At 42.1% G+C, this 144,179-nt stretch overlaps 2 protein-coding genes across 4 annotated transcripts in view; one reads left to right on the plus strand and one right to left on the minus strand.

Moving 5' to 3' along the window:
- Window positions 1–1,223: 1,223 nt before the first annotated feature.
- Window positions 1,224–84,767, minus strand: TBC1D30 (TBC1 domain family member 30). Of its 2 annotated transcripts, XM_044227579.1 has the most exons (13): window positions 84,308–84,767; window positions 79,341–79,505; window positions 38,205–38,266; window positions 37,620–37,685; window positions 35,645–35,770; window positions 33,413–33,598; window positions 27,595–27,763; window positions 24,660–24,828; window positions 20,628–20,733; window positions 13,736–13,848; window positions 12,086–12,225; window positions 8,476–8,682; window positions 1,224–5,102 (listed from the first exon to the last, which is right to left on the minus strand). In XM_044227579.1, exons 1-13 carry the CDS (start codon window positions 84,765–84,767, stop codon window positions 4,321–4,323), a joined length of 2,751 nt encoding a protein of 916 aa, XP_044083514.1. In that variant the 3' UTR covers window positions 1,224–4,320. The 2 variants fall into 2 exon arrangements, with proteins under 2 accessions (XP_044083514.1, XP_044083516.1); XM_044227581.1 differs by lacking the exons at window positions 79,341–79,505; window positions 84,308–84,767 and adding an exon at window positions 41,306–41,372.
- Window positions 84,768–104,836: 20,069 nt separating this feature from the next.
- The window catches only part of GNS (glucosamine (N-acetyl)-6-sulfatase), a 58,554-nt gene continuing 19,211 nt past the window's right edge, over window positions 104,837–144,179 (plus strand). For both annotated transcript variants that reach the window (XR_006381407.1, XM_044228992.1), the window contains exons 1-10: window positions 104,837–105,179; window positions 110,056–110,115; window positions 112,949–113,155; window positions 115,476–115,541; window positions 116,136–116,234; window positions 117,632–117,799; window positions 119,444–119,526; window positions 120,676–120,794; window positions 123,123–123,226; window positions 130,355–130,456. Coding sequence is in view for 1 of the 2 variants with exons in the window: in XM_044228992.1 (XP_044084927.1) it covers window positions 104,991–105,179; window positions 110,056–110,115; window positions 112,949–113,155; window positions 115,476–115,541; window positions 116,136–116,234; window positions 117,632–117,799; window positions 119,444–119,526; window positions 120,676–120,794; window positions 123,123–123,226; window positions 130,355–130,456 (1,197 nt within the window). In the remaining variant the exon portion in view is untranslated. The remainder of the gene's footprint in view (window positions 105,180–110,055; window positions 110,116–112,948; window positions 113,156–115,475; window positions 115,542–116,135; window positions 116,235–117,631; window positions 117,800–119,443; window positions 119,527–120,675; window positions 120,795–123,122; window positions 123,227–130,354; window positions 130,457–144,179) is intronic.

The raw sequence follows: 144,179 nt of genomic DNA on the forward strand, positions 1-144,179 counted from the left end.
CAAATTCAAATCTCAAACACCACTTTCTTCTCTGAGGAGGCAATTGGACATCACTTGAGAAAGTTCAATACGGTTAACCATTGAAGAATGGGAGAGTTAGGGGCACAGTAAAAAATCCACATAACTTCTGACTCACCCAAAACTTGACTACTATTAGCCCACTGTTGACCAGCAGCTTTACCAATAACATAAAATCAATTAACACATATTTTGTAGGTTATATGCATTATATCCTGTATTCTTACAATGAAGTAAACTAGAGAAAAGGTTAGGAAAATCGTTAAGAAAAAATGTATTTATGGTACGGTATTTATCAAGTAGGTCTACATATAAGTGGGCCTGAGGTGCTCAAACTCCCACGGTTCAAGGTCAGTTGTACCTACTGAGGACTTTTTGAAAAACTCTTAGCGAGCAAAGAATAAACGGTAATTTTCTTTAACCTGATAAAAGATACCTACCAGAAATCTCAGCGAACATCTTACTTAATGGTTCCCTTAAAAGTCTGGAATGAGATATGAATGCCCATTATCACTGCTTCTATCAATACTGGATGTCCTAGAAAAAAAGATAAAAGAGAGACTGCTGCCTCATCCAAGGGTGGAGAGAAGCAGGCATTCTCATTCACAGCTTGTATAAGAAGATCAGCCTTTAAGGGTAGCAATTTGACAAAACAGGACTTAGAAACGTTCATACTTTCTGACCCAGCACCACCACCTCAGGGCACAGACCGGAGGAAACACTTAAGGCTGGTCACAAAGAGTAAGTATAAGGTGCGCTGGCTCAAAGAACCACCTGTGAACGGGAACGACCTGTCTGACAAGGTACTGGTTATGTGAATTCTGGCGTGAACACAGGATGGTCTACTAGTCACTGAAAATGCCGCTGTGTAAGCGCATTTACTGGAAAGACAGCTTAATCTATCTTTTTGTGTGTGTCTGCGCACACACACCCACACAAACAAGAACATACTAGAAAAGCCCATACCAGAATACTGATGATTCCTTATGCTCTGTTTTGCAAATTTTCTTAAAATACATACCACTTTTCTAATTAGGAAAAATACTGTATTTTAAATACTGCCTCAAATGATTGCTGTAGACAGCAAAAAAAAAGGGGGGGGCTCAGAAAGAGTAAAGGGGGACTTCTTACGGGGGTCAGGCTGCAGCTACACACTTGATCACAACTCTCTGTTCGTCTAGAATCCATAAAACCAGGAAGCTTAATTGCATTCTTATTGTTTTGTTTTATTAAAACAAAGGAAAATGACAAATCTAAAGGTTAATTTTATACACACACGAACATTCACACACCCATTCTTAAATAAACTCTCCATTTACTCATAGGAACCCGCCATTCTGCCAAGTTCTCCAAAGGTCACAGGCCACCTTTAACCCAGTGATCAGACTGGAGGAGATGGAGCTTACAGGGCAGGTTCCCTGGATGATATGACCATGGAGGGGAAAAGGCTGGAGAGAAAGGGGAATGTTAAGGGCATGACAGTATTCTACACATGCGCTCTGAGAGAGAAAACGGCACAACAGCTACAACAATGAGAATCTTTATGCACATATCTCTGTAATCAGTACAATTCTTCAGAACAACAGAGACCCAAAAAAGGAATACAATGTTTCAAACACTGACAGCCCAGAAGTCAACATTACAAACTAGGGTTAAATCATCTGGAGGCTTTTGTAAGAGGACTGAGGTGCAGAAGCATTGGAAGGTGTCGACTCCCCGCACAAGTGTTGACTGGGGACAGACATAGCTAGAAATAAAGAAACCGCTACCCAGCAAGTACTTCTGGTGCTTGCATACAGCGTCTAGTCTACAGGGACGATAACAGGTCCAGATTGGTCTTTGCATCTGCTGTGTGGTAGAGGCAACGCCACTGGTCTTCATTTTCAGAAGCAGGCACGGCTCCGAAATTTTCCGATTCACATCATGAGTACGTGGTACAAGGCATGCATGTTATTGGTACAGAGAGCGCTTTGACAGAAATCCTCCGGTTTTTAAAATCCTGACAAGGTCATTTTTACCTCAAAGGGCTATTACACTTTCATGTCTTTGTGCCTTCATTGGGGGTCAATACTTACTCCCAAGCCTGTGCCGGCTCATCCAATCCTTTCTCAGAAAGACCAGAGCCGGGAATGGGCAGGGCACACGCTGGTAATACCAAGATGCTTTACAGGCAGCAAGAGCAGCAGCCTAAGTATGGTAAGCAGCCTTCTCCCCAGACCCCACCCCCTGAAACCAGATCCTCAAGGGGCTGCAAGAAAAGAAAGAACAATTCTCTATTGGAGTCAGACATCCCTCAAAGGGATGAGTCTGTTATGACTCATGCAGGTCGGGGGAGGAGATAAGAACCTAAGGTGGAATGATCTTGTCTGTAAAGTTTTAGCAGATGGAGGAAAATCATGTCATTTGCTTAACTTTGCAAAATGCAGTGGGTCTCGTCCCCCGAGGGTGGAATGCAAAGTAAGCCCAGCATTCCACCTCCGCTCTTCCCAAGACAGAGGTGGTGGGCAACGCTGCTTTTTAAGAAGCCGCATGCTAACTTCAGATGGCACAGAATTCAAGACCAGAACTGCAATGACTTATTCGTCACATTTTCCATCTTTAGCTCCTTTGGGGGTAAAAATACCACAGAAGGAATAAAATGGCTTTTCTCGCTGTTTGTCCTTCTTGTGTTTTGCTGTTCAAAAGAGCCCACACAACCACATTCTCTATTACAAAAATTAATACCTCTCCTAGTAAAAGCCCTCTCTAGAATTACAGCTTTGGTTTCAGAACTGGCAACCCAATTAACTCAAATTAACATCAACTGCATCAACGATATGCCAGCCAGCACGGCCAAGGTCTTTCAAAAATGAGGGTAATGATGCCGCGTCTATTCTTCTAATGATAGTAAGAGAAGGAGACCGAGGAGTGAGCCTTTGTTCAGAGGAATGACAGTTGCATGAAGCATTTTTAAAATGAACGACTTTGGGGGGTTAAAAGGTTAGTGCTGGTTTTGTGAAATGCCATCACAGGGCTCTGAAGCATCTGGAGGGAGGTCTTCTGAGTCAGGAGGGAGCAGAATGAATGGCTTCCCGGTGGTGGTTTTCAGAACCTACGTACCAATGCATCTGTGCACAAGGAGCATTAAATCCGCCTCCAGAGACGTGAGGGAGTCACACTGAATACCAGGCGAGTTCACCTTGTGCGTCTGAACTGCTCCTTCATTCTGCTGTGGCTCAGAGTTCCCATCTGCATAGTGGAAAAACAGGTGTCGTCTCTGCCCGCGGGGACCAGCGGCCAGGTGGGGAAGAGAGAGCTAGAGAGCACGAATGCCTTCTCCAAAGAAAGGCAGGGTTCAAGTAGCAAAAAACTCAACAAAGCACTTCAATCAAAAAAGCACAAGATTCAAGTAACAGAACCACACGGGCCCCGCTGCGACCCGCAAGGAGAGCGGGTAGGTGAGTGACTATGGGGCGGAAGACACAGGACAAGCTCCACAGAGCCCATCACATCCTCCCCGCACTGAGGACCTGAACTCTTCATCAGAGGACAGAAAGCTTCGTGGAATCAGCCCGCTGTTCAGGCCGATGGTTGGATACCCATCCCACGTGCGTTCTCTGCATAAGATCTTCAAGTTGTTGTACCAACCTAAATTTCAGCAGATACAGGTTTTCTTCATTTTGCGGACAGAAAGAGAAAGAATGGCTATCTACATTCTTCTCCTGCACTTTAGCGTAAGAATTAAAAAAAAAAAAAATCTTGAGCTTGGCTGAAAGAAACTACTAAAGAAACACACACACACACACACACACACACATTCCCTCGGTGGGACTGGAAGAGGGAAATTGAGAAGTTTTTTGCAATAAAGAAACTTACTTCCTTTTTACAGTTTCTATTCTAGCAAGTTAGCGTGTGCGTGCTCTGGCGTCGGAAACACCCAGGGAACCAGAAGATTTGAGGGGAGGGTGGTCACAGGGACCCCTGCAGGTCCTCTGAACAGGAAGAAGGAAGAGGGGTTAACAGTCCAGATTCACAGTCTTGTCTAAACAAGTCACAATGAAAAACTGGGAAAACGTCACACTTGAAAACTACGCCATTTATTCTGCCACAAGAATTCACTGGATCCGTGATCGGCAGGTGGGGAAGATGGACCCTTTCGAGCTCCCATTCTCAAAGTTCCAGTTCTCAGTTCCATGGCCCAGTGTTCATCTCGGAACCTATCTACTCGTTTTCACGGGGCAGTCAAAACGCTTTTGCAGCCATTCAGCTGGAATCCTTAGGCCGCCGGGAGAAGGTGAATGGAGAATCAGCTACCGTGGGCCATCATCGTTTCTTTGTACCACTGCTTCCACCCCCCGATTTGCTGAAGCTCCTGCTCATGTGAGGAAAGTGCACGGTGGGGGTTCTTTCGGTAGGACCATACAATCCCAAATTCCTGGCGGTGGCTGACTTCCGCAGCGGTTTGACGCTGGGGAAAGGGCTGAAGATGGGTGCTTTCGGGTGGCTGCCCTGGGGAGGCTTGCTGGGGGCTCTGTTTTCACCGGGGGCCTCAGACAGCTCTGAGAAGGGCGGTGGGCAGGGCTGGTGTGCCTTGGGCTCCGGGCCTGCAGCTGCATCCCTCTGGCTCAGTTCCAGGGCTTCTAACTTCACCTGGACCTCAGACACGTCGGCATCGGCCTCCCCGAACGCAGGCTCTGGGGACCGCCCTTCGACCGTCCGCCCTGTGCTGCTTCCAGAGCAGCTGCCCTCCCTTCCGGCAGCTGCCCCACTGGAGGAGGCCTCTGCTGCCCCCAGGCTGCTAGTCTTGCATCCCTCATTCTGCTCCTCGATCAGCCCGACGGTGTCCCCGCAGCCCAGCTGACTCCTGGTCCTCGTCATGGTCTTTTTGTGGACTCGGATGTGAGTCCGCCATGGCGAATTGAGCTTTGTCTTCAGGTCTTCGTAGGGGACAGGAGACATCTTGCCTCCCATGTGACCGGGGATGTGGATGACGGCGTTCTTGGCAGGTCTGTTTGACATTTTCATCTTCTTTCCTAAAAGAAGGTGGTTGATAACTGGAGAGTTGTTTACCTGAGATGGGAGAATGCTGGTCACTGGCCCTTTGTCTGAAAGAAATGGTGAAAGGTTGGATGAAACGTACCACAGAGAAACCAGCCATCACAGTACGAGAATCACATAGAGCTTATCCCCCAATCTCACCCATGTATTTCCCAGATTTGGGCAGAGCCATGTGACTGAAGGTAATAAAAACTGAATTCAACCCTAGAGCCCCAGCATACCTATTCCCTCCTCTTCAGAGAGGAGGAGACAGGAGACTGAGAGTACACAAGAAGCAGACTCATTGGTCCCTTGTTGCTAATTCATGGGCAGATGCCCTGTTTCTTCCCAAGAGTTTTTGTCTCCGAGAAACAACCTCAGAGGTCTTGTATCTAGAAAATCTTAGAAGACTTTTTAAAAATAAGTCAAACACTATGACCATTTGGATGATCAGCTGTTAGCTCCTGAGAGGTAGGAAAAGAACACACACCATGTATTATGAAGTGAGAGACGGCAGGATGAGAGAAGTGATTAATAAGGTGGTAAAAACACAGTCAAGTCACTGCTCCCCGATGCCTGGTCCTAAGTACGAAAATCCATCCCTGTGTCCTCAATGGACTTTGAAAGCAAACTGAAGACTGGAGAGTACCAAAAGCTGTGTTCTCCTGGAGGGCACTGTCGATAGTATTATTGTCCTTCTCCTCCCTTGGCTAAGACCAAGCCTCTCTTTCAGATGATGCTCAAACACACATGGCCCCAGGGAGAAGGCTTCACCATCTTCGTGTGAACAACCTTTGTCCTGATGTCCACGTCATCTGCTGAACTCACTTCTATACTTCTCGACTACTGTCATCTACCCTGGTCACACACTCCAGTCCTTACTGAAGATGTCTCCTCTTCACTCCATATCCTATTACCCACCCTCTGTCGCTTGACTGTTTCTCTGACTGACCCATCCGCACACTTCCTTCTACCACCCCAATTCCATCCTAAACCTCATCACTGAGATCTACCTTCCCTGAAAAATATTTAACTCTCCTATTGTTCTCTTTGACTCTTCTAGTCTCTCTCAATATAGCCATTGACGATACTGGGCCAAAGAGACTTGGGTTCTTTGATCTTTCAACCCCTTGTCTGTCTCTGGGTCACTCACACCCCTACCAGGCTAGATGCATGGCTAATCACTGGGACTGGTGCCTCACCAATAACCAGACATTCCCAACATCCCCATGCCTTGATGCCTGGCAAAATCCTAACTCTGGAGCCACAAATCACATTATCTTTTCCAAAAGTGGGGTGGGAGGTGGGATCACACAGACATGTGGACTGAAAGCCCTTCAGATTCATTAACCTCCTATTTTATTAGGTCCTCAAAGACACTGAACAATCCTTTTCTTTCCTTCTTCCATTCCATCCCATGACCTTTATCCAAATCTTCCTTACTTTCTCTACTCCCCACCTTAGTCTCCCAACTCACTCCCATGCAAATGACTTTTCCTCCAATTGCTCCACAAAAACAGAAGCTATCAGATCCAAAAGGCCTAACTTCCTGTCCTCCCTAACCTGGGAGGATGGTACCTCAACCACCCCTCAACCACCATGCTCACCACCGTCCTTTACATCTCAGGAGCTGAGGTCAGGTGCAGCCTCTCCTGCCCACACTGTTAATGCCATCGTCTCTAAAAGCTTGCTACTCAAAGCGGGATCCCCACCCAGCAATACTGGCATCACCCAGGAGCTTGCTGGAAATGCATAATCTCAGCCCCACCCCAAACCTGCTGAAACAGATTCTTCATTTTAACAGACCCCCAAGTGATTTATATGTACCCTGAAGTTTCAGAAGCAATGCTCTAGAACATTGCTTTTGAGCAACAATCTCTTCCTAAAAAGGACCATGTAAACTGTGATCTAGAGGAGTCAGCCAACTTTTCCTGAAAAGGGCCTGATTCTAGGTAATTTTAGACACTATAGTGTATAAGCAGTCATAGACAATATGTAAATAAATGGGCATGCCTGTGTTCTAATAAAACTTTATTTATAGAAACAGGCAGCTAGGAGGATTTGGCCTGTGGAGCATAGTTTACTGACCCCTGACTAGAGCACAAGGCACTGGGCTGACCTAATAACCACTGAGAATACCAACTGTTCACCATCCCACCCAGAGATGAGTACGGTGCAGTTGAAAATGGACGATACAAGGAATCAGAACACAGGGGTCTAGCTCTGGCCTGACCACCCACCATAGCTACTAACTCTGCGAAGCCTTCCTGAGACACCATTCCCTCATCTTTTAAATGGACATAAGAATATCCATCCTTACCTTCCTCACAGGTCTGCTTCAAGGACAAAATGAGGATACACATGAGCCAGTGCTTTGAAAATTAAAGTGCTACTGGGGCGCCTGGGTGGCTCAGTGGGTTAAAGCCTCTGCCTTCAGCTCGGGTCATGATCCCAGGGTCCTGGGATCCAGCCCCACATCGGGCTCTCTGCTCAGCAGGGAGCCTGCTTCCTCCTCTTTCTCTCTCTGCCTGCCTCTCTGCCTACTTGTAATCTCTGTCTGTCAAATAAATAAATAAATCTTTGAAAATTAAAGTGCTACCTTTGTTTCCTTTGCGCCTTCTTTCTTAAGGATTCAGGCTGAAGTAAGACTCTTGGGGAAGCGGCCCACTCCTCCCGCACAAGTGTAAGGTAAGTTCAGTTTTTGTGCAAGATCAGTCACACGCTCGCACAAGCCTCTTAGAAACATGGCAACTTCCTATTTTGATTAACACTGGGCAGGCATCAGAATCATTAGGATTTCCCTTGGAACAAGACAAACCACTTCCCAAATCAGCATGTGTTAAATAATAAAGCAGACTGTTCCCTGGGATTTTTAGAATTTAAAAAAAAAAAAAAAAAGTGTGACAGTCCTTGGAAAAGAGCATTTCCAATTGTATTCCAATTACGTTCCTCTCAGCAGACCCCCAAGACACTGCTAACCCATCAGTGAGGCACAGGGATGGGTTTTTTTTTTCCTTTTTGTCTGACCATGACTATTGGTTATATGACTACCTACATGACTGGTGGGTAGCTTCATGTACTAGCCCACAGAAGAATAGGTTCTAGAGGCGAGAGCTCCAAAATGTCTCAAGTCCAAGGACTGCTTGGCCTCTGCAACACTTTCATCATTCGGCTACCCCTCTCCACAAGCACACAGAGTAAAGATGTGTTTACTACCATCAGCTGCCCGGTTCTTGGTACCTAAAAGGAACCCATGGCCTTTTTCTTCTGCAGGGCCTGATAAAATAAAAAATGAGATGCCAAATATGCTGTCCGCTCGGGCCAGCCGTGTCTGTGGTTGCTGAGCCACCGCGAGTTGCCATAAGGAGGCCGTCCTCCGGGCACTCGTTCTTTTTTCCACAAGGTGACACAGACTTGAAATCGTTCCGAAAACCACATTACCTGCCCGGATGTACACCTGGTGGACCTGCTGCTGCTGCTTCTTCTTAATCCGAGAATACTGCTGCTTCAGCGCGTTGATGTCCGTGGTCATGCGCTCCATCATCATGCTGTTGAAGGCCGCGTGGTACTCACTCCGACAGGAATTGATGGCCCCCGGACTCAGCTCCGCGATGTTGTTAGACCGCAGACTCTGCTCTTCATTCGGTTCTGCACTCCAGGGGAGAGGGAGAGAACACGGTGTCATGGGGGAGAAAGGGATTAATGAGCACGGGGGGGGGGGGGGGGGGGGGACACTATGCCCCGGGGTTTGAACCATCAATCAATCAATCAGTTTGCTACAATTTGTCTGATAGGTGTTTTCCTTTGGCCCTGAAAATAAGTCTGCATTTTCTTATTAGCCTAACAGTGGATCCGAAACAAGCTGGGTGGGTTCACTGTTGGATTTTTATTACCACTTTGTTCATTACGTAGACCTAAGATCAATTGTTTCCACATAAAAGTCACTGCCATTTCCCACAATTCCCTCAGGGAAAGGGAACTCCAGGTGTCTGAAGTCAGTTTAGAGATTTGCATGTAATTGTATGAGGACTTACAAGGAATTGATTATAGAGTTTAGTCAGTCATTAGAAGTGAGTTTTTCTTAAGTTAAAAATAGCAACACGTTCTATAAAATCATCAGAACTTCAGATCACTGCATCTCTAGCAACAAATTTTTTTTTCATGTAAAAAACATTTCCTGCTGTCTACTCTGTATATTTTGTCCGATGTGGTTTCTCCTCCTCTGATACCTACAACTAATAGATTCATCTGAGATTACATCTAAGAAGCAGAAATAAGCACGGTGTGAGGGCGCACACACATATTGCACAAGCTTTTCTAGCACAATATAGAAAAGTGGCCTGGGAACCAGCTTTTAAAAATTGACTAATGGGAAGGTGCCTGGGTGGTTCAGTGGGTTAAGCCGCTGCTTTTGGCCCACGTCTCCCCCATGATCTCAGGCCCATGATCACAGAGTCCTGGGATCAAGCCCCGCATCAGGCTCTCTGCTCAGCAGGGAGCCTGCCTCCCCCTCTCTCTCTACCTGCCTCTCTGCCTACTTGTGATCTCTCTCTCTCTGTCAAATAAATAAATAAAATCTTTAAAAAAATTATTAATGGGGCATTTCAATTATGTTAACATCTACTAAAAGTGTTATCCAGATAAAGCCTAAATATCAGATAAGCTTACTTACTTTTTCACAGAAAACACTTTTTTAAGGAGAAAAAAATTAAAACGGGCCTGCTAATCTGAGCTTACTTAAAACTGACAAGAAAGGCTAATGACAAAACTTGAGAGAAAGTGATCCTATCATCCTGAAGTACATAACAGCTACCCAGACAGAAAAACAGAAGGGAAAAGGGCGGGGGGGGGGGGGGGGGAATGGGGGGAGACATACAGCCAGACTACAGAAACAGAGATGCAAAAATTTTGGAGTTAAAATACATATTGATTTCATGGCTACACACCAAAAGCTGAAATTCAGGTCACGGAGAGAAGGGGTGGAGGACATGACAAAATCAATAGGACTCTTGCTGAGTTTAGGAGTTTTTTGTTTTTTTTGTTTTTTTTTGTTTTTTTTAAAGATTTTATTTATTTATTTGACAGAGAGAGATTACAAGCAGGCAGAGAGGCAGGCAGAGAGAGAGGAGGAAGCAGGCTCCCCGCTGAGCAGAGAGCCCGATGCGGGACTCGATCCCAGGACCCTGAGATCATGACCTGAGCCGAAGGCAGCGGCTTAACCCACTGAGCCACCCAGGCGCCCCGAGTTTAGGAGTTTTAAAAGCCATTTAAAGAGATGAGAGGAGAGGACATAGCAAAGACATACACGCAAAGTCACGTGAACCAAAACTGTAAAGCAGGCTAAAACTCAAAACAAGCTAAGGCTTAAGAACCAGATTACCATGAAACAACCACAGGCAGAAGAAAACAGCCAAACCAAAAAAAGAAACTTTCTAAACACAAAGAACAAAAATGAGAAAATAGCCCCACGACTCTGAGAAGGCAGTAGGAAACTAGCAAAGGGCCAAGAATATGCAGAGGGCCTGCTAACTCTTGTCTCTGTCCTCTTTTGCAAGGAATACAATCTTCAAACTAGAAGACGTAGAACAAATTCCTAAAGAAGGAACCGCCACCCAAGATAGGAAAGAACATATCGGGATGGACCACCCTCCACATGGCAGGAGGACCACCAACTGCTTCCTAAGAGTTCATTCCATCAATGATTTCCAGACCACAGGAAGTCCATTCTCCACAAGAAAAAAAACAAATGTAGCATAGCATCCAACTCAAAGGGAGACACGACCAAACCGCAGGGCATTAAAAGGTGAATATACAGAATATTAAAAGTTCTATAAGTCGGGGTGCCTGGGTGACTCAGTGGGTTAGGCCCCTGCCTTCAGCTCAGTCATGATCCCAGTGTCCTGGGATCGAGCCCCACATCGGGCTCTCTGCTCAGCGGGGAGCCTGCTTCCTCCTCTCTCTCTCTCTCTGCCTGCTTCTCTGCCTACTTGTGATCTCTGTCTGTCAAATAAATAAATAAAATCTTTAAAAAAAAAAAAAAGTTCTAGAAGTCATATCTTTTGAAAAACTCTGAACTTGGACGACACGATGGCTGTTCTCAAAGATCTGATGAAATGTCCAACAGAAGAGGAAGAAGACTTGTTCTGTTTTGTTCAAAAGAACTATTAAAAGAACTGGTAGGTGGAGATTATCTCTTCATAACTGTCATGGACTAAGCAGAGAATCCAGCAGAATGTCTTATGAGATAATGAGTTTTTAATCACTCAGATTCAAGTAGAGGCTATCTTAATGTTTCAGAGGACATTTCTATAGTGGAAAAGAAGCCAGTCTGTATCAATTGAACTCAGATACAATGTGGTACTAAGCATCTGTTCTATGCCAGGTTCTGAGCTAGGAAGCTGAGCATACCAAGTGGAATCAGGTAAAGTGGGCACAAAACTCCTCAGAAAGAAAAAGAAATATGTATGATGTATGCAACACCTCACAGAGAGATCCTACTAAGTGATAAAGTAGGGGTGCCTGGGTGGCTTAGAAGGTTAAGTGACCAACTCTTGGATTCAGCTCCAGTGGTCATCTCAGGGTCATGAGATTGAGCCCTGCCCTGGGCTACATGATCAGCACAGAGTCTGCTTGAGGATTCTGCCCCTCCCCCATGTGTACACACTTTCTCTCTCTCCCTCTCTCAAAAATAAATAAATCTTGGGGCACCTGGGTGGCTCAGTGGGTTAAGCCTCTGCCTTGGGCTCAGGTCATGATCTCAGGGTCCTGGGATCGAGCCCCATATCGGCCTCTCTGCCCAGCATCGAGCCTGCTTCCCCCTCTCTCTCTGCCTGCCTCTCTGCCTACTTGTGAACTGTCAAATAAATAAATAAAATCTTAAAAAAAAAAAAAAAACTTAACATAAATAAATAAATCTTAAATAAAAGATAAAGTAACACAGAAGACACTTTGAATAAAGATGGGTAATCAGGCCAGGAAACAGCAGGCATTTATCCGACACAATAATAATTTAATACACAGAGATCGCCTACATAGAAAGCCACCTCTCTACCTTTGATCTGCTTTTGGTACTTCTGCAGTTCAGGCGCCAGGAGCCCACTGAACGGTCCAAGACACCCCACGGCAGTAGCGACAGCATCTTCATCGTCTGGGTCGTTCTCCTCATCACTGTCTCTGACCTTCCCATGCCGTCTTGGAAAACAAAGAAGAAAAATATTCAAGGAAAATAGTGGTATTTTTAAAAAATAAATGATACAGTCACATGGCTTAAATGACATACACATGAGTTTTATATAGAAGTGGACATATAACTTATCTATAAAAAGTCTCCATCCCTTCCCTGTCCAACTTCAGCCCTTGCCCCACCTAATTCTCAAAGTGACCCTTGTTACTAATTTCTGATGTGTTCTTCAGTTTTTTTATGCATACATAAGCCAATATAACTCTACAGTCTTACTGTTCTCTTTTTGAATAACTATCAGCATACTACCTACACTGTTGTGCATCTCACATCTATTTACCTAAAAATCTCTCCAGACTCACACGTAGAGCTTCCTCACCCTGTTTTTATCACTGCATTAGATTGAATGCATGTGGCTCATGTTACGGGACCAGGCCACACACCTGAGTGGTCTACACTCACATACTGTCATTAAGCAATGCCGCTATAAATAACCCGATACATACTGGGTTTGGGCAGGTGTAAAAATATATTTGTGGAGTAAGTCATAAAGACAGAATTGCTGGGTCAAAGGAAATATGTACCAGTAATCTAGGGAAATACTGCCAAATTGCCTGCCACAAATCTTGTAATGATTAACCTCCAGCCAGCAATGTGCAAGAGTGTTTGCCTATAGCCTCATCAACAGAGTGCACATCAACCTTCTGAATTTTTATCAATCTGACAGATAAAAACAGAGTCTCAATCTAGCTTTAAGCTGTATTTCTCTTAATACCAGTGATGTCATTCCTTATGTAAACTATCTATGCCTGTTCTCTCATCATCTTTCAATTGAGTGTTCATTTTCTTATTGATTTCTAGGAGCTTTATATATGCAAAATACCAGTTACAAATATTTTTTCACAAACATTTTTTTGTGCCTGTTTATGGAGATTTGTTTGGTTTGGTTCTGTTTTCAATCATGCAGAAAACTATTTTTAAAAGTACTTAACTTTTTCCCTGGTGTTTTTGAATCCATGATTAAGGCCTTCCCTTTCCAAAGAACTAAAGATATTTTCCCACATTTTCTTCTGCTAATTTTATTATTTCATTTTTTCCATTTAAATAAAAAGTTTCACTATTGATTTGATATGCTAAGTTTTCAAACACTTAATTTCTATACATATATTTGTCAATGTCAGTCTTTACATTTCAAAATAGTTCATCTGTCTCTTCATGCACCTGTTCTACCCTATTTTAATTATTAAAATGTTTAATATTTGATGCTGTTAAATAAGTTTCTAAATACTCCTTTAGTTGATGCTTCAATCTTCTTTGGAAAGTAAAGTTTTAAAAATTTGTCTCTTGAATGCCAATCAAAACCTTTGGGAAAGAGACATTCAGATTTTAAGCACCAAAATACTTTGGAAAAAAAATACATATATATATCTGGGGATTAACAAATACAAAGTTACAATAACACATTAAAGTATTAAGCCTCCCTCATGAAAACAAGAAGTGGGGGGGATAAAAAGACCTTACCCAGAAACAGAGGTGGGTTTAACTGTGGCTGGGAATGGTGTAATGTTGTAGGTGTACTTTTCCCTCAACTCCGCCAACTGTGGGAAAGGGAAGGGAGCCATAGAGTAAACAGTCTGGAAAACAAAAGCAAAAATGCCAAGTCTGAAACGGAGGTCTCAGACAACTCTGATCAGTCCTGGGAAGACATTAGAGTTTTATGATTTGGATGTGAAGAAGTCGATTCTGCACCTTACCCAGCAGGTGGGAGATTCTATTCAATACCTGTTTTAGAGAAAGACAACAGTACTGATGAACGCAGGGATAAGTTCTCAAATCAATCCGTCTGTGACTGGGCATTCCAAGTGGTGAACGTGGGTGGCAGATGGGGGAAATCTGACTTCCTCCAGGCCCAATGACAAGTGGGTTAATTCAGAAATTCACAGCTCCCTATTACTTTTTTTTTTTTTTCTAATGAGGGCCCGAAATCACGACCCCTAGATCAAGACCTGAGCTGAGTTCAAGAGTCAGATGCTTAACCAACTGAGCCACCCAGGAGCCCCCTATTACTTCTTTAATAAAGTACCCATTGATGATCTTCATACTAGTGCTTATTTTTCAAAGCTTTGTTTGATGATTTTATAGACATTTAATGTCAACTTTCTGGACAAAATTAAATCTAGTGGATGATCTCATGATCAGCTGCCCACTTTCTCCAAAGATACCACCTTTTCAAATGCCCGTGAATGAGTTCTAGGTGAAAATCGTTAGCTGTTATTTTTAAAGGAAAAAAAAAAAAAGAAACAAGAAAAAAGTGACAGGGTGTAAAGCATAGGCTGCCAAAAATCTATAAATAAAAATGGGAAAAGCACCTGTGCTTCCTCCAGGATTCCAAAATTATATATCACTGTATCAGCAGGAGGAAAGTAGTCCTGTTTGCTCTCTTAATTGTATTAAAATTTAATTGCTCCAAACATATTACTTCAATCCTTCAAGTAAGTATTCACCAGAAAATGTGTATTAATCACAGTTTCTTTTCTCCCAGGAAGCCATTAACCAAAAACTAACAATGCTATATGTCAACCATACCTCGATAATTTAAAAAAAGAAACCCATACCATTTGGATTCAACTTTAAAAGATAACATTGTTAATGCTAGGAATTTCAAAATTCCTTATAAATAAAGTAAGATATCTCACTGAAGACAATTAATAGGGCAACCAGCTAAAGATTCACTTGTGTTTTATTTTTGCCAGTCTTTATAAAAAGTTATCAAAATATTCCCTTGTCCAGCCTCATGAAGGAAGCTTGATAAGTAAGGAATGGGAAGTCCATCCTGCCCCTGCTTCATCCCATCCTACCCCAGGGTAATTGGCCCGAGCTCCTCGAGATCTCCTTCAAGCTTCCACTCAGTTTCAGACAACTGAGCAAAAAGAAAACTGGCCCCACTGGTGTTTTCATTCTCTATTTTTTTTTTTAATTTTATTTATTTGAGAGAGAGAGACAGTGAGAGAGAGAATGAGCGAGGAGAAGGTCAGAGAGCGAAGCAGACTCCCCATGGAGCTGGGAGCCTGATGTGGGACTCGATCCCGGGACTCCAGGATCACGCCCTGAGCCGGAGGCAGTCGTCCAACCAACTGCGCCACCCAGGCGTCCCTATTTTTGATCTTTCTTTCTCTATCCTTTACTTTCAGTTAGTCCTACATAGAAGAAATCAGTGCTCCTGAGACAAACATGTTTATACTACTACTCCTCATGTGTTCATTCACGTATTTGAAGGTCTCACATCTGAAGGCAAGTTTATGCCAAGAATGCACACGACACATCACCACAGCCCTCAGAGTACCTGAGAAGCTCTAGGTTCCCAACTTTGTAAATCAGAGGCTTACAACAGTTTCCAAGGAAGGTATGTTACGAATCGCCTTACAGCCAAATATGGTACGCTAATAGGATCTTAGGGCTAGAAAGGAATGTAAACATAATTTCGCTAAACCTCCTTCTGCAACAGAGATTCCTTCTAGAACATCTCCTATAACAGATGGTCACAAAGGCACGGCTCACACACTCCCAGTTACGGGCACACATTGTTTTGCAGAGCAGACGGTTACAATTTTTGACAGCCCTCATTAATCAGACATGATCCTTCTTTTGGACACGCATCCACATTCTTGTCATCTCCACGCCATCACTGATGGGAAAAATCGAACATTCCAGGAGCAACTGGGTGGCTCAGCTGGTTGAGTGTCTGACTCGGTTTCAGCTCAGGTCATGAAATCAGTGTCCTAGGATCAAGCCCCATGTTGCTCTGTGCTCACAGGGAATTTGCTTGGGATTTTCTCTCTCCCTTTCTCTCTGCCCCTTCCCACCTCTCTCCCAGGTGTGTGCTCTCTCTTTCTCTCTCTCTCAAATAAATAAATCTTTAAAAAAGGGGGTGAACAGTCCAAGGGCACTGGAGCGCCCCCCACAGGTAACAATCGTTACTGACGAGCACTTCCACATAGGTTTTCCCAAGCACCCGCAGACTCTTCTAACAAAAGCACCTAATTTTTCTCTCTGTTGCCCTCAAGGAAGTCATGATAGACTTCGTCAAACGTCTTACTGAAATCCATATATACAATTTCGCTGGCATCCACTCAATCTCTTTTCCAGACACTATCCATTTTTTTTAAAACCAGCCATTGCTAATAAAATTAAAAATTAAAAAAGAGTGAGGTGATTTACAGAAGGAAAAAAACCAGCCGATTATTCTGTGTGTGGCACTGAGAACTGAAAGAACAGAGGAAGACCACCAGGGAGAATCCTTCCACGTCTTCAGCTCGAAAATAAAGACCTTATACACAGTCCACATTTTTCATCTGGAGCCATTTCAGGTTTGCTAGCAGATTTATGGCCCACCATAATTGGATCCCAGCCACTGAATTAGTTTTTTGTTTTTTTTTTTTTTAAGACTGAATACAGGAAAAAGGGTGCCTTGAAATGACATTCACCATTTCTCTCTGTAACACCCTATGATGCCAAAGAAAACCAACAAGTCAATTTATGATCCAAACTATGGACGTGCACTTAAACAGACATTTATATTTAGATACTGCTGGGAAAAAAAATTTCTATGTCTTTTTTCATGACTGACATGCTTTGCAAAAAAAGCCTAAAAACATAAGTTGTACAAAATTAAGCTCAGTTCATCTCCACCCAGATGTTTTCCTCAGCAGAAGAGAAGCCACTAAAATGCTTCTAATCAATCAAACCACAGCCTGCATTTTTCCCTCGAGGATTCTCTTAAAGCAGGGGAATGAGGTGGTTCTCTCTTCTCCTAATTCCCAAGATTGGACATTTCTGTAGGATAAAGAGGGTGTATGTCAACATAGCTCTCCTTTGTTCTGGCAATGTTTAAGGGAAATAAAACGTGGCTTTATTTTTGTAAAGGGAAGTCCCGCTTTGAGAAACACATGGTTTGACTAAGGCGGAAGCCGTGTAGGGAAAAAGCACCAAGCCAGGAGTGGAGGACTTGGCTCCCGGTCCTGGGTCTGCCTCTAGACAGCCGACGGAACTGGCCACACGCTCACTCTCTGTCAAGTGAGAGGATTAGAGTAGTTGATCTTTAAGCTTCTTTTGTTTTTCTTTGAAGATTTTATTTATTTATTTGAGAGCAAGTGAGAGAGCGAGAGAAAGAGGGCAGGAGCAGAGAGGGCTGGGTGGGAACAGAGCTCAGACCAGTGCAGAAGGTTCTGGCCGTGAAATAGTGGGAACACCTTGCATAGGTAAGGCATGGGCATCCAAAATGGGCCTCCGACACAAGGTGTCTCCAAACAAACCCATCTTCCTCCCCCCATACACTTAGGCTTGCCTTCCTAAGCCGGGACTTGTCGGTTGCCTGTTTCCCCATTTCTTCTTCCCTCTCCACATATCCATCTTCTAAGGCCAACTCCTATCAATTTCGCCTTCTAGGTATCGTCTGTTCCATCCTTGTTTCTACCCATCACTGCCTCTCACAAGCTCCTGCTGTCAGACTTGACCCCTCAAGTCCACCCTTCACATTGCTGCCCCTGCCCGTATCTGGCAGAAGTCACAACTCAGATCATTTTCCTTCTCTCCTTAGGACCTTTCAGGTCTTCTTTTTCCCTTTCCAAAGGCTCCACAGAAACCCTGGAATTCCAGCAAGCACAATTTCACAACTACGGGCCTAAAAGGTCAAGTCCAATCCTTACCATGGGCTGTGGTCTGCCATACCCACCCCAAATGCCAAATTCCTCATCGTTTCCTTCACACGCCACCAAGTTTTCCAGTGGCTATGAATTTGTGCATGCCACTCCCTCAACCATGAGTCCCCTTCCTGCTCTGCTCTGTACCACTGCCCTCAACACACACACACACACACACACACACACACACACACAATCTCACATGTGCAGACACCCAGGCGGCAGTGTGGACAATCACTCTGGCAGTAAAATGCCAACTGTATTAGAGCTGAGGGAATCTAGAAGGAGGGCCACCATCTGTGAGTGTTGTTTAATCCAGCAAACATTTATTGAAAAAGAGAAGGCAGGAAACTAATCACAGACTCTGAACAGGTGTTTGCTAAATGAAGTAATAAATTTATTGAGCAGCTCTAGTAAAAGGCAAAGTGCTAAGTGTTTATGAGCAAAGCACAATCCCTGTCCTCAAGGAGCTTAAAAATATCACCTAGGAAAGAAGATGGTCATCAGTCAAGGTCAAATGTGATGAATGCTCTTGAGAGATGTACAAAGAAAATGCCACAGTGGTTCAAAGAAATGGGAGATGATTTTCATTGAGACTATCAGAGAATGTTCCACAAAGGAAATGGTATCTGAACTTTTCAGGAGGAGGCAGGCCTTGAACATGTGGAGGTAGAAGGGAATGACTGAGCAGTGGGGGTACAGGGACAGAGGAGGCATATTCTCAGGGATTTCAGGGAGCACGGAAGACAGCTTGACTTGACTAGAGTAAGTCAAGGGTACAAAACGCAAAAGCTGTGGCTGAAAAGACGGGTTAATGCCGGTCAAGAGTACTGATGCTAAAGCTGAGAAGTCCTGCTTCATTTTGTAGGCAGGACACGGAAGTAGCCACTGAAGTTTCACAAGTGAGGGAGAAGGCATGATACCCCAACATCCTGCCTTGGGCATATGATTCTGGCAGTTCTGTGGGACATGGAGGATCTCATATATGGAAAATGCCAAGCGTGGACCTCACACACAGAGCCGTGCTCAATAAAGGTACTTCCCTCTGAGAGAGAATGAGCGATGATGCAGCCATGGCCCTGGGATATGTGAGGAGAGCATCGAGGTCAGCCTCAGACAGAACCCTTCCTCCTCTGAGACAGGAAAAAAGGAAGAAGAGATGAGAATGCAAAGAAAAGTTGAAATAAAAACTATAAATGTTCAGGGAAGTTCTGTCGGGTGGTCACCATTCTCAATGAGTCAGGCAGCTGTCTGCTAAACATCAGGGATTCTGAGAAGGAGCTGGAGATGCCAGGAAATGAACAAGGAAAGAGAAACTCCTCACTTCCCCAGAGCTAAGTCAGGGTCTGAGTCTTCGGTTTCCAATCTGTTGACGGGACGGAGCACCCAAACATGACCCCGTGCATGGAACCCAGCATACGAGTACAAACTGAAACCCAGAAAAAGGAGAGAGAAATCACAAAGAAAGAAGGAAATAAGGCCCAAGGACAACCTTGGATAAGACCCACGGTTGGTGGGTGGGCAGAAGAAACAACCAGAAAGAGAAGCAGCAGTCAGAAGCGTCAGAGGAAAATAAGGGTAAAATCATATTATAGACCCTAATGCAAGAGAGAATATTAACAATGTTGCTGTTATTTCTATACTATTAATTTTAATGCCTTTGTGAATATGATATTGAGATATAATAACATGCCAGAAAATAACAAAACCCTTCAAGTCTTTCATATTAAAACTTATGATTAATACATAGATCTCAGAGTCCTGGGATTGAGCCCTGCACCAGGCTTCCTGCTCCCTCTCCCTCTGCACTGCAACCCCTGCCCACCCCCGCACTGTGCTCTCTCTCAACCTCTCAAATAAACAAAATCTTAAAAAAAAAAAAAAAAATGACATGAGTAGAAAATATGGATAAAACAAAAAAACTAATATGCTGATTAGAATAATCTCCTTTTTATCCAATAATCTCCTTTTTATCCTCAACAATTTCTTCCCCAAAACCATTATGTTGCCCCACAAGTCTCCTTTTAAAAGGTTAAAAATCAGATTCAGGGTGCCTGAGTGGCTCAGTCTGTTGAGCATCCTACTCTTGATTTCAGCCCAGGTCACGAGAGGTCATGATCTCAGGGTCCTGGGATCGAGCTCCATGGCAGACTCTCTGCCCAGTGGGGAGTCTATCTGAGGATGCCCTGCCTCTGCCCCTCCCCCTACTCACACACTCTTTCTCTCAAAGATAAATAAATCTTTTTTTTTTTAAGATTTTATTTATTTGTTTGACAGAGAGATCACAAGTAGGCAGAGAGGCAGGCAGAGAGAGAGGGGGAAGCAGGTTCCCCACTGAGCAGAGAGCCCGATGTGGGGCTGGATCCCAGGACCCTGAGATCATGACCTGAGCCGAAAGCAGAGGCTTAACCCACTGAGCCATCCAGGCACCCCTCAAAGATAAATAAATCTAAAAAAAAAAAAAAAAAAAAAAAAAAAAAAAAATCAGATTTGGAAGTTTTGAGTTTTGTTTTGTTTTTTTTTGGAGGTTGGACTCTTAAGCAACACAGCTTGAATGGAAGCATAACAAATACCCATTATTCATTTCTTCCTTCCTCTTGTGACAGATTTTGATCAAATTGTATATAGACTCTTGGTGAAGTAAAAAACAATCTGAGGGCTAGCCAAACATGTTTTCCTGAGTTCCTTGATGTCAGGCCATGCTGCCCACTCACCTGCATGAGTTCATGGCTTTCCAGAAGGTCATTCTCTAGCATCTCCTGGGTAAGGCGCCCCATGGTGCTGTAGAATTCATCTGCTGTCTCACAGCATTCTATCTGCCTAGATAAAGAAAGGAGAGTAGAAGAAAATGTTTAGGCCCCCCTGTTGTTGTTTATCAGGTATATGCTGCAGGTGCAAAACAAGGTATTGCCTCTTGCCATCAAAGTTAGCAATCAACAAAAATCACAATCCTAGGCACTTGCCCATGGCTTAGACACAGTTTGCATGTCCCTGCTTGCAATTCTCTGCTATTTCCAAATTAACCCATTTTTGCTGATTTTTTTTTTTATAAGTCACAATCCTGGTACACAGTCTGCAAAAAAAACACCCAAGGCGGCTTAGAGGTACTTGTTACAGGATGAGCTCCTCTCTCTCATTTCTGCCCGCCAGCCTCACAGCCCCACCTGCGGCATCTTGCTTATTTTCATGTGACATGTTCTACACAATACACCCACCATCCGTCAGAACTAATAACCACAAAATTGGGTCCCGAAGAACAATTACCCCCTGTAGGGAATCTGGGGCCACGATGGTGCTATCACCAATAGACTGAAACCAAACCGCAGTAGAAGTGATAGATGAAAAGTACAAGAACAAGAACTTCTAACTTTTGTGCACATATCACCATCCCCAGGACGCTTTCACAGACAGAAATTTTCCGGTTCTTCTCTAGCTACTGTAGCCAGCTGGCCATTACACCGTGCTTCTTGCATTTGCTTCTTGCATCTACATGTAAATAAAGAAATCTGTCACTTGGCAACCTGTAAGGCAGGTTAGACTTTCATCCTTCTGCTGGGGGGGGGGGGAGTTTCAAGCACAGAGCTCTGTGAGCAGCTCTTCCTGCCCCCACGGTCCTGGGGCCATGCTTTACTGCAACCACCTTTTTGGCACAGATAAATAAATAAGCAAATAAATAAATATCAAAAAAATAAAGCAAAAATACCGTGCATGTGTTTTATCTACTACCATGTTTTCTGTACAGTAGGATAATTGTATTTGCCCCCCCCCAACCTATAAGACATACACTTTGACACACGCTAATGTCGGGGAATTTCCACGGGGCCATCCAGAAAGCACCATGATGATGGAAAAACTGCAGGTGCTCGAGTGCGCTCTTCAGTCCCCTTGCCATCAAGCGAAATAGCCTGTTGAAGTGTTATTGCAAAACTCCAGAGTAGCGTGTGGGCATAATTGAAAAAGTGGTTAAGTGTACCCTGGAGGGTGAGGAAAGGAAATAATGCTTCAGAAGAGTTCTGAAAAATATACTCCAGGCTGACAAGGAAGATAAAGCTTTCCAAAGACGTGGATGCGGGAGACGGCAGGCCCTTTCCAGGCTGTGGAAGGAGCTCCATGCGAGCAAAGATGGCCAGGTGGCCTGCATGGCCAGAGGGTGATGGAGAGAGCGAGGATACAGAGCTACAGACAGCAGATGGCAATGGCGTCACGTGCCTGCTGAGGCTCTCGGGGCAAGAGTCCCTGAAAGGCACTTCCGAGGGAGTGTGGGAACAGATGTGCCCTCGGCAAGGTCGGCTGGAGGTCGCACAGCAAGTGTAGGGTGTGATGGGAAGACCAGGGAGGAAACATGGCGCTAGGCCAGGATGACGTCTGAGGGAGCAAGGCAACGCAGGGGGTCAGAGGAGAAAGGATACTTGAGAGACGCCAGGGAAGGTTGTGCTGAGGGTCCACGGCTTACGGATTCCCAAAGCATCGCGTGACGTGAGTGAAAAGAAGAAATGCCAAATTGCAGAAGGAAGAGGAATGGAGAGGTCCCACGGAGCTGTAGTTCACGATTTTTCCAGCAAAAAGTTTGTGGGGAGGAATACAGGCGCTGGAGTCCGAAAGATCCAGGATTAAGACCCAGCTCTGCGGCTGATGAGCTATGGGACCATGAGCTAGTTAATTCACCCTCTGGGTTAGCTTTCCCACTTGGAAAGGCAGGAGAAGAATCCTACCTACTCCCTGGGGTTATGCAGAGTAGCGAATGAGACCAGGCGTTTAAGCTGCCTGATGTCATGACAGCACTGTGCTGGCTGCCCATCCTTTCGTTTAATAAGTGGCATACTCAAAAAGATGTAGAAGTGCAGGGAGCAAAGACACAGAAACATTTAAAGTCCCACCAGTGTCATTCCTCTATCCCCTGAACTTCATAAACAATACCAAGACTCACGTTAGTAAAAGTGAGATTCTAGGGGCACGCGGCTGGCTGAGTTGGGGGTGGAACATGTGACTCTGGATCTCAGGGTTGTGGGTTCGAGACCCACATTAGTGGTAGAGATTATGTAAAAATAAAATCTTTAAAAAAAAAAAAAGTGCAGATCCTAGAGTCAGGATATCTGGGTTCAAAATCAGGCCCTACCACTTACTGAGTGACCTTGGGCAATTCACTTAACTTCTCTGTGGCTCAGTTCCCACATCTGTAAGATGGGGGTGAGAACAGTACCTACCTCATAAAATAATGGTGAGTACTAAACAAGCTAGCTTCACCTCTACAGTGCTTCGAGCAATGCTGGACCACACCATGACTCCCCTGGGAGGACCAGACAAATTCTGATCCTACGCGTATTGGATGGGGGGAGTAAAACCAGAATCTCTTCTTTTCCTCCTGCCCCATAACTAAGAATGAGTACAAAGGTGACTTTAATGGACTCAGCCTCAGTAAAGTGTTACACTGTTTTAATTCTATAAACTAGTTACCCGGTAACTGGACTATCCTACCCACAGACACAGTCAAAGTTCAAGGAGCTTTGGGCATAGAGTAGGTTGGAAATGTAGGACTGCAGAAAGATCTAGATATCGAGGGCAAATGAAAAGATAAGTAAACAGCACTCCAAATCCCCAGCAGACTCATTTATTTGCCCAGCTGAGAAGCAGTATACCAAAAATCAAAAGCGAAGGAGATGGCTATGTGCTGTTTCCAAATAGTTGTACAAAATAATGATCTTTCTAAATCCCTGAATTGATAGTTGGTGGATCTTTCTTGCAAAAAATGGGAAATACTGCAAGTCTCCCAGGAAACAACTTAACATAAATAAAAGGCTGGTTAAAAGGTTTCTGAAGCAAAACACTGGCAGTGATTTATTAGTTTTCTGACATGTTGTCTATGAGTACTCACTCAAGTCATTTAAAACTCTAGGAAACAAACATTAAAAACTTCTCTGCATCTTAACTCTAACAATTTCATCCCAATGTCCCTTCCATTACCCAAAATGTAGAATTTTAACATAATAGTCATAATATATTAGAGATGGGTGAAAATACCCTCCTTTTCACAGCCCCGCTACTGGTAACAAATACAAGTAACATCTATGTGGTACTATGTTTGGTAGTAACAGATTTCATCACAGAATTAATTCCTGATGAAAAATAAGAGGCTCAATGTGTTCTGCTATTTTTTTAAAGTAGGATCCACTCCCAAAGTAGGGCTTGAACTCATGACCATGCGATCAAGAGTTGTGTGCTCTACTAACTGAGCCAGCCAGGTGCCCTCTGTGTGTTCTACTCTTGACTATGAACTAAGCACCAGAGAGACCCTATACATATTATTTCATTTAATTTTATTATGGCCCTGAAGGGCAGAACTAAATAAATACTAAGGACTTAAAAATCATTCACATCGTGAATATTGACCAATAAACACAGCTACTCCTCTCCCAATCTTCCTCTTCCATCTCAGTTCCTCCCCCTCCCTCTCTTCCCAACTAGAGTCCACGGAGAGGGTGCACAGTAAACCAGCCAGGACACTAGCACTGAAGTGGAGATCTACAGACCTGGAAAAGCCTGCCCCCCCTTCCCCAACATAGATTCTATTTGCCCCCCCAATACTCAAGAATCAGCCAACTAAGATTTCAGAAGGCTAAAGCAATTCAACCAAGTTCCCAACTTTCTCTTTTGCGCCTCCTTAAATACAGATGCTTTTCACATTAGAGCACAAAACTGCTTCAAGCCCCTCACACCACAGAACAAAACAGAATGGGGAAATCACTTACTCTCCCAATTTTGCCCAGATGGCCAACGACACTCTCAAGATGATTTCCGAACCTTCAAAGAAGACTGAATCCCAGATCTTGAAGACTGTATGGTGAGGGAGGCACGTAGCAAAGAGAGTCAGAAACCACTGCATCGTGAAGACGTTCGTGAGTGGAGGCTCATAGCCACCTGAAATGAAACAAACATTCTGTGTTTCTTCAGAATTGATGCAAGATATAAAATTAGCCTTGTTCAATCATCCACAACCACCAAATATGTTACATTTCCTGACTGATTTCTTTAGATCTCTACATTTTGGTTCTTTCCTCCCTTTTCTCCTTCCTTTTTTTGGAAGAACACAGGTGTGTTTGACCAAAAAAAATCTCAATAAGGGATTTTTCATAAATTCTTTATGATACTTCAAAAATCTTTTTTCTAAAGATTTTATTTATTTAGTTATTTGACAGAGGGAGAAAGAGAGCACAAGTAAGGGGAATGGTAGGCAGATGGAGAGAGGGAAGCAGGTTCCCCGCTAAGCAGGGAGCCCATCGCAGGGCTCAATCTCAGGACCCTGAGATCATGACCTGAGCCAAAGGCAGATGCTTAACTGACTGAGCCACCCAGGTGTCCCGATATTTCAGAAATCTTTCTTTTTTTTTTTTTTTAAAGATTTTATTTATTTATTTATTTGACAGAGAGAGATCACAAGTAGGCAGAGAGGCAGGCAGAGAGAGAGAGAGGGAAGCAGGCTCCCTGCTGAGCAGAGCGCCCGATGCGGGACTCGATCCCAGGACCCTGAGATCATGACCCGAGCCGAAGGCAGCGGCTTAACCCACTGAGCCACCCAGGCGCCTGATATTTCAGAAATCTTAACCTAAAACTTAATTTGGCTCTACCTATTTTGGGGTGTTCAAAATTAAGGAGAATGCTCTCCTCACCAAAAACAGGATAAAAAGAATGGATTTTAGCCTCTTAAAAGTAGAATCCAATTTTCAAAACCTCATAAAGCCCACTTTTATTCAAGTGCTGCTGATAAAAATATGGCTCTTTATGAAATTACTTGTCTACTTCTTAAATTATGCACAGCTCTCAGACCACAGTGGAATTAAACTGGAAATCATAACAGAAAGAGAGCTGGAAAAGCTCAGAGTATTTGCAGATTAAACAACATGAAATTTTAAAAATATTGTGAATTAAACAATCCACACAGCTCACACTGAAGTTTCTGAATTTACCAAAAACACAGAGCTCCCTCCTACTTTCTGTGATGGCATTAAGTATGTATTTTATGAAATGTAAAAATGTAGGTATTTAAACTGATTCTCTCTCCAAATCAGTCAGACTACACATTTACCCAAGGATTAGCCAAACAAGATCTGTTCTCCTGCCCTCATTTTCTCTCCTGCAAAAACAAAAAAGCATCACGGTTCAGAAAATCAAGAATCTGAGGACATGGGGTGCCTGGGTGGCTCAGTGGGTTAATGCCTCTGCCTTTGGCTCAGGTCATGATCCCAGGGTCCTGGGATCAAGCCCCACATCGGGCTCTCTGCTCAGCGGGGAGCCTGCTTCCCTTCCTCTCTCTCTGTCTACTTGTGATCTCTGTCAAATAAATAAATAAAATCTTTAAAAAAAAAAAAAAAGAATCTGAGGACAGCGCTTACGGGCAAGTTCAGGACATTTGGAGGCAAAGGTGGAACCCAGGAAAGCATGTCTGACATCGGACAGGCAAGGCAGTCTATCTGGACGTATTAGGACACCCTCAGAGGTGTGCAAGGGTACTGCACAGCCAAATTAAAGATTATTCAGGTGTCCGAGAAGGAAATGCTGAGAGACAGCCAGGCATCACTAAAATGTCCAGTGTCCTGTAATCACAGATTAGGTCCTCACAACCTTTCCTATTTTCCCAGATTTCAGTGGACAGGTGCGGAACTGGCAACCATTTCCAGGAAACACAACAAACTTCATTATTCTTCCTGGGACCCCTGCACAGAGCCAGGCAAGTATAGGCAGCAGGTATGGCCACAGCCTCAAGCTCGGGCTCCTCAGCAAGCGGGGCCATGCCCACCAGACAGCGGCAACTCAGGGTCTCCCACTTGCTGAGCAGAGGCTCCACCCCTCCCTCGACCCAGGGCCTCCCCACCACCGCAGGGCTCCAAAGCCTACCTGGAGGTCCGGGGAGCCCTTCTCCAGAAAGAGTGGGCCTATTCATCTCTAGTAAACCTAAATACCCCTACCACAGATAGATAAGAGGAGCACTGAACATCCGAATCCAAAAGACTGTTGGTTTATCTCCTAAAAGATAAGGGGGATGCATATTTGACTCTCCACAGGTTCCATGGTTCAGGCAAAAGCACAATCTGTGAGAAATCGTACAGTCGCTCAGCTTTAAAGAACTCCTATGGGGGCGCCTGGGTGGCTCAGTGGGTTAAGCCGCTGCCTTCGGCTCAGGTCATGATCTCAGGGTCCTGGGATCGAGTCCCGCATCGGGCTCTCTGCTCGGCAGGGAGCCTGCTTCCTCCTCTCTCTCTCTGCCTGCCTCTCTGCCTACTTATGATCTCTGTCTGTCAAATAAATAAATAAAATCTAAAAAAAAAAAAAAAAAAAAAAAAGAATTCCTATGGGTTGGTATGAGCTGAGAGCAGCTGAACTAGATGGTAAGACAGCCTCTCCATCTAGGGAGGAATGCATCCTGTTAGATGTCCATTCAGGACTGGTAAAGTACTCGGTTCTGGATGGACTTCCCAACCAGGACCAGTCTGAGGTTCAACACGGGGCCCTATGATTTTTTTTCAGTTGTGTTTTTGTTCTCTAACCATCTATTTCAATGCACCAAACGCTCATGAACAGAAATACCTGAATACAAATATTTCTGCGCAAGGTCTAGGCTCAGGGGGGACAGCAGAATCGGGGAAGTGAAATATTCCCAGGAGTGTAACGGCGCCGAGTCATCACTACCTCCACTTTCCTTGTTCGCGGTTCTCTGAAGAGTGTCCAGGTGCTGAGATAACTCGGGGAGCTTCAGGCTCAAGAGATCCCTGAAGACCGCCATGTCCACGGACAGAGCCCGGAGGTTATTGACAAAATAGCTTTCAGGAAGTACCTTATCAATAAGGTAAATCATAATCTGAAGAAGAAGATAAAGAATAAGATCGCTTCCTAAACACTGAGATCCCAACATGTCCCAAATAAAAGGAACATATTTAAAAATGCAGTTAGCCAAAGCACACCATCATTTCAATGTGTCAATACTGAATGTTCTGGACTTCCGTGGCTCATATGCACGCTGGGTGAGGAGCGAGAGGCGTAATTATCAAAGGAACGCAGACCCACAGTCCACTGCTGTCTGAAGTTTCTAGATGAGCCACCAGACCTGAGTTCAGCCCCTAAGGAGCTGTGCTGATACAAGGCTCAGCCTCACTCGGTGGCGGAGCCCGAGCTCCATCAGCAGCAAGCAGCAATCCCATACTGGCTCCCTGGTGGCAGCACAGTTTCACAACCTTCATATGAAACCCAAGAGCTAAACCATCATAAACCTCACCCCACTCCGCCTCAAACGAAAGCAAGTCTAGAGACATACTTAGCATCAACCTGGTTATTGGAACTGAGAGTGGCTTTCTGTCCACTTTCCTCTCCCGGGACAATGCAACAAGGGTTTTGTTTGAACGTGGGGTACTTTCAAAGTCTGGATTTCTTTCGCAAGATTATCTCACAAGTTCTTCAACTTACTATTTTCATTCTAACTTTTCCAGTTGTGTTACCTTTGCTAAGATGTCAAGAACCACCAGAATGACCCAGCAAAACCCACGAGTTCTGTGTGTCAGTCTCGGGTCCTTACTCTGTCAGCTGGTATCCTCTGCTGTGCTCCTCCTCCCTAGAAGACCACTCACTCCCCGGAGCACAGGAAAAACAAAATTAAGAATAAAATCATAGCTGGCCCTAGAGCATGGTCTCACATTTTAATTTTCAGTCTAACACAAAACTCTATTTCCCAAGAAAATTATCTCCCAGACCTGACAAGGGCCCATCGTTCCCTCATCTCTGGCTTCCAATTTCTACTTTTTAGGATCATTGCTTTGACTAAGCCAATAAGGACTGGGCCATTCTCTTGAGAGAATACCTGAGACCTTTATTACAGGGGGAGCTGAGCAATAAAAGGAGAACAGTAGATTCAATCTGTGTGGAGGAAGGAGGTCCTGGAGGGACTAGGGCCAGCTGATGAGGGGGTACAGATGTCCAGCAGAGAAGACTGCCCTCTTTGAGTAAGGAGAAGAGGGATGGACAGGCTCACAAAGGCAATATTTAAAGGCAATGGTCTATTATGGTACTTTTTATCTAAGGATGTAATACAAGAGAGATACTTCAGCTTTTCTGAAGAAATGATGATCTCTCAAAATTACATGACACAAGAACAACAAAAATTTTCAGTTATTGTAGTAATTCCTGTGACACACTGAAATTCTCTGTCCAAAGGCATCTCAAAGTCTCACGTAGGGCATCAGAGACAGCCGTGTGTCATGCTAGGTGGGTCACTCCACCCACTGATACATTTTGAAGACCACACATTAGATTTTTTTTTTAAGATTTTATTTATTTATTTGACAGACAGAGATCACAAGTAGGCAGAGAGGTAGGAAGAGAGAGAGGCGGAAGCAGGCTCTCTGCTGAGCATAGAGCACAACGTGGGGCTCGATCCCAGGACCTGAGATCATGACCTGAGCCGAAGTAAGAGGCCTTAACCCACTGAGCCACCCAGGCGTCCCCAAGCATTAGATCTTTTAAAAAATTCAGATAAATAATGGCAATAGAGCAAAAATAGTGTCTCCAATAAATGGTGCTGGACCAATGGGACGTCCACATGCCAAAAACTAAATTTAGACACAAAACTTACACCTTTCACCAAAAAATGACTCAAGAGAGAATGCAGACCTAAATGTAAAATCCAAAACTATAAATCTCTTAGAAGATAACATAGCCTAGATGACCTTGGGTATGGTTATGACTTTTTAGATGCAACAGCAAGGACACGATCCATGAAAGAAACCATTGGTAAGCTAGATTACTTCAAAATTAAAAACTTCGGTTTTGTGAAAGACAATGTCAAGAGAATGAAAGGACATGCCACAGACTGGGAGAAACATTTGTCAATGACGTATCTGATAAAAAACGGTTATCCAAAATATACAAAGAATTCTTAAAACTCCAAATAAAATAATGTGACTAAAAATGGACCAAGCAAGTCCTTTGCCAAAGATGCATTCAGATGGGATATAAGAAAAAAGAAAAAGATGGGGTACAGCATATGAAAGAATCTTCACATCATATATCATTAGGGAAATTCAAATTAAAACAGGATACCATGGCACACAGCTACTAGAATAGCCAAAATCCAGGGGCGCCTGGGTGGCTCAATGGGTTAAGCCTCTGCCTTTGGCTCAGGTCAGGATCCCAGGGTCATAGGATCAGGCCCCACATTGGGCTCTCTGCTCGGCAGGGAGCCTGCTTCCCCCTCTCTCTCTGCCTGCCTCTGCCTACTTATGATCTCTCTCTCTCTGTCAAATAAATAAATAAAATCTTAAAAAAAAAAAAAAAAGAAAGAAAGAAAGAAAGAAAAAAAAGAATGGCCAAAATCTGGAATACACACAACACCCAATGTTGACAAGGATGTGGAGCAACAGAAACTCTCACACATTGCTGATGGGAATGCAAAACTCTATAGCCACTTGGGAAGAAAGTTTGGTGGTTTCTCACAAAACTAAATATACTTTCACCATCTGATCCAGCGATCACCCTCATTGGTATTTACCCAAAGGAGCTGAAAACTCATGTCCACACAAAAACTTGTGCGCAGATGTTTATAGCAGCTTTATTCATATTTGCTGGAACTTGGAAGCAGCAGAGACGTCCTTCAGTAGGTGAACGGATAAACCGTGCATACCCAGACAGCACTAAAAATAAATGAGCCACCAAGCCATGAAAAGACAGGAAAGAAGGAACCTTACATGCTTATTACAAAGTGAAAGAAGCCAATCTTAAAAGGCTACATACTGTATGATTCCAACTATATGACATCAGGATAGAGCAAGAGATCATAAAAAGACCAGTGGTTGCCCGGGGAGTAGGGGTAGGGTAGGGGGGAAAGGCGGGGGGATAACCAGGCAGAGCACAGAGGATTGTTAGGGCAGTAAACACACTCTGGATGAATATTTTAATGATAAAGATACGTCATTAAACATCTGTCTGACCCACAGAATGTACAACACCAAGGGTGAATTCTAATGTAAACTATGCAATTTAGGCGCCTATGACCTGTACCAGGCAACCTGTGGATTGTAATCCATATTACAATCATGGATTGTAACAAATGTACATTTGGTGGGGAATGTTGATAGTGGGCAAGCTGTACACTTGTGGGAGCAAGAGGCATATGGAAAATCTCTGCACCTTCCTCTCAATTTTGCTGTGAACCTGAAACTGCTCTAAAAAAGTTACATATTTTTTAAAAGTAAATAATGAAGGAGCCTACACATTTTAACAAATAGTTAAAAACAGTTACTAAGAAAAAACAGTAAGTGCTGAAAAGCACACAAAATGGTTTAATTACTTCCCAAATAAACTATTTATTTGCCTAATAATTAAAACTTGCAGGGTCCAAAGTGGCAGCTAAAAAACACTGACCCCAATATCTTCCCTTGTATCTGAAGTAATTCTTCATGAATCCAATCTTTGTCTGCATATTCAATGTCTAACCACAAGATTCTGAAATGATGATGATGTCATTTCATCTCACAGAGTTCGTTTTCTTAGAGGCAGAAATATAAATATTCAGTTCCTCAGCTTTATCTCACCCATCTTTTTTATGTGAATTTTTAGTTTGTCAAGGAGTTTCTTTCATGATTTGAATGGCAAGTAGGTCCCCGCCCCCAGACCGCTCCACCTCACTCCTAACCTGAATTGCTTATTCCAACTTTTCAACAGTCATTTTTATAGTCACAGAAATAACATCTGAAAAGAACAAAATCACCTAAAGCTAATAGACCGAGCAAAACAAAGGCTTAATAAAAAATGTTTTGAACTCATGTATTTGATTTGTCATTGGCTCCCCTCTCCCTCACTTAATGTGACGAAGAAGGAGTTTCAGAGCTGTTTCCTGAAGTACAAGAATGGAAAAAAATGAAAGGGTGAATACAGATTTAGACCAGGTCAGGCTGGGTTTATAATTAACTCCACCATGATGCATATAAAACCTGGAGGAACATTTGTTTATTTTTCCATATGACATTAGTCAGTGCCCGGGAATATCACTGAAGTATTTATCGCAGTCAAACACAAGCCTGGGGCCGGGGGAGGCTCCTGAAAACAAAGACTGAGTATCCATCCCATCCATCACAAAGCATTACAACCCATAGCAGTTTCAGGGTTCAATTATGAATTAGCAATCCCTTACTGCCCCAGGCTAATAAGGAAGCAGCCATCCTGTGCCTGTGAAATGCTTCATTTCTCATAAAGATTATTTCTGGTGACTCACGGACTCACATTCCAATTTATTAGCTTAAATTGTTTGTAACCCATCTCAAAGTGTTTCCAAAATGTTTTTACTGATAAAGGTTCCAGGCATTAAGATTAAAAGATAATAAAATATCATTCACTTCCATAACCTTTTTCCATGCAAATACCTTCCATCATATACATGTACTCTTAGCTTACCTCCTCCATACCACTCCCGATCTATGAGATAATAAAGCAATAAAAAGATCCAACTGGAATTAAACATAACTTGTGGAGCAGGCAGCTTCTAACATGACGACCTTATGACCTCCACCTCTTGACAGCCACATTCTTATATGAGCCCTTCCCCTTGAGTAAGAGCTGGACCCAATGACTGGCTTCTAATGAATAGAATATGGCAAAAATGATGGAATGCAGCTTCTGGTATTAGGGTACAAATCTGCAGTTTAATCTCTCCTGCCTTGCTCATTCTCTTTTACTCTCCTCCTCACTCTGAGGGATGCCAGCCACCTCGTTGTAAGATGGAGACATGGCAAAGAACTAAAAAAGGTCTCCAGCCAATAGCCAACCAGGAACCCAGGCCCTGGGCCAGCCACCTGTGAGGAATTAAATCTTGCCACCAACCACATGAACTTGGAAGTGAATGCTGTCCCCAGCTGAGCCTTCAGATGAGGCCGCAGACCCTGCCAGCAGTTTGGATGACACAACAATATGTCTTAGAGCCAGCTACAGTGGACCCAGGTTCCTGACTCCAAGAAACTGTGAGGTAAATCATGTTTGCTATTTTAAGCAGTTAATTTGTAATAAATCACGAAAAATTAATACAATTCATATTCAACTTGCTTGAAAAATGTGATGTTTTGGGCACTGGGTGGCTCAGTGGGTTAGGCCACTGCCTTCGGCTCGGGTCATGGTCTCAGGGTCCTGGGATCGAGTCCCGCATCAGGCTCTCTGCTCAGCAGGGAGCCTGCTTCCTCCTCTCTCTCTCTCTGCCTGCCTCTCTGCCTACTTGTGATCTCTTTCTGTCAAATAAATGAATAAAATTTTTTTAAAAATGTGATGTTTTATCTATGGGACCAAAAACAATCATTCTCCTCACATCTGGCAGATATGTGAGTCCGTCACTTGACCTGGCTTTAACATGGGGGAAGTGGTGATTATGGGTCAGTACAGGTGTAGCAAATGGCCATCAGGGAAGAGGAATGACAGTTCCAGTGTTTCACTCTCAGAAGAATTTCAACTGCCTTCTTCAGAGCCTCAAACTCACCTTCAGTGCATCCCCTTCGTTGCCTTCCACTACTTCCAGAATTAAAGCGGCCAGGATGTTAAAGCCTTGGCAGTACCCAACATTCTTGTTCCATCGGGCATAGGCCAACAGGACCCGTTTTAACACAACCCTGTCCTGCTCAGCCTCCTGGCCACAGTAGGAACTGCAGCCTGTGCGGTGAAGATCCTGAAGAAGGCAAACAATATTCTTTTAAAATGTCTCCTTATAGTCTCTCCAAAAAATGCCTTTAACTTTGCCTCAGCATTAAATAGAATCAGATTATCAGCATGGATTTTAGCTTTTAAAAATGTTTATGTACCCTATACACATGGGCCAAAACAATTTTTAAAATTTTCTTTTTCCTAATGTTTTCTAATATGCTAAGATACATTTTTTTCCCCAGTTTTACTGAGATGTAGTTGACTTAGAACACTGTCAAGAGCAATTTCAGTCAGGCAAATTTTCTAACCTTCTTCAGAGTCTTCTGTCAAAATTTAAAGTATTTCCAGAATTAATACAAAAGTGACTCAATTAACAGAAATTACATTCTATTTCTATATAAACTGAAAGTTTCTATAAATACTATGTCTCGGATAAAATAAGAGTCATTTCAATATATGCGTGATCGATGCTAGTCTTATTCCTTTCTCTGAAATGAGATGTAAAATTCAACTATCATATTCAACTCCAAATAATATTAAGGAGCAATATCAAAATAGCAAAAAATGCAATACTGTAGAGAGACAGGAAAATCATTCTGTCCAAGACAGAAAAATCTATCCAAATTATCCAAATATCTATACAAAATACAAATTTTATAAATTTGTATAAAAAATAAACCTCTATCATGCTTTAGTATTTAATGAAGGCAATATATATAATTTAAAAACTAAGCAGAGACTATGATTTTCAGGAGCTAATGTCATTTTACTGACACAGCATTCACTTCAATGAGAAAAATTAAAGATCCTCTAAATAACATGATTGTTATAAAATGTATACTGCCTTAAATCACAATTTAAACAGAAAGAAAACATTTCAAACATGGAATACTTCATCTCTGAGAAACATTCTGAAATTCCAAATAAAGAGCTAAAATATGGACAGCGCCCAGGCTTTATAAACATACAAAATAGAATTTCATCATTCTTTTTAACATTTGTCTGAAATGGTCTGAGTTAGATAATAAAGCAGCTCCTTTCATAGTTGGGACTTCTTCATGAAAAAAGTATCTTCAAATCTGTCAAAACCTTAGCCAAATTCTGATGGCCAAAATTAATGACAGACAATTTCCCTTTTAAAACTCCAGCTTAGGGGTGCCTGGGTGGCTCAGTTCTTAAGTGTCTGCCTTTGGCTCGGGTCATGATCCCAGGGTCCTGGAATCAGAATCAAGCCCCTGGAGCCCCCCAATCCCCCAAGCCCTCCATCTCCACTTCCTAACCCCCCACCCCATCCAGGCTCCCTGATCTGCTCCCTGCCCAGCAGGAAGTCTGCTTCTCCCTCTCCCACTCCCCCTGCCTGTGTTCCTTTGCTTGCTGTCTATAGGTCAAATAAATAAATAAAATCTTTTCAAAAAATAAAAAATAAAAATAAATAAAACCCGAGCTTAGCATTAGACTGTAATGAACTCATATAAAACCAAAAGCCATGTGTTAGAGGCTTATGTAAGAGAACAAGAGTGGGATCAAATTGAATCAGCAGCCTTGGCTTTTGGCAACAGACCCTAATCAACTGTAATAATCCCAGTAGGCAAACCACAGCTGTCTCCACAGCTGGCTTGAACCCTTGACCATCTGGTTTTAAGTAGACCCATCAGTCAATCTGACTATCTTCATAAATTGGCAGTTAAGAAATTATCAAGGATCCTAATAAGAACCCACTCTAACGTGAAATATACTTAACTTTAAATTTCACAACCTGTAACTTTCATGTAAAAATCCAGCTAACAACACTGACCCATGCTAAAGAAAGAAAAAGAAATTTCAATCTCCTATCAAGTGAGCAAGTAAATAGAACATGAATAGGAACATTTTCTTCTTACTGCCAACATGCAAATTTATGAAAACAAGACAGAGTCAAAGTTCCCATTAAAAGGCTGTTAACTAACGGAATAAGAAAGCAGACAATATATGGACATTCAGACCATTAGGTTTGATCCTCTGTCCAGGAAACATCTGGCTCTTAGAAACCTCCTTCCAAGTCAAAACAACAGGTCAAACTCAGGGGCCTTACCTTGACTATCTGAATTCCCATCGAGTCATCATCAGGATTACTCCTTTCATTGAAAGTGAAACGCATGGTTTTGTCCCAATCAATAGCTATACTGTGCAAATACTGATCTGCCAAAGTCAACCAAACCTAAAATATTAAGAGATAAAGAAGAATCCTAAAGTAAAATATATAATTTCACCTTTCTTTATTAAAAAAAATAGTTATTGCAGCTAACAAGAAAATGGGAACAGATCCACATGTAGAAATCAACTTTTCATTGAAATGTTTGCTATACTGAATTGCACCAATTAGGGTCTTTCATTTATTCTTTCCATTAATATTTGTTGAGCTTCTATTATGCACTAAGCAATGATTCAGCCATTAGGGAGGGATACTGTTAAGGAAACAAAAAATTTTTTCAACTCTTATCTCAGTTCACTGGATTAGCTATACTATCTTCTGAGCTTGTTATACTTGGCTTGGAATCACTCTCTGTATTTGGACATTCATGGAAAATGGGTCTTTTTTCACCATGGAGCAGCCTCTGCCTTTAAATCATCCCTCAATCTCTCTCACACACACAAAACTGACAGATGGGGTCCCATAATGAAAAACTTTTTTTAAAAGAGTCACTGGATATTTTTATTCCTTTGATGACTTTATTCCAAAAAGCTGTTTCTGTAAGAAATAGGGGAACCCCCAATGTTCAAACTCTAAAGGTATTAAGACTAGGTTTATACTGAGGGTCGCTGGAGGGGAGGAGAAGGGGAGGGATGGGGTGGCTGGGTGATGGACACTGGGGAGGATTTGTGCTATGGTGAGTGCTGTGAATTGTGTAAGACTGATGAATCACAGACCTGTACCCATGAAGCAAATAATACATGATATGTTACTTTTAAAAAAAAAGACTAGATTTATAAATTAATATATTAAGAAAGCACTTCAAGTTTTGGTATTTGAACATAATTTAGCAGGAGGAACACTGATCAATATCACCAGCCAGATTTTTCTCCCAAGCATCAGAATCACATACCTTATATTCAATCTAACAGGAATCCATGTCCACTTAGCCTTCAAAATACATCTAGACTCTGACCCCTTTTCTCCATCTCCACTATGGCAACCCTCCACCTCTTGCCTGAATTACCCCAAGCCTTCTACTGATCTCCCTGCTTCCGCCCTTGTCCTTCATATTATCAAGCCAGGGAGGTCCATTTAAAATATGTTTTATCATGTTACTCCCCAGCTCAAAACTTCCCAATGCTTCCCATCGGAGACTGAGCAAAGGTCTTACGGCTGTCTCTAATGTCTACATGACCTGCCATCTCCTGACCCCCATCACATTTACCTCTATGACCCTCTCTCCAAATGCTTTCCCCTTGGTTCACTGTCCTCAGCACCCCCAGTGCCTTCCTTGTGCTTGCATACTCCTGAGACAATCGTGGGAGGGTGCTTCCTGTTTGGAGTGCTGGTCGCCCAGGTAGCTCCCCTCACCACCCGCTCACCACCATCAGGGCCCTATTCAAATTTTACCTTGCTATTTATTTTTTTTTAATTTTTTATTTTTTATAAACATGTATTTTTTATCCCCAGGGGTACAGGTCTGTGAATCGCCAGGTTTATTACCTTGCTATTTAAAATGCCACCTCCTTATCTCCATTCCCCCACCCCCAGGGCTCTCCTTTCTTTCTCTGCTTTATTTTTATGCACGGCACTTATCGCCATCTGACATACTTTATATTGTATGCACTGTAAACTCCATGAGGAGGAAAATTTGGGTCTGTTTTTTTTAATCCTCCCACTCCTGTATCCTCAGGACCTGGAACAGTACTTGGCATAGAATCGATAATCAATAAATACTTACTAGATGAATAAATCATGAAGAGAGACAGCCTTCAAATTACTAAATCTAGAATGTTCTTTTGGACATTTCAGACATTTTAAAGAGGAACAGAGTGCCGATCCTTTGTATTTTAGCCCTCTGAATCCTCCTTACCTTTCTCCTCCATTCCTTTGGTATACCTGTTGACAGCCTGGCAACTGCCTTCAGGGCATCATACCACTAGGAACACAGAAAAAACATTGGCAAAGTGATAATATTGACCTGGATAAGCACTTTTCAACCTTTTTCCTATTTTGACATCCAGAAAGTATGAGAAAATTTGTACAGCACACTGAGGTAAACAGAGCTTCTTTCAGCCAGGCTCCAAGGCCTGCCCACCCCCCACCTGAAGTCCTCTTAAGACACCTGAGACCCGTATCCACACACAATGGCTGGGAAGCTCTAGTTCAGAAACAAAAACATGTATTATGGATTCAAAATAATAGATATTCCATTTTTAAAATTTTTTTCACACCTAGCAAGTAGAAAACTCACACACATAGCAAGTACAAAATTTTTCATTGCAGGTATAAACACAGGCCATTTATAAGCTCCTAAGTTAATTTATCTATAATTTTAAAAACTGATGTGCCTTATGTGTAGTAAAGTATATGTCAGTTTTCCTACTTTGAGAATATACCCTGTGTGCCTTGTAGATTCCCCCAAGTAAGAGTATTTTCAATAACCAAAAATAGTTACCTGCTGAAAACCATTTTGACCTAAAGATGGCTCAAGAGTGAACTTCAACTTTGTATCAACTCCTAAAAGAAAAATATAAAACTGTTATTTTGGAAGAAAATACCATGTTAGACCAAAAATAAAAGTAAAAATTAACCTGATTCTACTGAACCATCATAAATTTTTAGAACATATATTTTTTGCTAAATTTTAGTCAATTTTGTTAAAATAGAAGGTAACAATATTGATTTTTTAAAATAGAAAAATATCCTGTGCCCACTAGAATGAAGCTTATCACATAGAATGGTGGCTTCCACAGCTGTCTGGAGTAGTAAAAAAATTTTTTAAATGACACCAAAGACTTGGAGGGAGAGGGAGAGAATCTTATGCAGGCTCCATGCCCACAGCAGAGCCCAGGCAGGGCTGGATCTCAGGACCGTGAGATCATGACTTGGGCCGAAATCAAGAGTCCATGGTTAACCCATTGGGCCACCCAGGAGCCCAATTCTTTATCTTTAAAATGAGGGTAATAATATCTATCTCAGTAGACTGAGTGTTGTGATGATTAACTATAAATCACCTAGCACAGTATAATTTATATTTATGAAATTTAGGAAGATAATTCTCTACTTATAGAATTTGTTTTCTAAGACATGCATGAATTAAATCTATGTAGGAAACCTCAGTGAAATATTAAAAGTTATGAAAATAATGTCACTGCCTTCTCACTTGTGGAATAATCCACGTTAACAATCTTATTCAGAGATTTTCATGTATCTTAAAATTCTGTCATGATACACTTGCTCATTGAAGATAAAACAGTTGGTATGTTTAATCATAGACTACAGGCTAAAAATATAACTGATCTAATTCCAAGTTGTCTACAACTTTAAATAAACTTCTTTGATTCCAGTCCAAATCTAAGGAAGAACAGAAAATAAATAGGAGAATGTATCAAGACAATGTGCTTATAAGATACAAAGACAATATGAAATATTCATATTGGGCTCTTATTCAGAATCCCATGTTAGATGTATGTGCTGTTGTTCCTGAAGGAAATTACATGAAAATTTTTATTCCCATGTTTATTTTATTAAAAATAATATCAGGGATGCCTGGTGGCTCAGTCTTTAAACGTCTGCCTTCGGCTCAGGTCATGAACCTAAGGTCCTGGGATCCAGCCCAGTGTCAGGCTCCCTGATCAATGGGGAGTCCGCTTCTCCCTCTCCCTCTGCCCCTCCCCCGCTGCTGGCGCTTGCACGTGCACGCTCTCTCTCTGTTGGTGCTTTCTCTCTCTCTCTCTCTCTCTCATTTACTCTCAAATAAATAAAACAAAATCTTTAAAAAATAATAAAATCAAATCTGAAAGTGTTATTTTTTTCTACAATTTCAAAATCAATTAAATCATATTTCAAGTCATTTTTTAAAGATTATTACTTGAAAGTTCAAGGATCAAGATATAGCAAACATTATTAACAGAATTTCAGTTTTAAAATTTATGATTCTCATTTATGACAATATGTTTGCTTCTAAGATGTTGACTGCAGATTAGGCATACTGAAAACCTCCTGACACCTTCCACTGCTTAGGAGTTGGTATGTAGATAGAAACTATCTTCAGAATTTAGAATTACAATAATAGACTTGTGGACTCAAGAAATATACGATTTGCCCAAGCCCATGACAGTGTGCAGATGCCCTTCTTGGAAGTCCTAGAAGAGTACTGTGAATACAAGACTTGGGTCCTAGATTTCTAAAGTCAAGCTGTGTTACAGAATCCCAGGCATCCAGTCAATGCCCTGATACGTCTTTTCAGAGCTTCAGGACCACAAGCATATTCTGCCTGAAAAGATTTCCTTCCCCAAGGGAAGTACCCCCTCAAATTCTAATCTCTCTGAGATGATTTAAATGAAGTCCTGCTTCGATGGTGCAGAGCAATGACACAATGGCCACATGATTGCCTCCAGCTGGGGCGAATGATTTAAGGCACTATGAGAAACACACTTCATTGTAAGGTTGCTGTCCAGATGCGGAGTGCTGAACGGAGGAGCATGTCGTCATGACTTTTGCTTTATTGTAACAAAGGCAAGAAAATGCCGCCCGCGCAGAGTTATTTCAACCGACCTAAAATCTCTGGGTTCCCTGACCGTATGACCGAATATGCTCCCTTGCTATTTCAGAGCACCTGCTGGGCATCAGGTGCTGAAAACCGGCTGGGGTTAGTCTAAACCACAACTATTTTCTCACGATCTAAAATGAGTCACAGGACTTAACTGGAATTGATCATTCACCACCTGCATGCGATAGCTGAAATCAGGTCATTTTCCCTCTTTTCTTCTAACTGAGTAAGGGAGGGGAGAAGGTTTATGTTTCATCTGATAGTCACGGCTGTTCCGGATTCAGAAATACAAAACAATTTTAACGTGGGAAGAAGCTTTTTTTAAGGGTAAAGGAAGATGGTGAATAAATACTACAGTCTCCGCAATTAGACACTTCCTTGGGGAGAAAAACAAAGAAACCACAAGGTTCGTAAAGGCAGTCAAGCGTTCCACCTTTTGGGGTTCCGCGCCTCGTCATATTCTCTCCAGCAGCCTCAGGATAGCAGGTTCCCGATGGCGCTGGGAGGCAGGGGCTCGGGGAGGACAAAGTCGTCTGGCACCCCGCTGGGGCGCCGCTGGGGAAAAGCGAGCAGCGCTAAGCACCGATGAGAGTGCAGCCGGCTCCCTCTGCGGCCACCCCTTGCAGAAAGCTTTCTGCCCCAGGCGTCCGCGCCACGGCCGGGCCCATAAAACCCCAGGGAGGGATACTGGGCGGTGGAGCAGACGCGGAGTTATGCAGCCTAGAGAAGCTGGGATATGTAAACACAAGCTAGCAGCATAAAGGGCCTAGCCTAGCAAACAAGGCGAGCTCCCGAACTTTGGCTCTAAGAAAGAATCTCTACTTGCAAGAGTGTTTCCAACCCGTTCCCCACACGGACACACAAATTAAAGGCTCCAGGCGAGCTGGCCCTGGCACTCACGCCGCACAGATCCTCAGGAAAATGCCCCCAATTTTTCCTTCGCAGCCGCTGCCTTCCCGTCCGTCCCCAAGTATCAAACCTGTGCCTTTCTCCACCTCACGCACCTCTTTCAAGATCTGGCTTCCTGTGAGCCGAGAGCACAATTGGTTGCGCGGCCTCTGGTGGCCCGGGTAGCAGCGGACACTTCCCCACCACGCGCACAGGGCCGAGCGCGCCGCTCGCCCGAAGCTCCCGGCACAAATAGGGCTAGACCGCGCACAGGCCGCGGGGTCGGGACCCGCCGGTAGCATCGGGTCCTCCCAGCCTTGGGAGGCCGCTGCCCGCGCCCAGGCCTTAGCCCGCGCTCTTCCCTCCCAGATAGACCCAGCCCCGCCTGCGCCAAGCCGCGGTACCCTGCACCCCGCGGCCCGCAAGCGCCCCCCGGCCTAGGCGGAGTCCAACTGAGGCAGAGGCATCAGTTCCGGGGCGCCACGCTACTTTCCAGTGCCCCATCTGCAGCCCCGGGTCCTCACCCGGCTCCAGGGTGCAGAGCAGCCGGGGCGCGGTCCGAGAAATGCAGCTGCGCTTTTTGAGCACATTGCTCAGGATGGTACCCACGCCGCCGCCGCCGCCGCCACCACCTTGCCGCTTCAGGCATCTCCCTCCGCGCCTCAGGGAGCCGGTCAGCTTGTCCTGCCGCATTCGAGAGCGCTCCGGGTTCCGGCGCGGCCGCCGTCCGCCTGGGTCCCCGCTACCCCGCCGGCGTAGCGGCTTCGCGCGCGGGACTTGGCGAGTCCGCTTAGCCGAGGGGCCCTCCGGAGCAGCGAGAGTGCGGCCGGCGCTCGACGGTCGAAGGGACCTGCGGGGCACCGCAAAAGCCGCCGAGCGCGGAGCGGTCGGCAGGCATCTGCAGTGCGGAGCCTGCACCGCTGAGGCAGGAGACGGCTTGGGGCGGGGAAGAGGGCGGGAGCGAGCGAGCGCGCGGGAGACGAAGGCGGCGCTCCCGCCCCCAATCCCGGCATCACTGTGCGCAGGCGGGGCGGCCCTAGCTCCCCAACGCCCGGCAGGCTTCTGGCATCTGCGCCCGGGAGCCGGGAGCCGCAGAGCTGCGGAGCCTGGAAACCCCGGAGCCCGGGAGCCTGGGAACTGGAGAGCTGCCGGGAGAACAACTGCGCCCAGGGACCCGAAGCAGCTGGAGATTGCTGTGCTTTTCCTAAGATCTGGGAGGAGCTGGAGAGGGGCACCAAAGAGGGCAAGTCTCAGGTGCAGAATATCAGAGAGATGCAAGAGTCCACCTAACCAAACAGCGTCAGAAGAGACTGCGGCCCGAAGGATGAATCTGGCAGTGTGGCAGAGAAGCTGGCAGATGGTGAAGCACAAGCTTGATCCCAAATTATGTTAAACTCCTAGCAGCTTAGACAGGCATGGGAATCACGTAAAAAATAATAATAATGGTTCTTTCTCTTGGAAGAATAGCCTTTAAGAAAAAAGTGTTCACATTTAAAAGCAGTTTTTGGTTGTTTGTTTGTTTTGGTTTGGTTTTTTTGAAGTGCTTCCTCCTCTCTCCAGCCGGAGATTAAGTAGTTTAGAACTATTAACTATCACTAATGTTTTTTAAAAAAAAGTCATTCTTAAACCATGACATTAACCAACTGAATATTAATCATAAAAATGAATGAGGAATAAGGAAGGAAAGGATGTGGAAGGAAATAGAGACATTTGTATTTGCTAATATTTAGAAAAGGAACACTACATGGATAAACCAAAACTAAAAGATATTTACATGGAAGGGAACAGTGTGGAATAAAGAAGAATGGAAAACTGAGAGGTCTTCTGGATGTACCTTACATAGTTTGACTCTGGAATAACATACTAATAAAAAGAAAGAATGAAAATGAATGGAAAAAAATGAACCTAACTGAATATCCTGTTGATGGCACAAGAATACAGGAAAAAAATTAGTAAGTTGCTTTAGAATACAGTATTATGACTGTACATCAATGGTGGTATATATTCCAACAGCAAATTGAGCTGCAAAGAAATCTTAAATGTCAACAAGTAGCATTATTGTTATTTGATATTAATTTCTTTTAATTCTTATGTATACTATGGGATAAAGCAAATAATTGTTACTGTCAAAAGAGACCAAGATCTGTTCAGTGTGACAGGAAATACAAGTATACAAAGAAATTAAGGGTTTTTAAATCCTGCAATATTATATTTAAATTGGAAATACTAGTATGAACTCTTTTTTTTTAATGTCTCGAGACATGTGTCAAATGTCTTTAATTTTTTTTTTAAGATTTTATTTATTTGAGAGGAGAGAGAGAGGGAGAGAGTGAGCCTAGGTCGGGGTAGAGGCAGAGGAGAGGGAGAAGCAGACTCTCCACTGAGCAGGGAGCCCTACGACAAGGGGTGGAAGGAGGCTCCATCCCAGAACCTGAGCTGAATGCAGCTGCTTAATGGACTGAGCCACCCAGGTGCCCCCCCCCTTTTTTTTCCCAAAAATACATACACAGTTGATCCTTGAACAAGAAACAAAGAGGACTTGGGGGGGTCAACCTTCCTCCCTCCCTTCCCACAGTGGAAAATTTGCAAATAAATTTTGACCTAATAGCCTACTATTCACCAGAACCCTTACCAATAACTAAACAGTCAATTAACTCATATCTGGATGGGGCACCTGGCTGGCTCAGTTGGTAGAGCATGCAACCCTTGGTCTCGGGGTCCTGAGTTCCATGTTGAATATAGAGCTTACTTTAAAAAAAATTAATTCCTGAAGTGCCTGGGTGGCTCAGTCAGTTGAGCGGGGACCTTGATTTTGGCTCAGGTGATGACCTCATGGTTCTAGGATCTGCCAGGCAGTGTTGGAAGTCTGCGCTGAGTCCAGAGTATGCTTCATATTCTCCCTCTTTCTCCCTCTCCCTCCACCTCTGTCCCTCCCCCAGCCAACAAGCTCTGTAAAATAAATAAATAAAATCTTTTAAAAAATTAATTCCTATGCAAACTTTTGGGGCACCTGTCTGGCTCAGTCAGTAAAGTATGTGACTCTTGATCTCTGGGTTGTGAGTTCGAGCCCCACATTGGGTGTAGACATTTACTTAAAAATAAAAAAATTTAAAAAACACTTTGGTGTGTTTTATGTATTAAATATGTATTGTCTCTTGATCTCTGGGTTGTGAGTTCGAGCCCCACACTGGGTGTAGACAGTTACTTAAAAATAAAAAAATTTTAAAAATACTTTGGTGTGTTTTATGTATTAAATATGTATTCTTACAATAAAGCTAGAGAAAAATTTTTAATCATACAGAAAATGTATTTACAGTACTTCTTGAAAAAAATCCACTTATAAATGGACACAGTTCAAGCCCATGTTGTTCAAGGGTCAGGTATATCCCCTGAGTACAGTTAGAACTAATGAACACCTACGGCACCCAGGTTGTGGTCTCTAAAAACTATTCCCGACTGAAAAGAATCAGGGCCTCTTTGAAGTCTGACTGCTTCTAGGACTGAGCCTGAAAAAAGTATAAGATGAGCCTAACTCATTTTTGATGAGCTAAGGAAGTATGGAAGTGCCCCAAGACTAATGGGGTCATGTCAAAAGGACGTAAGAGCCACATGAATAGACTACTATTCGCCAAAGATGGACAATTTTGAGCCTCAGAAACAATGGCTGCTATTGATTGAAAAGTATTGAATATTTATTAAATGCATTCCTAGTGAGACTCTACAAGAGCTGGAAAAGCAGTCATTCTTAATGACTCCGGCAGACTTATTTGGTAAGAAGTACGTTCTGGGCTTTGTGAAGTAGCCCCAGAATTTGAGGACAATGTCAGAAGTGACACAACTCTAAGCATGAAATGAACATTTCATATGTAAGAATCTGTTAAGATGAGATTGTTAACCTGCAAAAGTAAACGCGGCTCAGACAGGGTTTGAGCTACTCAGTTACACCTGCCCCACCAGAGGAAAAGTCCTTTGAAAAGGCAATACTATGCCTCATCACTTAAGAAGATGAAGTCATTGTTTAACCTGGTCATGATTAACTGTTTGGCTTAGATTTCCCAAAATTTTACACCAAACTCGGGTACAAAAATCTATCCTTCATCAGCCTGATGATTTCATAGTTTCAGTCCATGTTCATTTCTTTAGCTTTCTCTTAATTTTAATAAAATTAAATTGATGTCTGTTGACTATTCCAGCCTATCTCAGCTGTGCTGATAAAAATAACAGAAAGAGAATGATGTTCGGCTTTGGCCAATTTTTTAGAGGGCACCCCAGGCCCCTGGGGGTGAATATGGTGATTAATGGCCAGAATAAAAGGAAGGGAACTGGAAGGAGAGGGAAAATCCAAGAAAACAAGCTGGTGTCTGCATGCACCGTCTCGTCTTCCACAGTTCTCATCTGCTCAAACCTTTGAGGGTTTTGTGTTCTCTTTGAACAAGGGAAGCTATTCACACTTCGATTCCAGCACTGGGCCAGCAGGAAAGACAGCCTCAGCAGCCAAGAGGAGGAGCAATGGGCACTGCTCTACAACATTGCCTCTGGAGTGGAAAGGACATTCAGCTCTCACAGCTGGCTGACATACACCACGCAGACCATCCCCCTTCCTTTGGCTCAGATTCCATGCTCACCAAGCAAACACCGAATGTCATCTGACTTCCCCTAGATTTTGCTGCAAAGAAGAGAATGTATGGACCCATTAACAGCACAGTCAATACCCCTGAATCTGCTAATCTCTCAGGGAGCTGAGGAAATCAGATTTCTGGACTGCCAAAGCTGAATCTGGACCCCAGATTGCCAAGCCACCTAGATGTGTCATAGTTGACAAAAAGATCTCTCCTTGAAACTCTTCCTCAGTTACAATAGTTTTTTTGCCATTGGGAAGGGGCGCTTGTTGATAAAAATTCTATTTTTACCTCAGATTCATCACAAGGAAAAACTGACTCTTTAAAAAGAAAATCTGTGGCGGGGGCGGGGAGGGGTGGGGCACCTGGGTGGCTCAGTGGGTTCGGCTCAGGTCATGATCTCAGGGTCCTGGGATTGAGCCCCGCATCGGGCTCTCTGCTCAGTGGGGAGCCTGCTTCCTCCTCTCTCTCTGTCTGCCTCTCTCCCTGCTTGTGATCTCTGTCAAATAAATAAGTAAAATATTTTTTAAAAATACTTTTAAAAGAAAGAAAGAAAGAAAGAAAGTCTCTGGGGTGCCTGGGTGGCTCAGTCAGTTAAACATCTGATTCTTGACCTCAGCTTAGGTCTTGATCTCAGGGTTCTGAGCTCAAGCCCTGTACTGGGCTCCATGCTGGGTGCAGAGCCTACTTAAAAAAAGTTTCCTTGAAAACTTCCCATTCCCATTCTAAACTACACATAAATGGAAAACAGAAAAAAAAAATTGAAAGTTTCTATTATACCAATAAGTAGTGAGGGAATTAAGAAATATTATTTTGTTTACATTGGAGAGGAAAGCCAAGATTGCCAACTTTCATAGCAAACAGATAATTAAGCACTAAAATACAATGGTCTAAAAGCAGTCATGGCACAAACCTAGTATTAGGCTTATTGTATGACTCATAGTTTCTTATTCATGTCTGGAATATTGTTTTCTAGAAGCACAAGATGTCACCTGAAGTCAGCTTGCAGCAGAAACAATGCCAGCATGGACTTTGCTTAAAGCTCTCGGGTGGTGAGATTTCCAGCCAAGGCCAACTTCACATCCCTCTTTACTAATTGAGTGATCTTTACTAATCAAATAACAGTGAATTCACACTTGGGCAAATTGTATCTTGGCCCAGTCCAGAGCACTTACATTTGAAGCTGAATTACAACTGAAGGCTCAGTGAACCCTTCGCAAGGATTTTCCTTGCATTGCTGAAGGAACACCCTGCGTGTCCTAGAGAGTCCAGTCCCCATGGACCATCCCCAGAGAGGGGAGTTCCTACCTAGGTGGACCCAAGAAGTAGGGACCGTTGGGTTATCCCAGCACCTTCAGGCCTATGAGCTAGGAGTGAGGCTTCCTTGAGAGTCAACTCTCCCTTTAATGGGAGAAGGGGGAAGAAGTCAAAAGGAATGGAAAGCCCAACTTCAGGAAGAAAAGCTCTGTCCCCGGGGGCTTCCAGACGGAAATCAGGTCTGGGACTCCTGGATTTCCTAACGCTGCTATTTTTATTTCACAGTAAAATCTTAAAATAAAAAGGGCCTACGTGCCTATCTTCAGGGACTGCACAGAACAAGTGGTGACGAGTACCAAGAGAAAAGGCCCTGGAAGCCTGCTTTGAGGAGAGAGAAAAACCGCACGGAGCTGGCTTGCTCTGGGGAGATGGGCCTGGAGCTCATCCTCCCGGCAGCAGAGTCCCCTGGCAGTTGTTCGTGACTGCACAGGTCTCTAAGGGTCAGAAGAGGTCTCGACAGAGAGCAGCTCTAGGGTGTCTCCCAGTGGGTAGAGAGTGGGCATGATGTCTTTGTACTCCTGCTAATAAAAACGGTAGGGGTCTGGTGGCATAAAGTCACTAGTCTCCTCTCTGCCCGACCCACAGCTTTGGAAGGTCTGTGAGAAACTTCTGAATAGCAAAAATAACATCTCCCCTAAAGGGACGGTAACTGTGGCCAGAACTGTACAAAGGTGACCCTCTCCTCAGACCTCCCTAAAAGGAAGGCCGTAATAAGTAGTTCCCTCATCCTTATCCAGGATGAAGCCCACACACTATGAGCTCATGGTGATGAGCTTCATAACCATTTTCCCCTCATGGAAGAGGCAGAGGAAGAAGCAGGAAGAAACTGAAGGGGAAGAAAAACCTTACAGTTATCTGACCCATCACCTTACATACATGGGAACATTTCCTTTTCTTTTTGTATGATTTCTCCCCTCAGTCATAAAAACTGATTTCTTTTTTTTTTTAAGATTTTATTTATCCATTTGACAGAGAGAGATTACAAGTAGGCAGAGAGGCAGGTAGAGAGAGAAGGAGGAGGAAGCAGGCTCCCTGCCGAGCAGAGAGCCCGATGCGGGACTCGATCCCAGGACCCCGAGATCATGACCTGAGCCGAAGGCAGCGTCTTAACCCACTGAGCCACCCAGGCGCCCAAAAACTGATTTCTTTATTTAAATACAAGCATCCTTGGGGCACTTGGTTGGCTCAGTAATTAAGCATCTGCCTTCGGCTCAGGTCATGATCCCAGGGGCCTGGGATTGAGCCCCACATCAATCAGGCTCCTTGCTCCGAGGGAGGCCTGCTTCTCCCTCTCCCACTCCCCCTGCTTGTGTTCCCTCTCTCGCTCTGTCTCTCTGTCAAATAAATGCATAAAATCTTTTTTATAAATAAATAAATACAAGCATCCTTGAAGACCATCAGGTGTGGCTTTTGTATTTGGTTTACTTCAGAGAAAGGATTCTATCAAGCATGAAACAGAGAAGCTTTTAAATTCCAATACCAAATCAACTCAGCACCTCCTTCTGTCTCATAAGAGTCCCTGTTGATGCTTTCCCAAGGCCATTCCCTTTAATCAGATATTTTCAAGAACAAAACTCCTCACATTTCCCCCAAACACACTGAAATATTTTGGATGAAGTATTTTAAGAATAATCCATTTTATCTACAGACCAGAAATTTTTCAATCACAAACTGATATAACAATTTAATTCACAAGGTGAGTGGAAGCCCATTGCAGGGTACCATACTGGAAATGTACTTAAAATCCTGCAGTCACATAGGTCCATGTAACCTCAGATACACAGCCAACCCAAAATTTTAGAAACCATCATATTATTCCTCTTGGTCTGTCATTTTCTGTGAAGTATTTTCTTGCCTCAAATAACTGAAACTGATGTAATACTACTTCAGGTAGGTTTATGTGGCCCATATAAAAACATCTTTCTATTTCTTTTGTTTATTTAGTTATTCATGAAATAAACATTTATTTGTCAATTGCTATTGGAAAGGCATTATGCTATGGTCTGTGGGAAATAAAAGTATGAATTTAGTACATTTTCTACCCACAAGACACTTATAGTTTACTGAAGGAGAGACAAAGTAGATATTGATAAGACAGTGTGACAGGTTTCAATTACTACTATGAGAGGGTGCCTGGGTGGCTCAGGTCATGATCTCGGGGTTTTGAGATTGAGCCCGAGTTGGGCTCCTCGCTAGGCGTAGAGTCTGCTTGGGATTCTTTCTCTCTCTCTCCCTCTGCCCCTCCCCTGCACTTGCTTGTTCTCTCCCTCTCTCTATCTCACAAAATTAAAAATAAAATAAAATACTCTGTGAGTATTTAAAATACTACATAAGTACTCGGAGGGGTAGCATTATCTTTACCTCCTCCTAAGGATTATATATTCCAATGTTTTCCTAGGCTTTGTTTCACTGAGCTATAATATTTCCACTGAAAATAAGCCAAGGACAAAGCTCCTCTCTGTTCTTACAGTTATGGTATTTGGCTCTTTGCTTCCACATCAAGAGCAGAACTGAAGACTTGCACCATTGCTTTAGAAGAGGAAATCATGGTTCAAGCTAGTCATGATTAACATTTTGTGCCAAACCATCCTAAGATTCCTCTGATCCAGTCCAGGGATATGAAAGGAGAGGGTTTCTGATACCTATAGTTGTAAGTTAGTATGGCTGAGAAATATATGTTCAGAGAGAGAAGGGTCATGCCTTGGAAAAGAACTTGCTTAATTTTGATGGTGAGGAGAGAGGAGTATGGGAAGGAGAGATCAGAATGGACATTAATGTTGGCCTGGCTGGCCTGGGAGGCTCAGATGACTCAGAGAGAAGATGAAGAATGTGCGGATGAATGAGGGAATGTGTGAAAGCAATCTCCACACCTCCTACAGCTCTCCAGGAGGCAGTGTGGTGGGTCACAAAAGCACCACCACTGAAGGCAGGCAGATAAGGTTAGAATTCTAATGCCCACACTCACTGGCTCAGTGTCCCTGGGCGAGATGGTTAATTCCTGGGTTTCTGTTTCCTCACCTTTAGAATCAATGATACCAATTTGCGGTCTTGTGAAAATGCAATGGCGTGACAAGTGAAGAGTCTAGCACACGGTGATGCAGAGCCGGCATTCGATACATTTACTTTTGGTGTCCTTTTTTTCCTCAGTACTTTTGTTAGTGTTGCTACAGGATAAAGGTTAGAACGACTAGAGGGTGGTCCCTCCAGATGTCTGCCCAGCAAAGGACCCAGAACTGGATCCACAGAAGAGTCTGACTGGCCAGAGCACCTCACTCAGGTCCTCTCCAGATGTTCCTCTTTTGCCTTCTTATCCTACTGCCCTCACCCACCCGCTAAGAATACTGAGATTAGCCTCATGTGTACTCCAAAGGACCAAATCAGAGTCACAGGGAGGCAGAGAGCAAAATTAAAGAACGCTCTAACTGTACTAAAACACTGAGCCTCAGGAGGTCTTCAATGTCCTGTCCTTTACAGCTCCCAGGCTGCACACCCAGCACTCAGGAGTACCCTGGAAGGACATGGAAAATGAGGTAAGGCTCAACAATCAATACCGGTATAATAGCTTCAACTTAACTGATACTCAGATGCTATTATGCTGTAAGAAGTCCTCGATCCAATATGATTACCAACTGTGATGCATAGAGAATACAATCTGGGTTGTTATATTTTCAGGTAAACTGAAATTTAAGCAAAAAAAAAAAATAGATCCTTTTGGATTCAGTCCTCATTAATAATACCTTTTTTTTTTTTAATTTGACAAAGAGAGAGAGCAAAAGCAGGGGGAGCAACAGGAGAGGGAGAGGGAGAAGCAGGCCCCTCACTAAGTAGGGAACTTGATGCCGGGATCATGACCTGAGCTGAATGCTTAACCAACTGAGCCACCCAGCTGCCTCAAGAATACCTTAAAATGTATTATTATACTTTCTTGACTTAAAAAGAATGTTCTGAGCAAACTGAATTTTTATGTATTTATTAAGAATCTTACATTATCTTTAGATCATTATTCTTATCATATAAGAGTCCAAGACAGGTATTAGAAAGAAATTCCAAATCTTGTTAGGAAGTACATTAAAAGGAAATTGATTATCCCCTGAATTACATGGGTGACAGATACTTGGGAGTAAGAGGAATTTTATAGTTTATCAAACAACCCAGACCTCAGTGCACCCTATCTGGTGATTTACATTCACTTTAAGCTCTTTTTTTTTTTTTTTTTTTTTTTTGATAGACAGAGATCACAAGTAGGCAGAGAGGCAGGCAGAGAGAGAGGGGGAGGGGGGAGCAGGCTCCCCGCTGAGCAGAGAGCCCGATGTGGGCCTCGATCCCAGGAACCTGGGATCATGACCTGAGCTGAAGGCAGAGGCCTCAACCCACTGAGCCACCCAGGTGCCCCTAGCTCTACCTTTATAAAAGATTTAGGGATCCAGCACTGTATCCTTGGGAATGGTCATATATGTGTTCTAGCTTTTGAAAGTCAACCTAAGGTTTTGGTAATAGAGAGAAACTCTTAAAGAAGCAGACAGCTCTTAATAAATACACTTTCTCTGTGCTCCTTCTGCTCCTGAAGTAATACAAATGTGGCCTATTATACTGTTGTACTTGATACAGCAGCACTGACACCTTTAATTACCATTGTCTTTAGTCCCAGCTTACACAGGGAGTCACTTGGCAATATGTCATTCTGGCCTAATGCCAGAATCAATCATATATGCCAGTTCCTAGCAAGGGAATAGATTGTCCTAAAACAAGGAAAGTTTCCTCTGGTTTCTCTAAATTTTAAACCCTCCTGATCCTTGAAAACTAAGTACCACCATGTATTTTAGAAAAAGTCTAAGTAATTTTCCAGCACAGGGCCTGATACAACATAGACACTCAGTAAACACTGTGGGTTTTTTTAATTGCCTCTATGACACACAAAGAATATCAGACCATGGTCCTGGATTAAACTTTTAAAAATGGTACCTGCATGAGGACTCGAATGGACATTTTTCCAAAGAAGACATCCAGATGGCCAACAGACACATGAAAAGATGTTCAACATCACTCATCATCAAGGGAATGCAAATCAAAACCACAATGAGCTATCACCTCACACTTGGCAGAATGGCTAAAATCAAACTGACAAGAAATAATGAGTGTTGGCGAGGATGTGGAGAAAAAGGAACCCTCGTGCCCTGTTGGTGGCAATGCAAATTGATACTGCCACTGTGGAAAAGAGTATAGAGGCTCCTTTAAAAATCAAAAATAGAAATCCATACAATCCAATAATTCCACTACTGGGTATTTACTCAAAGAAAACAAAAACACTAATTCAAAAAGCTATAGGCACCTCTATGATTATTGCACCATTATTTACAATAGCCAAGATATGGAAGCCATCTAAGTGCCCACTGATATTCAAATGAATAAGGAAGATGTGGTATAAATATACACTGGTCCATTACACAGCCGTGAGAAAGAATGCGATCTTGCCATCTGTTACAACATGGATGGACCCAGAGGGTGTTATACTAAATGAAATAAGTCAGGCAGAGAAAGACAAATATTGTATGATTGGGGACACCTGGATGGCTCAGTGGGTTAAGCCTCTGCCTTCAGCTCAGGTTGTGATCTCCGGGTCCTGGATCGAGCTCTCTGCTCAGCGGGGAGCCTGCTTCCCCTTCTCTCTCTCTCTGCCTGCTTCTCTGCCTGCTTGTGATCTCTGTCTGTCAAATAAATAAATAAAATCTTTTAAAAAAAATAAAAGATAAAAATACTGTATGATTTCACTCATTTGTAGAATCTAAAAAACAAAATGCACGAACAAACAAACAAAAAGCAAAATCAGAACTATAGAGAACGGATGGTTGCCAGAAGGAAGGGAGTGGAGGGAGATGGGCAAAATGGATGGAGAGTGAAGGATGGATGCAGGTTTCCAGTTATAGAGCGAATAAGTCATGGGAATGAAAGGTTCAGCACAGGGCATATGGTCAATGGTACTGTGATAGCGTTATATGGTGACAAACGGTAGCTCTATTTGTGGTGAGCACAGCATAATGGACAAGAAGCTGAATCACCATGATGTACACCTGGAATGGATGTGACATCATGCACCAACCATCCTCAAATAAAAATTTAAACCATAAAATAAAAAAATAAAAATGTTACCTGCATATCGTGGCAATGACTTCACAATATATACATATATCAAATCATTATGCTATACACCTAAAACTAATACAGTGTTTTAGGTAAATTATTTCTCAATAAAAATAAGTCATTTTTTAGAAATGGTACCTGCTTTAACACCTATATTCCATATGGCACACTTCTCCCAACCCCACAGCTGACTCATCTATGTGTTTGAATTATTTATAGGCAGATCTTTTCCTCTCGATAGATCATTAACTCCTTTAGTGTAGGGATGAAGTCTTACTCATTGTTGTATCTCTCCCCTCCCCAGCCTGCAGCGAACCTGGGACTCTGTACACATTTGGGCCTCAGTACACGAATGTTAAAAATAAACATCATAAATTCATCATGCCAAAAAGGGAGCCATACCTTCCCACTCATTGAAAAAGAGCTTTTTATTCAACTACAAGAGAAACAAGCAGCAGATGTGTTTATAAACAGTTATTTTGACTGACATTTGTACAATGTACCAAAAAAATCCAAAAACACGATTCTTAGTCTCCCTGACAAGTTTCCAAAATATGTGATGCTCAAATATCACATACTTGCTCTACATATCAGGTGAAAGATGCTCTTGAAAGCTAGATATAGGGGCGCCTAGGTAGCTCAGTCAGTTGAGCATCTGCCTTCGGCATAGGTCACAATTTCAGGATCCTGGGATCAAGCCCTGTGTCAGGCTCCCTGCTCAGCGGGGAGTCTGCTTCTCCCTCTCCCGATGCCCCTGCTCCCCCTCCACTCCTTCTTTCTCAAATAAATAAATAAATACGATCTTTAAAAAAAAATAAAAGTGAGAAAAGCAATGCTCTAAGAATAAGGGGGAAAAACCTTAAAAAAAAAAAAAGAAATGCTATATATAATGGAGTTAGCACAATATAGTAGCTAAAAAGCACAGACTCTAGAACCAGCTGCCTGGATTTGAAACCTGGCTCTACCACTCCATAGCTACGTAACTGGGGTAAACTCATTGTCTCAATTTTCTCATCCACAAATGGGACCATTAAAGTACCTACTTCATCGGAGTTATTCTAATGATCCAATGAGATAGGTAAAAGCACCTACTACACTGTCTGGTCCACAGTAAGCTCTATATGAATATTATCAATTATAGTGGGGTTTTTAAAAAAGATTTTACTTATTTGAAAGAGAGAGACAACTTGAGAGAGAGAGACCACGAGAGAAGGAACACAAACAAGGGGAGTGGGAGAGGGAGAAGCAGGCTTCCGGCTGAGTAAGCAGCCCAATGCGCGGCTGGACCCCAGGACCCTGGGACGATGACCTGAGCCGAAGGCAGGCGATTAACAACTGAGCCACTCAGGCTCCCCCTATTATATATTTAATATATAGTACAATGGGGGTACCCGGGTGGCTTAGTTGGTTGAACATAAGACTCTTGATTGCAGTTCAGGTCATAATCACAGGGTGGTAAGATGGAGCTCTGCAATGGGCTCCCCACTCAGAGAGGAGCCTGCCTCTCTCCTTTTCCCTTTCCCTCTTCCTCTCTCTGTTTGCAGGAAGTGTGCACTCAAACACACGCGCGCTCTCTCCCTCTAAAACGAACAAACAAATAAAATACATCTTAGAGAGATATATAGTACAAAAGGCACTTCGACTATCTTTTTTTAAAGATTTTATATTTCTCTATTTGAGAGAGAGCAGAGGGAGGAACAGAGGCAGAGGGACAGACTCTGCGCTGAGCCTGAAGCCCAAGGCAGGGCTTGATCCCACAACCTGAGCCAAAATCGGGAGTCAGCCACTCAACTGACAGCCACCCAGGTGCCTGAGACTCTCTTTTCAAGGAAAGATATTTTAAACTAATTCATCAATACTGCTACCGATTACAAGCAACGCAACCAGCACACTCCAGCATCTTTGCTCTTTTATTATGTCACTACCCATTTTGGAATACAGATTTTAGTGCAAAACTAGTCTAGGAAGCCCATTAAAAAAAAGACATCATTTAAATTGACAAGTTGCCCACATTTTTCATCATCCTGATTTTTTTTAACATGTTGAGAATTCACTTCAATGCAGACAAGCTAATCCTTCCCTGCTCTTCGTGAATTAATCAAGTCCTAGCATTAATTACCCAACAGCCACTTGTTCTGCAAGATCGCTACAAGCAGGAAATCAATCATTCACGGCATAATTTAAGTAAGCAATTTTCTTCTCAATCTTTCCATTCCACCAATATTGTAACTTTTTAAATAATGTATGCAAGTCTCCAAAAATTGGTTCAATCATTTCATTTTAAAGGGTTTCCCAAATGTAGATCATCATTTATTAGAATGTTCTGGACTTTCAGTAAATTTTGATTTGCAATATAAATAAGTTTTATGGTGTATTCCACATTCTTACATGTATCAACACTAATTCCTTGCGTTGAGGGTAGCAAAGACATCCCAGAAGGAGAAATAAGTAGTCCAAAAAAAAAATCATTTTTACAAGTCTGTCAATTTCCCAGGACTATGTTTTCTAAGGGAGATGCACAAAGAAAGAAGCAAGGATAAGAGGAGATGAACAACTAATAACAACAACCATCACATACCAATTGTCTACTCTGAGTCTCTACTAAGCTGGATGATTTAATGATCTTATTTTAACCCAGAAAGGCAGGTATTATCTTCCAAGAAATGGGAGTAAAAGGAAGTATATGCATACATTACCAGGATAATTTTTTGCTGAGCATTGGAAACAAATGCCTATAAGAAAAATATAATCCAATACCATTAATTCTGGGTAGTGAGAATATAGGAGCTTCCTGTGTTTTTCCTTGTACTTTCCTGACGTTTTTTATTCCCTAAGAAGGAACCAAGGAAGGAAAGAAACAAGGAACAAACAAAAAACAAAGAAACCAAGAGATGAAATAACTTTCCAAAGGTCACGCAAATAATAAGTGGTGGGGCTAGGATTTGAACCCAGGTGTGTCTCACTCCAAAGCTACACTCTATCTGCTATGCCAATAAAATAAAACCAGACTTTTTTTTTTTAAGAATTTATTTATGGGGAGCCTGGGTGGCTCAGTGGGTTAAGCCGCTGCCTTCAGCTCAGGTCATGATCTCAGGGTCCTGGGATCGAGTCCCGCATCGGGCTCTCTGCTCAGCAGGGAGCCTACTTCTCTCTCTCTCTCTCTCTCTCTCTGCCTGCCTCTCTGTCTACTTGTGATTTCTCTCTGTCAAATAAATAAATAAAATCTTTAGAAAAAAAAAAAAGAATTTATTTATTTATTTATTTGACACACAGAGAGATCACAAGTAGGCAGAGAGGCAGGCAAAGGGAGAGGGGAAAGCAGGCTCCCTGCCGAGCAGAGAGCCTGATGTGGGGCTCTGATCCCAGGACCCTGAGATCATGACCTGAGCCGAAGGCAGAGGCTTAACCCACTGAGCCACCCAAGCGCCCCAGAACCAGACATTTTTTTAATCTGAGCAGGATCAAAAACATTTTGGAAGTTCTGAAAGACGTGTTCACAGCCCCATTTATGTTACCCAAAAGTGAATAAAATACCCATCATTTCCTCAAATTCCCCCTGTTCTATTTACCTACTAAAACAAAGTGTGGTTGGTGGTAACCAAGGAACTTCTTCAGCAAGGTCAGCTTAGCCCACCCGTGAACAACAACAACAAAAATCCCATGATGCCAGAGCAAACGAGGGAAGTTCTTAGGCTCGGATTACAGAAAACCAGCTGTATGTTCTAGGACATGATGAGGCACGCAGGAGTTAATTAGTGTCCTCAGAGAGAGGCTGGGTGGAGACCCCATGGGGCATGTCTTTCTGCATCAGCTCACCCCAGAACTCATCCAAGGAAAATCTGGGCCACCGTGAAGTCCCCCCAAGAAACTGCAGATATGATTTATCTCTAAAAAGAGTTTGCCAAATGTGAAACAGGAAACAGGAAGCTGGTTTAATTAGCTGAGAAAGCAACAACCGGAGACCCTCCCCACAGAGAGCCGGTGGTAAATGACGCGGACTCGGGGTATAATCAGTCTTGAATGACGCTCGTGCCGTTGTTGCATTCCCTCATGTGCAAGGAGCAGCTGTTGTAATTACTACATCTCGGAGTCAGGATAACATTTGAGATGATTCAAACCAAATTGCCCAGACTTTTAAAAACGTGTTTGAAAACTCTTGCGCAATATCACACACGGTAGCAAAATCTCATGGATGCTGCTGAAGATTGGATGCAGTGAGTCAAGACTTCAGATGCTCCCTTGCCATATGTCCAACATTTGCATTACAAAATTCGATGTACAACTTGATTCAAGATGAACTTTAGTCAAAGAGAAGTGTTTAGGGTGCTTTCCACCATCGCACCTGTCAAATAAATACCTCACAGAGGTAGCAAATTCCTCTATGACGGACTCTTCCAGGTGGAGAACTTAGATTAGGCCAGTGATGTGAGTTTACCTTCTACCCCCTAAGTCTTCTGGCTTCCTAACAGTAAGGACAGTTGAGCGCTGAAATAGATTACTTGGGGGGTGCCTGGGTGGCTCAGTTGGTGAAGCGCCTGCCTTCCGCTCAGGTCACGATTCTAGGGTCCTGGGATGGGGCCCTGTATCCAGAGTCCGGCTTCTTCCTCTTCCTCTCTCCCTCCCCTTCCACTGTGCTCTGTCTCTCAAGCTCTCTCACAAAGAAATAAATGAAATCTTTAAAATAAAATAAATAAAAAAGATGACTAGGGCCTAACAGAAATGACTGTCAAAGAGCAGAACACTTAAGAACAATATCGTGTCAGACTTAATTCAATAGCCAGCCTTTTCTTGTGTCCTTCCATGCGTGGTGTAGCTTTCTTCCGTGTTACCCTGGAACCTTCAGCTCACAACCAGCCTCATGCCAGGGGCACTTTGGGGAATGACAGAGAAGGAACAGGTTGAGAGTGAAGCAGAGGAATGAGGAGGAAAGATGCACCACGGGGGCGGAGAGCACATAGCAGTGGAGAAGTCAGATGGCTACATCAGAATAGATCCGAAACACTGCTGCCCCCGCCCAGATCTCCTAACAAGGGCTGCGGGGAGCAGGGACTATATTTTGCTATTGGTGGTCCCTAGTATAAGAGGTCACTTTTCATTTCTCCCAGGCTTGGCAGTCGCAGGAGATGTGGGGAGAGGGAGCGGCAGGAATGGAGGGTAAGGAAAGGGGAGCTTCATGCAGAGCAGAGCATGGGAGAGCTACTGCCGGAGAATCCTCCCTTCTCTGATGACAGCAGCTGGGAAAAGCAGAAGGGAAAGCCGTGGAGGGAAGGAGAAAGTCCAGGAGGAAGAGGGAGGGAAACACCTTCCATCACGAGCTCCCATACCCCGAGAGGTATAGTAGTAGCAAGTCTTCAGACTAGACCTGCAGCATGACTGACCTGAAACCACAAACAAGTGGGTGGGTATGAATCACAGGAGCGGACGAAAGCCATAGAGGCAATTTCCAGTGAAGAAAAAACAGTCCCAAGATCAAAGCTGGGGAGACTGGAACAGGACAGAAAGTAGAGAGATGGAAAAATGGTTCGGGATGAATTCACTGGGTGGCTCCGTGAATTAAGTGTCAGACTCTTGACTTCAGCTCTGGCCATGGGGTCGTGAGATCCAGCCCAGTTAGGTTCCACACTCAAGAGGAGAGTCTGCTTGGGATCCCCTCTCCCATTCCCTCTCTCCCTGTGCTCGCTCACACACTCTCTCTCTAAAATACATAAATAAAATCTTCTTTTTTTTAATTAAAAAAGAACTCAGGGTATGAAAGTGTTTTTGATGTCGTACTCTATGAACGGCACAAGGACAGGTTCACCGTGTTTATCAAGTCAGAGCGACTCTGTGGCAGCATTCATTACTCCCAATAGCCAAGGGGTGGGAGCAACCCTCGTGTCCGTCACCAGACGAATGAATACACAGCACCTGGTATATACATAGAGTGGAACATTATTCAGCTTTCGAAAGGAAGGCAATTCTGCCCTATGCTACAACATGGTTGAACCTTGACAACGTTATGTTAAGTGAAACAAGTAGGCTAACTAAAAGATAAATACTGAATGCTGGTTGACAGGGGCTGGGGAGAGGGAGACATGGGAAGTTCTTGTTTAGCGGGCATGGTTTTGCAGGATCAAAACAGATCTGGAGTAGGTGATGGTGATGTTGTATAATACAAAGGTATTTAATGCCACTGAACTGTACACCCTTTAAAATCATTAAGATGGTAAAGCTTCTGTTATGGGCGTTTTATCATAATAAAAAAATGAGAGGGCACCTGGGTAGCTCAGATGGTTGAGCATCTGCCCTCGGCTCAGGTCATGATCCCAGGGTCCTGGGATCGAGCCCCATGTCAGGCTCCTTGCTCGGCGGGAAGCCTGCTTCTCCCTCTCCCTCTGCCTGCTGCTCCCCCTGCTTGTGCGCTCGCTCTCTCTCTCTCTCCCTCTGTCAAATAAATAAATAAAATCTTTTAAAACAGGGACGCCTGGGTGGCGCAGTTGGTTGAACGACTGCCTCCGGCTCAGGGCGTGATCCTGGAGTCCCGGGATCGAGTCCCACATCAGGCTCCCAGCTCCATGGGGAGTCTGCTTCGCTCTCTGACCTTCTCCTCGCTCATTCTCTCTCTCACTGTCTCTCTCTCTCAAATAAATAAAATAAAATCTTTAAAAAAAAAAAACCTTTTAAAACAAAATGAGAGATGCCCTTAAAGGAAAAAAGCCATCGAGTTGCAGATTGGCACTTAGTGTCAGGTAATTTTGAAAATGTGTCCCTTATAGCAAGGTATTCCAAGGTACGGTTCATCTTTGGCAAACATTTTCCAACACCTACCCTACATAAGCAGTGTGCTAGACACTGGAAACATCAAATCCAGTGTAAGACACAGACCAGGAAACAAAGTATGGCAATTCCATGTGGCCAGGATGACCCTGAAAAGAGTGAGCATCTAATTCAGACTATGTGGACCAAAGTACTTTGCAGGAGAGCTGATGGCTCAGCTGGACCCTAAAAACAGAAATTACCATATAGGGGCACCTGGGTGGCTCAGTCAGTTAAGCCTCTGCCTTCACCTCCGGTCATGATCCCAGGGTCCTGGGATGGAGCCCTGCATCTGGCTCCCTGCTCAGCGAGGAGTCTGCTTCTCCCTCTCTCTGCTATTTCCCCTGCTTATGCTCTCTCTCTGTCAAGTGAATAGATAAAATCAGGAAGGAAGGAAGGAAGGAAGGAAAAAAGGAAGGAGAAAGAAGAAAGGTTGAGGAAATTACCATATAGAGGTAGTGGAGAAAAGAGTAGCAGGCAGGGGACCTCTCTGTGGTGGAGAGAACAGGGTGAGTTTCCGGCACTGCATTGTAACTCTTGCTCCCTGGAGCACAGAGTGGGAAGTGATGTGAGGGAGATGGAAGTGGAGAGTCAAACAGCATCCACACATCAACAATGAAAATTATTTTTCTGGATGGTAATAAACCCATCGAAGGAAAGATGCTTTATCTTCTGATCCATTAGTAATTTTGCGGGGAAAGAAATGCCCTGAATGGCATTTTAGGACAAGCACAGGACAGGAGGTGGGAGGAAATACAGCACCAACTACCCACGTGGCCACAGGCATTTGTGTGTGTGTACGCACTAAAATACATATAACATAAATTTACCATAGTAACCATTTTAAGTCTACAGTTCTGTAGTGTTAAGTACATCCACACCGTTGCACAACATATCCAAAACTTAATCTCCCCAAACTAAAACTCTGTACCCATTAAACAAGAACTTCCCATTCCTCCCTCTTCCGTACCCTGGCAACCACCATTCTACCCTATGTCTCTACAATTCTGACGACTCTGGGTTCCTCATGTAAGTGGAATCCTAGAGGATTTATGTGATTGCATTATTTCATTTCACACAACATCCTCAAGGTTCGTCCCCCTGTGGCCTGTGTCAGGAAGGCTGGATTATGCCTCACTGTACTATGGCACGTTCTGTTTATCGGTTCTTCCACTGACGGACACTTGAGTTGCTTCCCTCCTTTTGGCTATCACAAATAACGCTGCTATGAACACGAGTTTACACATGACCTTGCTCTCAATTCTCTGGGGCATGTACCCAGAAATAAAAATGCTGGATCATATGATAATTCTAGTTTTAATTTTTTAAGGAACTATCATACTATTTTCCATAGTAGCAACACTATTTTACTTTCCCACTAACAATGTATAAGGGTTTCCATTTTTTCCACATTCTTGTCAACAGTGTTATTTTCTATTGTTGTTGTTGTTGTTTTTAATAGGGACCTTCCTAATAGGTGTAAGGTGGTTGTAAAGATCTTGTTAAGTTCCTCTGGGCATTCAGTTTCATCATCTGTAAAATGAGTACATTGCATTAAATGATGCCCAAGGATCTCCAATTTCATCAATCTATGAAGTGAGGGGAGAGTTAGGTTGACTTCCTGGGAAAACTCAGGTCATTTAATCACTCTGAGGCTCACATTCATAGCAGTGACACACACTCTGGATGTGGTTTCAAGTAAAACACAGACTGAAACTCAAGTGCAGGGCAACTTTAAGAGAGCCAGGCCCCAGCCCTCCACACAGAGGGCACAGATAGCACCAGGTACTGAAGCTGATGGGTCCACACAGCTGGGGCAAACTTTATAGTTCACCCCCAACACAGGTGGGGTAGCTTGTTAGCAATGACCGTAACAGAGATGCCTTCTACTCACTGTTCAACGTTCACTTACAGATAGAACTTACGGGCGCCTGGGTGGCTCAGTGGCTGCCTCCAGCTGAGGTCATGATCTCACGGTCCTGGGATTGAGTCCCACATTGGGGTCCCTGCTCAGCTGGGAGTCTGCTTCTCCCTCTGCCCCTCCCCCTGCTTGTGCTCTCTCTGTCTCTGTCTCTGTCTCTCTCTCTCTAATAAATAAAATCTTTAAAAAAAAAAAAAGAACTTAGAGATAAAATTGCAACTAAATTTAAAAAATGGCCATGCTGGGATGGCAGAGAGAAGAGGTCACTACCCCCAAGAAATCTGTTGTGTTTTCTGGTGTGGCATGAATCCTCCCCACTCCCAAACACAGCAAGTAAAACTTCAAAAGAGGAAACACATTTTCTCAGTGAGACACCTTGGAGAAGAGCCACCAGTAAGGCACCAGGAAGAACACTAAGCTTACAAACAGGCAAGCAGGATGATTTGCCAAAAAAAACAGGAACACCAAAACCAGAATCCAGAACTCAGTCCAATATGGGGCACAATAAATTTGGCTCCTCCTCTAAGAGGGAGGATTATTATTATCACATCTTTCCAAGAACAACAGCAACAAAACCTATGCATGTGGATGCGTACGGACTGTTTAGCTCCATAAAACTTTTCTGTAGGACAGCTAAAGTATTGAGGACCTTGGTGTGGGAATCAAACACAAGAAGCCTCTTTAATGTTCTTTTTTAAAAGTTTTTTTTTTTTAATTTTACTTATTTATTTGAAAGAGAGAGAGGCAGCAAGAGCAAGGAGGAGAAGTAGCGGCAGAGGGAGAAGCAGGCTTTCTGCGGAGCAAGGAGCTCCCTATAGGACTCGATCCCCGTACCCTGGGTTGAAGGCGGGCTCTTAACTGACTGAGCCACCCAAGTGCCCTTTTAATGTTCTATTAAGAGTCATCATCTAACACCTGAAAACCATAAGGTTCAAAGATTGAGTACTTTATACTTTCTGTGGTTGATCTTGGGAGAATTAGGGCAGAAAAACTCAGAGAAGGCCATCAACATGGGCTGGAAGAGATCGCCCCAAGAGTCACACCGTGTGGAGAAAACAGAGAAATGACTTTTGTGCCTTTTTTTCCATTCGTTTTAATTATATTACATACTGAGTCTAGAAACTGTGTAGTCTGACCAATCAGAAAACTGCTGGATATGAGAAAGACCGAGCAGGAAGGAGAGGGGCGGGAAGGTGGGGGCCAAGCCGGAGATCAGGGAAAGGAGCAAGCCTGCCCTCTACTGGCCAGTTTGCAGAGTGGCAGCAAGACCTGAGAATTAGGATGCAGACAGGTAAAGAACCAAACCGCCCATCTACAAGTTTGCCACCTATCAGAAAACTTATGGGAGGGATCACAGGCCAAAGGGCAAACTCAAACGTTGTGTTAGTGGAACCCCTTTTTGCAAATGGTGTTGAGAAGGCGATGCTGGATGAAACCAGAAAAGAGCTCTGTCTGGGGTGCCTGGGTGGCTAGTCGGTTGAGCAGCTGACTCTTAATTAGTTTCTGCTCAGGTCATGATCGCAGGCTGATAGCATGGAGCCCCACATCTGGCCCCACACTTAGCACAGAGTCTTCTTGAGATCTTCTCCTCTCCTTTTGCCCGTTCCCCTGCTCACATTATCTCTCTCTCAAATAAGACAAATAACTAAAATCTTAAAAAAAAAAAAAAAGCTCCATCTAAAAGGCTAGGCACGGGTTGTAATATGCATTCATTAGAAACTATTCTTTCCCAACATAAGATATCAGAATATATTTCTGGGGTGCCTGTGTGGCTCAGTCCATTTAGAGGCTTCCTTCAGCTCAGGTCATGATGCCAGGGTCCTGGGATCGAGCCCCACATCGGGCTCCCTGCTCCTCTGGGAGTCTGCTTCTCCTTTCCCCTCTGCCCCTTCCCCCCACTCATGCTCTCTCTCTCTCTCTCTCTCTCTCTTTAAAGATAAAATCTTTACAATATATATTCACATGTGCATATTTCTATAGAGTCTGTTGCTAACACCTACCTGTTCATGCAATGTAATTACCAGGAAAAAAATGATGTTACATTACCCTTCAATGATGCATAATCTATCAAACATAAAAATCATGACAAAAACACCAAGAAGCAGGCAGGGGGAAAAAATCCAACATCCTGGGGAGGGAGATAGAGTCAGATGCCTATTTAGAGTCAGGTAAGTAAACTTTTACAATGCTGTTAAGGAGATAAAGACAATGAAGCTGAACTATCTGTATTTGCTATTATCCTGCTGCCTGATGTATAAATTTTCAAACAACTTTTCAGACCTTCTTTCCAACTAGACTGATATAACCAAATTTTTCTCTATTCACCCCTTCATCATATAGAGCTAAGACTGCATTAATATCATCAATTAATAAATATAAACTTGACAAATAGCCAAACCTCCAAATAGTTTTCAATGTCGCTAGGAAGGCAGTTCACACACACTAGTGTTCTGTGTTCTATTATAGTGACACTGATTAATTCTGAGGAAACTTCTAGCTCCAAAATTCTAAGATTTTGTAATTTCGCAAAATTTCCGCACATTTACTAACTAAAAAGTTCCAATCTCAGCAATCCTAATACCGCTCCTTCTTAATCAGTCCCTTTCCCATTTACCAAAGTGATGATTCCAAACAGCACTGTTGTTCACAAGCTCTAAGCCTGCTCTGCCTGCCTGTCTCACTTCCATCACCAAGTCGCCTCCCATGTACACAGCAACTTTGAACCAACCTCTTAATTTATCCACCCCCACCCCCCCCATCCATCCATCCAACAGATCTTCAGTGAGCTCCACTGTAATGCCAAGCACAGTAACAGACACTGAAGATAAAAACGTGAATGATACAGCCTCTCTCCCCCAGGAGAGAGGGGTCTAATGGCAGGGGGAAGGAAATAAAGAAACAAATCACCACCATAAATTTATATAACTATGCATATATGTTATTCGTTACTGGTGCTTTGGTAGAACCAAGGGTAGGGAATAGCGGGGTGAAGAGGAGAAAAAGGTTAATCAATAATAACCAAAGAGGACACAGGAAAGGCTCCATACACAGAAGTCAGGACAAGCCTAGTTCTCAATCCATCTCATCCCATTACCAAACGCTTTGGCAGGAACGTAACACCCCTGTGGTATAAACCAAGTGTAATGTGGCTTCTGTTTCCACCATTCGACTGAAATAGAAAGTTCTCTCCAACATTTAAAAAGGCAAAATTCAATGCCCTTTTCCGTCACTGTCCTATTTGACTTCTCTATAGTAATTATATGTACAGCCACAGGCGCCTTACAATAGCTCTAGAAGCTAAAATTCCTCGAAGCTGTCTCCGTCCTCCAACAGCTTTCTCCTCCCAGCTCTCATCTGTGGGCTCTTCTGTGACCCAGGCTCTGTGCTCTGGCCATTCCCCACTCCTCCCTAGCTACCCCACGTGGTACCCCTAGGGGTCTCAGCTGTAAGCGCTTACCGTCGCCCCCTACACCTTACCCAAATCCTTGAGTCCCCAGGGTCCTCCTCTTGCCCCACCATCCTCCCAGTCCGAAACATCGCACTGCCTTTTCTCCAGTCCCAGGGCTCCTTCTCCCTGGGCCCACCAATTCTACTGCCCTACTGCGCCAGCCTCCTGATACACCTCATGTCCACCGACCCTCTCCAGCCTGTCCTCCTTATGCATGCCAGAGTCACCCTCGAAAGAAAAATCCAGCCACATCACTCTATAGGACACCATGTCAACTCCACCCTCAAGCTCTGCTACTTGCTCCAGCCCTCAGTTTTGTATCCAGCAACCCTTGAGTACTACATGTCTCCCAAACCCCTGATGCTCTCCCCGCCTCTGGCCCATTATCTCTGCCTGAAATGTCTCCCCGTGAGGCACGTATGTCCCCAAGGCACATGCCTATCATTCTTCTGATCCTAGTTCTTGGAGATGTTTCAAGGTGATTCTCATCTTTGCTCCTACTGCAGAAAGGCAGTTGCCTACTTTCAGATATAACATGCATCCCCAAAACATGTTTATATATCTTCTTACCAACCAAAACACATAAATGAGGAGCAATCCCCTTGAATATTTTTGGAGAAGAGTGAGCTCTTCTTTCCAAGAAAGCTAAAAAAAATGAAAAAAACTTAATGATGATTATTTGCTATCTCCTCCTCCAATAGCCCCATCCCATCAGGTTTGTTTTTTTTTTTTTTTTAAGATTTTTTACTTATTTGAGAGAGAAGAGAAAACACACACACGAGTTGGGGGGAAGGGCAGAAGGAGAAACAGGGAGGTCAATGCAGGCTGGATCCTGGGACTCCAGGATCACCACCTGGGCTCAAGGTGACTGAGCCACCCAGGCGCTCCCCGTACCCCATCATTTTTTCTACGTAAGAGGAGCTTTAGAGGGCGCCTGGGTGGCTCAGTGGGTTAAAGCCGCTGCCTTCAGCTCAGGTCATGATCTCAGGGTCCTGGGATCGAGTCCTGCATCGGGCTCTCTGCTCAGCAGGGAGCCTGCTTCCTTCTCTCTCTCTGCCCGCTCTCTGCCTACTTGTGATCTGCGTCTGTCAAATAAATAAATAAAATATTTAAAAAAAAAAAAAAGAGGAGCTTTAGAAACCTTCACAGTTGCCTTAAAAAAGTGAATATCCAAATGCTGATGGAAAAGGCAGCCTCTAAACCTTCCCACAATAATGGGCATAATAGTAAATAATATAGCCAACACTATTCTAACCATTTTACATACTTCAGCTCACTTAATTCTCGTAACAACGCTCTGAAGTAGGTATTATCATCCCGTTTACTGAAGAGAAGACTCAACAGTAAAATGAAGCACAGGGGTGTTAAGAAACTTGCAGGAGACTGCATATCTAGTAAGTTGCAGAAGTGGGATTCAAGCCCAGACCACACAGAAGCTCCCCCTTATCTGTGGCTTGGCTTTCCATCACCCACAGTCAACCAAGGTCCAGAAGCAAATGATGTCCCTGATGTATCATATCCCTACTTCATCTCATCATACAAGTACTGTATCATTTCATAGCATCACAGGAAGAGTGTGTACAGCACAATCTGATATTCTGAGAGAGACCGCATTCACATAGCCTTTATTATAGTTTAATATTATAATTCTTCTATTTTATTATTGTTGTTGTTGTTGTTGTTAATCTCCTACTGTGCCTAATTTATAAATTAAACTTTATCCTAGGTATGGATATACAGGAAAAAATACAGCATATGGAGGTTTCAGCACTACCCTAGGTTTCAGACATCCACTGGGGTTCTTGGAACCTACTGCTTATGCATAAAGGAGGTCTACTGTACAGAGAACATAAATTTAATACTGCTCTTAAAAAAGGCTTATAAGAGACCGAGACCTCCCCCTGCTGACTGGATATATATTTTTCTTTTGTCATAACTGAGAGCAAGGATACCAACCAGGAACTCCTGAGTCATCAACCAGCTGAGTGAGTTTTAGCAAAGCTCTCAACTCCCCCACACCTCACCCTGCTCAGCCATAAGGTTGGAAGTAAGTAGAAATCAGGTTTAAGTTCTCCTCTAACGCTAAATGTTACAACTTTGAGATTCAGATTTTTTTTTCTAAAAGCCATTTCCCTTTGTAAAGGCTCAAAGAAACATCTGCTGTTTTTTTCCCCCCAAAGTCACAAGAATGTCTCAGAAGTCAGAGAGGTTCAAACGCTGTTACTATTTTAAATATTATACAAATGTGCACTATGTGTAAGAATAACCAAATTAGGAGTAGCTGGGTGGCTCAGTCGTTAAGCGTCTGCCTTCGGCTCAGGTCATGATCCCAGAGTCCTGGGATCCTGGGATCAAGCCCCACATGGCGTTCCCTGCTTCTCCCTCTCCTACTCCCCCTGCTTGTGTTCACTCTCTATCTCTCTCTGTCAAATAAATAAAATCTTTATTAAAAAAAAAAGAATAAGTAAATTAGGACAAAACAGAAAAAAAAGGATCCTTAGCTGCAAGACACTAAAGAATTTAAAGAAAATGAGAGGAAACTGTGGCTAAAAATATCATAAGCAATTATAGTCTCATTTCTTTCATCTAGTCAAATCCTTACTAAGTTACTTCAAGGCAGACCAAACTGCTAATTATATACCAAAATATACCTAAATCTGTTATCAATATTAACAGAATGATGCCAAAATTCACAATTCTGCCACAAAGTTCCAAATAGAAGGCAAATTAATTTAAATGCTAACTTCCTTATATGTCAAATATATCTCACTAAAACGCAAGAAAAAATGCTGATTGCTTTTCACTTATCAAAACAAATGAGCCCATTAAAAAGGAATATGCACGGGTGCCTGGGTGGCTCAGTGGGTTAAGCCTCTACCTTTGGCTCAGGTCATGATCTCAGGGTCCTGGGATGGAGTCCCGCATCGGGCTCTCTGCTTGGCAGGGAGCCTGCTTCCTCCTCTCTCTCTGCCTACTTGTGATCTCTCTCTGTCAAATAAATAAATAAAATCTTTAAAAAAAAAAAAAAGGAATGTGCACATCCGGGTTAAGAAGAAAGACTGAAAAAAATTGCCTATAATTTTGACCCCCACCAAAACCACACTAAAAACACAGTACGGGGATTTTTATCATAACCTACAAGGACCAGGGGGAAAAGAAACAGACAACATCAGAATTTTGAAGCTGAAAAAGCGTCTTAGCAGATCCTACAATGCCAAATCCCAAATAGACAGGGCAAAGCTTTGTTACCCCACATAGTCCACAGAACACTCAGAGGCAGGCAGCCGGGTCTGAGGAGACGTGGCGGAGGCCGTGGAGAAACACCTGCACCTCTAGGTGTTCTCCTCTACTTCATGAGGCTGGGCAATTACTCCTCTCCCATCCCCACAAAAGTGCGAAGGTTTCGTTTCTAAAGAGGGATAAAGCAGGGAGTCGCTGGAGAGCCAGCTGAGAGTGAGAACCTTTCCTAAAACAAACGGATTCGGCGAACACCTGCGTGCAGACTGCTGAATGCCAAGACCCCCACTCTTATTCCCACCAACAGCTGCCATCTAAGCAGGAGGTCAGCACTCTACCCTGAGGAATCTGAGCAGTCCCGAAAGAAAGACCTGAAGAATCTTACCTGGGGGCCCATCCAAATGACTCTTCAGTGAAGCCCAAAATCAGTAAGCCTTACTGGACAGATCAGCGTCCAAGTCATTGCTCTAGTCTCCCATACACAATTATAAGCAGATAGCCACGGACTACCAGATATCTGAGAAAGGACTCTAAATATCAGAACACTTCTGGAAATTTCTTTCCTCTCTTTGCAATCTCTTTCTTCCAAGTGGCTGTTTTCTGTTTGTCTGTTTTAGTCTCTATCATTAATATGTTTGAGGCAATAAGAAAATATATGAATCTGTGAAACAAGAGGAGGATACTATATATATATAAGGAACATTCAAGTAAGTACTGCAAAAAAAGAGGTCTCAATAACAGGATTGGAAAATAAAGTTGAGACGGTCTCCAAGAAAGTAAGTCAAAAACTAAAAACAAAAAACAAAAACAAAAGGGCGCCTGGATGGCACAGTTGCGTAAGCATCAGACTCTTGGTTTCCACTCAGGTGGTGATCTCATTGTGGTGAGATGGAGCCCCACATCAGGCTCCACACTCAGCATGGAGTCTGCTTGAGATTTTCTCCTCCTCTCTCTCTGCTCCTTCCGCTCATATGCATTTATGCTCTTTTGCTCTAAAAACAAATAACTCTTCCAAAACAACAACAACAACAAAAACCAACCAAAAACAGAAAGATGGAAAAGAAGAAAATAAAGAAAGTTCAGAAGTTCCAACAGCCAAAAAACAGACTTCCAGAAAGAGGAAAAAGAAAAGGAGGGAGGAAAATCATCAAAGAAATCATTCACATGAATTTTCCAGAACTGAAGGATGTAAGTTGCCTGACTAAAAGAATCTATCTACACCCAGCACAAAACAACCAAACAACACAATCATGAACACGATGATTTCAGGACACTAAAAACAAAGTGAAGATTCCATAAGCTTTCAAGGAGGAAACAAAAAACAATCCAGGACAAAGGATGAGGAATCAGAAAGGCTCAGACTTCTCCAGAGCAAGAGTGGAAGCAAGCAGTTGACACAGTTAAGTATAGAGTTGTCAAAGTGAGGTTCTAATAAAGACATTCTCATTCCTGGACAATTTCCAAAATTCGACCTCACGGGCACTCTTGCTCAAGGGAATACAGGCACTGATCTAAAAAGAATAACTGAGAAAGGAGAAAACATGGGACATAGGGAACAAAAGATCCAACCCAGGAGAGAGGCAAAGAGGGAAGGGAAATCCCAAGGTAAGAGCTATGCATGCACCAGACTGAGCACAACCAGTCCAGAGGGTAGCAGTGTGGCGAAAGTGACAGGTGTGCTGATGGTAGTCAACACAGGATCCTTCCTACTCCTGGACCATCTTTCTAACTCCAGGACAGAAGGCCTAGGAGAGCAGGTCCACATTCTGATCTGTACTTGTTCATCTCACAATGTGCTGACAAAGTGCTCACTCTCTCCTCCCCTCCGTGTCCACAAAAGTGTTCTGCTTTGACCTACTTCTGTGAACAAGAGCAAGGCCATGGTCAGATCTGAATCAAAATAAAAAGCAGGCCACTCTCTCACTCAGATGATCACTCAGCAAAAGGTGTCACAGAGCTCACTTATAATCTTGATCCCTGGATCCCCCAGAAGGGGGTCCCGTGCGTTCTCGGGGGAACCCAAGACCAGACTGTGACCCAGAGACTGGTTTATCTTTGGGGAGTTTTTAATCTAACACAGGCAACATGAATTACCCTTTCCCTGTACAGCTAGAGTTGGGCTTGCTACTCTATTTCTCAAAATTATACATTGTTTAGGAAAGTATACAGGAAGTAGAAAAACTATGAAGAAAAGTCAGGGCATGATTAACATAGATGTGAGGAAGAGAGGAAATTTCAACCAGGGAGGAGCACTCAGGAGCTTCTAATGTGCTGGTAATTACTACTCAGTCTTGGAAATTATATATCTATATATCTATGTATATCTATGTATCTATATATATCTATATATACAGATAGATATAAATATATATTTATAGATTTATAATATTTAATATATAATCAAAATTATATATTAAAATAAAATTAATATAAATAAAATATAAATTATACATAAAATCTAAATTATATAATATTAAAGTATTTTTATATAATATATTAATATATACATAAATATATATAAAGATACATAGATATATGTATATATCTATATCTATATACATACACGTATATCTAGATATATATGTGTGTGTGTGTATATATATATATATATCTCATAACCAAATTAGGATATTTCCAGGAATGCAAAGTTGTCTTAACAGTCAACATATTATCTCAAAACAACAATAAAGTATATGATTAAGTTCAATATCTTAGCAAATTGGACAAGACAATTTTCATAATTGGATAAAGGATTTCTACAGAAAACTTTGAGTAAGCATTGTACTCAATAGGGAAATGGTAGGGCAAAAAAAAAACTTCCCCTCTGAGATTGTACCTGAGATAAAAATTTCACCCCAGTATCTCTACTTCTATTCAACATTATCCTGGAGGTCCTAACCAGTACAAGGTTAACCTTGTCCTAACTAGACAAGAACAAGAAATGAAAGAATGGTAATGAAAATTGACATAAAACTGACAGTATTCACAGATGATAAAGATTACATTCTTTGAAAAATACAAAAGAATTTACTGAGGCACCTTACTGGTTCAGTCAATGGAGCATGTGACTCTTGGTCTCAGGGATGTAAGTTTCAGCCCCACATTGGGTGTGGAGATTACTCAAAAGAAAATAAAATCTTTGGGGCCCTGGGTGGCTGGGTCAGTTAAGCATCTGACTCTTGATTTCAGCTCAGGTCATGATCTCAGGGTTGTAAGATCGAGCCCCACATCAGACTACAGCGGGCATGGAGCCAGCTTAAGATTCTGTCTCTCCAGGGGGCGCCTGGGTGGCTCAGTGGGTTAAAGTCTCTGCCTTCGGCTCGGGTCATGATCTCAGGGTCCTAGGATCAATCCCCACGTCAGGCTCTCTGCTCAGTGGGGAGCCCGCTTCCCCCTCTCTCTCTCTGCCTGCCTCTCTGCTTACTTGTGATCTCCCTCTCTATCAAATAAATAAATGAAGTCTTTAAAAAAAAAAAAAAAAGAAAGAAAGAAGGAAAAGATTCTGTCTCTCCATCCAGATGGCCAACAGACACATAAAAAAGTGCTCCACATCACTCGGCATCAGAGAAATACAAATCAAAACTACAGTGAGATACCATCTCACACCAGTCAGAATGGCTAAAATTAACAAGTCAGGGAATGACAGATGCTGGCGAGGATGCAGAGAAAGGGGAACCCTCCTACTGTTGGTGGGAATGCAAGCTGGTGCATCTGCTCTGGAAAACAGCATGGAGGTTCCTCAAAAAGTTGAAAACAGAGCTACCCTACAACCCAGCAATTGCACTACTGGGTATTTACCCTAAAGATACAAATGTAGTGATCCAAAGGGGCAAGTGCACCAAATGTTTATAGCAGCAATGTCCACAACAGCCAAACTATGGAAAGAGCCCAGATACCCGTCGACAGATGAATGGATAAAGATGTGGTATATATACTCAATGGAATATTACTCAATCATCAAAAAGAATTAAATCTCACAATTTGCCTGTGGATAGAACTAGATGGTATTAATGCTAAGTGAAATAAGTCAATCAGAGTAAGACTTTACCATATGATCTCTCTGATATGAGGAATTTGAGAGGCAGGACAGAGGGTTGTGGAGGGTAGGGAAGGAAAAAATGAAACAAGATGGAATCAGGAGGGAGACAAACCATAAGAGACTCTTAATCTTACAAAACAAATTGAGTGTTGCTGGAGAGGAGGGATGTGGGAGAGAGAGGGTAGCTGGGTTATGGACATTGGGTAGGGTATGTGCTATGGTGAGTGCTGGGAAATGTGTAAGCCTGATGATTCCCAGACCTGTACCCCTGGGGCAAATAATACATTATATGTTAATAAAAATTAAAAAATATATATAACCAAAGCTGTTTGAAAAATGCCATCTTGGAATAAATATAGATTCAAGGATATGAAATATAAAAATAAAAATAAAAAGATTCTGTTTCAAAAAAAAAAGATTCTGTTTCTCCCTCTCCCTCTGCCCTTCCCCTCCTTAAAAAATCTTCAAAAAATAATAAAATAAAAATTCAAAAAACATAAAACACAAAAGAATTTATAAATAAGTAGAATCAACAATAAAAAAGTAAGAGTATTGGATATAAGGTCAATATGCAGAGAACAATCATATTTCTATGTATCAGAAACAAATAAAAAAAGGATTCTTTAAAACATACCAATTTAAACCAGCAGCAAGAAACCTCAACTACCTAAGAATAAATCTAGTAAAAGATATGTGAGACCTCCATATAGAAAACTGTAAAATGTGCCCAAAACCATAAGATACCTAAGAATAAACCCTAAACAAAGAGGTAAAAGATCATGGGGTCCCTGGCTGGCTCAGTTGGTTGAGCATCTGACTCTTGGTTTCAGGCTCAGGTCATGAACTCAGGGCCCTGGATCAAGCCCCACGCTCGGTTCCACACTCAGCAGGGAGCCTGCTTGAGATTCTCTCCCTCACCCTCTGCTCCTCCACTGGCTTGCACTTCCTCTCTCTCTCTCCAAAATAAATAACATCATATCTAGAACACTTTAAAAACTCCTGTAGCTCTATAAGAAAAAGTTGACAATCCTTTTCTTGGAAGACACATAATCAATATATATATGAAGAGATGCTGAACCACGTAAGTAATCAGCAAAATGAAACTAAAAATCACACAGCCACGAAACAAACACTCACTAGAATAGTTAAAAATTTAAGACTGGCAACACCAGTACCAATTGTTAGCCACTCCATATCTGTTCTTTACCGTTTTGTTTTTTTTTTTTAATTTCCTATAGCACTTATCACTTTACCACCTTCTTACAACACATAAATAGTTATTGATTTTTAGTGAGCAGGTGGCCCAACTAGGTCAAGGAAAGTGAATTATGGAACTTTCTGGAACTATGGATAAAGAGATCTGTTCTTTGAGGTAAGGTTGCTTAATAGAAGCTGTTCTATTGGCCATTTTGGTGTTATCCAGTGTACAGGAAAGCACAGCTAAGAGATTAAATCAGTCTTAAAAAAAAAACATTTGAGGGGCACCTGGGTGGCTCAGTGGGTTAAAGCCTCTGCCTTCGGCTCAGGTCATGATCCCAGGGTCCTGGGATAGAGACCCGCATCGGCCTCTCTGCTCAGCAAGAAGCCTGCTTCCCCCTCTCTCTCTGCCTGCCTCTCTGCCTACTTGTGATCTGTCAAATAAATAAATAAAGTTAAAAAAAAAAAAAACCATTTGAGCAGCTGTATCTGATTTAGTTACCCCCGAAACCTGGAATTTTAGTTTTTTTAAAGATTTTATTTATTTATTTGACAGAGAGAGATTACAAGTAGGCAGAGAGGCAGGCAGAGAGAGAGAGGAGGAAGCAGGCTCCCTGCAGTGCAGAGAGCCCGATGTGGGACCCGATCCCAGGCCCCTGAGATCAAGACCTGAGCTGAAGGCAGCGGCTTAACCCACTGAGCCACCCAGGCGCCCCTGGAATTTTAATTATGTAAGCCAATCAATTTCCTTTTTCCCTTAAATCAGTTGTGTTTCTGTACTCATGACTGAAAGAAGATTCTTCACTATTATAATGTTATAACAACAAAAAAAAACACAATAGATTGAAAATCAGTGCATTAATCATTGAAAACTGTATTTATGGATAATTTATGTCAATGGCAAAAAAAAAAGGATACAAAAATGTTATTTAATACACTGGCTTTGGAAAAACTTTGTATAAAAAACAACTTGAGGGTACCTGGATGGCTCAGGCAGTTAAAGCATCCAACTCTTGATTTTGGCTCAGGTCACAATCTCACGGTCCTGGGATCGAGCCTCACATCAGCGGAAAGTCTGCTTGTCTCCCTCTCCCTCTAACCATCCCTCCCGCTCAAGCTTCCTCTCTTTCTCCTTCTCTCTCAAAATAAAATAAATAAATCTTAAAAAAAAAAACACTTGAATAAATATTTGGAACTATGAAAAGACTGTCTTTAGAAAATGATTTTCCTCTTCTTTTAATTTTGTATTTTCCAAAGTTTCCATAGTGTTTTATAGTTTTAACACTTTGTATTGAGATATAATTTAAACGCCATAAAATTCACCCTTTTAAACTGTAAAATTTAGCAATTTCTAGTATAGTCACAAGTTGTGTAACCATCACCATCACCTAATTACAGAACATTCTCATCATCCCAGTAAAAAACCCTGACAACCAGGAATCGACTTCCTATTTCTATGAATTTACCTCTCCTGGACATTCCAAATAGAAGCATACAAAACATGGACTTCTGTGCCTTGCTTCTTTCACTTAGTAAAATGCACTCAAGGGTCATCCATCTTGTAACATGAATCAGTACTTCATTCCTGTTTATGACAAGACTCTTCCATTATATGGATATACCTCTCTCGTTAACCCATTCATCCACTGATAGGCATGTGAGTTGTTTTCACTTTGGGGCTATTATGAATAATGCCGCTATGAACATTCATGTACAACTTTTCATGGAGACATATAACTTCAGTTCTCTAGGAGTGAGATGGCTGGTTGAGTGCATTCACTTTTTTTTTAAGTTCATTTACTTTTATAACTTGTTTTTAAAAACACAGAGAATTGTTTCTTTGCGGAAAATGTTGAACGTCAGTGCCACCAAACTCAGCCACACAAATTCCTTCTCCTGCTACAGAGAACAAGGTACTGTGTTAGAGAAGACAACCATAGGAAAAGAACAAAGACCACTAACTCTTTGACAAGTATCAGTGACCACCAGGCATTTATGAAGGAGAGCAAGCCTTAATCACATTCTTATTAAGATGTTGGGGTAGATTCATCAATCAAATAGGGCTGTAAGCTTTTAAAATTCCTGTACTTATTGACAAGGTTAAAATAAAGACAATACTTCCATGAATGTTCACATTTTTCCACCCTTTTCTCTTATCACAGTTTTCCAATGACAGCTAGATTTTATCACTTGAATTATACCACCATGTCACAAACTCAACCAGTATAAATAACTTAAATATTTACTACACTGATGCATAAAATTGTAATATTAGGAAATGATAATAATTAAGAGGACCTTCTTCTGCCTTCAGGGGAAAAAATAGTTAAATCATAAGGAAAGCAAATCACTTAAAAATCTTAACATCAGAATCAAACTCCTGGCCAAATATTTATCTTATTCTTCTCACTGTCTTGAAGCCATGAAGTAGATCTTCCTGCGCACACAGCCATGTACTTAATGAACAGTGACAGCTGTTTCTATTCTTATCATTAATGTTATTATTAATATTAAATTGGTTATACCATGGTTATCCTTAGATAGACAGTTAAATATAGGGAAAAATTTGCATTTCACAAGGCATACAGTGATCCTGCTCTTCTTATTCCCACCCCTGTTTTGAAATAAAGGGATTCTGGGGCGCTTGGGTGGCTCAGTTGGTAAAGCAACTGCCTTCGGCTCAGGTCATGATCCTGGAGTCCTGGGATCAGGTCCCACATCAGGCTCCCTGCTTGGCAGAGAGTCTGCTTCTCCCACTGACCTCTCTCTTCTCATGCTCCCTCTCTCATTCTCTCTCTCAAATAAATAAATAAAATCTTTTTAAAAAAAAGAAAGAAAGAAAGAGAGAAAGAAAGAAAGGGATTCTACCATAAACTTTGGTGTAGGAAACCAAAATATCCAGGCAGTTATATCATACATGTTCAAAATAAAAACGATCTAGTCATTTTGGTTCATTATCCACACTTACTTAGGAAATCATTATATCCCCTTTGTGTATCAACAGGAAATGACCCATTTTAATTCAAAGATTAAAATAGTTTTATATTACAACATGTTATAGAAGGGGGAGCATCACTTATGGAAAGCATTATAAGCACTGGGTCCATATAGAGTGGGGGAAAGGGGGTTTAACTGGACTTTTGTATGTCAAGTACCAAGAAGTCAACATGCATGTTGTATTTAAATGCATCACTGCCCATCACTACTACAATGAAAGCTCAGTTATTCAGTGTAAAATAGTGAAATCTAAATTCTTTAGAATTCTAAGCAAATGTATCTATGGGAATCAGACATTGAGTCCCAAAACATCTAACCTCTGGAGAAATAACCATTCAGTCAAATTCTGAGTAATGTCTACGTCATAATATAATGTATGATGAGAATGATAATTCTGATCCATTGTCCTTTCCTAATTCGACAAAAAAAAAATTTCTGTTCCATTTAGTTAAGTCTTATTGCCAAGGTGATAATTGAATTCCCGAGGTTAAGAGGCATTAATCCCATTTTCTCTGAAATATAAAACTGTGGCTGGATTTAAAGAGACAAACTCTAAAATACATAGGAAGGCTGCATTCACAAATTCGCAAATTGAATTAGGTGCTTGTGAACACATTTTTCTGAAAAGACACAAATGCCAGTCCTTTTATCAGTCAAGTAAATTTAAACCCTAAACGATGATCAGCCCCTGGTACTTATCAACCCCTGATCCCGTGCCAGCCAGACATTCCCCTCCATCTCCTTACACTGGTCCCATGTGCCCTTAGACTCTCCCATACACCCAAACTCCATGCATTTACCACTTTGTGCTTTTAACTTCTGGTACAAACGATAATAATGGGTAGATGAAAACACAGTTGAAATAAAGAAAAATCAAGGTATTTCAAAATAAAAGGGCAAAATAACAGCATTTTTACTCGACACTTCAGAATCAGAATCCATGGAAAAATATCCAATACCGACAACACACTCTAACTTTTTGCAGATAGACATATATAAATATATGCAGATGCGTATGTATATCTGCATCTGTATTCTCCTTCTCTAGCTATGTCGGACAACTGCCTGGCTCTGGAGAAAACCTTATTCAAAACCAGTCTATTCAATGACCTTCTCCCCCTCTTTCTCTATGGACCATTATATCATCATGATAATTAAGCAACATCCTGTTTGATATACATTAGATTGAAACCTTGTTTAGTAAACAGCAAGAAGAGTAATTTGGGGATAACAAACAGTGATATAATAAAACAAGAGGAAGAAAATGTGGTATTTACCTTTAATAATAAACAGAAGAATGGCATTTAAGCTATTAATTTTATTATCTGAAACTAATCAAGCCCTGAAAATTGCTTTATGAAAACAGACACATCTTAATTTGGAATTTTAAAAAACTGTAATAAGGTATCACTTTATATCTAAAATGTGACAGGGTCGGGACGCCTGGGTGGCGCAGTTGGTTAAACGACTGACTCCAGCTCAGGGCGTGATCCTGGAATCCCGGGATCGAGTCCCACATCAGGCTCCCAGCTCCATGGGGAGTCTGCTTCGCTCTCTGACCTTCTCCTCGCTCATGCTCTCTCTCACTGTCTCTCTCTCTCAAATAAATAAAATAAAATAAAATGTGACAGGGTAAAGGAACAAAGTAAGGAAACTAACTATCACGTGCACTTGAAAAGCTCTCACACGCTTTTTTATCAAAACATCATTGGTGTCTCTATTTGCCGTACCTGAACTCACTGTTCTGCCATGCTGCATGTTAATAAAGAATAAAAAAAAATGAGGACATGTTAGCAGAATAAAACTAAAACTATTGCATGGAGAATTTAAAAAATTAATTCACAAGCTCTTATATCTACTATTAAACATGGATCAGTGATTTAACATTTTTAACTCCATTAACAAACCACGCAGTTTTTAGCTATGAATGGATAACCCAAGAGATGGATTTAATTTGTTAAAATATTTTGTCCTTTTTAGATTTCAAAGCAAGTTGTAAGATCCTGTTACAAAAGTGTCCTTCTCTTAAGTCAATTCTTAATGCACTTATTAGAGTGACAAAGCATAAGAGAACAAAGATATGTCTTTTAGGTTGTGTCCGATGCAATCAAAGACATATCAAAGATATGCCTTTTAGGTTGTGTAATTTGATGCAATTCTAAAAATAAATATTTCAGTCATTATTTAGCATCAGGTAAAAACTATTGTCAAAATGAAGTACTACTTCAAACCCAAAATAGTAAAACTAAGTTTGTAACATCAGACATGTACTATACATTGCAACCGAAAAACTAGGAAACTGAACTGTTCGTAGTTCTTAGTTGTGATACCATAAGCTTCCATTTAAAGCTTTGCAATATAGCCAAAAACACGACCACTGCTCAACTCCACTAACATACCAGACACATGTGGCCAAAGGCCTGACCCGCACTCCTGCACTTACTTCGCTTCTGGGACACAGCCTGCAAGCATGCAGTCACAATGTCGCAGTTTCTCTGTACTTTGTGCAGAAGCCTGTCTTTTTGCTTCAGCTGCCGAAGTAACTTTGCCGACTGAATGCCAATTCTGTACTTTAACTCTTGAAGGATTGTCTTCAGTTCATTAGTGTCTATCAGTAAAGAAAAAGAAAGAGAAAAAGGAAGAGAAAATAAATACCCAGAGAGGGACACAAATTCCAATGTAATGCTAATCATAGGATAAACACCTAGAACACTCATTTAAACCAGGTAATTCTGGGTTCTCTCACCCAGGATTACATGTATGTATTCAGCTGAGATAGTCTTTTTATTTGTTTTTTTAAGATTTCATTTCTTTGAGACAGAGAGAGAGAAAGCAGGAGCAGGGGTGGGGCGGGACGGTGCGGGGTGGGGGGGCGGGGTAGAGGGCGAGGAAGAAGCAGACTCCCCCCACTCTCTTAAGAGGGAGTTCAATGAGGGGGCTCAATCCCACCACCCTGAGATCACAGCCTGAGCCAAAAGCATACAGTTAACCCACTGAGCTATGTAGGTGTACCCAGCTGAGATATTCTGATCAAATAAGTCACTCACTCATTTCCTGCCCTGTCACTGAAACAAATACTGTAAGGTAAATTTTATCCCTGAGACTACTTGCAACATGTAAGCAAAGACTCTTGTCATATTTAGCTCTGGTTTACCTTTCCTTGCCTGAAAATTGGCATGTATATTTTGTATCATTAAAGTTCAGCTCAGATGGTAAGCTTATAAGAATCTTTTTGGGGGGCGCCTGGGTGGCTCAATGGGTTAAAGTCTCTGCTTTCAGCTCAGGTCATGGTCCCAGGGTCCTGGAATCGAGGCCCGCCTTGGGCTCTCTGCTCAGCAGGACGCCTGCTTCTGCCTCTCTCTCTGCCTGCCTCTCTACCTACTTGTGATCTCTGTCTATCAAATAAATAAATAAAACCTTTTAAAAAAGAAAAAGAATCCTTTTGGGGCTATCACATCAATGATAAACCTAATAGCTGATAAAAAATGTTTTTAAAACCACTTAACTGTTTGTACACGATCAGTTAAAAAAGTAAATAATAGAACCACATTTTTTTAATGTAGATGAATATAGCAATATTGGTTTTGTTTTAAATATACAATCTTCCAGTAGCTTGACTATTAGGTACAACATATTAGAAACTCAGCAATTTTTCAAATGTGAGAGAAAATACATTTCCTTTCAATGGATAAAGTAAGGATAATTCCACATTCATAAAATTAGTATTAACAAAAGCTGTCTTTCCACAAGTGAAAAAAGATTTGGGGATCAGAACTATTGACAATCTTTATATGAATAATCATTACTATTGGGAGTTCTGTTTGTCACACTTTTTCTTTTAAAGAACTTATTATTTATTTGATAGAGAGACAGACAAAAAGAGCACAAATGGGGGTAGGGGGCAGAGGAAGAAGCAGGCTCCCTGCTCAGCAGGGACACAGGGCTAGATCCCAAGACCCTGGGATCAGGACCTGAGCCAAAGGCAGATGCTTAATTGACTGAGCCACCCAGACGCCCCTGTTTGTCACTTGATATTATCATTAGTCACTATAGTGTGACTGCCAGTCAGGCAAGAAGCTTCCACTCAGCTTGGCATTAGCTAGGCTCTCATTAAAGGTCCTGTGTGAGATTTGGATCCATTCATTTTTAAAGGGATTTGGAGAAACTAGTGAGGACCAGAAGAGAACAAAGGAAGTGTTCAAAAGTAAAAATAAATAAATTTTAGAGGTCAAAGAAAATGAACTTTGGGGGTCTGTATAACAGAAGTACAAGGGGGTCCTTTAACAGCAGTCTTATTTGACTACAACATGGAAAATGCATTTGATCTTAAAAAGAACTCCCTTTGGATCAAGCAACTACCTTTTTGATCTTAGGCAAGGTAGTGCTCTGAGTCTCACATTCTGCTTAGCATACAAGATTATTCTGAGAGACTAATGTGAATAGTCTTTATAAACATCAATATAAATAACACTAAAATAAGAATAAAGGAAGAGAACAAAGGCCGGTTATTTCTCTTACCTTGAGTTTAACATGGTGGTATCTAGTGGGAAGTAAGAGCATATTTAGGTTAAATGATATTTTTTGTGCTCTAAGGACAATTAAATATGGAAACAAGCTACAAGAGACCAGAGGACTCTTAGATCAAGTTCCTAGATTCTTTCCATAGAACAAAGAGTCTTTCTATCAATGTTTAAAATTTTCCTTCCAGAAAGAAAAAGGGTAGGAATATCATCATCTTGAATTTACATTATAGATTTCTTCCAACAAACGATCATTTTTAGTGACTCTTAAGGTACCTACAGCTCTGTGACTCTCTGAATTACATGTATTGTCCGAAGTAGGAAAAAATCTCCAGAGTGAGTTTAGAAATTTCTACAGTAATATCTGCTGATACATAAGCATCCTGAAGACAGAAGGAAGCTCTCCTTTATCTTTGTATGTTCTACCACATCAGACACTTTTGCTGTTAAATGAGTGTTAAATCAATGAGTAAAAGTGAGACCACCAACTGACAAGCTGTGGATGACCTCCTCTCTAAGGCATTCTGGTATATATGATAATAATAAAAATCATATCTAACATTTGTTGAGTATTTTACACACATTAACTTATGTAATTATCACCACAGCCTTCTCTCAGGTTAGGTGTTATTATTATCTCAACTTGTAAGTGAGGAAAATGAGACACAGAAAGGTTAAAAATTTTGTCCAAAGTCACATAGCTAGTAATGAACAGTGGCAGTAATGAACAGTAATGAACAGAATTCCAGCATTCTGACCTCAAAGTCCACCACCTTTATAAAAATGCTGAGAATAGAGCCAAGATTTCCTGAGAAATCATCACATCTCACATAAAGGGCCCACACATGTTAAAGATCTTTAGATCAGTGCTACAGCAAAATTCCTTAATAGAAGACTGAATTATCACACCAGTTATTTATTTGCATTATATGAAATTCTTACTGAGCACTATGTTAGCAGGGACACTTTTTGACCCTGAAAATATATCAAGTAATCTAATAAACTATAAAATTATTTATATAGGCAGCTGTTTTCACAGCTCTTTATTCTTAGTATTCTAATGATGTTCATCAATACATGGGTGTCTGTGTGTAAGACTATTAGAATATGGCACTTTTGGGGGCGCCTGGGTGGCTCAGTGGGTTAAGCCGCTGCCTTTGGCTCAGGTCATGATCTCAGGGTCCTGGGGTTGAGTCCCGCATCGGGCTCTCTGCTCAGCGGGGAGCCTGCTTCCCTCTCTCTCTCTCTGCCTGCCTCTCTGCCTACTTGTAATCCCTCTCTGTCAAATAAATAAATAAAATCTTTAAAAAAAAAAAAAGAATATGGCACTTTTGTTCATCCTAATAGGGTTGACTTAAAGGAAAGAAAAGGTTAGCAGGCAACTAACCAGGCAAGAAGACTGGAGACTTGGGAAAAAAACAGACCCTTAGAGGTCTTATGAATTAATAGAGTGGTCACTGGTTTGAAATCCACATGCAAAGCTGTACTGTTACCTCTTCTTTATAATTTAGTTTGCCAAATTTCCTTTTCCAAAAGGAAATTACCAATCCCCAGAATTTGCTCAATAATGAAAAGCAAACAGCCTTGCAAAAACAGAAAGCCAAATCATAATTCTTTTCAAAATTGACTTTGTTGGATTCTGAAAGAACTACTGCCCTGCAGAACTCTTGGCATAAACAGACACTCAGAACAGCCAAATAACTGTATCAAATAAAATGGCCCTATTCCAGGCAAAGTCCCAGGCAGAGGGAGGAAGGTGGAAGCCATTTGTAACAATCAGATGGGAAAGGGAAAAAAAAAAAAAAGGCTAGAAAGCCAAGAGGAAGTTGAAAACTGTTTACATAGATTTGAGAAAGCGGACAGATTTATTCCTTTTCTGCTGTGTGTTTCCCTCCCCAGCCCCTTCCCCACCCCTACCCGCAACTACAATCAGGAGACAGGAGGCCATTCTACAGTATCCTCTCCTTCCTCCCTCTCCTGGTAATTTAGCACAAGGACATTAATTCAAGAAATGTTATGGTGACTTAGCATCTGTTTCCCACATCCCACTTCTTTTGTAAATTGGAGTCTTGGTATACGTATAAAAAAGACAGTGTAATAACTGTGTTAGTGCCTGAAAGGCAAACTATTACGCACAGTTGACAGAGGGAAGAAATCTCAATCAGGCCGTGAGCCTCAGAGTGTGATAACAAAAGAAATACCAAATTAGCCTCTGCCCACCAAAAGGAAGGCCATTTTCAGGTCGACCTTTCCAACTGAAGGCGCTAGCAGTCAAATCCTGTGATACTGCCAACACAGTGGGGCCCTCCAGTAATCCTCCACTGTAGGGGGGTAGGGGGAATTCGCCTAGTGAGCTTCCTGAAACCAGACAGGCGGCCAGAAATGGAATTCATTCGCTCTGCTTAGAAACTGCATTATCGAGTTATTCCGCCTCACTAGTGAAACACTATCCTAGTGCGTAGCCAGGGTAGGGCGGATTAGGGGAAGGGGGGAAAAATCAGCCACAGGAGTCACCTCTCTTCTCCCGGCGCCCTCTAGGTAACTTCTGGTACACGTATCACAAACTCCAAACCTGTCCTCACAGCTGTTCTGGGGAAATCAGAAGGTGGACGGCCTCTCCCTTTGGGCCTCCACGAACACGTGACCCGGCGCTAAGGTTCCACTGGACAACTCGAGAGGGAATGGGGGTCGAGGGGCAGTAAGAACCAAGTTTGGTCTTGAATTGGTGACACTGCGGGCCCTAGCGGCAGGTCAGAGGAGACGCCGCAAACGTACTGAGCGCCCGGCGGCTCGGCCAGGTGCGCCCAGGTGAGCGCGGGGGCGCGGATGGGCGCAGCGGGCGGGGCTCCGGGCAGCCCGCGAAGCCCCCGGCCCCGGCCCCGGCGCTCACCTTTCTGCCGCAGGTACTGCCTCTGGTGCCGCTGGCTCGGCCGCTCCTGCAGCTCCTGCAGCACGCGCGAGTCGCCGGCGCTGCCGCGGCCGCCCAGGAACACGTCGGAGCCGGAAGCCTCCGTCGAGCTGTCCAGGCTGTCGCGGCGCCGCTGGCGACCCCCGGGCCCGCGGCCGGCGCCCACCGCCTCCTCCTCCTCCGCGCAGCTGTACAGCTCGGTGAGCAGCCCGCTCACCAGGGACGCCGTGCGGCTGGTCCGGCCGTCCCGCGGCTCGCCGGACTCCGGGTCCTCCTCCGCCCCCCAGGAGTCCCGAGAGCCCCGAAGCCGCTCCGCCGACGGCGTCCCTTGCAGGCACGGGGCTCCGGGCACTCCGGTAACCGCTTCCTCCTCCGCGTCCTCCGGCCCTGCCCCCGGCTCCGGGCGCCCCATCCGGCCCCCGCCTGCGGGAAGGACCTCCATGGCCCGCGGCGTGCGATAGCCCGGCTCCTGCCGCTCCTCCCGCCCTGCGGCGCCGGCCAGTTCCGGGAGGAGGCGCGGCCTATTCGGCGCCTGGGGTGCCCTCGGCCGGGCGCCGCGCCAGCGGGCCCCAAATCCCCGGGACGCCTGACCTCCCGGCTTCTGGGACCCGACCCGAGCGGCGGCCCGCAGCTCCTGGCCTGGAGGGGCGGGGTGGGGGTGCGGCCACGCCTCCGGACTCCCTAGGGACACCTGCGGCAGGTGAGGCCCCACTTCGCTCAGGAGCGCTATCCGATCCGCGTTAAGGAGGAGGATGTGGCCAGAACACACCAGGATGAAGCCTTTAGCTGGAGGGGGTAGAGCGCTCTGGCCGCCTCCACCTTCACTTTTAAGCACTTGATTAAAGTCAAAAAGAGGGCAACTCCTGCATCCGATTCAGCCACCAGCTAGAAATCAGGCCCAGAGTTCTAAATACCACGCAGTCGGCCGAGGCCAGGAGCTCCCTTCTTGGCATAGTCCGGACACAATACCCAGCTCTTCCCACCTCCCCACCTGATCTGGCGCCTTCAAGGCGCTCTTAGTTTCTGACAATAACCTTTTGGAAGAGTTGGCATATACTTGAGATTTAATAACGCTGTGAACTTTTATCCTTCAGTGAAAAGTGAAGTGCTAGATTAAGATCAACTAATTCCCAGGCATGGGACCTAACAGAATAGAGGGTTTTAGTAACTGTCCATGAGATGACCAAACCAATAAATTGACATGGCTGATTCTGACAGTAAAATCAAAAGTTTTTGTGATATCCTGAAAGATGTATCTTTATATTAGATCTCAACTCTGAGATGGCCCTCCACTGTATTTTTGTGAATTTAATAACAATTTTCAGTTTTGAGCGCTTTTTGTGTGCCAGAAACTTATCTTCGTTCTTTGCACAATTTATCCTAGTTCTCATGTTAACCCTATAAAGTGGGTAAATAGTATTTTTTTTATTGAGGTATAATTGACGTAACATTAAGTTAGCTTCAGGGGCGCCTGGGTGGCTCAGTCAGTAAAGGGTCTGCCTTCAGCTCAGGTCATGATCCCAGCGTCTTGTTATGGAGCCGGGGATGGGATGCGGCTCCTTCAGTGGGGAGCCTGCTTCTCCCTCTGCCTCTGCCTCTGCCCCTCCCGCCCAACCCCAACCCCGTTCATGCTCTCTCTCTCTCTCTTTCACTTACTCTCAAATAAAAACTTTTTTTAAAAGTTTATTTCAGGTACACAACATAACACTTCAGTATTTCAGTATATTTCCAGATGATCACCAGGACAAGCCTAGTTAACATCCCTCACCTTACATAGTTACAAAGTAAGTGCTGGGGCGCCTGGGTGGCTCAGTGGGTTGAGCCTCTGCCTTCGGCTCTGGTCATGATCTCAGGGTCCTGGGATCGAGCCCCGCATCGAGCCCCGCATCGAGCCCCGCATCGAGCCCCGCATCGAGCCCCGCATCGAGCCCCGCATCGAGCCCCGCATCGAGCCCCGCATCGAGCCCTCTGCTCTGCAGGGAGCCTGCTTCCTCCTCTCTCCCTGCCTGCCTCTCTGCCTACTTGTGATCTCTGTCAGATAAATCTAGAAAAAATCTTTAAAACAAAAAACAAAAAAAACAAAGGTAAGTGCTATTTTATTCTCACTTTTCAGATGAGGGAGCTGAGGCACAAAGAGGCTGAATTACTGCCCATCACAAAGAATAAAGTGAACTTCTCTTAAATCTTTAAGTGTCTGGTTTTCATTATGAATAAATACATATTCCTTACGAATGAGTATGTATTTGTCTATCTCCTAGCACTATTAAATATTTACTGTATTTCTAAAAAGAGCCACAATGCCCCTAGTGAACAATGGTGGTGCTGTATGTCTGTTCAGCACACTTTTTACTTTTCAAGGCACTTTCATAATAGAGCCTGACCCTACAGGTAAAAACCTGATGTCTCTTGGCACTACCACCACAATACTTGTAAACAGAGTGAGAACAATAGGACCCTTTTTGAAATTGGAGTTATTATAAGAAAAGCAAACTGTTAGTAACTTTTTCCTTAGGCATCCAGAATTTGAAATTATTCTAGAAATGTTATTTTATGGTTTTATAACTATATTAACTACTACTATATTCATTTAATTTAAAATGTATGAAATTATGAAATAGAAAAAATGAAATTATTTTGTTTTGTTTTTTGAGCTTTTTTTTTTTTTAAATTATTGTTTCCAGAATTAACTAGAGTCCTGGGAGCCTTCCTTCACATGTCAAACTTTGCAACAAGCAGGACTTGCATAAAGGGAAACACTGAAATTGGGTCACTTCCTATCTGACTTCCCAGCCCGTTCTCTAACTCCATGCAGTAAGAGATGTTATTACTAGTTTTCAGCACCTCATGCTGGGTATCTCTGTTGGGACATATGCGTGAAGAAATTAAAAGTGAACTGAAGGGGATGGTGAAAGAGACCAGTAAACACAATAGATCATTGACAATCAGCATTTCTAAATTAACTAGAACTTCAAAAATGATTTCTCATCTCCCATCAGTATCAAATCACATAAAAAGAAACTGTCAAAATAAAATATAACAAGGAAAGCAGACTCAAGATCCTTGGACATGTTGGAATGATCACCCCCCTAGTATGCACATGACCTTACCTCACCAGGGTCAAGTCTCTGCTTAAACATCATCTTCTTAGTGGGTCTAACCACCTTATTTGAAACTGTGGCTTCCCACCCTCCCTTATTCCCCCTCATTGTTTTCTTTTTTTCCGTAATATACTCCACCCTCCGATATACTATATCATCCACTGATTTATTATCTACCTTCTGCCAGTAAAATGTAAGCTCGGTAAGGCAGGAATTTTTGTCTATTTTGTTCACTGATGTGAGCCCATCAAACTAGACAAAAGACCAACCAACTACCTGCTTTCCTATGAAAAGTGATTCTCATTAAAAAGAATCTTAGAAGTACTCTTAGCAAAGAGCAGCCCATTTTTGGATCTTACATTACAGCTACTTGGTGACTGGAGGGCCCAAGTGAGTTCCCTGAACAACTGAAGCCAATTAATTGGGTATAGGAGAAAACTACTGGTCTCACAGATTATGATTTCAAACTGATCATGATTAAAGATAATAGTTAAAATTAAATTTACTATGGCCAATTATGCTACTGATAATAATCAGTATTCCAACTTGTTTAGAACCTGAGTTTTTTTTTTTAAAGATTTTATTTATTTATTTGACAGAGAGAGATCACAAGTAGGCAGAGAGGCAGGCAGAGAGAGAGAGGAGGAAGCAGGCTCCCCGCCGAGCAGAGAGCCCGATGCGGGACTCCATCCCAGGACCCTGAGATCATGACCTGAGCCAAAGGTAGCGGCTTAACGCACTGAGCCACCCAGGCCCCCTAGAACCTGAGTTTTTTTTTTTTTTAAGATTTTTTATTTTATTTATTTGACAGAGAGAAATCACAAGTAGGCAGAGAGGCAGGCAGAGAGAGAGAGAGGGAAGCAGGCTCCCCGCTGAGCAGAGAGCCCGATGCGGGACTCGATCCCAGGACCCTGAGATCATGACCTGAGCCGAAGGCAGCGGCTTAACCCACTGAGCCACCCAGAACCTGAGTTTTAATAGTTAAATAATTATACTCATTATTTTACACCAGGTACAAGGTCTAGTGATGCATTATATTTACAAGCAGCTAAGAAGCATCTATCTCTGGGGCGCCTGGGTGGCTCAGTGGGTTAAGCCGCTGCCTTCGGCTCAGGTCATGATCTCAGGGTCCTGGGATCGAGTCCCGCATCGGGCTCTCTGCTCAGCGGGGAGCCTGCTTCCCTCTCTCTCTCTGCCTGCCTCTCTGCCTACTTGTGATTTCTCTCTGTCAAATAAATAAATAATCTTTAAAAAAAAAAAAAAAAGAAGCATCTATCTCTAAGTTGAGTGCAACTTACTAAAACCTACAGGGTGCAATTTATGTGACTCTAGCGCACAAGCTGCAGGCTGTGAACATTTAAATTATTTCCAAACAGGTATCAGGGTCTTGACAATAACCTTCTGATACCCATCACTTAAAACTACCTAACAAGAGATGCCTGGGTGGCTCAGTCCTCTAAACAGCTGCCTTAAGCTCAGGTCATGATCCCAGCTTCCTGGGATTGAGTTTCACATTGGGCCCTTTGCTCAGCAGGGAGCCTGCTTCTCCCTCTCCTTGCTTGTGCTCTCTCTCTCCCTCTCCTATGACGAATAAACACATAAAATCTTTATAAATAAATAAATAAAACTACCTAACCAAAAAATAAATTAAAGCTTGTTAAAAACAAAAACAAAAACTACCTTGGATGCCTGAGTTACTCAGTCTGTTAAGCATCTGCCTTCCGTTCAGGTCATGATCCTGGAGTCCTGGGATCAAGTCCGGCATTGGGCTCCCCACTCAGCAGGGAGTCTGCTCCTCCCTCTGATCCTGCCCCTTCTCGTGCTCTTTCTCTCTCTTCCTCTCTCAAATAGATAAAATCTTAAAAAAAAAAAACTACCTTAACAAGACTCTCAACATTTTTGACAATTTGATCATTTTTTTCAGCATGTTCAGACACACACATAAATACTGAACTGCTATAATGAAAGGCTTGTTAATGCTTGGAATGGCTGATTTCTAAAATCTATTTAACCTTTCACTTTAATACTTCAGGAATTACTCATTCCCAAGCATAAGAGAAATTCAAAAGGTCATTTCTGTGTTTCAGCTTCTGCTCATGGAAGCTCATTTCTGCTCTTTATTTTTGCTGATTAGAATTTATTTATATGCTTGGACTGCAATACAATCTGTTCTCAGTTTAATAACTATACATGAAGAGGACTCGTATTTTTCAATCCAAAAAGTTGGGATGCCAGGTAAACACAGGATTTTAGTACTTCTAAAAACCAACAAGCCTTAAACAGACCTTGGGAAATACATAGTAATACATAGTAGACGGTCAATAAGCAAAGGCTGTTAATGATGAGTGACATTTAAACCATAAAATTTAAGTGCTTAGAGGAACTTTGGAGCTCTGACTACACTTAATTAATTATTGTGACACTAGATTTCAAAGTGACAGAATATCACCCTTCCTTTGTAATAGTAAAAAATTGTGGTTGCTCAGTTATATCAGCTGGAAGCCAAACTTCTAATATCCCACTTGTACACGTTACATTCTTTTTTTTTTTTTTAAGATTTTATTTATTTGACAGACAGAGACCACAAGTAGACAGAGAGGCAGGCAGAGAGAGGAGGAAGCAGGCTCCCTGCCGAGCAGAGAGCCCGACACGGGGCTCGATCCCAGGACCCTGAGATCATGACCTGAGCCGAAGGCAGCGGCTTAACTCACTGAGCCACCCAGGCGCCCCAAGTACACGTTACATTCTTTGAGAGTGAGGTTCCTACCACACCAGCATCCAGGCAGAGTGGCAAACCTAAACCAACTAAGCTATTTTGTCTAATCTGTTTAGTGCCTCTTCCACGGTGAATGCTTTCTGGTGAGCATAAATATGTCACACCACGTTCTTCACACTTTGTGCCTGTTCCTGTATATCCATCCTTTTGCCTCTACCTCAGACCTCCCTATCTCCAATCTTCTAGTCATTTTTCTTCCACTCCCATGACAGGGCCAGCCAAGGCCATTCACCACTACCAATGAACGCATATATATGCCAACCTCAGACCACTTAACTTATCTCACAAACTGGATGGTCAGGTGCATCAACCAAAGCCATGCCCGTTAGGATGGTTTTCCCACACCACTGTCATACAAGGCCAGCACTAAGTGAAGCTGTAATGCAACCCACCATCCATTTCCACCCTGCACCAATATACTATGCTGTTCTACCCATAAACCAAGCTTGGGCCTTCTCCTCCTCCCTTCGGTACCCAGTAACCATGATGAGCGATATGGGAAGTTGCTACCTTTTCACACACTTACCTATGCCCTCTGATCTTATTTGTGCTTGGTTCCAAATGTAACAGTTCATCACATGTAAAATTACTGCTGATCCTGACGAACTCTGACTTGGTAGGTCCAAGAGGACCCAACTCATGATGCATGGTCACTTGGTGTCTCATGGCCAAGAGTTCTATCTCTATCAGGGCTCGGTACACTTGAAGCCATTTTTCAAAAGATGCATAATTCCTGCTGTAGATAACATGGCCCTGCTCCCAAACCCTAAGAGTTGGCACTGTAATTTTCCCATGGGGACTTGTCCCACATCGCATCTTTTCTCATCAGTGACACCTGGAATATCATTGGGTCTGCCAGAGTATATGGTCCAAGCAAGAGGGTTACTTGTGTCACAGATGGGATCTGGCACCTGGACAGACTTCAATATGTGGACCCTGTAGTTGTACAGAGCCTCACTCTCAGAAGGTCCCCATGCTTGGCTTATGCTTTGTGGTGACCAACTTGAAATTATTAACAATTTTATCTTTGAACTTGTGTTTTGAAAATAAAGTCCAATGGGACATGTGCATGAGCAGAAGAGATAAACCAGGACAAGGAGTACAGTAAGCAGGAGTCATGCCCGAAGCATTTGTCACATGCTCATGCCTCAGGGAAGTCAGGGAGTCTTAGGGCCCCACCGTGGCCAGGAAAAGACCAAAGCCCAGACTGGTGGCAGCAACAGCAGAAAGAACACTGGAGAAGCAGCAGCGGTGGCAACAGCAATAGGAAGAGAAAGGGGCTCTGCACAAGACCAGTGCTGGGACCTGTTGTGGGGGGTCTCCATCTGCTCCCCAAATCCCAGCTTTGTGATATTTGCACAAATCTTTTGAAAGCTACAGTGAGAACTGCTGGCTTTCAGGCAATACTCTTTGTCAGTAAATTATTACAAGATAAAAGCACACACATGAACACTGAAATAAAGCAAATCAGAGAGTTATTTGAATTATTAGAATTTAGAGTTTAGAATTCTCCAAAGACTTTAGAAAACTTCTGCAACATGGCAGATCAAATATCCACAAGCTTATAAATAGAAAATAACACCATTTTCATGTGAAACTCCAGATGAACCAATTATTAATGATGAAAACAACTAAATTAATTTTTCCTTGTAACTGAAGATGCAGTGATAGAATAAATATACAGGCACCTTCAATTACTATATTAAAGTTTGAAGAAGCCACTTGAGGTTTCTTGCACACCCTCCACAAGCTACAGGAAATACCAAAGGAAACATGACAGGGCGCCTGGGTGGTTCAGTGGATTAAGCTGCTGCCTTCGGCTCGGGTCATGATCCCAGGGTCCTGGGATCGAGCCCCGCATTGGGCTCTCTGCTCTGTGGGAAGCCTGCTTCCTCCTCTCTCTCTGCCTGCCTCTCGCCAACTTCTGATCTCTGTCTGTCAAATAAATAAATAAAATAAAATCTTAAAAAAAAAAAAAAAAGGAAACATCACAATGTAACTATTATATCAGTGATAATGTTATAATTATAAAATTACAGTAACTTATGATTTAAATTTAAAATTGAATTCATGTCTAAATAAAACTGATCCATAGGAAGATTTACATGTATTTATTTTATTTTTTTAAAGATTTTACTTATCTATTTGAGAGAGAGTGAGAGAGATCACAGAGGGAGAAGGAGAAACAGACTCACTGCTGAGCAGGGAGCCCAAAGCAGGGCTCAATCTCAGGACCCTGAGATCATGACCTGAGCTTAGATCAAGAGCCAGACGCTCAACAGACTGAGCCACTCAGGCACCCCAAGATTTACAGATTTTTAGAAAAATTATTCCACAAGAATGATCAGTTTCACAAATCCTAAAATTTCTATTTGGAAATAATCTATCAAAAATTTATCCCTTTGGGGGACACCAGGGTAGCTCAGTTATTAGGTGTCTGCCTTCAGCTCGGGTCATGATTCTGGGGTTCTGGGATGGAGTCCCACATTGGGCTCCCAGCTCAGCGGGAAGCCTGCTTCTCTCTCTCCCACTCTTGTGTTCCCTCTTATGCTGTCTCTCTATGTGTGGGAGGCCACGTTAAGGCTTGAGACAAGGACCAAGCCAGGCCCTGACTCGTGCCTCCGTTAAAGGCTGAATAGCCGAACAAAAGGCTTAGGTCGATCTAGTCGAGTAGCACTGAAAAAGATCTGTGCTCTGTGTTGCGTGCTCACCGGCGTGACTTCCCATACGTTTGCTAGTCTGATGGAGACGATTTGGCCGGAGTCAGAAGTTCTTGCTGGTCCTTGCTGTCCTTGCACGGGCTATAGACTACACCACTGTAAGACTGTGCTGTGCTTACACAAACTATGTCTTGAGTGGCCTTGAAGTCAGTACGTCTGGCGCTAGAGGGTCTGCTATTAGGGCTTGGGAAATAGATAATGGGAAAGCTTGAAGGATTTTCTGTGCATGTTGCAAACTCTTTAGTAATCAGCTAAAAATAGATACTTTTCTTATGATTGTTTCTGTTAGCTATATAATGCCTCACAGCCTTGAATAAACTCGGCACTATTGGACATCCTCCTTGGTGCTCCTCCTGTTCCCATCTCTTTGTCTCTTAATTTCTTTTCACCATCCTCTTACCCTCACGTTCCTGGTCAATTTGTGGTGCCGGCTGCGACAAGTGGCACCCTAACAGGGACCTGAGCACATTCAGGAAGTGCGCACTTACAAGTAAGTAGTTACCAAATCCAGGTAAGAGGAGCCCGGTTTTTCAGGGCCACAACAGGAGTAAAATAACATGGGGCAAGGTCAATCAGTGGAACAAACTTTCTTTTTGACAGCAATGCAGGCCCTAATGCAAAAGCAGGGGTCCAAGGTTACTAAATGAACCTTGCAGGAGTTCTTTGACACTGTTTCAGTGTTATGTCCATGGTTCCCAAAGGAAGGAACTATAAGTTTAAATGCATGGCAAAAAGTGGGGCAAAAGATTAAAAATCAATTAAAAATTAGGGGTTCATGTGCTTGCCCTAAAGGAACAACAAAAATTTGGGAGGATATTTGGGGAGGCTTTAAATCCTCAACACTACAGATTTACTATCTATAGCCTCTCGGGATTCCCCCTGTGGTTTGGTAGTAGATGAGCAAGAGGATGTGTATGACCACTTGGACACAAATATTCCTCCTCCATCTCCTGAGTTAATCGCTGGCCTCACTGGTTCACAATCAGACCCTTTAGACGCCCCTGAGGTTGGAGTGCCTTTGGATGACAAATGTAAATAAATTATGGACATCTAGGTCTTAACCAAATGAAATAAAATACTAAAGCATTAAGTACTTGATATAGGTTTATGCTTTTGACTTCTTACTACCAAAAAAACTAAGAATAAACATGTTTTATATTTAACTGTTTCATAATTTGCCTTCTAAAAAATTCTGTTGTAACTGTTCACAATTGGTTTATATTTTGTCTTCACTAGAGATTAAGATATTTCTAAAAGTGCAAAATTCTGCTAACTGTAAGGCTGATGGAAATAACCCTATATGTAGGGAAATAGGAAATATGTAAGAAAGATTTTTTTTTTTGGGGGGGGCGCCTGGGTGGCTCAGTGGGTTAAGCCGCTGCCTTCGGCTCAGGTCATGATCTCAGGGTCCTGGGATCGAGTCCCACATCGGGCTCTCTGCTCAGCAGGGAGCCTGCTTCCTCCTCTCTCTCTCTGCCTGCCTCTCTGCCTACTTGTAATCTCTCTCTGTCAAATAAATGAATAAAATCTTTAAAAAAAAAAAAAGAATCCAGAAAGATTTAAGGAATGAGAATGCATTTTATTAAAAGTAAAAGAAGGTAATTTTACCCTAAATGAAAGGTTGTTTGGAAGGAAATGACTTGGGACAAAACCTAAATGCAAAAGCAAGTTGTAAAAGGTTTGTGAGGGGAAATCTTCAGGAAAGGAACTTTAGGTATGGTCAGGACAACATCTAAAAGATCCCCCTCCCTTTGTCTGTGACATTATTCATGATGGGAGGGAAACCCAGTAAACCCACTATCTTAATACTACATGCTTAATAATAATAAAAAAGAAAAGACACTGATATTAAAAAGCTGGTTTCCTCTCTGTTTAAAAGGGCAAAGTTTTCTTAGGTTAATTGATCTGTTATGGTTTTCTCTTTGCCTGCCAGAAAACCCAGTTTCTATGTTTTGTTTTATCAGGTGTTTAACATCCCTAATTATATTTAGCCATGTATTTTAAAACTTTCTAAGGTTTTAGCAATTGCCAACAAGATTTAAATTATAAATGAAATCTCTTTAACTCATAAGGCTTTTCCTTGATATACTAAAATACTCAATAAGTACTACTAAACCAATAATAAACCTTGGGTTACATTTGGGTAATTGCTGTAACTACTCTGAGTTCTATACATTTCCTAAAGTTTTAATATTTTGATAAGGTCATCACCTGGTAATTTAACCATATCTATTCTGAGTTTTGTCATTTGTAATTGTTTTAATTATCTTGTAAGATATCAAGACAAACACAAATATTTGATATACTTGAAAATCCTAAAACTAAAATGGATAAGAATTTCCAGAACTAACTAAAACTGCATTCACCAGATTTAGTAACATGGAACTATATAAACTAAAAAATTATAATGTTATGTCTTTTAATGTTTTGTCTTATTTTAAACATTACTGGTTCTCTAATGTTTACTCTTCTAAACTAAAAATATTTTTTTTCTTGGGATGCCTGGGTGGCTCAGTGTGTTAAAGCCTCTGCCTTCAGCTCAGGTCATGATCCTAGGGTCCTGGGATCAAGCCCTGCATCGGGCTCTCTGCTCAGCAGGGAGCCTGCTTCCCTTCCTTTCTCTCTGCCTGCCTCTCTGCCTACTTGTGATCTCTGTCTGTCAAATAAATAAATAAAATCTTTAAAAATATATGTTTTTCTTAAGATGTCTGTGACTTACAAAAATATAAAAATATTTATTTACAAACAAATCAGAACATTCAATGGACATCCCCTATAATTCACAAGGACAAGCCATTGTCGAAAAAGCTAATGATACCCTTAAATCTTACCTCAAAAAATTAAAAGAGGGGGAGCTACTACAGGGAACAATGAAATACTCTCCTCATACGCATTTAATTTTAATTCTTTATGTTTTAAATTTTTCGAATGTCGACGATATAGGTCGCACAGCAGCTGAATACTTTTGGCATCCAGACTTTTCTCCTCTTCCTTATGCCAGGTGGAAAGACCCCCCTGATGGGCACTTGGAAGGGTCTTAACCCTGTCCTCCGCAGAGGACGCGGTTTTGTGTTTTTTCACAGGATGAGGACATCCCACGCTGGATGCCAGAGAGACGGTGCCAGCTCTTCGCCCCCGCGGCAACGAATTGCAACACTGACCCTGAGTCGGAGACAGTGGAGGAGAAGACGACGTCTCCCCTGTTACAGGAGACGGATGTTTCATGCAGAACTCTGGAAACTGGTTGCTGCCCTGGGACCAATCGGAGTGCAAATAGCCAGGAGTGGTTACACTGCCACGAAGGACTTCAATCTGACATTGTGGGCTGTATTCCTAGACCTTTTTTACTGGTAGTGGGCTCGGGATCAGTAGTTCTCACCTCTTTCCAAGGGGGACATCTATTGTATAATATCCATTGTGTCCATTGTGTGTTAACAAGTTGTCTACCTGTATCCCTGCCTTTGTCAGGCACAGGTCCCATGATAGTGTTTATAACTATACAACCTCCATATATGTTATTACCTGTGGAAGTAGAAGGACCTTGGTATGCTAATTATGGTTATCAGTTTGCCCTTAAAAGGCAGTTGCAGCTCAAACGAGTCAAACGTTTTCTGGGTCTACTGACAGCAGGAATAACAACACGAGTAACACTCATTCTGGTTGTTTGCTGGACTCCTCATTATATTACTTGCTTTTGTTTTAATATGGTGCATTGTACAGAATCGTGCAGAACAGCAACGACTACACACTCAAGCACAAATTCATATGCTTAATTTATTTAAAAAGGAAGGGGAAGATGGGGGAGGCCACGTTAAGGCTTGAGACAAGGACCAAGCCAGGCCCTGACTCGTGCCTCCGTTAAAGGCTGAATAGCCGAACAAAAGGCTTAGGTCGATCAAGTAGAGTAGCACTGAGAAGGGGTCTGTGCTCTGTGTTGCGCACTCGCCTACGTGACTTCCCACACGTTTGCTAGTCTGATAGAGACGATTTGGCCGCGGTCAGAAGTTCTTGCTGGTCCTTGCTGTCCTTGCACGGGCTATAGACTACACCACTGTAAGACTGTGCTGTGCTTACACAAACTATGTCTTGAGTGGCCTTGAAGTCAGTACGTCTGGTGCTAGAAGGTCTGCTGTTGGTGCTTGGGAAATAGATAATGGGAAAGCTTGAAGGATTTTCTGTGCATGTTGCAAACTCTTCAGTAATCAGCTAAAAATAGATACTTTTCTTACAATTGTTTCTGTTAGCTATATAATGCCTCACAACCTTGAATGAAATTGGCACTATTGGACATCCTCCTTGGTGCTCCTCCTGTCCCCATCTCTTTGTCTCTTAATTTCTTTTCACCATCCTCTTACCCTCACGTTCCCGGTCGATTTGTCACGCCGGCCACAACATCTATGTTAAATAAATCTTTTTTTTTTTTTAATTCCACTTAATTAACATATTGTGTAATATTATATAAAATCTTCTGTAATATATAAAACCTTCTTAAAAAATTTATGCTTTTGTTATATAGCCTATAAAGTACTCTTACTATGTCTAGTAATAGTTAATCGGAAGAAAGATCCTCCTTAAAATTAAAAATGTTTAATAAACTTGGATCCTCCTCTGTGGGAGTCAGATGTCATTGAAGGCCTGGAGCCCCGTTCTCCCCTCCGAGAAGTCACCTGAGTGACTTCAAGGACACAGTATGAGATTATAGGCTGTTTTTTGAACGACCAAAGTAGTGCAAAAGTTAGCAACCTTCTTACAAGCTTGAGGTAAAGGTGATTGGGACTTTAAGAATAGGATCCTGTTGGGGCTGTTGGAAGCCTGCGGTATCTCATCTTACCATTCTTGGGTAGGTTGGGTTTCCATGGTGTCTCTGAGGAGCACTGGTCTCTGAATGTTAGTGCATCCCACAAGGCAAATTAAATTCCAGACCCCTTAAATGTTGTGAGTGCTGCTGGTGGTCATTACCAAGATCAGAAACCAGGTATCCCATTCTTGACCAAGTACAAGTGTTGGGCAGTCTCACTGTGGACAGTCTATGCCCAAGCCCTTGGGGAGAGAGAGCCAGCCGCTTGCCACCACTCAGTGGAGAGTGGGCTCCTGGCTACCTTTTTGGCCTCTCTCCATAAGCCCGTGGAAGGGCTTCAGGCCCTGGGCCCTGGGACCCTGGCCTGAGCCCCTGACTGGAAGTACCTGAGCTGCCTAGTCACCTGCCTCCTCTTATGGGACTCAGAGTGTAACTATTCCCATTTCAGACTTTCCTCTTCACCATCTTTACCCTGAGAATAAACACCTGAGGACAAAGCATAAGAAAAGATATACTTATATATCATTATATATACCAATATCATGGTAAGATGAGATACCCCAGGCTTAATTATATCAAATGAAGCTGCCAAAAGTATACATCTTAATGGCCCAAGAAATGAATCTGCAGGAAAGCCAGTCAGAAAAAAAACATATTAGCAGTCAAGGTATCACATTAATAAAGTATCAATGTTAAGTGGATATATAATTACCAAAAATGTTAATTGTAGTTTGCAAGATTATGGTGCTACTCATGTATCACTATAATCCCCATTGCATTTTGTTAGTAATACAATATTTTTTTAAGATTTTATTTATTTATTTGACAGAGAGATCACAAGTAGGCAGAGAGGCAGGCAGAGAGAGGAGGGAAAGCAGGCTCTCTGCTGAGCAGAGAGCCCGATGCGGGGCTTGATCCCAGGACCCTGAGATCATGACCCGAGCCGAAGGCAGAGGCTTTAACCCACTGAGCCACCCAGGTGCCCCAGTAATAAAATATTTTTAAAAGGATTTATACTTTAGCACCTTTAGTGCCCACATTTTTATTTCACACTACACCCCACAGATTACAAAGCTGGCCCCGTCTGCTCTAGCATGCTTTCCTGCTCCAGGCCCCACTCAAAGCTGGCAGTCTTCCTAAGTTGAGTAAGTTACATACAGAATCCAAAAGATTAAATGAGGACTGGGCTTCCTTCTTTGGGCCTATATCCCACTCTCCAGAGAACATGTCATATCAAAAAGATTGCAGTAGGTTAGCTGCCCCTCGTTCATCCTGCCTGATCAATGTCATCAATGCAATGGATGGATGGATATGCTGTTCGGCAGGATGCCCAGTCTAAATCTGTTTAGACTGTGACATATACATATATAAGAGGTGTTTTTAAATCCCTGTTAATTCCTTTATCTGTGTCATTTATTATGTTTCCATTGACTGATTTTTCCCTGGTTACCAATCACATTTTCCTATTTGATTTCCTGTGTAATCCTGTGAATTTCATATTGTTGAGCATCCAGATTTTGTAGTATGGGTCCTTGTTCTCACCAGCAAGTTAAAGTTCTTGCAGATCAGCTTGATATTTTGAGACTTATATTTAAACTTTGTCATTGTGGGGGTGCCTGGGTGGCTCAGTTGGTTGTGTCTGACTCTTAATTTCGGTTCGGATCAAGCCCCTCATCAGGCTCTGTGCTCAGTGGGGGGTCTGCTTGAGATTTTTCTCTCCCTCTCTGCCCCTCTGTCCCCCACCCCACACTCTCTCTCAAATAATAAATAAATCTTTAAAAAATAAATAAATAAACTTTGTCATTACAGGTATACAATACTTTTCACTCATAATAATTTAGCCCTACTACTCAGGTATGACCTTCTTGGGTTCTCTATTAAATACCCCTGATGCTCAAAGAAGACTCTCTTCTGGCTGGTTGGATCTCAAATATATCCTCTGAGAATTCTTACATCTCCTTGGTTATTCATTGCTTTATGTTATGTATGATGGCTTCACCCTACACATGGACATCTTAGAGTTCCACAAAATCTCAAAAGGATTATCTGCAGATTTATGAAGCTTTTCCTCCTCTTTGGAACTTTGCCTCACCACTGCCAGCTACCTCAACCTCCTCCAGATTTAATCTCTCTCCCCTAAACTCATCTTTGTTCTGCATAGGATCCTCTTCCTGGCTCCCTGGTTCAGAATGTGCCCACAGGCTAAAAGTGGGGGAAATTCTTTCCTTTTTACACATGGATCATAGTCCTACACTGACTGTTGTCCATTGTGTGAAACATATTTTGGCCTGTTTTCTGGTTGTTTCTAATAAAAAGGTTAGTCTGGCCCTATTACTCCATCATGGCCAAAGATGGAGGTCAAGGTTATTAAATATTTAAGTTAAAGATATTTTTACTTCAGAGTTCATGATAAGAAGCAGTGTTGTACCAAAAATGGAAATTTTATGGGAATTTTTCAACTAATAGCTGGGTTTAACCCACTTTTGTTTAAGGTGTAGGAAAAAAAATATAAAAAATTTTTAAATGACTTATTTTACAAAAACAATTCATCAAAGATTAATGATGGGAAATTTTTTAAAAAGTTTTTTAAAAGGCTTTACTTTTAAGCAATCTGCACACCCAATATGGGGCTCAAATTCACAACTCTAAGACCAAGAGATGCATGCTTTAGCGACTAAGCCAGCCAGACATCCTGATGGGAAAATGTTCTGGGGTTTTTATTTTTTGGGTTTTTTTTTAATCTATATTTTTTTACATTCTTTTTTATGATCTTATGTATTCATCTGAGAGAAAGTCTGAAAGCACAAGCTGGGGGATGGGGCAGAGGGAGAGGGACGAGCACACTCCCCAGTGAGTGTGGATCCCAACTCATAGCTCCATCCCAGGACCCTGAGACCATAACCTGAGCTGAAATCTGATGCTTAACCAACTGAGCCACCCAGGAACCGCTCATGGAAAAATGTTTTCAAAAGTGGTAAATCAAATATATAACCAGACACCAATAACAACACTACACATTCTATTCTGGATGTGACAAACTTATCAGTTGTTGATTACTGTGCACTACTCCTCTAACAGGAATCTCTATAGCAATTTTTAACTTTTTTTTTTTTTTTTTTTTTTTGTCAGAGAGAGAGAGGGAGCGAGAGCGAGCACGGGCAGACAGAATGGCAGGCAGAGACAGAGGGAGAAGCAGGCTCCCTGCCGAGCAAGGAGCCCGATGTGGGACTCGATCCCAGGACGCTGGGATCATGACCTGAGCCGAAGGCAGCTGCTTAACCAACTGAGCCACCCAGGCGTCCCAATTTTTAACTTTTTTATCTGACTTTTTTCAACAAGGTGAAGAAATATTTGAGCTATTTTAATCTGCTGTTGAATGACATTTAGTCATATGTCAGCACAACAGAGCAAAGGGGTACATGCTCTTTAAAAACAACTTTGCAGGGGCACCTGGGTGGTTCAATCAGTTAAGCACTTGACTCTTGGTTTCGGCTCAGGTCATGATCTCAGGGTTGTGAGAGCAAGCCGGGTGCTGGGCTCCACACTCAGCAGGGAGTCTACCTGAAGATTCTCTCCTTCTGCTCCTCCTCCCCACTCTCTCATATAAATAAATAAAATCTTTTTTAAAAAATACAAACTTGGGCACCTGGGTGGCTCAGTGGGTTAAAGCCTCTGCCTTCGGCTCAGGTCATGATCCCAGGGTCCTGGGATCGAGCCCCGCATCAGGCTCTCTGCTCAGCAGGGAGCTTGCTTCCCTCTCTCTTTCTCTCTGCCTGCCTCTGCCTACTTGTGACCTCTCTCTGTCAAATAAACAAATAAAATCTTTAAAAAAAATACAAACTTATTTAACAGTTGATAAAACCCAAACATAACATTTTAACTGTCATTTAGAAAGACACTTCGGAACATTCCAATTGATAAATTTTAGACTCCTGATGTGGACATATATGGCAGGCACCTTCTTATGTTGTCTTTAAATTTATTTTATTAAAGTATTGAGATGGGGCGCCTCGGTGGCTCAGTGGGTTAAGCCTCTGCCTTCGGCTCAGGTCATGATCTCAGGATCCTGGGATAGAGCCCGCATCGGGTTCTCTGCTCAGCAGGGAGCCTGCCTCTCTGCCTACTTGCGATCTCTGTCTGTGTCAAATAAATAAATAAAATCTTGGGGAAAAAAGTATCGAGGTAAAATTGAGGTAAAAAGTTCATGAATATGAAATTAAAGTGATAAAGGTGAGAAAATCAAAAGAAATTGTTCTGACATTGAAAAGTAAATAGTAATCACTTTTTTCAGATCATAATGAAAACAGTAAATGTAGAAGAGATAAAGTGAAAAAGAAAGTAATAAATAGGCTCTTGAATTGTTTGATAATTTGTGAAGAAAGTGAATCAGATAAACTCATTAAAAATATTAAATTTCGTTCTGACTTGACCTCAAGTTGCCATCAGTGCAGAGGATATAAACTCATAATACATGATTACAGTAAATATGTGTGTGTGTGTATAACCAATAATGAACTGAAGATGAAAAACAATTTCTTAACTATCAATAATAAAAAATTGATCAACTATGCTAGAGAAAAGGCTAAATGATCTTCTATTCTCTCTATAGAATATATTACAAACCCACTTTCATATGAAGAGACAATTTAAGTGTACATAGCCGTAAAATGTCAGCGGGGCAGTGGGAGGAGCATGGAGAAGTGTGTCTGTAGTTCATTAATAAAAAATACTATATTTTAAAATTTTGCATTTCAATTTGTAATATTTTTCAACTTTAAAAAATCTGTAATATGGTTATTTCTTTTCTTACTCTAAATAAATATTCACTTTTGCACCTAATTTTATATTTATATTGTCACTCTTTTTCTTAAGGAGCCACCCTTGCCAAATTGCATACATATAAGCTTCACACCCCACAAATATGATTTGTTCTCTTATCATCCGTTCTTATCCTCTTCTAATCTGTATACCATACCACACCACAAAGGACCTTATACAAATTCATGTATGATTTTTTTCTCCCCTACTCTTAAAGTGATTCCCCATTAGCCTTATGACGAAGACAAAAATCCTTAACATAATCTGGGCCCTGTTTACCTCTCTATCTCCTTCTCTCCCTCTGCTCCAGCTACACTGGCATCTTTTAGTTCTTTGCACTACCTCAATATCCTCGCAAATGCTGTACCCTGTGCCTAGGAGACATTCTACCACCCCACTATCCCATTAACAAATTATCTCCTATTTAAACTCCTCACGGCCACAGAAAATTTATTTCCTCAGCGAATCCTTAAATTGCCCCATGCCTGGGTGGCGCAGGTCATGACCTCAGGGTCCTGGAATAGAGTCCTGCATTGGGCTCTCTGCTCAGCAGGGAGCCTGCTCTCCCCCCTCCCCGCCCCCGTCTGCCTCTCTTCCTACTTATGATCTCTCTCTCTCTGTCAAATAAATAGTCTTTTTTAAAAAATTAGGTTAGCCCCCCACCTCCTTAAAATGTTCATTTCTCTCTTTACTTTTCCTTCATAGCATGTCTCCTTATTTTTAATTATACACTTCTGTGATTATTAGATTGTTTATCTTTCTGCAACTAGACTGCAAGCTCCATGAAAAAGTAACAGTGTCTCCTCAGCATTAGTCTAGCATCTGGAATAAAGCTGGCTCTTAATTATACAATCTCTGCCATCAGATAGTTCATAAAGTAGCCTTGAACCAAGACCAGTGATATAATCTTACAATTTGGGGTATCAATGCAGGTTCTTCTTTGTGCCAGAAGTCTCCTGGAAGTCTTGGTTTCTAGGGATTATTACACCAGTTTGCAAAATGAGCATAGTTTGAGGCTGTAACCCAGTACCTTGGCCACCTGGGAATGACTCTTACCAGATTCCCAGAATAATTTTTCTTACAGTGGAACTTTACTTCATTTTGTAAAGGTTCTCTTGCCCTCTGTAAACCTATTTTTTTTTTCAAAAAGTTAACACTTCCTTTTGCATAAGACTTACAGTTGTATATATGACACTTCAAAGTACTCCCACAATTATTTTTAACTCATTATAGTGCTTTCATGAGTTTTAAAACACTTTTCAGGCCAGATGGTCTCACTTAGAGAAAATACACTTTGTTAGGAGCCAGGAGGTACAGGCTGTTACTCTAAGTTGGGAATAAAACTTGACCCTTCACCTTGCCAGGGATAATTCTGTTTTCATAGACTTTAGCAGACGCTTGAGGTAGAGCTATACCTGTATTTCTGTATCACAGAAATATTTGGAGCCTTAGTACATGGAATTTTTCCCCCTAAACATTACTTAATGTGGTTGGGTAACCATGTTTCAGGGGTTTTGTTTTGTTCAATGTGCATATCCTCCAACATCTTCTAAGAGGGCTTTCAAAAATTCACCAAGTAGTATTAGGCTGTCAGGATATCCCTACATCATTTGTTTGAAAACACGTTATCAGCTGAGGCTTGGAGTCAAGAAAGCTGAGCCAGAATCCAGCTTCGAGTGTAACAGGTGAGCTGTAGAGAAAATGAGAAATGATTCAACATAAGGGCTCTCGTAAGTGGCTGTTGACTCGAGAATAAAATACGACAGAGACCAGACTTCGCCCACCAGCTGATCTTACTATCAGGTAAGCACTCTCCTCCCTTCTCTTAACCGCCTACTGTGAGCTGATTCCCTCGTTCATTTCATCTTCTCTCCATTTTTTTTTAAGATTTTATTTATTTGACAGAGAGAAATCACAAGTAGGCAGAGAGGCAGGCAGAGAGAGAGGAGGAAACAGGCTCCCTGCCGAGCAGAGAGCCCGATGCGGGGCTCGATCCCACGATCCCGGGATCATGGCCAGAGCCGAAAGCAGAGGCTTTAACCCACAGAGCCACTCAGACGCCCCATCATCTTCTCTCCATTTTAACCCTCGCACCAAGCGTTCACATACACATCGCTGGAGAATCCAACCCGAGCCTGAGACTAAAGCAAGTGCAAAACCCCAACCCGACCGGTTCTTCGCCCCTTGAGCCCACTTCCGGTTTCCGGCCCCCGGATCCGCCCTGCCTCCCTTTCCGCTCGCAGTCCCGCCCCGTCGGTCCTCACGTGACCGCAAGGCGTACTCCGCCCCCAGTCTCCGGTTCACGTGATCGTGCTAGGGGAGAAAACGCCTGACCCCAGTCCCCCGGCCTTTCCCGGCAACGCTTTTCCTCCTGCAGTTCGTTTGCCTTTTGGTCTTCAGACACTTGCACGTCCCTCCATTCGGTCCCGGGGCCACCCCCGGAACCCTCTCTGCCATGTGGCTCCTGCCTCTGGCCCCAAGTGGGCCGCGGCGGAACAGCCCCCGTCACCTGCCTTCCTGCAGCCCCGCGCTGCTGCTGCTGCTGGGCAGCTGCCTGGGGGTCTCTGGGGTGGCGACGGGCTCTCGGAGGCCCAATGTGGTGCTGCTCCTCACCGACGACCAGGACGAAGTGCTCGGCGGCATGGTAACGCTTCTATTTCTGCCCCGCCCCTCGATCTCTCCGGCTGACCCCCAGGTTTCTTGTCCTCTTTCCCCATCCCCACCCCCAGTTCCCTGAGTTGGGTGCCTGATCCTGGATGGTTTTGCTTTTGCCACGCCTGACCCCATACGCAAGTTTGAGGGGCCGCAGGACTCTGTTTCCTTTCTCTCCCGCGTCTCTTTTGAGTAGGCACACATGCACGCACTACACAGAGGTTCAAACCTGGACCTTAGTGCTGCGGAGTTCGCGTTTATAGCTCAGAATAAACAGGTGGACGCCAGTTAGGGATGGGCTGAACCAACGAGGAGCAGGTGCTGGCAAAGAGCACGCAAGCCTTATTTTTCTTTTGGCTTAGAGCATCTGAGGACAAGTCCAGCTCTCTCTTTAAAGGACCTAGGCCACCTCTGTGTTTGTCTCCATGTACAGTGTCTGTGCCCGATATTTAATAAGTGCTGAGATCAACTAATCTGTGGATAGGTTGTCAAACTCTTCGGGCTGCGCTTTGCCTCACAAGAATCGAGAGAATTCAATTAGCTTAATTGAACACCTGGCTGATACATTTGCTACTATTGTCCGTGTTCCATTTTAAATGTGTTTTTTCATGAGACTTCATTGTTTCCCAGAGTGAATTTTGCTTCTTTATCTTAGAGTTCTGGAATTTATGACCTTCAGGCGCATTACCCAACCCCCTACTCATGGAGGCCCCAGAAAGTGGCTTTCCCAAGGCACTTATGTAGTTGAAACAGGTCAAAATTCTAATGAGTGCTCTGATCCTGGTTATGGCATTTTTCTTATCTTTAAGAAAATGTATATGTCCTTTATTTCTTCGTTTCAGTTATCTTTTTGTTTTCCTATGAAAACACTTCACGCAAGAGGTTCCTAACTTACACTGTCTGGGAACACCCTACCTCAGTGTCCTTCAAACTGCCGATTTCAACCCATAAGTGAGTTGTAAAATCAGTTTAGTGAGTAGCTACCAGATTTTTACTTTCCTGTGAAATAAAGTAGAATAGAAAATGTTGGTGTGATACATGTGGGTATATATGACAAAGGTACGCATATCCATGTATATATTTCTGGATTATGAATGAAAATGTATTTCTTACTCAGGACTGTGTTCACGGTGCTGAGAAACATTTCTGGTTTATGTTTAGGATGCTTGCATTTACACTTTGTGCCACATATGCCTCGTTGCCTTTTAGTTTCTACTCCACCACATTGACATTGAAGAGTCTTGACTTAATTGCCCTCCTGGAATTTACTTTGTTTTTTCCATTCCCACCACTCCACTGACACTCCTCACAAAATTCCTTCAAAAAAAACTTTATGTGTGTCCTTGAAAAGTGCTTTGTCTAAAAAAGGCAAGTCATCTCTATCAAAAATTAGTAATAGCTTAGTGACTAAGACAATTAAAAGGTCAGGATTTTACATCTCTGGTGAAAACAAAAATTTATCACTGAAATATAAGGTGTTCAGAATTGAGTTTCTTAATTTTTACAGAACACAGATCTTCTCCTTAGTATGTTGTATTTGCTTCTTTAAACCAGTATCAGATTCTTTATTATAGGTGTTTATACTAAAGAGCCAAAATTGAGTGGGGAACAAGTCAAATTTAATGCTCTCAACTCTCTGGGGTATTCTGGCTTCTCTTGTATCCTTTTCCAGGGTATTCTACCACTAGTTGTCAAGCAGGACTTGAAGGGAAATCACTAAGACAGTAACAGCATTTGAAAACCTACTTGGAGCAGTAGAGTGTGAAGTATTTTATACTTGTGTTTCAGTCATGAAAGTTCTGTGCTGTACATATTGTCCTTCCCTTAAATAAGAGGAAACTAAGAGGGTGTTAAGTAACTTGGCCAAAGTTCATGTAGCTAATAAGGAGCAAAGCCTGGTGTCTTATGATCTTGAAGCCCCATTTTTCTCATATTCTAGAATACTGACTTAACAGATGTCATTCCACATAACCACATCAGCTACTCACTTACACTTCAGATCAGAGATTCTTAAGATGATACTTAGGAACATCAGGGGGATCATGGAAGTCCTTAATTTATATGTAATACTCTGTATTTTATCTTCAATTTTGTGGAGAATGAGGTCTCTGGCTCAAAAAGGATTATGGATTGCTGCCATCGTTGGCAAAATAAACCGTACACCAGACCAGCTCAGGTAGAAGGATTCTAGTACTTCCTGTAGTGTTTCATGTAGAATCTTTCAGTCATCTTTGAAATTGTCTTTTATGATCATCTTGAACATTTCCCTGTATTTGTTGCAGGTATCATCTGTGGGACTCTGGTTTTTTGCTTAGGGAATAGTTCCTATTTTATTTTACTTGAATGTTATGGTGGGATGGATACACTCTACTTCACTGGTCGCTCTTTCTAAAATCATTCACCCTGGAAGAAGAGACATTTGGTCAAAATTTCAAGGAAGTAAGGGAAGGAGCCATGATGAAATGTAGGGGACGAACACATCATGTCTTTGCTGAAAACAAAGATTATTAGATATGTTAAAATCTTATTTCAGAGCCACTATACATGGAGCCAAAAAAGTAAATGACTCCTTAGGATTTTTATGGAAGGGATTTGCTTTGGATGAGTAAAGTAATGCATTTACCCATATCCAGGTATCAGATTGACTGCTCCTTAAGCAGTGTTGTACAATCTTGACCTGACCAACCTTGTAACTCTCTTTGCTGGTATCTTAAGGATTCGTTTTAGCATTCAGATTAGCATAGACACAGACATTTTCAGTACAGCGTGGTTCTTGTTTAGGATTTGTTTGATTTAGCAGACATTATGGTTATCACTGTACTGGTGTTAGCAGCATAAAAATTACAGTCATTAAGACAAATTCTTATTGACACTAAAATCTCTGTGCATCATCTGCTGGCTCCTGCCTAACACTTTGACCTTGTCTTACCCCACAGTCTCCTTTACTTGCTGTGCTACTTCCACCACTTGTGCCTTCTTTCTGTTCCTCACATGTGCGTCTTCTCTGGCAGCTCTTGTCTTTGCTATTCACTTAGCCTGGAAGCACCTTTTCCTGGATCTTAGCATGGCTGGCCTCCTCATCATGTGACTCTGAGTACACAAGTTACTTCCTGAAAGAGGCCTCTCCTGACCACCCAACTAAAGTAGTCCCCCCCCCCACCAGTTAAAGGACGTCATCCTGGTTTATTGTGTTAATAGCACTTGTCACTGCCTGAAATGATTGTCTACCTGTTAGTTAAGTCCCCAAGAATACAGAGGTCATGAGGTCAAGGACCTTCTGTCTTTTGTTCATCCTGGCCTCAATCAGTGCCTGACACACGTTAAGTATTTAACAAATGGGTTATAATCACATACTATAGTCTTACTATAAATCAGATATTCTGGGGCACATGGGTGGCTCAGCTTCAGCTGAGATGTCTTCCTTCAGCTGAAGGAAGCCTTCAGCCTTCAGCTGAAGATGTCTTCCTTCACCCAGGATCCTGGAATCAAGTCCCACATCGGGCTCCCTGTTTCTCCCTCTCCCACTCCCCCTGCTTGTGTTCCTTCTCTCGCTGTATCTCTCTCAAATAAAATCTTCAAAAATAAAAAGTAAAAAACAATCAGATATTCTTCAGTATTGTTGCATATTTATCCAACAGTTTGAGGATTAAGTCCCATATAATCAACTCACAATGTCCTTTTCCCCATTTATACTTTGTATTCTCATTTCCCCTCCCTCTGTTGTCATAACTCAGATTTCTTGTCAAACCAGTGTTTAATTCAGCCCAATATTCTTTACCTGAAAGTAGCACCCAGTGGTGTTTTCTGGAGGATCTCAGTTGGTGACATTGCTTCTGAAGGTTAACGAAGACTTAGAGATCTGTAGCCTCTCCTTGGAAACCTATTCTGGAGCTACTCATGCACTTAAGAAAGGTCTTCTTAAATAAGTTAGAATTCTCATCCTTTTGAGCTTATGGGTTCTTTAGGTTTTTTACTATCTATTAAAACAGTGGGGGAGAGTCATTTATACAGTATTATAAACAAGAACCTTGTTAACATAATCACATATTTAGGTGCTCTTTAAGGAATTACTGCACAATAAGGTATATTTAAAACTATACTGAATATGGTCTCAGATTTCAAAGGTACTTCAAAATCATCATGAACTGATTGATAAAGTACAACTAAAATTTAGAGCCTCTTCAGTGGTCCTTTTTTGTTGTCTGGAATCTAAATAAAGATTGTTAGTGTTCCTTTTATTTGTATTTTAATGACCTTCTTAAACTTTTATCCTCACTCTAGGATTTGAGATTATTGTCTCTACTACTTGCCATCTGGTTCAAGTCCTTACCTGAGGTCGTGATTGGCCTAGTGCATGGGGCTTTGAGCTTGTGATTGAAAAGGATGCATTTGGACTCCATCACTGATGATATTTGAGTCCTTTTCTGGGCTTCGGGACCTTATCTGGCTCTCGGAACCTAAAACCTCCCTGTTTTTAGAGGGAAGGCTCCTTTCATCTCTTAGCTCACATCCTGCTCCTAAAGATGAATTAATGGAGATCTGCCCTATCTATCTTGTGAGAGGGCTGATGACAAAAGAGAGCACCAAAATTTCATTACATTGAAATCAGCATTGCTAGAATAATGCTATCTGCTGTGAACTTTCCCTTCCTGTAGGCATTGTGACCCCCACTGCTCTTTTGCATGGGATATAACTGACTGTAACCAAACCTGTTTGGTTCATCTCCAGAAACAGAACTCTTTTGGCAGTGTCTTAGTGTCAAATGGAGCTGATCATTGCGAGTAAGATGCAAAAAACGTGAGTTTTGGTCTGTGTGTTTTTTTTTTAATTGGAGGAAATGGCTTAACAGATGATTATTTACTTCACAGACACCACTAAAGAAAACCAAGGCGCTCATTGGAGAAATGGGAATGACTTTCTCCAGTGCTGTAAGTTTTAAAGCTACCTTAATTTTGTGAGACTTGATGTTGATGTTCTAAGAAGAAGCATGCTCTTTTGGGGAGACCTAGTTAAATGCCTGATCTAAAGGAAGGACTTTATATAATGTGATTTAAATGCTTTTAATTGAAATACTACTTTTCACAATTTGAACCTTAATTGTAGGTATTTTCTAAGCCAGTTTGATTTATAGCTCAGAACTAGAGAATATTTAAAGCTTTACTGTTTGAGGTTTGAAAATGAATTGTAAGAATCAAGTAACATTTATGCAATGTAAATTGCTTTGTGGTCAACTCTTGCCGGCCACTTTACAAAGCCCTATTAACCCTGACAGCCTGAGAAAGATAATAGCAACCAAACAAAACCAGTATCTTGTGTATGTATACACATATATGAGCATGTATGAGGTATAAATAGCTATGTCTATATAAACATAGATGCAGGGGTGCCTGGGTGGCTTAGTGAATTAAGCATCTGACTCTCGGTCTCAGCTCAGGTCTCAATCTCAGGGTTAGGAGTTCAGGCCTGGTGTGGAGCCCAAATGAGGGAAGAAAGGAGATGTAAAGAGTTGCAAAGATCCATAATAAAATACTAATAAATCAAATTCAGGAACCATGCACATAGCCAAGTAAGTAGTAGCCTAGCTTATCAGGAAATCCATTAAACAGCAACATAGTGTTGTGCTTAAGAGCACAGATTCTGGAGCTGGATCACCTAGTTTTGAATGTTCTCTCTGCCTCTTTTCTAACTGTTTGATGTTGGGCAAGTTATTAACCTCTCTAGTTTCCCATTTGTAACTGGGTGTCCTAAAATCTGTCTCAGGGTTTTGTGATACTAAATGAATATATACATGTAAAGCAAGCACTTATGTCAGCACCTGAGTTGCAGTAAATACTACGTAATAGTGGTTGTTATATTGTCCACCAACAAGATCAGTAGTTGAAAGACGAAAAAAGTAATGTTCATCTTAATAGATGCTTGAAAGCCCTTTGAAATTTTAGCATCCTTTCCTGGTAATTTATTGAACTGTTAGAAGAATCCATCCTTATTATGATGAGTATTTCAAACAAATAGCACACCTTATAGTTAAGGTGCAAGACTCAGGCCATTGCTGTTAGAGATGAGACAGGGGCCTAATACTTGTCACTTAATGCTGTTCTGAATTGTCGTGATCGGCATGAATCCTGCAGAATTAACTGGAATATTGGATCAAGACATAATTATTATTTCCACTTCTTTGTATTTTCTACCCAAAAAATGTAGAATTGTTCAAAAACTTTTTAAATTAATAGAGTTTAGTAAACTAGAAATGAAAAAATAAAAATAATCTTCTTCTATATAACCAGTTAGAGAAGTACTGGGGAGGAGAGAGAAGAGAGCCCATTCATACAGCAGGAAAATGCAGACTCTAGGTATAGCTGCTGGTCAGTAATGGTTAAGACCTATGTTTATAAATAAGGTTACAGAACTTCATTCGTAATGTAATAAAACTACTTAATAAAAATACTTAATATGTAGACACACCCATCATCTTCAGCAGGAAGACCCAACATTAGTTTATTCTAATCAAAATCCCAACAAGATTTCTTAAAGGCTGAATAAAGTGATTCTAAATTTATCTGGAATGATAAATAGGTTAGAACAATCAAGGTAATTTCTTAAAAGAGGAAATTACCCTTCCAGATAACAAAATATAATATGAAGATAGAGTAAACAGTGTGATAGCGACCAAAAAAATAGGTCAGCAGACAAGCGAAAGGATTAAAAGTCTTGCCAATGTAAAAATTACAGAAGTCAAATAATCTGACAAAATTGAAAAAGCAAAAGGAAAAAATGGCAAATATTTGTAACATGACAGAATCCTTCCTTAACTCAGATTTTATGTAACAAGAAGCTGATGCCCCAGGAAAAAAATGTACCAAAAAAATGTACAAAGCACATGAACAAGTCATTCACGTAAACACAGTCGGTCAGTATGCATGTGGAGAATGTTCATCCTCACCAGTGTTTAAAAATGCCAAATCCAATTTGAAAGCCCAAAGAAAAGCCAAGTATTTAATAAGGGATAATACATAATTTTGGCAAGGGTGTACTTGAATGAGCATTCCTTCCCTGCTGGTGCGGGTATAAACTAGTATTATTCTCTGTAAAGTGGTTTGGTGATGTGTACTAAGATATACACAAATAATAGGTAAAATGGGTTAAGTTTATTGATGATAGTAGCTAATAGAAAAATCATTAGAGTAGAAAAAATCTCTGTCCAGTGTATTAAGTGATATAGGAATTATATAAAGCTACAGATTATCCTGAAAATGAACCTGTGCCTCTCAGCTACATTAGATTCAGGTAGTAGTCTTTATTTTTGGTTAAGATCTAGCTCCTGGGGTGCCTGGGTGGCCTAGTTGGTTAAGCGTCCAACTTTTGATCTCTGCTCAGGTCTTGATCTCAGGGTCCTGAGTTCAACCTTCACTTTGTGCTCTAGGCTAGACATGAAGCCTTCTTAAAAAAAAAAAAAAGACCTAGCTCCTACCATGTAAATATTTCTTTGGCAGATGAGATTGGAATAACTTATTCTGCAGAAAGAAACCAGCTGAAAAAGAAATCTGTTCTCTTGGTTTGTTTACTGTCTCTACTATGTGACTTAAAGCAGCTCTGAAGTGTGTCATGTGTTACCAAAAAAAAAAAAAAAACCAAAAAACTATTCCATGGGAAACTAGAAATTCAAAATTAGAGTATTAAGCAGCTTTCTTTACTCTCTTTAGAAAGGAGGAGAAATCCATCTTTCTTGTGTAACTGGGTTTTTTGCTTCTGTTCGCTTTGTAGTATGTGCCAAGTGCTCTTTGCTGCCCGAGCAGAGCCAGTATCTTGACAGGAAAGTACCCACATAATCATCACGTTGTTAACAACACTTTGGAGGGAAACTGCAGTAGTAAGTCTTGGCAGAAGATCCAAGAACCAAATACTTTCCCAGCAATTCTCAGATCGATGTGTGGTTATCAAACCTTTTTCGCAGGGAAATACTTAAATGAGGTAGGTTGAATGATCTCATTATTCCTTTTTTTTTTTTTTTAAGCTTTACAAATGTAAATTAATGTAATTCATGTTTTTTTAAATTATTATTCATTTGAGTCATGTTAAAATGTTTTTGGTATAGTTTTCTCCTAATCTGCACATTAAACAAGAATTTACTTACATGAACATATTTACATGATTTAAGTACTATAGTTCTTCTTCCTTTAGATAGCCTCATAGCATTTTTTTTTTTTTAAATTGTCCTATGACTGCTGCTGTCTGATGCATCTTCCCCTTTTTCTTCAAGGATTTTGCTTGTCATGTTCGTCTCATGGTATCTTTGTCTCCATTTCCCTTTTATCAGGAAGAGAATGAAGAATTTTTTCCTTCTACCACCTTTCCTGCGTTATAACAACTTCAGACTTACCCCTTTTTGTTCCCATTTTCGAAAATGTGGAGTGATCACTGATAGAGGAAAAACACCCCGAGCCTGGGATATTCAGGCCACTACAGCATTTGGCTTAGTGGTGGATGTGCTGGCCTCTTGGGTGCCTGGATGAGGGGATACCCACTATAGCTGGCCAAGTCCAGATTTTATGGCCCCCAGGTTCACCACATTGGTCTTAGCTTTTACTCAAACTTAGAGGAAACAGTTTATTTGGGAGTGTCTGGGTTCTCATAGTAAAACTGGGGATGCAGGACAAAGAAAAGATGTACATTTTTTTACATACTTTATTCATGGTTGCTAAAGATACTAATATTTAATCTGAATTTTCTGTTTGTTCTTTCCCTCCCCACAATTGGGAGAATTTTCAACCTTGTGAGTTGGAAGGAAGGTTAAGTCAGTTTGAAAAGAATCATGAGAAATAAGTACAGATACTAGGTTATTGAGATAAGATGTGGGTCATAAAGAGAATTTATACTACTTTGCATATCAGAGATCACTTAATGTGTATACAAAAATAGGGGCACCTGGGTGACTCAGTCGGTTAAGTGTCTATGATCCCAGGGTCCTGGGATTGAGTCCCGCATCGGGCCCCCTGCTTAGGGGGAAGCCTACTTCTCCCTGTCCCTCTGCCTGCTGCTCTTTCTGTTCATGTACCTTCTGTCAAATAAATAAATAATCTTTTTAAAAAATTCTGTATACAAAACTAGGAGAAATTCATTAAAATACAAAGATTTCTCATAAATTAAATTCTTTTTTAAATGGGCAATACTAAACCTTGTTGAGATAAATGGGATGAGTCTCTGGTCACTTAATTCATCTCATCAAATAAATTGAGCTCCAAAAGTAGGTTTCATCATCAGGACAAGTGAAGTTATAAGCTGAGAGCTCATAGTCATTATTTTGGTTGTCATTAACCACAAGGTCAGTTGGAGTGTTCAGTCTTCACCTTCAGTAACTCCAGAAATGAACTTCGTGGCCTAAGCTATATGGACTTTTTCTAGAAAGGGCCAGAAGTAAATATTTTGAGCTTTTCTTTTGTGATGACATTACTCCCCCCACCCACCGTCTTGTCCATGGGGATGCTTCCCCAGACCCCCAGTAGATGCCTGAAACCACGGATAGTACTGAACTCTATAATACTGTTTTTATCTTTGTATATCTACCCGTGATAAAGTTTAACTTAGAAATTAGGCACAGTAAGAGATTAACAACAACTAATAACCATATAGAACAATTGCAACCATAGAATGCAATAAAAATTATGTGAGTCTTGTGTCTCTCAGAGTGTCTTATTGCACTGTACTCACCCTTCCTGTGATGATGTGAGATGATAAAATACCTACATGATAAGAAGAGCGGTGAATGACAGGCATTGTGACCTTCTGGCAGGAGGCTGATTTGCTGTTGGACTTCGGTTGACCACTGGTTAACTGAAACCATGGGAAATGAAACTGCAAATAAGAGGGACTCCTGTATTTGACCTTGCCATTGTAGCATGAAAGCAGATAGACAGACACAAACCAAAATGAGTGCATCTGCATTCCAAAAAACCTTCATGACTGAAATTTCAATTCCCTGTAACTGTCACATGTCACAAAATACTCCTCTATTGATTGCTGTTTGTATTTTTTAATGGAAAAAAAATTCTTAGCTTACTGATCATATAAAACAGTTGGCTAGCTAGATTTGGCCTACAGCCATAGTTTACAAACTCCTCCTTCAGTAGTTCCTAGGTTTTAGTGTTCTTTACTTTTCGACTGGGTTCATATGTTTGGGAAAATTGAACATCTGGTTTCAGGCACTGATCTGAAAGGATTCAAAAAGCTTCCTCTTCTTATTGATCTGGCCATAGCTAAGCATTTCTGATGTCCTGCTTGTCTTGCTTTTCAGTATGGAGCCCCAGATGCAGGTGGACTAGAACATGTCCCTCTCGGCTGGAGTTACTGGTACGCCTTGGTGAGTGATTATTGAAGCCAGTGACAGTTACACACACAGCCCTACAGATATAGAGTATGTTTAGTCTCTCATTTAGCTCTGATTTTGACATAAGTTGCTCTGCGTTTATGATTAGCTATTTTCTCCTCTTAAAGTCTGTTGATTTATGAGTCACTCCTCTGGGAGATGTTTTTCCTGCATTACACCAGGTTTAGTTACATATTTTGCTGTTCTGTCTGATCTACTTGTGACTTTTTAAACTAAGACATATTATTGAAACTGTGCTAATAGTTAATAAAACTCTAGTCAAAAAATCCAGTTCAGTACTAAATGAATAATTCCCTTTTTTTAAAAATGCCTTTTTTTTTTTTTTCTTTAAAGATTTATTTGACTGGGGCTGGGGAAGTGGAGGGCAGAAAGAGAGAGAGTCTCAGCTCAATGCAGAACTCAGTCTCACAACCCTGAGGTCACAACCTGAGCTAAAACGGTTAACCAACCATGCTACCCAGGCGACCCAAAATGTCTTATCCCTATTGCAACAGAGTATAGCCCAGCATGATTTCTGACTTTCTAGTGTGTTGACCGCTTAACAAATTTTACTTTCCTGTCTAATAGGAAAAGAATTCTAAATACTATAACTATACGCTTTCTATCAATGGGAAGGCACGGAAGCATGGTGAAAACTACAGCGTGGACTACCTGACAGATGTTCTGGTGAGTTATCAAGGCTCTGTCCTTGCAAGTTTGGCTCACGATTGAAACCTCTGCCTAGAAAACCTTTGGACTTGGTCATGTTGAGTAATGTGAATGAATAATAACTTCATTTAACTGCCAAAAAGTATTTCTAACTGATTAAAGACTCCTGAGGGACTTTTTCTTGTATATAAGCCAGGCTCAGAGTTAATGTTCTTGAAATTCCAGCAACAAATCCTTTTCCAAAGGCTAATCTCTTAAGACTATAGAGATTACTTTGAAGAGGCTTTACTTTAGAGGTTTTTACTCTTGACCCCAGATTCACTCACAAGCTAGGAAATGGCAGCTTCGCCATGAGGGTGGAGAACTAGGGACTGGGAGTTCTTAAGGCTTTGTGGATTTTTATATAAAATTCCTGAAACTGAGTGAATTTAGGACTTTCCTTTCCTGTCTAAGGTGTTTCTAATGACAGACCTTTCACAGAGAATTAATTCACCAAATAGTTCAGCACCCAGCATAGCAGGTGTTAAGTAAATGAAGCAGAGTCACTCTTGGTGTAAATCTGGCAAGGTATGGGAGTTACTTAGATAATGCTTACAGAGGTGAGAGTGAGTTGTGCAGATCAATGGGAAGGGTGCACAGACAGAGGAACAAGGGGTTTGCAGGGACTGAGGCAGAAGTGTGCTTGGCATGTTGGAACCACAGGCTTCTGATGGGCCTAGAGTAACCAGGTGGGTGGAAATTGATGCAGTTAGTATCCTTTGAGTTTAGTGATGGGAGTAAATGACGCTATAAATCAACTAGAACAATTAAAACACATAATGTGTGTGGGATGCTTTCATTTTCATAATGTAGCTCCAGGTAAGCAAATGAAAAATGTAAGTCAATATAAGTTAAAATGCTGGTAGAATATGTTTGGATTTAATGTTACTCATTTAGCTTAGCTGCTTGAGATGGCATAACTTATGATATCTATGCTCTGTATATTTTTCTAAGATTAAGGTAACTTAATCCACCTGTCCTACTGTGAATTAGATTGACTCTCTTTTTATATATTTTAAGGCAACAGAGGCATACTTTAGGCCATATTAGTGCAAAATAATCCTTAAAAAGCCGCATTACTATTTTTACCCTAATGGGAGGCACAACAACTTTTAGATCATGCGAAATCACTAAGATCTTATTTGCTTTCTTAGGATGGTATGCTTTTCCACTTTTTTAAATAAGTATTGCCTAAAACCCTAATATTTGTTTCAGCAACACACTTGTAATAACTTTGACATAGTTTGTGTTAAGATTGTTAAAATTCTTAAGATTGATTAAAAGCTAATATAAATCTATACCCCTTGTATACATGCTTCTCTCAAGTCCTGAACTGTTGGGTAGGGTAGAAGATGACAGATCTTTGTATATCTCAGGCTAATATCTCCTTGGGCTTCCTGGACTACAAGTCCAACTCTGAGCCGTTCTTCATGATGATCTCCACACCAGCACCTCATTCTCCTTGGACAGCTGCACCTCAGTACCAGAAGGCTTTCCAGAATGTCTTTGCACCAAGGAATAAGAACTTCAACATCCATGGAACGGTAGCTTCCCCTAACCTTGAATTAAACCACACTTGATATACGTAACTATATATTACCTTGTTAGGGAGCTTTTGAGCCATGTAGTTGGTTTTCCTTCGAGATATTTTAAAGGTAATTGTGCCTGTCTTGAGTATAATAGCGTAAACTTGCTTCAGGAGAGATAATCTTGCCACACATCTGATTAGCAGCTGGAGAATCTATAGGAAATGTTAAAGAAATGCTATCTTTACTGACTACAGGCTCTCCTAATCTCTTTGCCACCTCTCCTCCCATGTGGCAGTGGCTCAGACACATCCCATGGGGCTGAGCTAGGCCTGCAGCGCCCCCCTGTGGGTGGCCCTCACCTTTCCTGAGGCACAGGAAAGAGGGGGTGACATAGTGCAATATGACTGGAAAGGGAAGTTGAATGGAGAAGTGAGCCAGAGCAGGGAATGTAATTAAGGGCCACAACCTAAATATTTGCCTCATGTGCACTTATACTTCCCTTGGCACAGAGGGTAGGTTGTTCACTGGTTCAAAGGCAGAAGTTCTATACTGCCTCGTGCCTTTTGCCCAGAAATCTTAATTGCTGGGGAGGTGTAGTAGACAGAATGAGTCTTGGATTAGGCTCAGCACTACCATTTCCAAGCCAAGTGACCCAGCTGGGAGCAAGATGCTTAACTTCTGCTTCTCTTTCTAAAGTGGGAGAAATAAAGTGGGAGGTCCTGATTCCTCATCCAGCTGCAGTATGGACTGAAGAACATAGAAATTACGCAGCGTGTTGCCTGGCAAGTAGGCAAGTGCTTAGATAGGATTTTTAAAGCTGAGAGAACTGAGTTTTGAACTAGAGGGCCATTATCCATGTTCCAAAAGAAGTTAATAAAAGTTCTCATGAACAAGTAAGTTTAGAAGTTTTAACTAATCACCTTGTTGCAGAATTTCTCAGAGTTACTCCTGTTCCAACATGAATTTCCAGCAGGAGGATATGCTGTATAACACTTCTCAAACATATTAACTAAGAACACTTTGGGGCTGATAGTTTGGGAGGTGGTAACTTTGGGCTTTATCAGTAGAGAGGAGAGAATTAATGATGTATGGGAATGTTTTTGTTTTTTAGAACTATGAGTGCTTTTTTAAATGAGAAGAACTCTCTAGATTTGAGCTTGAGGTTTTAGGAAATTGCTATGATGAGATTTTCCCAAGGTCCTAGGATAATCAGTATCTTGGGTAGGAAAATAGAGGCTGATAGAGTAATGACTAAATTGTTAAGGCAAAAATTATTGGAAGGTAAAGTTAATATTTACCATTTTATAGTTTGGTTAGTAGATCCAAAGCATAGACTCAATGTTACAGATTTAGTCTCCTTTTAGCCAATAGTTTCCCAATATCTTTCACTATATATCTTTAAATGCTGATTAAGGCTGCTAACAAGGAGCCCAGGCCTCCTTTCATTAGGGAGCACTGGGAAGATAAAGAATGAGTGATAATCTATAGAAAGTGTCTTTAGGAACACATGGCGTAGGGAAGAGGAAGTGTGAAGTTCCCTAAATGCTCCAGTAAGTTCCTTTTTGCTGAAGAATAAAATGTTCCTTTTCATTATGTACTCTAGCAGTTTATTTGATTGTATGACTTCGTGCTAACTTTTTATTTTCTTTTAAATCTTAGAACAAGCACTGGTTAATTAGGCAAGCCAAGACCCCAATGACGAATTCTTCAATACAGTTCTTAGATAGTGCATTTCGGAAAAGGTAAGCGCTGCTGCTCTCACAATCTGGGTGGTCTTTGAGGACCTTCCAAATCAGCCCATGAACCAGGGGACTGCACAGTGTGGTTATCTTTGACACAAGATAAACAGGTAGCAAGTTGATGGGAGAGACTGTTTGGGGGTCTGCTGCCCCAGAAGGTGTAGGAGATGGTCTTTGGACCTGAGGACTAATAAAACAATTCATTTTCATGACTTGTTAAAACAGAATTGCAAACTGGAGCATTTTGGTTAAAAAAAAAAAAAAAATTCTTTATGTCTGAAGAAAAGGTCACTTTGTGGGACATCAGGCCTAGTATTTGCTGAAGACCCAAAGACTTAGACTAGAACAGAATATTTGCCGTTGCTATTTGGAATTTCAAGGAATTCCTTTTAAGTCCGTTCTTAAAAATTCATTACACTCTCTAAAGATGTATTTAGATTATACCAGGCGCTAGCAGGCTTTTCCTGTAAAGGACCAGAGAGTAAATAATCATAGCCTCTCAGGCCAGACAGTGTCTGTTGCAATTACCCAGCTTTGCCTGTGGAGTAGAACTAGGCATTATGTGACTGAATGAGCACAACTGTGTTCCAGTAAAACTGTATAAAAATGGTGAATTGTTTAATGGGTATAGAGCGTCAGATTTGCAGGAAGAAAAGATTCTGGAGATCTGCCTCACTGTGTGAATATACTTCATACTATTGTTAGTACCCTTAAAATTTATTAAGTTGGTAAATTCTATGTTGTGTGGTCTTTTACCACAATTTAAAAAACAAAAACAGTGGGCAAACTGGCCCATCACTATAGCTTGCTGACCCCTAAATAGACCCCTAAACGTGGCGTAGGTTTATATGAATTAATCTGTACTAATCAGTACTGAATTGACAGGTTTCCCTTCCATTTTCTGCTGTCAGAAACTAACTAACTGCTTTTAAAAGTCTCATTTCTTTGGAAACCGTTAAATTTGGAATGAACTCATTATGTTCTGGGATTTTCTAATCTCCCCCCCCCCGCCACCCAGGGAGGGGTCTGAGGAAAGGAGGTTTGGGGACTTTGGGTGGTTTTGTTTTGGACTTTGCTCCTGCTTTTTTGGCAAGATAGCATTCCTTCAGCTATTGTTCTGAAATTCTCTTGTCACCCTCTGTGTACATGCAGGTGGCAAACTTTACTGTCAGTTGATGACCTTGTGGAGAAACTGGTCAAGAGACTGGAGTTCAATGGGGAACTAAACAACACTTACATCTTTTATACCTCAGACAACGGCTACCACACAGGTAAGGGGCAGACTGGCGTATTACTGTGGCATTGATTAGGTGCCTTTCCTTTTTCACCCAGTCAGTAGCACTAGCAGGGAGCTCTACGCCTGTTGTAGCAGTGGGTGGGCCGAGGGGGAGGCTGCTGCCCTCAGGACTCCTCTAGTTAGAAAGGCAACTCATTGGGACGCCTGGGTGGCGCAGTTGGTTAAACGACTGCCTCCGGCTCAGGGCGTGATCCTGGAGTCCCGGGATCGAGTCCCACATCGGGCTCCCAGCTCCATGGGGAGTCTGCTTCTCCCTCTGACCTTCTCCTCGCTCATGCTCTCTCTCACTGTCTCTCTCTCTCAAATAAATAAAATAAAAAATCTTAAAAAAAAAAAAAAAAGAAAAAAGAAAGGCAACTCATTCAAACCAAGTGTCATTATTTGCTATTTCATGTGCCAAGTTACATGATGTTCTAGGAGTTGGGAGGAAAGAGTGACCTTGTTAGATTAGAGATAGGCTTTAGGAAAAAAGGAAGAAACTGAACTAGATTTTTTTTTTTTTTTAAGATTTTATTTATTAGAATGCACTCAGGAGCACACACAAGCAGGGGGAGCAGTAGAAGAAGAGGGAGAAACAGGCTCCCTAGCAGGGAGCCTGTCTCAGGGCTCTATCCCAGCACCCTGAGATTATGACCTGAGCCGAAGGCAAACGCTTAACTGGCTGAGCCACCCAGGCCCCCTGAAATTGAACTAGATTTAAAGGGCAAGTAGACTAGGGGTAAGCGATTTTACATAGAAAGAACAAGAGAAGGTTGTCTTTTGAAATTTCTTGTGAAATTGTGAGGTGTTTTATTGATTTTGTGTGTGTGTGTGTGTATATGTATCTTTTTGTTTTTTGTTTTGTTCTTTTAAAACTCTGTATACAGAGTCAGCCCCATATCCTTAACTTTCCTTTTTTCCACTTGGATATTCTTAAAAATGAATGTCTTCTTTCCCAGCGTATCAGTTTAATAAACTTGAAAACTACTAACGTGGGGCTCACTTGCATGGGAGCAGATTGATGAGGCAGTTAATGTTTCGTTGTAAATATTTTTAAGCACTCAAAGTAAAGACTAATAAAATAACTTCCATTCCCGGCTTCACTTTTCAGCTATGTGTGGCCAGTCTTTTGAATTCTTCCTATCTTCCCATGTTTGTCTTTATTTTGTTTAGAAGGTTTTGAAGAAACTTCAGACATTGTGATTCTGTACATGAACATTCCATTGTGCCTCTGACTAATCTATTACGTATCAGGATCTAGATGAAGTTCACATGCTCCCTGTATTTTTTCATGTGCCCTGAGACTGTTACTACCACTGATTTATTGGGGAAAGGGTTTTTGGGGAGTTTTTTTTTGTTCAGAATATCTCACATTCTAGATCTGGCTAATTGCATTCTCATGATTCCTTAACTTCTGTTTCTTTAGTCAGCATTTTCTATAGATGGGTGGTTAGATATAGAGGCTTAATAGAAATTGCCATTTTCAGGGGTGCCTGAGTGGCTCAGAAGCCTCTGCCTTTGGCTCAGGTCATGATCCCAGGATCCTGGGATTGAGCCCCACATTGGGCTCTCTGCTTAGCAGGGAGCCTGCTTCCTCCTCTCTCTCTCTGCCTGCCTCTCTGCCTACTTGTGATTTCTGTCAAATAAATAAATAAATAAATCTTTTTTTTAAATTGCCATTTTCAGAAAGAATGTTTCCTTGGTGATACTGATAGTTCCTGTTAGTTCATGATGGTGTCTGGTTGGCCCACTTTAGCGATGCTGCTATTAATTGATGGCTCATGTGGTGTCAACCTGAGTCTGACCTATGAACCTTTTGTGGCTGAAGGTTCCATTGATGATTCTTGCTTTAATCTACTATTCTCTTAAAGATGGCAAAATGTTGACTTCATAACTCTGTCCTTTTGCATTTATTAGTTGGAATTCCTTAGAGAAGAACTCAACTGGTTATCTTGAAATGCAGTTTATTCAGGAAAGGTCAGATAAATGCTTTGGCTCTTTATTGACAGTTTTTAGAGTAACCTCATTCAATTGTGGTCAAGTTGAGTATCCTACATAAATTATGTATTTGTGTTTCAGTACTTTCCAGTCATTGTTTTTGCTGAATTTGTCTTATCTTAGACCAAGGAGTCCCCCTAGGCATTTGTTTAAAGATGAACTCATTTCCTGCTTTGTAGTAATAAGAGACCTAAGTGATTATAAACTTTCTATTAAAGCCCCATAAATAGGACAGAGTTATTTGCATTCTTACTGTCCATTGATTGAATATGTGTGTGATACTTCTTTCCTAGCTCCTTCTTTACCCCCTGTATTTTGTTTTCAGGACAGTTTTCTTTGCCGATAGACAAAAGACAGCTGTATGAGTTTGATATCAAAGTTCCACTGCTGGTTCGGGGACCTGGGATCAAACCAAATCAGACAAGCAAGGTAGGTGCCTGAGAAGCTGACGCTGTTTACAGGTAGCACTTGCCTGAGAAAAGAAGGCTGTTCCTCTGAAGAGGAGGCTGATTAGACTTCTCCTGCAAGGATGAATTGTGTTCAGCTTAAGATCTTGTGAGTGTACTTATAAGTCTTGGAGTCAGTGATTCCCTTATTCATTGATTTATTTATTTACTTACTTATTTTTTAAACTCCTGGCCACCTTTTTTTTTTTTTAAAGATTTATTTATTTATTTATTTATTTGGCGGAGAGAGATCACAAGTAGGCAGAGAGAGGGAGGAGGAAGCAGGCTCCCTGCTGAGCAGAGAGCCCAATGAGCGACTCGATCCCAGGACCCTGAGATCATGGCCCGAGCCGAAGGCAGCGGCTCAACCCACTGAGCCACCCAGGCACCCCTGGCCATCTTCTTTTAATTGTATTCTGCCCCCCCCTCCTCCCATATATACATATATCACTAGGAGTAGCTTTGATTTGTCCTTCGAGACTAAGTCTTGACTTTGTCCTGGAGCAGCGACTTGCTACCACTGTCCTCAACATCATGTTCTGAAATTGTGAAAGGTTCAACATCCAGAATGGTTCTAGTGGACTCACTTGGACTAGAATAGGGACCCAGCCTCTGCTTTTTTTAAGTCCACAGGTAATACAAAGAAGCAGCCCAGTTTGGGGCCTACTACCCTGTAGGTAAGAGCTCAGGCAAATGCCCCTGGGGACCTTGTTAAAATGCAGATTCTGATTCTGCATATCTGACCTCCCTACTGATAGCTGCTGCCAGTCTGACCTCACTGAATATAAGGCTATAGAAAGCATGTCTTCTGAGGATTTTTTTCCCTCTCTCTGTGGAACTGCTTGTCCCACATGCATTTCTGTTTTACTGATTCTCTCTCCTAGAACTGTCATAATGTACCACTTTCTTTTGTTGCCATTTCCGTTTGGTTTCAGTGTCTTTTTCCAAACTTGGTACCAAATACTGAGGCACGTTTTTCCTAGAGATTCTAGACACTCTTATCCAAAATGCTTTGGTCTAATGCTTGGAAGATAAGAATTGATAAGTTCTACTAGTTATGTCTTCTCTTTTCTAATAACACAATTTCAGTCCCAGCTCTGTGAGACAAAAGAAAATGAGCAAATACATCACTTAAGCTAGAATTGGAAAACTGGCCAAACTTTCTGGGTATACTAGGTACTTCAGTCTAATTTTGGAGGTTAATGTTTAAGTATAATTCCCTTATTTCTTTTCATAATGCTCATGATGGTATTCTGTTGAAATTCTTCAGAAAGAAAGCCAGTCATTTCCCACTACAAATCCAGTACCATGTGACTGGGTCTCCTTTCAAAGGAGATAGGCGAGTTTAGAGGACCATTAAGTCTGGGGGTTTTTTAGCCCTTTATTTATTAGAATTTTTAAAATTTAAATTCAGTTAATTAACATATAATGTATTATTTGTTTCACGGGTACAGGTTTGTGATTCATCACTCTTTTTTTTAAAATTAATATATAATGTATTATTTGCCCCAAGGGTACAGGTCCCTTTGTGATTCATCACTTTTATGTAACACCCAGTGCTTATAACATCATGTGCCCTCCTTAATGTCTATCACCCAGTTAACCCATTCCCCCACCCAGCTCCCCTCCAGCAACCCTCAGTTTGTTTCCTGACATTAAGAGTCCCTCTCTGGTTTTGTCCTGTTGCATTTTTTTCTCTCTTCTCCTATGATCCTCTGTCTTGTTTCTTAAATACCACATGTCAGTGAGATCATATGATAATTGTCTTTCTCTGATTGACTTATTTTGCTTAGTCTTAAAAGTGTTTTCTTGATCTTGGTGTTGGAGTGGACTCAAAACATGTTGGCAGCTGTGTGCATTTCCAAGGAGCAGGGCTGCTAGGGCCATTTCTAACCAGCGTGGGGAAGGAAGTGAAATGAGAACGGAATGGAATGTGTCAGCCAGCTGTCCATCAACCAAACAGGTCCCTTTATCTTCAAGTTAACAGCGGCATCTAAATATTAAAATCAGAAAAGTTCACCTTTTCCAAGCAGTCTGAATGAAACCTGGTTCCTAGGAAACCATTTCAACAATAATATCTATCACTTATTGAATGCTTAGTGTGTGACAGGTGCTATTCTAAGTGTATTAGCTATAGGAACCCACTTAGAGATACTGTTACACCCATTTCACAGGTGAGGAAACTGAGGTGTAGAAGTTAAATGGCATGCCCAGGATAAAATATCAGAGTCTGCTATCAAATATTGGAGTCTGGCTCCAGAGTCTGTACCTAACCATTACAGTACAGCTCAGAAAATATTTAAATATCTTATGCCAGCAGGCTTGGCTACACAGCACTGAGCAGTCAGGGAAGACTAGTTCTTAACTCCCGGTGCCTGGAGAGCCAGATGCTTCCACTGCAGTTGTCAGTGAAAGCCTCTGAGGCACTTGAGCAGAGACCTGGGTGTTGGAAAGGGTTTAGTCCTGCAGAGATCTGTGGGAGGGCATTCTGAGAAGAACAATAAATGGGAAGGCACTCATCGAAGAATGAGCTTGGCTTGCTCAGGGGACAGAATGGCAGCAGTACCGAACCACTGTCACTTCTAAGTGAAGTGGTTCTCTCTCTCTCTCATCTCTCTCTCCTCCTTGTCTTTGTCTGCTGATTGCTCCTTCTGTTTGGGAATGCCCCTTCCACTTCACTAATTGTCCTTGAGAGCTTTGGTTTGGGGTTTCTGCCTGGAGAGTCACTATACCCCCCACCCCCACTTGGGGTAGGTGCCCTTGCCCTGTCCTGGTTGCCCTCACACTTACCACACCCTGCTGAGTTTGTGGTTTTTTTTTTTTTACTTGGGGGAGTTCCTAGAAGAGAGGCATTGTCTAAGCTTAGAATACCCTGCCCTTAACACACATTAGGGGACATCCATGTTGCCTGAATGGTTATTACCAAGGTCATATAGTAAGTGGCAGAACCAGGACTGAAAATTAACTGTGCCTCTTCTCAAAATCCATGGTAGGGTGGGGTTTGGGGGGGGGTGCTGTGCTGACAGATGTAGTTTGAGAAGTATGAAATGCTCAGCCTCCGCCTAGCACAAAGAGTGTCAGGGATGGTGGGTCATTTATCCTGTGTTGGCAGGGTAGTTGTCTCGGTGCCATTCGTCCTGTGTGAGAGGCGCAGGGTTATGAGTTGGGCATATTAAGCTGAGCTGTCAAAAGCTGTTGGTCAAAACAGGGTACGTTTGACCAGTGGGCTTAGCTTTGTGTTAGCCGTTGGGAGAGCAGAACAGAAGTAGTCTGCGTGGATGCCAAAGACTGGCTTACTGAGGTTTTCTCTCCTGGCTGGAAGTGATTCTAGCTTCAGATTTGGTGGTAGAAATTCATCAAAAGGGTTTAAAGAAAGGAAAAGGTTAGTAGGAGAAAAAAATGACACAGCATGATCCAGGGGAAATAGCACCAAACTGGGGGGTCAAGAAGACACAATATTGGCTTGAAGACTGGCCAGGTAAGCCTTATTTCCCTGTGTGAAATTGGGAGAATGGTAAGTGGAGAATTCACAAGTGTAACTCAGTGACGCCCTGGCTTCTTCACTGTAGGGAAGCTGGGCTTGAGGGGTAAATGCAGAGTAGCCCAAGATGTGGGGAGTCCTCCCCTTTCTTCAGTGCATTTCGCTACATGGATTTGGGGTGCTGTCTGGTGTGCTTGCAGCCTTTCCTTTGATAACTCTACATGAATTCTGTAATATCAGGGCTTAAATGTCCATTTGGAAACCCAGTGTATCCTCCGTAGAGCAGTCTTATTTTTTCTGCGTAATTCTCTATAGCACTGTCATTCTTCTAGAGCTAAAAAAATGAGCAGCTCCAAAGCACGATATCCTTTGATTTCATGCCCCAGAATTTTCTGAGGGTTTTTATTTGATCATAATATCTATATACATAAATCCTAAGAAACATTCCCAAGCTGTGGGGCTGCGATTATGAAATAATTTACTTTTGGTCTTGTCAGTGCTTTTTTTTTCTTTTTCTTTCTTTTTTTTTTTTTAATATTTTATTTATTTATTTGACAGAGAGAGATCACAAGTAGGCAGAGAGGCAGGCAGAGAGAGAGGGGGAAGCAGGCTCCCCGCTGAGCAGAGAGCCCGATGTGGGACTCTATCCCAGGACCCTGAGATCATGACCTGAGCCGAAGGCAGTGGCTTAACCCACTGAGCCACCCAGGCGCCCGTTGTCAGTGCTTTTTAATTCCAATCCATAAATGAATCTTTAAGGTTATACTTAGTGATAAAAGCAGTACCATTTTAGGAACTTGAATTGCTAGTGTTTCTAGAAGTCATTATAAACATGGGCCTGTAGTATCCATTCTGATTCTTGTTTGTAAAAACCAGAGACAGAAGTCTCTGTTGGATTCCAAACTCATGCTCAGTATCCTCTAGAAGTCTCCCATCTTCTGATGTAGTTTGCTGGTTTTGAGATTCTTTCCCTCTTAGTCAAACTAAAGCCTAAAAGGGAAGAGAATTTATTACTTTTTAGGGAAAATGTGATTATTGCAGATAGCTGGGAACAGAGTCCTGGGATGATGTCTGTGGTACGTGGGACAAATCTTAGTGACTCTTGATTTGTACTGAAACTTCCAGACCTTTCTCCCCACAAAGGAGATTGCCATTTGAGAGAGCCTCCCATCATGTAATTGATGGCTCTTTAAGCGTTTCCTGATGGAACAGGCAGTCACCATTTTAAATCTCTGTAGGTTTTACAGTTTTGGTGTTTACTTTTTTTTTTTTTCTTCTTTATAAAACTGCCTTGGACATGTTAGTAATACCTGTGGATTTGACTTCACTTCATTCATGTCCTAGACATAACTGAAGGTCTTTGAGTCACACTTCAAGGTCTTGTTGCTTTGATCCGATTCTTGAGGTTATATCTCTGCTTGTCTCTTCTCTCCTGCCATCATCTCTTCTGGATTCATACCCACTCTTGTTGACTGTATTCAGAGCAGCTCGGTCTTCCTGAGAGACCTGGAATTAGGGAAAATACCTCTTACCCTGGGTCTTGGATAATCCCTGGGGACATTTTTGTGAGTTTTTTCCTGAGTACTTAGTGATAGAAACAGTACTGTTTTATACTTAGTGATAGAAGCAGTACTGTTTTAGGGCTTGAATTGCTAGTGTTTCTAGAAGTCATTACGCTCATGGACCCATAGTATCCATTCTAATTCTTGAATCTAGGATTTCCTAACTTTTTTCACTTAAGTATAAAAATAAAGAAAGGATTGCCTTTCTTTCCTAACTTTTTTCACTTAAGTATAAAAGTAAAGAAAGGATTGCCTTTCCTGTGAGTGGCTTACCACTGAATGGTGATTTCTGGAAGCTTAGCGTTAAACTTATTGATTCAGAGCCAAGATAAGTATATTACTCGGCCCTGTATGAGCCCTTCATAGCTGCCAGGAAACCTGGCCCCTGATGAACAGTGCTCTGAAGACATTTTCTTGCCTTTTAATCTGTACTTTTGGTTTTGTTTTTAAATGAAAAGTTCCTGAGTTAGGTTTCACTTTTTAAATCCCTCCCCCCCCTTGGCCTTTCTACGGTGCTCTGCATTGTCTCAACAATCCTGAAGACTTTTATTTCCTTTCAGTACATGGTAGCTTTTCAATTTACGAGCTTTTGATTTTGTTTCAGTTACTTCTCTTTCACTTCCTCATCTGTAAGCAGGGGAAATACTGCACCCTGGGGTGGCAGCGAGGATTAACAGAGGATAAACCGTAAGGACTGGCACAGAATAGGTGCTCGGTAAACTTTGGCTCCCCTGGTATCCCCGGTGGATTGTCTTCAGCACTCTGAGTTTTCCCTAACCTGTGATTGACTTGAGGCCTGCATGTCCACCACAGTGGCCACCAGCCGCTGCGCCTGGTGAGCCAAAACATGTGACAGTCCGAACTGAGATGTGTTACAAGTACAGCATCCCAGATTTCAAAGACTCAGCTCAAAAAAAAAGATAAAATCTTACTAAATGTCTTACACTGCTTATATTTGAAATAGTACTATTTTTGACATATCAAGTTAAGTAAAATATATACAATGAATTTCTTCCCCTTTTATTTTTACTTTAATGTGATTAGTAGATCATCTTAAATTACATATGTGGTCCCATTGTATTTCTGTGGGAGTATGCTGGTTTAGGTCCTAAAGAGGATTTGTATACAGAAGTAAAATAGTCTAATAAACCAAAGGAATAAAGCAAGGTGTAAATGCAGGACAGTGGCTTTAATGCCTAAAGTGTTTATTTAGCACATCTTAGTTTTGTGCTCTTTAAGGAAACTCCTGTCAGTACACTGTTGGAATGAGTTTTCTGCAGTCTCCGAAGCCTATTACAAACATCTTTTTTTAAACCCCTCTCCTCTACCTTCCTATTGCAAACATTTTTTAGTAGTGTTACCGCTTTGAGAAACTACAAAAAGGGCTAATATCTTCCTTGATAAGAAGAATTCAACCTGGGGTGTCTGGGTGGCTCAGTTGTCAAGCATCTGCCTTTGGCTCAGGTATGATCCCAGGGTCCTGGGATCAAGCCCCTCATCAGGCTCCCCACTCAGCAGGAAGCCTGCTTCTCCCTCTGCCACTCCCCCTGCTTGTGTTCCCTCCCTTGCTGTGTCTCTCTCTGTCAAATAAATAAATAAAATCTTTAAAAAAAAAATAAAAAGGAAAGGATAAAAAGAAGCATTCACACTTTGAGGATTTCAAAAATGTCAGGAGTCTGTTTGAAATCAAATTTAGTGAACTGTAGAAATGTTGTAAACACTTTGTATAAAATAGCGCAGCATCTTCTCATGATTCATCAAGACTTTGGGCAGTCCCAAAGAAGTTACGAAAAATGTTTTGAAAAATGTTTTTTGCTCAAGAGCGGTGTGGGTTGAATAGATACATAACTTCCCAGGGGCACGTATTACAAGTCTTAGAAAAATCTGTATGTTTCATTTTTTTGAATTATTACATGATTCAGTGAGTAAGATCTCAGTAAATCTGGGCTGTACAAAAGATAATAGCAAATGCTGCTTGGGTGGGGTGGGGGAAGAGCTGTATGATAGAAAAGGAAAACCAGACCAACTGTGTTCTAGATTGCTTGTTTTTCTTCCCTCATTCTCATAGATGCTCGTTGCCAACATTGACTTGGGTCCTACTATTTTGGATATTGCTGGATATAACCCGAATAAGACACAGATGGATGGGATATCTTTATTGCCCATTTTGGTGAGTATGAAGCCCTCAATTGGGCCTGAGCCAAGACTCTGAAATAAATTCCAGGTTGTACAGATTTAGAATTAAAAACTTAAATCTTAAATCAAATTGTGAAATTTGGAGAATAGAGAATAGAATTTTTCTCTTCTCTCTGGTGGGAAGGAGCTTCTAAAAGACCAGTTGGACCATTTATAAACAGATCTGTATCCTCCCTTCTTCCCCCTCCCCCTCCCAAAAACCCATCATAAACAAAGTGAGGACAGATGAGAAATTGGGAAAATATTTTCAACATATGTGAAAAAGGGTTCGTGGTCCCAACAGATGAGTTCTTCACCATAGTAGATGGGTTTTTAGAAAGATTAATATCCCAGTAGAAAAATGGGCAAAAGAAGGAACTAATCAACTCATGGAGGAATTAGAAATGTTTACAGTAAGTGCAAAAAAGATTGCTCCGGTGCTGATCAAAGAAATGCATAACTGTAGGAGGTCTTTATTGCCTACAGAACTGGCAGAGATTAAAAAGACTTATACCTGAGTATTTGCAGAAGTCTGAGAAAATGAAAACTACTTAGACTCGGTTCATAAACATGTAGTCAGTATGAGCTGTCAGGAGGCTAATTTGACAAGACCTTTCCCTTCAGAATACATACCTTAAGGGACACCTTGCTGGCTCAGTCAGAGAATATGACTCGATTCTGAGGTTGTGAGTTCAAGCTCCACGCTGGGGGTAGCTTACTTAAAAATAACATCTGAGGGGCACTTGGGTGTCTCAGTTCATTAAGCAGCCAGCTCTTGATTTTGGCTCAGATTATGATCTCAGGGTCCTGGGATTGAGCCCCACGTCAGCCTCCCTGCTTAGTGGGGAGTTTGCTTCAGGATCACTCTCTCCCTCTGCCCCACATTCTGCTCTTTCTCTAAAATAAATATTTTCAAAAAACAAAATCTTTTAAAAAATAGAATACACAGGAAGTATTTGTGTGTATGGTACTGCACAGAGCTAAGGATCTGTGGAACGATCAATATTAAATCGGCAGAATCAGTGTTAAAATATGTTAGTCATTTATGGTAACTCATTATAAGGTGACTGTTAATCATTGATTTGTCTGAGTCTGTTACAGTTTATTACTAGGTAATATGTGCTTCATTCGAGAGAATACATGTCACTCACATAAGCTATGAAACCTGAGAAATACCCAGGAACTCATCATCCCATTTAAGAACTCACATATTCCCACTACTGGTGCATCTACCTATATGCCCCTCCCCATCCTACCTATCTGTCCCTTGCCTGTCCCTTAGGAGTGATCATATTCCTGAATTTCATGGTTGTCATTCTCTGGATTTTATTTTTTTAGTAATTATCATGTAAGTATCCTTAAACAAGATACCTTCGTTTTGATACTTTTTTGGCACTTAAAAAAAAAAAACACCTGAATGTAATCTGGGACTTTTACCAATTCAGCATTGTTTCCAAACTGATACATGTTGTTCACGTATGCCTAATACTCCATTGTATAAACACATCAAAACTTCGTTATCTGTTTTTTTATTAGTCAGTAGATTGTTCTCTTGTGCTAGTTTTGTTTTAGGAACAATGATGTTGGGTTGAGCCTGGGTGGCTCAGTCTTTAAGCATCTGCTTATTATAGATCCCAGGGTCTTGGGATCGAGTCCCACATGAGGCTGCCTGCTCAGCAAGAGTCTGCTTCTCCCTGCCCCCCACCTCCCTCCTTGCGCCCTCTCCTGCTCTGCTTTCTCTTAAATTTTAAAAATCTTAAAAAAAAACAAAAACAAAAAAAAACAGTGCTGTTAGTTGATATTTATACCTGTCTTCCAGTAAACATGTGTATATACCAATACAGGAACTGCACATTGTTCATTTCTATAAATATTGCCAAGTTATTTTTATAAAATGTCATCATCTTACATTCCCACTGGCAATGTATGAGAATTCCCTTTGTTCTATAAGAAACTGTCAGACAACTTAATTTTTGCCAATCTGGTGGATAGAAAAGACCAAAATTGTATTTGGTCCTGCTTTGCATTTCCTCATTTATTAGTGAAATGAATCATTTTTAACAGTTTTAATTCCCTTATTCACTAATTTAAAGTTGATAGTAAGTTCAGTAGTTTTTGGTGTATGCAGAGTTGTGCCTCCATACCGTGATCTAAATTTAGAACCTTTTCATCACCCCAAAAAGAAACCCCAGATCCATTAGCAGTCTCTTCCCCCATTGCTCCCTCTCTCAGCACCAGGCAAGCACTGATCTACTTTCTAGTGCTATAGATTTGTCTGTGTGGACATTCTGCATAAATAGAATCATGTATATGTGGGCTCTTGTGACTGGCTTCTTACACTGAGTATAAAATTTTCAGAAATCATCCCCTTTGTAACAGGTATCAGTATTTCATACCTTTTCATTACCAAATAATATTCCACTGTATGGATATTCCACATTTGTTTATCCATTTCTCAGTTGATAGGTTGTTTTCCCTTTTGGCTATTACGAATAATGCAGCTGTGGACATCTTGTTTACAAGTGTTTGTGCAGACGAATGTTTTCAGTTCTCTTGGGTACATACCTATTTTCCTAGGAATAGAATTACTGGGTTGTGTGGTGACTTATGTTTAATCTCTAGAGGAACTACGAGACTGTTTCTAAAGCAACTGTACCATTTTATATATTCCCATCAGCAGTGTACGAGGGTCCGAAGTTTTCCATTTCTTTGCCTGCACTTGCTGTTATCGGTCTTTTTATTACATTGTAGTGGTATGAAGTGGTATCTTACTGTGGTTTTGATATATGCATTCCCCCAATGACTGATGATGTTGAACATATTGTGTGTTTATTGGACATTTGTGTATCTTCTTTGGAGATACGTTTAGATCCTTTGCCCATTTTTTAATGTTTCTTGGGGTTTTTTTTAAAGATTTTATTTATTTGAGGGGCACCTGGGTAACTCAGTTAAGCATCTGCCTTTGGCTCAGGCCATGATCCTGGGGTCCTAAAATCGAGCCCCACATCACGCCCCCTGCTCAACGGGGAATCTGTTTCTCCCTCTCCCCCCTCCCTGCTCACTCCCTTGCTCGCTCGCTCGCTCTCTCTGTCTCAATCTCGTGAGTGCTTTGTGTCTCTTGAATACATAAAGAAAATCCTTTTTCTTTTCTTTCTTTATTTTTTTTTTTAAAACACAAGCACTCTGTAACTTTTCATTGGGACAGGACCCTCCCCACTTTCAAAACCACATGCACCATTAAATGCACGGCGGCCACATAAATAAAATCTTTAAAAAAGAGAGAGATTTTGAGAAAGCACGTACCTCAGGGAGACAGCAAGCCAGAACACATGCTCATGGATGGGGCGGGGCAGGGAGGGAGCCCTATGTGGGGCTTGATCCCAGGACCACAAGATAGTGACCTAAACTGAAGACAGACTGAGCCACCCAGGTGCCCCTTAATTGAGTTTTTGATGAGTGAATCAGTTTTTCATGCCTTTTGTATTGCTTCCCTTGTGAAATACCTTTTTGCCCGTCATGTTCTCCCTGTTTGTAACTTGTCTTTCCTCTACATTATGATTTGAGAACACAGGAGTTAAATGTATAAATCGTCTCTTTTATGGTTAGTATTCTTTGTGTCTGGCTTATGAAATTGCTTGGAACCTTGGATCAAAAAACAGTTCTCCTGGGCTTTCTTAGAATAGTTTTGTACTTCTGCCTCTTACATAAAAGTCCTTGATATACGTAGATTTGATTTTCTGGTATGGTATGAGTCAGGGATCCAATTTCATTTTTTTCTCTATATATACTCAGTTGTCTTTTCTGTTCCACAGATCTCTCTATCCTTGTAATAGTATCATTTTGTTTTTGTTATAAAGCTGTGTAATTAAATCTTTGTAAAGACAGACCTCTCTGCCCTTGTGGGGACCATAGCTACCACTCTTTATGTAAACTTTAGAACAGCTTTGAAGATTAACTGAAAATTCATGTTGGATTTTTGGTTGGAATTGCATTGAATCTATAGATCCAGTAAGAGGAAATTTTACATCTTTTAATGTTCTCGCACAAATTTTATACTATGTGCCTTGTGTATTTCTAGGTAGGAAAAAAATCTTCACTGTGGGGGTGAAATTATTTGCAGCATACACAGTTGATCCTTTAACAACATGGGTGTGAATTGTGTGGGTCCACTTACACACGGATTCTTTTTTTTATGAACATTGGAAAATTTTTTGGAGATTTGCAACAATTTTTAAAAACTAGCAGATGAACCATGTAGCCTATAAGTATTGAAGAAAATAAGAAAAACTAGGTATGTCGTGAATGCATAAAATATACATAGCTACTATTTTATTACTTACGATCATAAAATGTATACAAATCTGTCCTAAAAAGTTGAAGTCCATCAAAAGTTACTCAGAATATACATGGCACCATTTAGTGGAGAGAAATACAACGATGTAGTATTAAATTATAACTGCATAAAATCGTCGACTGTGGTCATACTGTATTACTGTATCGCTTCCTAGCCACCTCCAGTTGCTGGTACAGTGAGCTTAAGTGTTGTGAGTATCTGCTTAAAATGCCGTGTGATGCTAATCATCTGTGCATGAACAGCTTCTCTCCAGTAAATTTGTATTGTCGTAAAAAGTGATCTCATCCAGTTCTCGTGTATTTTTCACTGTGTTTCATGCAATACCATAAGCCTTGAATAACACCATGGGACCCATGCAAAGTGCCACTAGGGATGCTAGAAATGCTCCTGAGAAGCTGAGAAAAGTTACGACATTATAAGAAAAAGGAATTGCTTGATATGTACCGTAGATTGAGGTCTGCAGCTTTGGTTGCCCACCATTTCAAGACAAATTTATCCAGCATAAAGGCCACTGTGGGGGAAAAAAAAGAAAAAAGGAAATTCATGAAGCCGTCATGACAGGTATGCCAACAGGCATGAAAAAAATCCTTCTTGCAAAATACTTTTTTATCTTGTATTGAAAATGTAGCTTTGTGTAGGTGCAGGATTGCTCTAAGAAGGGTACACCTAGGGCGCCTGGGTGGCTCAGTGGGTTAAAGCCTCTGCCTTCGGCTTGGGTCATGATCCCAGGGTCCTGGGATCGAGCCCCGCATGGGGCTCTCTGCTCAGTGGGGAGCCTGCTTCCTCCTCTCTCTCTGCCTGCCTCTCTGCCTCCTTGTGATTTCTGTCTGTCAAATAAACAAATCTTAAAAAAAAAAAAAAGAAAGGTACACCTATAGAACTAATATGATTAAGTAAAAGCAAAGTCATTATATGACAACTGAAAACAAAAGGAAAATAAAGAATATAAAGCTGGAGAGTTTAATGCCAACAAAGGATGGTTTGGTAATTTTAGAAAGATTTAGCTTAAAAAATGTCAGTGTAACAGAAGAAGTAGCTTCTGTTGACCAAGAGGCGACAGACCAGTTCCCAGATGCCATTAAGAAAATCATTGAGGGGCACCTGGGTGGCTCAGTGGGTTAAGCGTCTGCCTTCAACTCAGGTCATGATCTCAGGTTCCTGGGATCAAGCCCCACATCAGGTTCCCTGCTCAGCGGGGAGCCTGCTTCTCCCTTTCCCCTCTGCCCTTCCCCACCCACACCCCCACACCCCCTGCTCGTGTTCTCTCTCTCAAATAAATAAGATCTTCATCGTTGAGAATATCTATTTGAACAGGTTTTTAGTACAGATAGAAATTCTCTGTTAGGAAGAAAAATGCCATAAAAGGCATTTATTAGTAAGACAGAGAAGCAAACACCACGATTTAAGGCAGGAAGCTATAGTCTAAGTCCTACTGTTTTGTGCAAATGCAGTTGGATGAGGACTCCTGAGCCTTGAAGGGAAAGGATAAACACCAGCTACCCAGTCTTTTGGTTGCATAAGAAGACCTGGACAGTGGGGACCATTTTTCTGGATTGGTTCCATCAATGTTTTGTTCCATAAGTCAGGAGAAAGTACCTTGCCAATAAGGGACTGCGTTTAAAGTTCTTTTGATATTGGACAAAGAGGATGGCCACCCAGGACCCCAGGAGTTAAACACTGAAGGCATCAAAGTGGTCTCCTTGCCCCCAAACACAGTGTCCCTGATTCATTTTCTAGATGAGGGGTCATAAAGATCCTTAAGGTTTATTACATACAGTTACTCTCTGGAAAGGATCGTCAACTATGGAGGAGAACCCCGAGAGAATATCATGAAAGTCTGGAAAGATTATACCATTGAGAAGTTGTTACAGAAGAAGCCTTCATGGCCAAAATAGTAAATTCCTCCTGGAGAAAACTGTCCAGATGTGCCTAACTTCACAAGATTTACAATAGAGGAAATTGTGAAAGAGATTATAGATGTGGCAGAAAGTTGGGAGGGGTGTTGAAGGGTTTCAAGATATTGGAGAGTTGACATCAGTCTGGCAGAAGCATTTTGATTATTTAAGATTGCTTTTGACTTTAATGACATGGACCCTTCTATGATACAAGCAATGAAGCTAAAATCACACAGTGGAAGAAGGATTGGTACCATATGGAAACATTTTTAGGGAAATGAAAAGACAAAAATTGTGTATTTTGTAAAGTTACACTGAGTGTGCCTGCCTCCCCTTCCACCTCTGAAATCGCTGAAACAGCAAGACCAGCCCCTCCTCCACCTCCTCTCAGCCTATTCAACAAGAAGATGACCAAGATGAAGACATTTATGATGGTCCACTGAAGAGTGAATGGTCACCACGCCGTACAGTTAATAAATTTACATTGTGTAGGTTTGTGTCTTTGTGCAAAAATCTAGTAACTGTGCAGCAAGAACTGTAGCAGCAGCAGCATCGCCTAAGTATTCACCATTTAGAGCACTGTGTATGAGACTTGTATGGAAGCGGATAGTCTGTCCTTACATAGGCATACGGTGAGTGGTATTTAGTATAAAATTAATAATGTGGTAGTTTGCTTACAGTTTTTGCTTTCAAAGAATTACGTTACAAAAAAAAAAAAAATCACGTTACCATGCACTATGGCTCCCTCCCTCATAACCCAGAAACGGGAGTATCAGCCTGTCATCACCAGTGAGTTTTTTTTAATGTAACAGTGTCCCCAGTGCTGTGTTATGAATATGACATACCAGTCTGCTATAGTTTTTTGGGGGTTTTTTGCCCTAGAAATTTTACGACGACGCATTAATTGAGCTAGGCTACCATAGCTGTGTCAGCTACCCTACGTCCCCGTAAAGCAATCATAGTGCTGCTGCTTTGTTACCAGTGTGTGATTCATTATACCTGTAAACAAACATGAATTACTTTTTCATGCTTTTTTATTTTTGATGTCTAGTATTAGTAATATGTATAAGGTGTTCAGTGCGTATCATGTAAGGTGTTATTAATGTAGGAACAACAGATCATCTTGTAAACGGATGACAAACTTACAGTGTGAGAAATACAGTGCTGTAAATAGATTTTCTCTCCCTCATAATTTTTTTTGGTATTTTCTTTTCTCTAGCTTACTTTGTAGGGATATGGGATATACTACTTAAGGCAAAACGTGTGTTAGTCAGCCATGTTGTCAGTAAGGCTTTCAGTCAGCGGGAGGCTGGCGGTAGTTAAGCTTTTGGAGAGTCAAGTTCAACTTGAATTTTCAGCCAGTTAGGGTGTCAGTGCCCTTAACCTCTGTGTTGTTCAAGGGTCAGTGATACTTAATTTCTCTGCATGGTTGTGGAAGTGCCATTAGGACTCGGCTCTTTTCCTTCTTCCTGTTTTGTTTTGGAAGGTACTCGAGTGAAATTACTGGTGTATTGTGCTTGCAGAGAGTTCAGCTCTAGCTCTGCGCTGACGAACAAGCTGCCAGCCACGTGCAGCTAGTTATGTAAACTGGAATAAAACGGGAAAGTTAGTTCCTCCGTGTCACTAGCGACCTATCCAGTGCTCAGATGCTGTTGTATTTTTATTTTATTTTATTTTATTTGAGAGAGAAGCGCACACAAGTGGGGTGAAGGGGAGAGGGAGAGGAGACTCCCCGTTGAGCCGGGATCCTGATGCGGGGCTTGATTCCGAGATTCTGGGGTCAGCCAAAGGCAGACGCTGAACTGCCTGAGCCACCCAGGTGCCCCCAGAGCCATTGTATTGGATAGCACACATACAGAACATTTCTGTCAGAAAGTTCTGGATAGTGCTGCTAGAGACCAGAGGCTGGCAAACCACTGTGGGCCAAATTTAGCCCACCCGCTTTTCTGTAAACAGTGTTCTGTTCGAATACAGTCATACTCTTCCACGTATATATTGTCAGGCCTACTTTCCTGGCACAAAAGCAAAGTTGAGTAGTTGTGGCAGAGACTGCATAACCACAGACCCTGAATATTTACTGTCTGGCTTTTGACTGTTTAATGAGCCTTCCTGACCATATTGATTGACACAGAATATAATCTGGCCCTCGGGATTTTTAAAGCTCCCCTAGTGATTTTATTATGTAGCAAAGCTTGGGACCACTGATCAGATAAACTGTTCCCCTGAATCCCTGCTTCCGTGGCTCAGAGCTGGCAGAGTGGGTACTCCTGTGATTTAGATTTCTGAGCCCTTGACCTGCAAGGGATTGTTCAGGATTCATTATAGATTAGTTGGTTAGGAACTCCGTCCTGTCTCCGCATCCCCCTTTCCAGGCGGCTGTGGCGTTCCAAGGCCTTGCACAGGCTGTCCTTCATTCCATCTGTGTGCATCCGGTTATGTGGGTCCACTTACGTCCTTGGTGCAGAGTTCTCAGACTAGCTAGCATCCATGAGGGGTTTAGAACGACCCTATTTCAAGCTAGGAGGTTCCCCACCCTTGGCAATAAGTACTCCCGCGATGGTAATGCTGCTGGGGGAGCAGCTCGAGCACCACTGTTTCAGAGGTGTTTCTCACATTTTACTGTGCATATGAATCATCGGTGGGTCTTATTAAAATGCAGCTCCTGGCTCATTAAGGGTAAGGGTAGAGCCTGAGACTGCATTTCTAACAAGCTCCCAAGTATTGCTCGTCGACTACTGTGAAAAACCCAACTGAGGGGGCACCTGTGTGGTTCAGTGGGTTAAGTCTCTGCCTTCGGCTCAGGTCCTGATCTCAGGGTCTTGGGATTGAGCCCCACATCAGGCTCCCTGCTCAGCAGGGAGCCTACTCCCCCCCCGCACCCACCCTCTGCCTGCTGCTCTGCCTACTTGTGATCTCTGTCTGTCAAATAAATAAATCTTTAAAAATTTCCAACTGAGTAAAGTAAAAGATCAAATTGGCTTCATTCAGTGATTATTTGGGCAGCATCTCATCTGGTAATAGAAAAGAGCTCTACCAAACCCAAAAATGAAAGGTTTTAAAGGCAGGAAGGGGGGCACCTGGGTGGCTCAGTTGGTAAAGCGACTGCCTTCGGCTCAGGTTATGATCCCAGCGTCCCAGGATCCAGTCCTGCATCAGGCTCCCAGCTCCACGGGGAGTCTGCTTCTCCCTCTTGCCTTCTCCCCTATTATGTTCTCTCTCACTTTCACTCTCTCTCTCAAATTAAAGAAAAATCTTAAAGGCAGAAAGGGGGCAGAAAAAAATTATTAGCAAAGAATGCATTGTTTCTAGCAAGATCACCCTCCTAAGTGGATGGAAGGGCCCAATGGGCAGATTACCTCACTAGTACTGAGCAGATAATCCAAATTGACTGATGAAAGTTAAGCTGATGGGAGGCAGCTTTTGTCCATCCTTTTTTGGTATTCATAGATTGTGACGTCTTTTGCTTAATTTCTGTGATATTCACAAGCCACGACTTCAGGTTCAAAATCCTTTAAGTCTGTCACTACTTTTCTGACATTCCAGTCTTGGGGGAGGTCATTTGCTTGACAGTTAGTGGCTGTGAACACACACGTAAAAGCAGGAAGTTTATTATTATCGTGAACAGGATAATCCCTGTGTTTGTAGTCCCCAAGACCTAGACCAGTCAAAACTGATTTTGACTGGTCTAGGTCTAGGTTTTGACAGAAAGACCCCGAGGAAGGAGTCACCTTTTTGAGCCAAGAGGGTTGTTCAGTGATCTTACACAGCTGAGTTTCAGTTCCCCAGAAGTGTTACTCCAGCAGCAGCAGTGGTTGATGTTAGCTCGGACACCTCCATGCTCAGCCAAAATACAATCGGGGCCATTCTGTTAACAGGAACAACTTCAACGAGAGAATCTAAGGATCTTTGTTGGAAAGTTCTTGTCTTAGCAGTGGCTTCTGCGGTATTTTTGAGTTAGGGTTTCTAATCATACTCTAATTTGCATTTCCTGAGAACCAGAGAAGTTTGCCCCTGCAAAAGGAGGTTATTCCTGAGTCATGAGTGTCTCCTAATAATTTCTTTGTGGCTTGACATAGAAATCCAAGAGAGTCAACCAGTTGAGGTATCATTGTTCATGGTGGAAAGTTAGGGGCACAGCTAACTTAAGGCATTGCCCAGCCGTTGCCAGCTAGCTAGGTATTCACAGGCCCAAGGGGAGTGGTAACCACAGACAAAGACAAACCCTGTCAGGGTGCAGACCATCTCCATTAAAGTGGTCATACTAATGGATTCATTCACAGAGTTTGCTGCATTTACCCGTTCAAGCCAGGGGTCAGTTAGGTTTTCAGCACAGATGGGAAGAAAATCTCCTAACTTGAAATAGGGTCATTCTAAATGACTTGCAAAGATGTGTGCTGCTGGTGAGATCTTTGAGTGAAAAGGGACAGGTCTGACCTACACAATCATGAGAGCTTGGGGGTGCAGGTGTACCAAGATTTACATAGATACTTGGGTCTGATTAGGCACCTAGCAGTTATAAATGGAGAAAGGTAAAAGGCACAGGATGTTCTAGCCCTAAGAGTTGAACTTGGTATACAAGGTTTTTTAAGGAGGAGGGGGTAGTAACATTGTAGTGTTTGGGAAGAGAAGAGAAATTGGTCACAGGGAAGACCAGGGGATCTCTAGCCTTTTGGATAGATCAGACTTTTTTATGACAAATCCAGCAGTCTGAAAGGTTACCTTCCTTAGCACTGGCTGGGAGATAATAGATAGAGGGTGTTACCTTTCCAGGCCAAGACCAGAGTGAAGGAAAGAAGAAGGAAAAAAGTTTTCATGTTAGTTGAAGTATGAAGTCTTGATCCAGGGGGAAGCAGTCTACGAAGAAGTCACCTGCTTCTTGGCCTCATCACTTTGATTTGGAGATTTCCGATGCTGGACAGGACCAGATGTCCGGTGGAGCCTTCTTCAGCTGTAAGGTATTTACCCAGGGCTCAGAGCCTTCTAGTTTGGCAGCGGAATCAGTAGTCAGGAGCCACTTGGTAAGGTCTTTTCAATAGGTTCGAAGGCTACTTTCTTATGATGTTTCCAGAATACTCAATCACCAGGCTCTAGACCATGACTAGCAGGATCCTTTGAATTGGAAACCAGGAAAGCTTCACTAACCTATTGATGATAGGCTTTAGCATAAAACATTAAAAGACTTAGAGTAGCTAGTCAGACCAAGTTGAAACAACAAGGGACCAGCAGAAAGCTGTATACCAATAGACCTTGGTCTTCCAGTGACTATCTCATGTGGAGTGTGTTTGTTTCCCTAAGAGGGCTGCTGTGAATAGTCAGCAAAGCCAGAGGCAACATTAATTAACACCTTAGGTCAAAGGAGTACAGCTGTTTCAGCAAGTTTAGAATTTGAGGATCCTATTAGTTCTCTCAACCTTGTCTGATAGGATCAAGGGTGATTGGCTCAGTGATCATTTCAAGAGGTTTGCAAGGCTTTCATTAAGCCGCGGGAGGTGGATGCCTCAATCACTGGAAATTATAGAAGGTATACCACAAGTGGAAAACATGTTTTCTGTCTCTTTGCTACTGAAAGGCCATCAGCCTTGCGGCAGGGAAGGGCTTCAGCCTATCTGGAAGGCATGCATTCAAGAACATATGGGTAGTAACCCCTCCGGCTGCAGTTGTTCAGAGGGGCCAGGAGGAGGAGGTTTGAGGCCTCTGGGAACAAATTTCATTTTCCCAAGATTGCAGACCTGACAGGTCAGACATTTAGATGCAAATGAGGCGGCAGGAGCAGAAAGAGCTCCCAGGAGGTTTGTCTGCTTGCAGAAGTGTTGGGTCAATTCTGAATTGAAATTTTAAGCTGTGTTCGGAGTTTACAGAGAAATGTCTTTTCCTAAAGTTAAATTCACGGAGGCTTCTCCTACACCTGCAGCCTTACGGTGGCTGGAACAGGCTGTAGCAGCGGAACCAAAGTTGTATGCTGTAACGGGCAGTGACTTGGTTATCTCTTTCCTTCACAGATGAGGTGAAAGGGTTGGGTTTGGTAACTCTAGGGCACGTGAATCTTCTAGTGCTTATTTTTGTCTTAAAAAGGACTGCTCATGTTTATCTTCCCATGCAAGGGGTTCAGGTACTGAAATTTTAGTAAATTCATAGAGTGGGGAACCAATAGAAAAATTAGAAACCCATTGTATATAACAGCCAGCTAGGTTAAGAAATCCACAAAGCAGGTGCCTGGGTGGCTCAGTGGGTTAAGCCGCTGCCTTCGGCTCAGGTCATGATCTCAGGGTCCTGGGATCGAGTCCCGCTTCGGGCTCTCTGCTCAGCAGGGAGCCTGCTTCCTCCTCTCTCTCTCTCTGCCTGCCTCGCTGCCTACTTGTGATCTCTGTCAAATAAATTAATGTAAAAAAAAAAAGAAATCCACAAAGCTGTGCTCAACTTAATCCTTTTTCGAAATAACTGAATTCCTTTAGTGCTTAATTATGACCTGGGTAATCAACAATGTCTAGAAATAATTGTGATTTTTTTCCTCAGAGACTTTATGTCCCTTTTCAGTGAACTACTGCAATAAGTAAATCAAATCTTTTGTGGACACCTCTTTGGTAACTGAGCATAGAAAGAGATGGTCTGCGTATCACAGGATGGATTTCTCAGGGAACTGGAGGATAATGAAATCTTGGTGGAGTACATGGGGATGATAAGGGACCTTGATGAATCCTTGAGGCCTGACTGTCCAGATGTATTATTGATTGTTCCAAGTAAAAGAAATTGATATTGGCTGTTGAAGTCCACAGAGATGCTGGAAAATGCTGAACAAGTCTACAACAGAAAACCATTTGAATTTGGTAGAACTTGTGACAAAAGGGTGCCTGCGTTCGGAACAATGGAGAATAACTTGTTAATAGCTCTCAGGTCCTGGACAAGTTGCTTTCCCATCCCATTGTGTTTCCAAACTGGCAAATTCTGCATGTCGGAGGGCTGGAACAGGAAATGATTAACCCCTGGGCAAGGTGTAAGGCCTTATATGGCCTCATGCCTTAATAGATATTAGAGCAATACAGAAGTAGGTTTAGTTCTGTCTGTCGGAATTTCTGTAGGCTCTGTACTTGCTATTCCCCCAATGTCAGAATCGGAAGTGGCCCACAAATTTTTCAGGCATCTCCGTTAAATTAGGGAATTTCTGTTGGAATTTTCTCTCCTCTCTATCAAAGACCAGTCATAAAGAATATAAGATCAGGGCTCAGTTGGCTAAGCATCTTAACTTCGGCTCGAGTCATGATTTTGGGGTCCTGGGATCGAGCCCTGTGTTGGGCTCTCTGTTAGGTAGGGCGGGGAACCTGTTTCCCTTCTCTCTCCACCTGCTTCTCTGCCTACTTGTGATCTCATTCTCTCTGTGTGTGTCAAATAAATAAAATCTTTAAAACAAAATGTAAATTCAGGTTGGTCAGGAAATTCTAAGGTGAAGTCACATTAGAAGCAAAATATATTAG

This window comes from Neovison vison, chromosome 12 (assembly GCF_020171115.1).
Source record: "Neovison vison isolate M4711 chromosome 12, ASM_NN_V1, whole genome shotgun sequence".
Lineage (NCBI taxonomy): Eukaryota > Metazoa > Chordata > Mammalia > Carnivora > Mustelidae > Neogale > Neogale vison.

What these genes read in the sequence shown, in the direction of transcription:
- TBC1D30 (XM_044227579.1), bottom strand. Translation starts at nt 84,767, where the DNA reads ATGGAGGTCCTTCCCGCAGGCGGGGGCCGGATGGGGCGCCCGGAGCCG. An exon ending in GGCTGTGTCCCAGAAGCGAA is followed by an intron (nt 38,267 to 79,340) that starts GTAAGTGCAGGA and finishes TTTTTCTTTTAG; the next exon opens with GAGTTGATACAAAGTTGAAG. An exon ending in GTACCAAAAGCAGATCAAAG is followed by an intron (nt 8,683 to 12,085) that starts GTAGAGAGGTGG and finishes CCTGGAGTGCAG; the next exon opens with AACCGAATGAAGAGCAGAGT.